At 47.8% G+C, this 127160-nt stretch overlaps 55 protein-coding genes across 58 annotated transcripts in view; 24 read left to right on the forward strand and 31 right to left on the reverse strand.

Annotated features, from left to right (window-relative positions):
- Positions 1-4499: 4499 nt before the first annotated feature.
- Positions 4500-7661, reverse strand: FOIG_10282 (primary-amine oxidase). 2 transcript variants are annotated; one of them, XM_031210608.1, is made up of 4 exons: positions 7436-7661; positions 6919-7364; positions 6428-6859; positions 4500-6378 (listed from the first exon to the last, which is right to left on the reverse strand). In XM_031210608.1, exons 2-4 carry the CDS (start codon positions 6973-6975, stop codon positions 4816-4818), a joined length of 2052 nt encoding a protein of 683 aa, XP_031059319.1. In that variant the 5' UTR covers positions 6976-7364; positions 7436-7661; the 3' UTR covers positions 4500-4815. The 2 variants fall into 2 exon arrangements, with proteins under 2 accessions (XP_031059319.1, XP_031059320.1); XM_031210609.1 differs by having other exon boundaries at positions 6428-7364.
- A 1836-nt stretch (positions 7662-9497) lies between these two features.
- FOIG_10283 (uncharacterized protein) lies at positions 9498-11672 on the forward strand. Its single transcript, XM_031210610.1, has 4 exons — positions 9498-9990; positions 10043-10143; positions 10201-10382; positions 10438-11672. Exons 1-4 carry the CDS (start codon positions 9792-9794, stop codon positions 11468-11470), a joined length of 1515 nt encoding a protein of 504 aa, XP_031059321.1. The 5' UTR covers positions 9498-9791; the 3' UTR covers positions 11471-11672.
- A 1680-nt stretch (positions 11673-13352) lies between these two features.
- On the forward strand, positions 13353-14583 carry FOIG_10284 (uncharacterized protein; the record flags this gene model as incomplete). The annotated part of the gene is made up of 4 exons (XM_031210611.1): positions 13353-13605; positions 13663-14031; positions 14084-14209; positions 14260-14583. The coding sequence occupies 4 exons, from the start codon at positions 13353-13355 to the stop codon at positions 14577-14579; spliced, it is 1068 nt and encodes a 355-aa protein (XP_031059322.1). The 3' UTR covers positions 14580-14583.
- Positions 14584-14809: 226 nt separating this feature from the next.
- Positions 14810-15451, reverse strand: FOIG_10285 (uncharacterized protein; the record flags this gene model as incomplete). The annotated part of the gene is made up of 3 exons (XM_031210612.1): positions 14810-14935; positions 14987-15211; positions 15260-15451. The coding sequence occupies 3 exons, from the start codon at positions 15449-15451 to the stop codon at positions 14810-14812; spliced, it is 543 nt and encodes a 180-aa protein (XP_031059323.1).
- Positions 15452-15969: 518 nt separating this feature from the next.
- FOIG_10286 (uncharacterized protein) lies at positions 15970-16920 on the forward strand (the record flags this gene model as incomplete). The annotated part of the gene is made up of 1 exon (XM_031210613.1): positions 15970-16920. The coding sequence occupies one exon, from the start codon at positions 15970-15972 to the stop codon at positions 16918-16920; it is 951 nt and encodes a 316-aa protein (XP_031059324.1).
- A 313-nt stretch (positions 16921-17233) lies between these two features.
- Positions 17234-19183, reverse strand: FOIG_10287 (uncharacterized protein; the record flags this gene model as incomplete). The annotated part of the gene is made up of 1 exon (XM_031210614.1): positions 17234-19183. One exon carries the CDS (start codon positions 19181-19183, stop codon positions 17234-17236), a length of 1950 nt encoding a protein of 649 aa, XP_031059325.1.
- A 418-nt stretch (positions 19184-19601) lies between these two features.
- Positions 19602-21608, reverse strand: FOIG_10288 (uncharacterized protein; the record flags this gene model as incomplete). The annotated part of the gene is made up of 1 exon (XM_031210615.1): positions 19602-21608. One exon carries the CDS (start codon positions 21606-21608, stop codon positions 19602-19604), a length of 2007 nt encoding a protein of 668 aa, XP_031059326.1.
- An 857-nt stretch (positions 21609-22465) lies between these two features.
- FOIG_10289 (cysteine dioxygenase) lies at positions 22466-23297 on the forward strand (the record flags this gene model as incomplete). Its single annotated transcript, XM_031210616.1, has 3 exons — positions 22466-22777; positions 22826-23081; positions 23137-23297. The coding sequence occupies 3 exons, from the start codon at positions 22466-22468 to the stop codon at positions 23229-23231; spliced, it is 663 nt and encodes a 220-aa protein (XP_031059327.1). The 3' UTR covers positions 23232-23297.
- A 128-nt stretch (positions 23298-23425) lies between these two features.
- FOIG_10290 (uncharacterized protein) lies at positions 23426-24337 on the reverse strand (the record flags this gene model as incomplete). Its single annotated transcript, XM_031210617.1, has 2 exons — positions 23426-23592; positions 23644-24337. 2 exons carry the CDS (start codon positions 24335-24337, stop codon positions 23426-23428), a joined length of 861 nt encoding a protein of 286 aa, XP_031059328.1.
- Positions 24338-24772: 435 nt separating this feature from the next.
- FOIG_10291 (uncharacterized protein) lies at positions 24773-26608 on the forward strand (the record flags this gene model as incomplete). The annotated part of the gene is made up of 4 exons (XM_031210618.1): positions 24773-24799; positions 24846-25049; positions 25101-26278; positions 26326-26608. The coding sequence occupies 4 exons, from the start codon at positions 24773-24775 to the stop codon at positions 26606-26608; spliced, it is 1692 nt and encodes a 563-aa protein (XP_031059329.1).
- A 78-nt stretch (positions 26609-26686) lies between these two features.
- Positions 26687-27531, reverse strand: FOIG_10292 (uncharacterized protein; the record flags this gene model as incomplete). Its single annotated transcript, XM_031210619.1, has 3 exons — positions 26687-26974; positions 27021-27232; positions 27279-27531. 3 exons carry the CDS (start codon positions 27529-27531, stop codon positions 26687-26689), a joined length of 753 nt encoding a protein of 250 aa, XP_031059330.1.
- A 270-nt stretch (positions 27532-27801) lies between these two features.
- On the reverse strand, positions 27802-29822 carry FOIG_10293 (uncharacterized protein; the record flags this gene model as incomplete). Its single annotated transcript, XM_031210620.1, has 3 exons — positions 27802-28878; positions 28934-29389; positions 29439-29822. 3 exons carry the CDS (start codon positions 29820-29822, stop codon positions 27802-27804), a joined length of 1917 nt encoding a protein of 638 aa, XP_031059331.1.
- A 454-nt stretch (positions 29823-30276) lies between these two features.
- Positions 30277-31407, forward strand: FOIG_10294 (uncharacterized protein; the record flags this gene model as incomplete). The annotated part of the gene is made up of 1 exon (XM_031210621.1): positions 30277-31407. The coding sequence occupies one exon, from the start codon at positions 30277-30279 to the stop codon at positions 31405-31407; it is 1131 nt and encodes a 376-aa protein (XP_031059332.1).
- Positions 31408-33208: 1801 nt separating this feature from the next.
- Positions 33209-35520, forward strand: FOIG_10295 (uncharacterized protein). Its single transcript, XM_031210622.1, has 2 exons — positions 33209-33375; positions 33426-35520. Exons 1-2 carry the CDS (start codon positions 33315-33317, stop codon positions 35375-35377), a joined length of 2013 nt encoding a protein of 670 aa, XP_031059333.1. The 5' UTR covers positions 33209-33314; the 3' UTR covers positions 35378-35520.
- On the reverse strand, positions 35517-36224 carry FOIG_10296 (uncharacterized protein; the record flags this gene model as incomplete). The annotated part of the gene is made up of 1 exon (XM_031210623.1): positions 35517-36224. The coding sequence occupies one exon, from the start codon at positions 36222-36224 to the stop codon at positions 35517-35519; it is 708 nt and encodes a 235-aa protein (XP_031059334.1).
- A 2140-nt stretch (positions 36225-38364) lies between these two features.
- On the forward strand, positions 38365-39370 carry FOIG_10297 (uncharacterized protein; the record flags this gene model as incomplete). The annotated part of the gene is made up of 2 exons (XM_031210624.1): positions 38365-38644; positions 38694-39370. 2 exons carry the CDS (start codon positions 38365-38367, stop codon positions 39368-39370), a joined length of 957 nt encoding a protein of 318 aa, XP_031059335.1.
- A 10-nt stretch (positions 39371-39380) lies between these two features.
- Positions 39381-39847, forward strand: FOIG_10298 (uncharacterized protein; the record flags this gene model as incomplete). The annotated part of the gene is made up of 2 exons (XM_031210625.1): positions 39381-39384; positions 39420-39847. The coding sequence occupies 2 exons, from the start codon at positions 39381-39383 to the stop codon at positions 39845-39847; spliced, it is 432 nt and encodes a 143-aa protein (XP_031059336.1).
- Positions 39848-40644: 797 nt separating this feature from the next.
- On the forward strand, positions 40645-42102 carry FOIG_10299 (uncharacterized protein; the record flags this gene model as incomplete). Its single annotated transcript, XM_031210626.1, has 2 exons — positions 40645-41063; positions 41118-42102. The coding sequence occupies 2 exons, from the start codon at positions 40645-40647 to the stop codon at positions 42100-42102; spliced, it is 1404 nt and encodes a 467-aa protein (XP_031059337.1).
- Positions 42103-42661: 559 nt separating this feature from the next.
- Positions 42662-43222, reverse strand: FOIG_10300 (uncharacterized protein; the record flags this gene model as incomplete). Its single annotated transcript, XM_031210627.1, has 1 exon — positions 42662-43222. The coding sequence occupies one exon, from the start codon at positions 43220-43222 to the stop codon at positions 42662-42664; it is 561 nt and encodes a 186-aa protein (XP_031059338.1).
- A 289-nt stretch (positions 43223-43511) lies between these two features.
- On the reverse strand, positions 43512-44364 carry FOIG_10301 (uncharacterized protein; the record flags this gene model as incomplete). Its single annotated transcript, XM_031210628.1, has 3 exons — positions 43512-43854; positions 43902-44021; positions 44084-44364. 3 exons carry the CDS (start codon positions 44362-44364, stop codon positions 43512-43514), a joined length of 744 nt encoding a protein of 247 aa, XP_031059339.1.
- A 1343-nt stretch (positions 44365-45707) lies between these two features.
- FOIG_10302 (uncharacterized protein) lies at positions 45708-48091 on the reverse strand. The gene is made up of 2 exons (XM_031210629.1): positions 47302-48091; positions 45708-47250 (listed from the first exon to the last, which is right to left on the reverse strand). The coding sequence occupies exons 1-2, from the start codon at positions 47856-47858 to the stop codon at positions 45831-45833; spliced, it is 1977 nt and encodes a 658-aa protein (XP_031059340.1). The 5' UTR covers positions 47859-48091; the 3' UTR covers positions 45708-45830.
- A 2464-nt stretch (positions 48092-50555) lies between these two features.
- FOIG_10303 (alcohol dehydrogenase) lies at positions 50556-51874 on the forward strand. Its single transcript, XM_031210630.1, has 2 exons — positions 50556-50850; positions 50909-51874. The coding sequence occupies exons 1-2, from the start codon at positions 50699-50701 to the stop codon at positions 51822-51824; spliced, it is 1068 nt and encodes a 355-aa protein (XP_031059341.1). The 5' UTR covers positions 50556-50698; the 3' UTR covers positions 51825-51874.
- Positions 51875-52233: 359 nt separating this feature from the next.
- FOIG_10304 (uncharacterized protein) lies at positions 52234-54569 on the forward strand. Its single transcript, XM_031210631.1, has 3 exons — positions 52234-53774; positions 53824-53892; positions 53941-54569. The coding sequence occupies exons 1-3, from the start codon at positions 52405-52407 to the stop codon at positions 54107-54109; spliced, it is 1608 nt and encodes a 535-aa protein (XP_031059342.1). The 5' UTR covers positions 52234-52404; the 3' UTR covers positions 54110-54569.
- A 384-nt stretch (positions 54570-54953) lies between these two features.
- On the forward strand, positions 54954-55793 carry FOIG_10305 (uncharacterized protein). The gene has a single exon (XM_031210632.1). The coding sequence runs from the start codon at positions 55014-55016 to the stop codon at positions 55746-55748; it is 735 nt and encodes a 244-aa protein (XP_031059343.1). The 5' UTR covers positions 54954-55013; the 3' UTR covers positions 55749-55793.
- Positions 55794-55977: 184 nt separating this feature from the next.
- FOIG_10306 (uncharacterized protein) lies at positions 55978-57167 on the forward strand. Its single transcript, XM_031210633.1, has one exon. The coding sequence runs from the start codon at positions 56074-56076 to the stop codon at positions 56905-56907; it is 834 nt and encodes a 277-aa protein (XP_031059344.1). The 5' UTR covers positions 55978-56073; the 3' UTR covers positions 56908-57167.
- A 1102-nt stretch (positions 57168-58269) lies between these two features.
- Positions 58270-60415, forward strand: FOIG_10307 (uncharacterized protein). Its single transcript, XM_031210634.1, has one exon. The coding sequence runs from the start codon at positions 58468-58470 to the stop codon at positions 60184-60186; it is 1719 nt and encodes a 572-aa protein (XP_031059345.1). The 5' UTR covers positions 58270-58467; the 3' UTR covers positions 60187-60415.
- An 85-nt stretch (positions 60416-60500) lies between these two features.
- On the reverse strand, positions 60501-62077 carry FOIG_10308 (uncharacterized protein; the record flags this gene model as incomplete). The annotated part of the gene is made up of 6 exons (XM_031210635.1): positions 60501-60682; positions 60729-60942; positions 60995-61110; positions 61160-61418; positions 61474-61689; positions 61739-62077. The coding sequence occupies 6 exons, from the start codon at positions 62075-62077 to the stop codon at positions 60501-60503; spliced, it is 1326 nt and encodes a 441-aa protein (XP_031059346.1).
- A 762-nt stretch (positions 62078-62839) lies between these two features.
- FOIG_10309 (uncharacterized protein) lies at positions 62840-64919 on the reverse strand. Its single transcript, XM_031210636.1, has 3 exons — positions 64761-64919; positions 64084-64710; positions 62840-64028 (listed from the first exon to the last, which is right to left on the reverse strand). Exons 1-3 carry the CDS (start codon positions 64801-64803, stop codon positions 63001-63003), a joined length of 1698 nt encoding a protein of 565 aa, XP_031059347.1. The 5' UTR covers positions 64804-64919; the 3' UTR covers positions 62840-63000.
- Positions 64920-65952: 1033 nt separating this feature from the next.
- FOIG_10310 (uncharacterized protein) lies at positions 65953-67446 on the forward strand (the record flags this gene model as incomplete). Its single annotated transcript, XM_031210637.1, has 2 exons — positions 65953-66154; positions 66212-67446. 2 exons carry the CDS (start codon positions 65953-65955, stop codon positions 67444-67446), a joined length of 1437 nt encoding a protein of 478 aa, XP_031059348.1.
- A 594-nt stretch (positions 67447-68040) lies between these two features.
- Positions 68041-68833, reverse strand: FOIG_10311 (3-oxoacyl-[acyl-carrier protein] reductase; the record flags this gene model as incomplete). Its single annotated transcript, XM_031210638.1, has 2 exons — positions 68041-68418; positions 68471-68833. 2 exons carry the CDS (start codon positions 68831-68833, stop codon positions 68041-68043), a joined length of 741 nt encoding a protein of 246 aa, XP_031059349.1.
- Positions 68834-69421: 588 nt separating this feature from the next.
- Positions 69422-71098, reverse strand: FOIG_10312 (uncharacterized protein; the record flags this gene model as incomplete). The annotated part of the gene is made up of 1 exon (XM_031210639.1): positions 69422-71098. The coding sequence occupies one exon, from the start codon at positions 71096-71098 to the stop codon at positions 69422-69424; it is 1677 nt and encodes a 558-aa protein (XP_031059350.1).
- A 598-nt stretch (positions 71099-71696) lies between these two features.
- Positions 71697-72884, reverse strand: FOIG_10313 (uncharacterized protein; the record flags this gene model as incomplete). The annotated part of the gene is made up of 1 exon (XM_031210640.1): positions 71697-72884. One exon carries the CDS (start codon positions 72882-72884, stop codon positions 71697-71699), a length of 1188 nt encoding a protein of 395 aa, XP_031059351.1.
- Positions 72885-73749: 865 nt separating this feature from the next.
- On the reverse strand, positions 73750-76380 carry FOIG_10314 (uncharacterized protein). The gene is made up of 3 exons (XM_031210641.1): positions 74848-76380; positions 74506-74780; positions 73750-74445 (listed from the first exon to the last, which is right to left on the reverse strand). Exons 1-3 carry the CDS (start codon positions 76041-76043, stop codon positions 73886-73888), a joined length of 2031 nt encoding a protein of 676 aa, XP_031059352.1. The 5' UTR covers positions 76044-76380; the 3' UTR covers positions 73750-73885.
- Positions 76381-76964: 584 nt separating this feature from the next.
- On the reverse strand, positions 76965-78900 carry FOIG_10315 (uncharacterized protein; the record flags this gene model as incomplete). Its single annotated transcript, XM_031210642.1, has 4 exons — positions 76965-77653; positions 77705-78305; positions 78358-78451; positions 78499-78900. 4 exons carry the CDS (start codon positions 78898-78900, stop codon positions 76984-76986), a joined length of 1767 nt encoding a protein of 588 aa, XP_031059353.1. The 3' UTR covers positions 76965-76983.
- Positions 78901-80669: 1769 nt separating this feature from the next.
- On the forward strand, positions 80670-82916 carry FOIG_10316 (uncharacterized protein; the record flags this gene model as incomplete). The annotated part of the gene is made up of 1 exon (XM_031210643.1): positions 80670-82916. One exon carries the CDS (start codon positions 80670-80672, stop codon positions 82914-82916), a length of 2247 nt encoding a protein of 748 aa, XP_031059354.1.
- Positions 82917-82924: 8 nt separating this feature from the next.
- FOIG_10317 (uncharacterized protein) lies at positions 82925-85127 on the reverse strand. The gene is made up of 5 exons (XM_031210644.1): positions 84524-85127; positions 83588-84472; positions 83375-83540; positions 83199-83318; positions 82925-83147 (listed from the first exon to the last, which is right to left on the reverse strand). The coding sequence occupies exons 1-5, from the start codon at positions 85031-85033 to the stop codon at positions 83068-83070; spliced, it is 1761 nt and encodes a 586-aa protein (XP_031059355.1). The 5' UTR covers positions 85034-85127; the 3' UTR covers positions 82925-83067.
- Positions 85128-88183: 3056 nt separating this feature from the next.
- Positions 88184-88836, forward strand: FOIG_10318 (uncharacterized protein; the record flags this gene model as incomplete). Its single annotated transcript, XM_031210645.1, has 2 exons — positions 88184-88403; positions 88577-88836. 2 exons carry the CDS (start codon positions 88184-88186, stop codon positions 88834-88836), a joined length of 480 nt encoding a protein of 159 aa, XP_031059356.1.
- An 853-nt stretch (positions 88837-89689) lies between these two features.
- Positions 89690-90698, reverse strand: FOIG_10319 (uncharacterized protein; the record flags this gene model as incomplete). Its single annotated transcript, XM_031210646.1, has 2 exons — positions 89690-90056; positions 90406-90698. The coding sequence occupies 2 exons, from the start codon at positions 90696-90698 to the stop codon at positions 89690-89692; spliced, it is 660 nt and encodes a 219-aa protein (XP_031059357.1).
- Positions 90699-94988: 4290 nt separating this feature from the next.
- On the forward strand, positions 94989-95686 carry FOIG_10320 (uncharacterized protein; the record flags this gene model as incomplete). The annotated part of the gene is made up of 1 exon (XM_031210647.1): positions 94989-95686. One exon carries the CDS (start codon positions 94989-94991, stop codon positions 95559-95561), a length of 573 nt encoding a protein of 190 aa, XP_031059358.1. The 3' UTR covers positions 95562-95686.
- Positions 95065-97156, reverse strand: FOIG_10321 (uncharacterized protein). Its single transcript, XM_031210648.1, has 3 exons — positions 96650-97156; positions 96294-96602; positions 95065-96239 (listed from the first exon to the last, which is right to left on the reverse strand). Exons 1-3 carry the CDS (start codon positions 97142-97144, stop codon positions 95688-95690), a joined length of 1356 nt encoding a protein of 451 aa, XP_031059359.1. The 5' UTR covers positions 97145-97156; the 3' UTR covers positions 95065-95687.
- A 293-nt stretch (positions 97157-97449) lies between these two features.
- On the forward strand, positions 97450-99768 carry FOIG_10322 (uncharacterized protein). Of its 3 annotated transcripts, none has more exons than XM_031210650.1 (7): positions 97479-97513; positions 97566-97729; positions 97781-97916; positions 97968-98186; positions 98242-98994; positions 99049-99137; positions 99184-99768. In XM_031210650.1, exons 2-7 carry the CDS (start codon positions 97687-97689, stop codon positions 99645-99647), a joined length of 1704 nt encoding a protein of 567 aa, XP_031059361.1. In that variant the 5' UTR covers positions 97479-97513; positions 97566-97686; the 3' UTR covers positions 99648-99768. The 3 variants fall into 3 exon arrangements, with proteins under 3 accessions (XP_031059360.1, XP_031059361.1, XP_031059362.1); XM_031210651.1 differs by having other exon boundaries at positions 97492-97513; positions 97652-97729; positions 99184-99753; XM_031210649.1 differs by having other exon boundaries at positions 97450-97729.
- Positions 99747-101183, reverse strand: FOIG_10323 (uncharacterized protein; the record flags this gene model as incomplete). Its single annotated transcript, XM_031210652.1, has 1 exon — positions 99747-101183. The coding sequence occupies one exon, from the start codon at positions 101181-101183 to the stop codon at positions 99747-99749; it is 1437 nt and encodes a 478-aa protein (XP_031059363.1).
- Positions 101184-101457: 274 nt separating this feature from the next.
- On the forward strand, positions 101458-103253 carry FOIG_10324 (uncharacterized protein). Its single transcript, XM_031210653.1, has 5 exons — positions 101458-101727; positions 101787-101894; positions 101960-102163; positions 102218-102725; positions 102786-103253. The coding sequence occupies exons 1-5, from the start codon at positions 101641-101643 to the stop codon at positions 103163-103165; spliced, it is 1287 nt and encodes a 428-aa protein (XP_031059364.1). The 5' UTR covers positions 101458-101640; the 3' UTR covers positions 103166-103253.
- Positions 103039-105599, reverse strand: FOIG_10325 (uncharacterized protein). Its single transcript, XM_031210654.1, has 6 exons — positions 105471-105599; positions 104967-105418; positions 104686-104918; positions 104284-104623; positions 103687-104227; positions 103039-103629 (listed from the first exon to the last, which is right to left on the reverse strand). The coding sequence occupies exons 1-6, from the start codon at positions 105555-105557 to the stop codon at positions 103216-103218; spliced, it is 2067 nt and encodes a 688-aa protein (XP_031059365.1). The 5' UTR covers positions 105558-105599; the 3' UTR covers positions 103039-103215.
- A 109-nt stretch (positions 105600-105708) lies between these two features.
- On the reverse strand, positions 105709-106661 carry FOIG_10326 (uncharacterized protein). Its single transcript, XM_031210655.1, has one exon. It carries the CDS (start codon positions 106589-106591, stop codon positions 105845-105847), a length of 747 nt encoding a protein of 248 aa, XP_031059366.1. The 5' UTR covers positions 106592-106661; the 3' UTR covers positions 105709-105844.
- A 272-nt stretch (positions 106662-106933) lies between these two features.
- Positions 106934-107526, reverse strand: FOIG_10327 (uncharacterized protein; the record flags this gene model as incomplete). Its single annotated transcript, XM_031210656.1, has 5 exons — positions 106934-106975; positions 107028-107101; positions 107153-107204; positions 107256-107324; positions 107374-107526. The coding sequence occupies 5 exons, from the start codon at positions 107524-107526 to the stop codon at positions 106934-106936; spliced, it is 390 nt and encodes a 129-aa protein (XP_031059367.1).
- A 507-nt stretch (positions 107527-108033) lies between these two features.
- Positions 108034-110470, reverse strand: FOIG_10328 (uncharacterized protein; the record flags this gene model as incomplete). Its single annotated transcript, XM_031210657.1, has 6 exons — positions 110152-110470; positions 110056-110104; positions 109413-110002; positions 109188-109363; positions 108935-109133; positions 108034-108885 (listed from the first exon to the last, which is right to left on the reverse strand). The coding sequence occupies exons 1-6, from the start codon at positions 110257-110259 to the stop codon at positions 108034-108036; spliced, it is 1974 nt and encodes a 657-aa protein (XP_031059368.1). The 5' UTR covers positions 110260-110470.
- A 339-nt stretch (positions 110471-110809) lies between these two features.
- FOIG_10329 (uncharacterized protein) lies at positions 110810-112395 on the forward strand (the record flags this gene model as incomplete). Its single annotated transcript, XM_031210658.1, has 3 exons — positions 110810-110990; positions 111041-111731; positions 111784-112395. 3 exons carry the CDS (start codon positions 110810-110812, stop codon positions 112346-112348), a joined length of 1437 nt encoding a protein of 478 aa, XP_031059369.1. The 3' UTR covers positions 112349-112395.
- A 558-nt stretch (positions 112396-112953) lies between these two features.
- FOIG_10330 (uncharacterized protein) lies at positions 112954-114708 on the reverse strand (the record flags this gene model as incomplete). Its single annotated transcript, XM_031210659.1, has 3 exons — positions 114501-114708; positions 113360-114448; positions 112954-113309 (listed from the first exon to the last, which is right to left on the reverse strand). The coding sequence occupies exons 1-3, from the start codon at positions 114637-114639 to the stop codon at positions 112954-112956; spliced, it is 1584 nt and encodes a 527-aa protein (XP_031059370.1). The 5' UTR covers positions 114640-114708.
- A 681-nt stretch (positions 114709-115389) lies between these two features.
- FOIG_10331 (uncharacterized protein) lies at positions 115390-115901 on the reverse strand (the record flags this gene model as incomplete). The annotated part of the gene is made up of 3 exons (XM_031210660.1): positions 115390-115410; positions 115459-115781; positions 115832-115901. 3 exons carry the CDS (start codon positions 115899-115901, stop codon positions 115390-115392), a joined length of 414 nt encoding a protein of 137 aa, XP_031059371.1.
- A 42-nt stretch (positions 115902-115943) lies between these two features.
- On the reverse strand, positions 115944-117229 carry FOIG_10332 (uncharacterized protein). Its single transcript, XM_031210661.1, has 2 exons — positions 116559-117229; positions 115944-116508 (listed from the first exon to the last, which is right to left on the reverse strand). The coding sequence occupies exons 1-2, from the start codon at positions 117086-117088 to the stop codon at positions 116355-116357; spliced, it is 684 nt and encodes a 227-aa protein (XP_031059372.1). The 5' UTR covers positions 117089-117229; the 3' UTR covers positions 115944-116354.
- A 1411-nt stretch (positions 117230-118640) lies between these two features.
- Positions 118641-120149, forward strand: FOIG_10333 (uncharacterized protein; the record flags this gene model as incomplete). Its single annotated transcript, XM_031210662.1, has 2 exons — positions 118641-119836; positions 119894-120149. 2 exons carry the CDS (start codon positions 118641-118643, stop codon positions 120147-120149), a joined length of 1452 nt encoding a protein of 483 aa, XP_031059373.1.
- A 274-nt stretch (positions 120150-120423) lies between these two features.
- Positions 120424-123036, reverse strand: FOIG_10334 (uncharacterized protein; the record flags this gene model as incomplete). Its single annotated transcript, XM_031210663.1, has 3 exons — positions 120424-120501; positions 120588-122273; positions 122326-123036. The coding sequence occupies 3 exons, from the start codon at positions 123034-123036 to the stop codon at positions 120424-120426; spliced, it is 2475 nt and encodes an 824-aa protein (XP_031059374.1).
- A 350-nt stretch (positions 123037-123386) lies between these two features.
- On the reverse strand, positions 123387-125222 carry FOIG_10335 (uncharacterized protein; the record flags this gene model as incomplete). Its single annotated transcript, XM_031210664.1, has 1 exon — positions 123387-125222. The coding sequence occupies exon 1, from the start codon at positions 125049-125051 to the stop codon at positions 123387-123389; it is 1665 nt and encodes a 554-aa protein (XP_031059375.1). The 5' UTR covers positions 125052-125222.
- A 553-nt stretch (positions 125223-125775) lies between these two features.
- The window catches only part of FOIG_10336 (uncharacterized protein), a gene marked incomplete at its 3' end in the record, with an annotated part of 1666 nt that continues 281 nt past the window's right edge, over positions 125776-127160 (forward strand). Inside the window, exon 1 of the mRNA XM_031210665.1 lies at positions 125776-127160. This exon is cut by the window's right edge and continues 281 nt beyond it. Within this exon, the coding sequence (XP_031059376.1) occupies positions 125822-127160 (1339 nt within the window). The 5' untranslated portion in view covers positions 125776-125821.

A 127160-nucleotide genomic window follows, 5' to 3' on the forward strand; every position in this document is an offset into this window, starting at 1 on the left:
CAACAATAAACCTAGCACGGCTTAGTTTATCCACAGTTGGAAACCAACCGTCACACTCTTAAATAAGTAATAAGACCTACTTAGCATACTTAGATATTATTAGGAGCTCTATATAGCCAAGTCTGCGGTTAGATATCTTATAAGGCATTAATTATAGTTAATCTGCAGTAAGAATAAATAGGAGAGAGTCTCCTTTAATATACTAGGAGTTTCTTAAAGACTATAGGTATACCTTATACTTATGCCCTTATGCTATTAATCCAGGGAAACAAGCCCTTATTAATAAGCTATTTCTATTTATATTAGTATCTTTAGCAATCTAGGATACCGCCGCTAATATTCAAGCCCTATAAGGTTAATAATTACTATATAGCCTTAAAGTCATAGCCGGCATTAAGTATATGGCGAGATTTATATATATTTAAAGAAGTTAAAAAGGCACTACTTTCCTTAGTGCCTAGGAAGCTATAGACCTGCTTTTAATATTATAAGCAAGGTTATAATAGAAACTTAAGGCTATACCCTAAGAAGTATATTAAAATAGCAATAGAGCTTAATAATATAAAGAGAGAATAAGATCTTATTATAAAGGAGGTTATAGTTATAGATATATAGAGCAGGTCTATATCTCCTGCTGCTGCTGCAGCCTTAATACCATAGATAACCCTGACCCTGACCTACTACTACCTTTAAGAGCCTGTATATTAAGTATATATAAAGTATAAGGAATTTCACAAGGCATAGTTTAACCAGCAGCCCCCTGGTACCTCTCTTACTGATTATACCTTTAGAGAAGCTATTAGACTGCCTTTAGAGTATAATATAGTTAGGTATTAGTGGTGCTGGAGGTTAGAGCAGATAGGGCCCTTTATTAAGCTTTATAATAGCTTTAAACTAAGAGATTGGATATTAGAGGAGATATACAGCTGGCTTAATAATAATAACAGATCTAATGATAATGCCGATTAACTAGAAATGCAGCTTTTAGGAGCAGAAGGCCCTAGCTATATATCCCGGCAAGGACCTATAAGTCACATATTATCACAGCTGCAGCAGGGAGGCGATCTAATTCTCCCGGCGAGATAACTAAGCAGTTAGGCAGCCTGATGCTAAATAAGATACAGAGGGATAATAGTTAATTAGGAGCTATATATAAATAGAGCGAATTTCGGCGAATTTAATAATATAATTATTATTACTTAATAGTAGCTCTTTATAATTAAAGTGCCTCTTTTTATTTTATAGTATTTATAATAATTAAGAGTTAATAAAGTCAGAGTATATAAAATTATTAATCCTTATAAATTAATTATCCTAGTTAGAATACCTATACTTATAACCAGCTACTTATGCCTAAGAAGGATAGTATATATATTATTAAATTAAGAGAAAAAAGCTAAATTAATTAATATATATCTTAATACCTTAATCTGCTAGATTCTAATGTTATTGGTAAGTAAGAAGATGGTATAGGGTTAGATATAAAGAATTAAATTATATATATATAAGTAGATAGATTAAGTAAAGGAATTATATATTTCTCTTTAAGCAGATTATAACCTTAATAAAGTAGATAATATTAATATAGCAAGAGATTTAAACTAGTATATATGCTACTAAATATATATAAAAAAGTAACCCTAAATATTCTTAATTCCTCCTATTATCTGCCTATCTAAGTTTATATAATATGCCCCTGTAGATTAACCGAATTAATATATATACTATTCTGCTAGGCTACCTGCAAAGTCGGTATATATATAGTTATTCTAACCGCAGGCATAGGCTATATTATAACAGGGATTAGAGGCCCTGCTTAATATGCTATATCTTACTATTATAGCATTTAAGCTATCTAGAAAGGCATAGTATTAGGAACTAGTTAAGCTAACTATTAGTTAATTATATTATAAAGCTGGCCGGTATACTAGTTTCCCTTAATACTATATCCCTGGTTTTATATTACTATAGTTACTAGAGCCTTAGCAGGAATAAAGCTAGTATTATATGCCATATAAAGCTATGCTGGCATCAGGAGACCTATATTTATATTAGCTCCTAAGGGAGCATTCTAGGCTATCTAACTATTAGTATTAAATATATTATACACCGGCTATTACACTCCTAGATTCTCTTAGCCATAAAGAATAAGTCAGGGGATAGGCTAAAAGAAGCCTACTGCCTTATATATTACTTACCTAGTCCCTAAGTAACCAGGAAGGTTATTTGCAGTAATAGTAGGCTGCAGGATAAACTAGTTATTTTAGTTTAAAGGGACTAGGCAGGGGATAGTTTAAGTATTATCCTTAAAGATCTTAAAGTTATTATTTTTATTATTATTTAAAGCTATTATTAAAGAGATAGAGATATTATAAGCTAGGGGGTTTATTAGATTACTTAATATCTTAAAGGAAGATATTATATTAAGGAGAGAAGATAAGAAATTTATCTCTTAATTTATATATATATCTACTAATTAACTTATAGCTATATTAAATACTTATTATATAGATTAAGAGTAATAGAGGAATTATTTCTATAATATAACTAAAGGCATAATAATAGATATCCTATATATAGTATCTCCCTTTATTAATTTAAGTTGAGAAGAAGAAGGCATATACTATTAAGTTAATTATATTGCAGTTATAATAGAGAGGGCTTCTATATATTAGTATTAGTTATATCTGTGATATAATAAGGCTCTCTTTATATCCTTGATATTATAAGCAGATAACTATTCTTATATAATCCTATTAGTTAGAAGGTTATATTACTTCTATATTATTTGCGGTAAATAGAGGCCAGGCAGCGGATTAATAATATAAAATATAAAATAATAAGTAGTTATAAAGATAAAAAATACCACTGAATAGCTATTTTAATTATAAATGGTGTTGTTGTTAAATAGCAGTTGTGTATTTAATCTAAAGTCAGACATTCAGCCTTATCTGCATAACCGGTTATGCGAAAAACACGTGATACTAAACGCACAGCCGGTTGTGCGGGTATGAGTCCCCAGGTGCTGTGGATACAGTGACTAAGCGGTTTGTTTAGCGAGTGCAGAGTTTTTTTGCTGGGCTCGGCGAGATTGAGATGAGGCTGACTAGTCAACGTGCACGGTGATGAAAACTCTCTCTTCCTTCAGAAAGGTCGCTTCTTATTGGGTAATTTGCTTCTTCTTGTTCCTTTATTCAATGTTGTCATTTTGTACTTCTGGAGGTCTCTGGCTGTTTACTGTTTTCATTCGCCAGTTGCCGTGTCTCAAGATGAGGCTTTCGTTCTTCCGCGCCGCTACCGCACATGATCCAATCATTTCCTCGGCCTTTGCTTCTCCACTTCCGAACATTCTGAGGTCTTAAGTATAGGGTACCTAACAGCAAATAACTTCACGAGGCGCCTGAATATACTCGTTGCACTGTCAAATAGCTGAGTTCAGTCACATAGCGCAGTTATAAGTCTCTCTGAACCCATGCGTGGATACGCCATTTGCCATTAACAGGGCCGGTACGACTCCAATCTCTGTTCCCCTCTGCCTCCTGGCCAAAGTGCCATCGTAGAGCGTCGGTGAACTTTTAGGAATCTGCAATCAAGGAATCATCAATGAAGTGGACATAGTACTGTTTTCCAACGTGCTTGGTGAAATAATCCTCCGTTTAGCGCGGCATTTGATAGTGCTTGAGTAACTTCGATTTCTATAATCCAATAGCGTCGTACCAGTGACAGGGAATCACCTAGGCTACGGGGTCTAGCTGAATCAAGGTCTCAATCACTAGTCTCGTGTTGCGGGTCAGCTTTCAAGAGGTTCAGTCGTGGCGAGTCCGAAGCACTTCGGTGCGTTTACTATTACATGAAAGATCTCTATGGTGCTATTTTAGCTCATCTCGCCGATTCTTGGCTGCCCGACAGACCGCCCGAAACCGTCACCGAGACAGGCAAGTTTATTCCGGATAACAGGTTACGGTTTCCTGATAGTATGTGGTTTTCATCCAACGCATACGATAACGATGCATTTATTGAGGGACTGAACACGGACGAACTTGCTTTCCTTGGATTTGATCTAATGACTCGGCTGCTTAATGCTCCCAGAGACGACAGGGGATGTCCGATGGGGTTGATGGAGTGGCTTGCTAAGATACCCATGCGCCTAAGGCAAAAGGGTTGGACTCTTGGCCTGCAAATGGATCATCTTTTCGGAGACGAAATAGTTAACGATGAGCCAAATCACAGGCGCGGGGAGGAGTGGTCAGAGATCGGTCAAGTGTTACGGGATAATGGAAGCCTTATATTCGACTTTAACCTCCTCACTTTCTGTAGTCATTGCGATCTACAGCGGAGAATCTACCGACAAAGAGGGCATGGACATTGCTGGATAGCGCTGGCTATTATCCCGAGGGTAGTATACTCGACACTTTCCAACCCTGGATCAGCTCATGAAACAAGTTTGGTTGGTAAAAAGTGGACCATGATCCGTACAGGTCACAGACATGGCACAATGACCAGAATGAGTGGTTCTTTTCGAGGCTTGATTGCAAGCTGGATACAAACTAGTCAAAGAGTTAGAGTTTACAAAGTTATCCTAAACTATTATAAGTTATCCTTAGTTAACGTAAGTGGAAAACCGGAAGATCAACAACTCTGATTACGAGGTACTAGGGGACAAGCCGCAAGAAGCAATATCAGCAGTTAAATATACACTACCCGCTAGAATATAAGTCACTCAACCTTACGAAGGGCCTCAGAAAGGCTGGCATCCTCTGTTCGCCAAGTCTCTATTGTGTATTGTCAATTCCATTATCGAACCACGATTTGCCTTTACAGCTTTGAAGCACAGCATCTAGGGTCTTTCTTTTCCTCTCCTGGATAAAGGACACTTTTATTCTTCTCCTGTGTGGAAGGAGCAACATCCAACCCCGGATTTCCAGAGAAGAAGTTCACCGGCTTCAACCCAACCATCATCTTCTCACTCGGCATAACAGGCCAATCCTCAATACGCGGGTTATGAGTGGAGCCGAAAGTATGCCAAATGACAATATCCTCATTCCTCACGGAATGAGTAACTCCGGTGTTTCGGCGCCTCGCAATTACAGACGCCAAGCCGTCGCCTCCGGCTGATTGCATCGTGTATTTACCCGCAGGGAAATAATCGTTGTCTTCATACCTGGTCACCCACACCGCATGCTCCGCAAACTCCGAGCGCTTGGCATGGAAGGATTCAGGGTGCGCGAGAAGCATCTGGCTGTAGAAGGGCATAAGCTTGAAGCCGACTGGCGTACCGGTGATGGGGTTGATCTTATTCTCGTTGACGAATTTAAAGGTACGCGCTTTCGTAAAGTCAAGATCAAAGCCTCCTTCCTCTTCGACCGTTTGACTTTCGGTCACATAGCCAACGCCGAAAGGATTATGAACGGCCGGATCATCGATGGGAAGTGGCTTGGACTCTTCAACCACGAGTGAGTTTGCATGGCCGTCAATTGCAGGGTCAATGCGAAGACTGAAAAGATGCTGATGATATGGTGCGAGAACTCCGGGTGCCACGATATTCCCATAAGGATACGTCCCCTTGTGATCTATAGAGGTTGGCGCAGTGGAGAGAATACCTGTTGCCCGAACCTCATAGAAGATGGAAGCATCTTGACTGAAGTGCCAGGCAAAGATATACTCGTAGTTGGTCACAGTTATTATAGTCTGCAGGACCAAAATTCGAGAACGAGTTACGACCGGAACATTCGTGCGGAAGTTGGTATGCTTCCAAAGAATTCCGTCATCCTGTTCGTGACAGCAGACAACATTGGGTAACTTCAGAGGCTCTCCCGATGACGTATTGTGATAAGCGTCGAAGTACTTGATCGTCCCAAGGCAATCACAACCAAGCTGGAGGTTATTGGCATTGATACCGGCGCCATCATTACCAAGGTCGAATGCAGCCTTTCGTGGATATGGGGCTCGTGGATCGCCGTATGGTACGAACATCTCAGCCAACGAAAGGCGATAGAACAGGCTTCGTCCATCATATCGAACGTCATGGAGAGTGAGACCTTCTCGGTAGTTGAAGCCAACTCGGAGATCCCATTTCTCCCAGGTCAGACGATTGCCTTCGATATGGAATGAAGGACCTTCGGGCTGAGTTACATGTAGTGGCTTGGTAGTAGTCCTGGGGTCTGGTCGCAAGTCGGGATGGTATTCGCTAGTGGCAGCAGAGTGGACTCTTCGGCGATCAAATGGCCTTTTCTCGTTGTTTGCTCTTTCGTCTGGTGTTGTTGGTAGACGGTAAACTTTCATGACCCTAAGAGACTCGGATACCTCGGCGCATACATCCAAAGGATAAGCGTAATAGTTCGCATTGGGGTTCTCCAACAGCCGTACATAGAACCAGCACTGCTCGGATTTAGTATACCAAGCACCCACGAAGCCAAGAAAAGCCTACCATGCTGACTCGATGAGTCATATCGTTCATTCCATCCGTCGCATAAGCCCACGGTTCAACGACAACAGTCGCGCCTGCAGGGAGATCAAGAGTCTTTATCAGAGCCTGGACCTCTGCATTGGCGAGACAAGCAGCTTCAACAGCTTTCATGTAATCAGTGTCGATGTAAGAATGCTTCCCTTCAACATGCTGCTTTTTGACAACTTTGTCAGTGTCAAGATCGACAATAAGCTCAAAAAGGTGATTCCCTTCGGTTTCGGCTTTGATGGAAGCCTCCACCCGTGCATGGCGAGTTGGCGCATGGTCAATGGGTTGATTGAGGTGCTCTTTTTCGAGATAAGTGATCATTCCCTTCTTGGCGGGCTCGAGAAGAGTGATGACACGGAAGTTGGGGTCATGACCGCCAAAGTGGGGGCGCACGATGCGTGAAGCCTAGATATCTCAGCTTATCATTGCTGAGATTGGGGATTATTCATTGATGATTGACTGACCCTCGAAATCTCCTCGGGCGACAGAGGGTCAAACGGATGAGGCGATGCAGCGGTCATTGTTACGGTGTCGATTGTCTATGAGGCTCAAATCTAATGGCGGTGTGACTTGGTATGAACACAAAATATCACCAAAGACTCCCAAGTTTATATATAAACAGAAGTGAGTTGGCGAAGGGCCGTCGTAGGTGGCCGATGACGTTGCGCCTTCTAATGACATCGACGATGCGAGATAAACTTCACGACCGGCCCGGTTGGTGTTTTTTGACTTTTGTTCCTGATAATCTTACCCAAATGCCACCAAGAACCCCAATGTTTTGTGCATGAGAGGGGAAACATCACCAAAGCCTTGCCTTTGGAGGTTATAAAACGCGGTTCCCCTCTTGCCTCCAAAGGTAACGCGTCGCGCTAGCGATCGTCATGTGTAGACCTTTTTGCTGATCGAACCTCTAAAGGAAACGTCAGATCCGGGCCGGGGTAGATAGCTTATCTGTGTAACGGTCCGGTATCTCTAACTTACACTCATTGATCGTTTTGACAGATCGCTCTGACTCATTCGTCGGCACTTGATAGAATATTGAAAAACGCTGGTGCGGTTACAATACCTACTCGATCTCGCGAAGCGCGCTCAAAGAACAGCATGGCAGAGCCCGCTGCTGTGCATAAAGGACTGAGACATAAGCTGAAAGGGCTCAAAACTTGGTTGTCGAAATTTGCGCCCAGAAATTCGTATTGAAATTAGCATGTTGCACAAATTCAGCCTCGCTCGTGAAACCCAACTTCATTTCCAATCCCGACAGCCACGCTGTACAAGATAAGCATTTCGCCAAGCCATTACCCAAGATCCCGTACCCATTTTTGGGGCTCATACGATAGCTAAAGCATCTTGCTTCTTAACGTTATAATCTGGGGCAGATAAGCGGATTTTGTGACAGTGGACCTTGAAGGCCGTGCTCTAAGTGAGCGTCCCGCCAGGCATGAGCTTGGATTGTTGGCATGGCACTCCACGCACTTGCCAACGATGATGCCCGGGGGCTGTGTTGATATTAGGGGTTATTGCCAAGCAATGCATGTAACCTTTGGCTTGTTGAGAAATGCATGTCTCACGTACCAAGATATTCTCTAGACTGAGGTAAGCGCCCGTCAATTGGCTCACCGTAACTCCGAGTCCTGAATCATCACATCCGAACGAAAATCGCATGGATTCAGATGTCCATGTTGATAACTGTATGCATGGCAATCCCAGACCTTGCCCCGGAAACGGTGAACAAGCCGTCCGGCGGTGATGGGGTCTAAAATCGCCGGTAACCGAAGACATGGATGGCAAAGACCGATACTTTGGCCAATCAGCATTGACAAAAAGAAGGTGAGCGCGTCGTCAGGTAGCTGGCGGTTTGAACACCTTCCAGTGAGTTCTATGTTATTCCCATGAGCGTCACGAGTGAATCAGCAAAGCCTCACTCGGCAATTAAGAGGAAACTGTTGACTTTGATGCCAAATTCGGCATTCACATTACAAATATTATCAATAATTTTAGTTTGTTGGTGTATAGTAATGATTTGTATAGGGTGACATCTGTCAAATCTGCAATGTTGCGAATCTCACATTTTGACAACTAAGCATCATCAGCGCCTGGGCACATTACGAAAAAACCCCAACAATTCAATCAGATTTGATTTGCTCCGCTCGTCCGGGATCAAGATCTGTCCAAAACCTCGGTAACAAAGTCTTGGAAGATGAGCGCCTCTCTCTTGGCTTCCAAGACAAACTCCAACTCTGATGCTGTAATGTCTGGGCAAGTGACAGTGCTGTAACATACAAGAAAATTAAGGCTCAATTTAGGGCTCGTTTAGCGTCTCGGGCATTGATTGCCGGATGCGGAGAAGCCAGAAACGTGATCGGAGAATTGCCACCCGAGCCTTGTTTTAGCCCGCCCTATAAGGAGTCAGATCTTGTAACTCTTACATACAACAAAGAAAAACTCATTAGTAAAATGCTACCGAGACAGAATCAGGGATCGGAGAAGTGAAATAATCTAAGCCACGCGAGTTCCACGTGTCATCTAAAGGCTAAAAGCATCAGCGTGCATCGTTGGGACATGTCGAGAGGGTGAGGGGAAGGGAATATCACATCCTTCCAAGCACGTGGAGGCAGAGATTGTCATTCTTGGAACAGATGTCATCACTGACACAGCAGAGACTTTGATGCATATAACCGCCAAGTTTATTGACCATCTTGCCTAAATAAGAGTGCATTCCATTTGACCGAGTCATTGCAGCCAAGAGCAACGAACAGCATCGACGAACCAACCAAGCTTACTCGCCAAGATTGGGATGCGTTATTATGACTTCCTCATACAAGATGCCAAGTACCGCCAAGTCGCTGGGGTAATGCTCACCTGATAACGAGCTCCAATGCTTCACGTTTTGTGTGGGTATCAGATTCATATTCGTTCCCACCCACTAACACCTTGGCTATTGCTTGGCGAAATTGGTATTCCCGTCGTAACAGGATTTACTCCGCGTGCTCCGCAAAAGCTTAGCCCCCCCTATTGCATCCCTCTTTTTCCCCAGCTTTCGACTCTTGTCTCCCCCAAACCAAGAGACCACAACAATGACTGCTTCTTTTACCTCTTGGCGGTCTGGGGTCTCCAGGATCCTTTGGACCGGGTTTCCTTCGTAATCTGGATTAGAATGTCTGGGCATTGATACCCCGCGCGGTCTTTGCTGCAACCATTACGACGTACGCGTTTACTTATAAAAAAGGAGCCCGATGTCCCAGTCGCGTGGTCTCGCTCTGCACCCGCATCTCCTCTTCTTCCAGACCCATTCCTTGCCAATTCTTCTTCTCCAGCTTTTCTGTCTCATCTCTTCACCATGTCGATCGGTTCTAGTGATCGGCACTCTCCTTCCAAGGAGGAGGAGGGCGGCATTGCTACTCAGAGCGATGGTCCCACCAACGAGCGATCGGTCCCTTATGTTAGTGAGCAGACGGAGAAGCGTATTCTGAAGAAGCTTGATCGACGTATCATTCCTTGTGTCTGCTGGATCTACCTCATGAACTTCATGGATCGAGGTGAGTTTGGTCTGAAACATCCAGCCCTACCAATACTGACAATTCGATATAGTTAGTATCGGCAATGCTCGTCTCTATGGTCTCGAGGAGGAACTTGGTCTCACAAGAGATCAATTTCAAATCTGCGTGTCGATTCTCTTTGTTACCTACTGTGTAAGTCCCATCAATGCCATATCCATCTCATGAGACAGCCCGCCGACTTGCTCTTAGCTGTTTGAAACTCCCTCCAACCTTATAATCAAGAAGCTGCAGCCTGCCCGATACATTGCCGGTCTCGTTTTCTTCTGGGGTATTGTGGCCATTTGCACAGGTTTCGTCAACAACTTTGGCTCAATGGTAGCTTGCCGCCTGCTTCTTGGTTTCTTTGAGGCTGGTCTCTTCCCAGGCATCATGTGAGTGTTGGACTTCTCCATTTCGTGATACGTATCTGACCATGGTCATTTCTAGGCTGTACCTGACCACTTTCTATCACAAGAAGCACATCTCACTTCGCAATGCGTACTTCTATTCCATCTCTGCCATCTCTGGAGCCGTTGGTGGTCTCGTTGCCCTCGGTATCGGTGAGCTCGACAACTGGGATGGCCCTCAAGAGGGTGCTGCCGGATGGCGAGCCTGGCGATGGATCCTCACCATCAACGGTATCCCCACCGTCCTGACAGCCGTTTTCATCCCCTGGATCCTGCCAAACACTCCCGCAACCGCCAAGTTTCTCACTGAGGAGGACCGACAGAACCTCTTGGACCTGCGAGCAGCGGAGATTGGTCAAACAACATCTGGTCAGGAGATGCACAAGGAAGACGTCATCGCTGGAGCCAAGGACTGGACCATTTGGGCTCTCTCCATTGCTCAATACTGTAGTCACTCAGTCCTTTACAGCTTCAGTGTCTTCTTGCCAACCATCATCAAGCAAATGGGCCAATGGACCGACAAGCAAGTCCAGGGTCTCACAGTCCCTGTGTACGCCGTGGGCTTCGTCACCTATCTGATCTGTGCCAACATCAGTGACCGAACCCAACAGCGAGGGCTTTTCTGCATTGGAGGAGGTTTGACTATGATAGTCGGCTACATTCTTCTGATTGCCAACCAAAGCACTGCCATGAGCTACGCTGGATGCTTCATTGTTGCTATTGGTCTCTGGACCGGCTCTGGATCTGGTATGGCTTGGATCACTGTCAATCAGCCGCGATATGGCAAGCGTGCCTTCGCTAGCGGTATCTTCATCACCATTGGAAACTCAGCTGGTGTTGCCGCCCCTTTCCTGTTCAGCAACGAATACGAGCCCCATTATCGTCCCGGCTACGGTGCCTCTATTGGCATGCTGGCCCTTGCTGTCTGCATTCACACTGCCGTCTACCTCCACTTCAAGCGTCTTAACAAGAGAAAGCTTTCTGGTCAAGAGGACTGGCGCATGGAGGGCAAGACTGAGGAGGAGATTGCTGAGCTCGGCGAGCACAACCCTCGATACCTGTATACTCTCTAGAGCCTTCAATCTGCTTTCCATCTTGAATTGACTTGACGAGAACTGAGTTGACATTTTTCATATAATGGATAAGATTTGTTGGGTGAAGTCTAGATAGATATTTAATCTAAATTGAAAAGTTTTGTCCAAACTCTAGCTCGAATCTTCTTCCATCCCACCGTCATCTTCGTATGTAATACATAACGTTGTCGTATGATTCTCCTTGGAGCAAATGCTTTTGTATTCAAACAAAGCGGCATGCTTATAGTCCTCTGAAGAAAGTATAGGTGAAAATCTTTGTGCGAGTTGATCTGATCAATCTTGTACATACTCGTCCAAAGACTTGACCGAGACTAAGCACTAGCAAAGGAGCCATTGAGGGTGATATCATTAGGTTTTTAAACTGATTGGCATTCGAATATTGACTCATAACTACCCTTCAGAGACGGACTATCGTTTTGCGAAAGGGTCACCTTCTCCCACCATACCTACGGTGCCTTAGTTTCGCACCTTGATTATATTCGATAACCTAAGTGGTTATACATAATCACTTCCATGTCAGCTTTTGCTATCAGGTCATATGTAACGCCAAGCATTTATCGTCATCTCTTCCAGCATCCAGTAGGTTCTCTGTGGCAACAATTCACGCCATGACGCAATGAAGATTAAGCCATGTCTTGGTGATTTTCTTGGTGGTTGCAAATTACATCAATTGCAAGGCCCGATGTAGTGTCGGTCTTGGAAATTGTCGTGGCTTGAGGTATGATGAAAGCGGCGTAAATAAGCGTGAAAAGGATCAAAAGGCCAAGACCTGAACGGGGTTGCGGGGGAATCGCCTACGATCTGAGATTGGGGAAAACTCTAAGTGCGAAATGGAGAAGACGCTGAATGCGGAGAAATGAGCTGGCCTATATTCAGTATAGTGTTAAACTATTAATACTTTTAAAGATATATCAGCTGATGTAGAAACCTCCTGAGACTGGGATGATGATTGGGGAGTTTGATGCTATACTCAAGAGAGCATAGTTGGAGTGCAGGTTGTCAGACTGAGCTGTCAATTGAGTATCATGCTGCTGAATTGGATGAGCGTGGTCTGGATTTTGAGGCTGACAAAGTTCAATGTCACTCGACAAATGAGCTTTCCTTGCATGACGTTTGATCAGCGGTTAGATAAGAACGAAAGGAAAGTCAAAAAGTATGGACACCGTGCAGCTAGGAACGCTATATCAGTGGCAGATGAACGCTACTGCTCGACCATGTTAACACGCCTTTAGAGCGTTCGGAAATACTTTAAAGTTTTAGCAATATAGACATAGCTAAGGTCAAGGCGATGCTGTTAATATCTTGAGGCCCTCCAGTATCAGCTGGCTGAAACTGTATGTTTTATCGGTTGAGTTTTCAGTGCAAGGGTATTGCTTTTTGTGACGACTCAAGATCCCTGCTGCAAAGCATCAAAGTCCACTGTTCGCCCGCCGCGGGTTCCGCCTGTCCCCTCGCAGAGCAAATGCCGAGGGAACAAAAATACGGAGGAAAGAAGTCGAAGTCGCAAGAATTACTGCTGTGAATAGTTATGATGATCAAGAAGGAAATGATCAGTAATCCTTTAGTTCATGTAGTCATAAAACCGACGCGGATGTTTCAATGTTGCCGAGGTGGATTATAAATGCTGAAACTTAGCGCGCAGCACCAACACGAATCAGGCATTACGCCCGTTGACAGAGCTCAAAACATGCGAAACTCTCTGCGGACTTGTGGACAATCAAGTCACACTAAGGCCATATTGCATCAACAGCCGTGCGGGGGTTATGCGGTGAATCCTTCAAGGAGGTATAAAAGTTCGCCAACTATCCTCACGATAATATGAATTCCAGTTACTCTCATCATCTAGACAAAATCGATCAAAATGGCCCCTCTCGATAACCCCGCTATCCCTAAAGGCTCTCTAGTCCTCGTGACCGGAGTCAATGGCCTTCTTGGTTCCCATGTCGCCAAACAATTCCTCGAGTATGGCTACAAGGTTCGCGGAACTGTTCGTGACGTCGAGAAGAATGCGTGGCTCACGGCTGCATTTGACAAACAATATGGCCAAGGAAACTTTGAGCTTGTTGCGGTGGCAGACTTGACAGATGAGAAGGCTTTGACTGAGGCAGCCAAAGGTAGGAACCAGTTCTTTACGCCGACAGAGTGATATGCGACTAATGCAACAACTACAGGGGCCGCTGTCATTGCGCATACTGCGTCAATTATGTCTATGGACCCTGATCCTAATAATGTTATTCCTGGCGTCATTAGCTTCGCCGTCGCGGCAATCAAGGCCGCTTATGCAGAGTCCAGCGTGAAGCGATTCGTCTTCACCTCATCATCTTCTGCCGCCGTCGTCTCTCAGCGCGATGTCCCCGGTGTCAAGGTGACTGAAGAGAGCTGGTCTGAAGATGCGATCAAGAAGGCGTGGGCTGATCCTCCTTACACCCCCGACCGACGTGGTGCTGTGTATGCGGCAAGCAAAGCCCAGGCAGAACAGGCTATCTGGAAGTATCACAAGGAACACCGAAGCGAGAAGCCTGAATTGGTCGTTAACACCGGTAAGATATCCAACAGAAATGCATATTGCTACCTCTGACTGACTGATAATAGTCCTTCCCAACTTCAACTGGGGAAGTTCTATTGATCCCGTGAACCAGGGATACCCTAGTAGCTCTGGCCTCCCAGTGCTTCTCTTCAAGGGACAAGTAACACCATTCCACAGCTCTATCGTCCCTCGTAAGTCTCAAGCATCTTTTAAAAATGATCATGTACTAATATCGGCATAGAATATTACATTGATGTCGAGGACACAGGCCGGCTTCATGTTGCAGCTGCCATCTTCGATCATGTCAAGGAACAGCGTATTTTTGGCTTCGCCGGTCGCTTCAGCTGGGACGCTATCCTCGATATTCTCAGAAAGAACTTTCCCAACAGGACATTCCCCGAGAACTTCTCAGGTGGAGAGGACCCTAACGAGATCGAGCCAAGAGACAAGGCTGAGCAGCTTCTTAAGGATCTAGGCCGACCTGGTTGGACAAGCTTGGAGGAGTCTATTCTGTCTAATGTTGAAGCTGTTGCAAAGGCGGAGGAGGATCCTAAGCTTTAGGACTTTCCAGAGGTTAACGAAAGACCAGCTTTCCGGCAAGTCAACTACATCATCAACCTCGTTGCCATTTTTAAGGAACAGTGGTGACGCATCGGGGAAAAGAGAACAAATAAATACTTATCAGCGATCAATACATCTCTCTTATGAATCATTCAAACATTGTCATTCTGGTTGAACATCAATACAAAGTGCCTCCGTCAAAACATCGGATCACAAATGGCCGACCAGCTTCAGGCGTTAACAAGCTCCTCGAACTCCTCTGACGTGTCCTCCACAACTTCAGTCACATTTGCCTGGGGCACCGCAGTCGACTGAGGATCGTGGACCTTAAGTGCAATGCCAATTTCATCAACACGCTACAAAAAGTCAATCTATTTGCATTGTATCATCAGCCTCAGTGTACATACCTTCATAATCAACTGCTTAGCTCCTTCGGACAACTCTGATCGTTTAGCATTGATTTGAAGCTTCATTTTTCCATAAGCCTCATCAGATAAGTTGAGAGTGGACAATCTCCCCACCCAGTCGATGGCAGGAACTAAGAACTTATCCGATAGCTCATTGTATAGTTCTGTTGCCCTGGATGCGATGGAAAGTCTCTCCTTCATGAGGGAAACATCTCGAAGATAGTCCTGGTCGAGTAAGTAAAGCAACCAACTTCTTCATAACTCAACGCTTACTTTCTTTAACTGTGGGTCGTCGTTCATGTCGTCAATGTCTTTCGCGGTAAGGTCTTTTATTAAGACACGGTCATCACCGTCTTTGACCGTAGCCACAATGTCCTGTATGCTAATCAAGAAATCCATAAAGTTTGCGATTTCCCTTTGAAGAGTATCAAGATCCTCTAAAGTACTCTTCAAAATGTTGATCATTTTTTCCTAACAAAATTAGTTGCAACCTGGAATGGCTGATACGGAGACGACTTGCCAAAGACTCGTTTTCACACAGGTTCTCGCCCAGTTCTTTGTTGAGAATACCTATCTGTTTCTCCAGTGTTCTGATTCTCGACTCCACCCACCACTGTGAGCCCAGTCGCACAATATGCCCCAGAGGAGATTCAACGACTGCGGACGCTATGATTGACGCGAGGACAACGGGGCTAGCTTGCCCAGAAACTATAACACAGTCAGATGTCAAGCGCATACTTCTGATGCTTTCTAAATATTCACCGTTCGTTTCTGAGGAGCCTTCAAAAGGTCTCTGAAGTGCTTCTTTTGATTCCCTGAAGGTCGCAAGATCTAATTCGAGATCTTCTTGTTCCGCTACGTAGAGCTCAATCTCGCTTGCTGTTTCTTCTTGAAGCATTCGGTTTTGGCCGAGTTTGAGTCAGCCACCTCCTGAGATATCTCCAATATGGGGCAGATACTGGTTGACGAAGCAGCGGTCAATCATGAGTTTTTCAGAAGTCTTTGTATACGGCTTGTTCGACACCTTCCACTTCTCATCAAATTTGTTTGATATCACTGTGCCTCCAGGAGTTCCGGACCACCTGCCGGCCTGGCAGCAGATAAGCGACGAGTGCTTCGGAGCCACTACTCTACTAGAGGAAGGGCAGTATCCAGAGAGTCGACAAACCTTCAACATTCTATGTGAGAGGTTGAAGATTATTTTTGGGATCAGCGATTGTGGAATGATCATTGTCATATGGCCGATTTGTATCAGGCTTCACCAAAACGGGTTGCTTTACAAAAGCTTTGCGCTACTCGAGTACTTCTTGGATCTTCTTCGGTTCCTGGCGCATCAACGCTATCCTAGTGGGCATCCAATTCCAAACCTGCTAAAAGTCTTAAGCCAGACACCGGTCGAAGAACGTTTGGAGATCCTGCGAGTTGGCTATCAGCGAACAATTCGCTCTCTCGAACGCCGCGTTGGATTTGGCAATGCCGTTGTGCTTTCAATGTGGTCTAAATATCTTAAAAGATTCAACAGCCAAGAGTTACCTGCAAGTGCACTCACTTCTCGTTATGAGAGTGTCCTAGAGGAGGCTCAGAACTCTTTCACAGATACAGGGACCAGGGCAATTGAGATCCTTCATGGTTACATTTATGCCGCACACTACAATGCTAATAACCAGATGTTGACTTGGGATCTTGACTCTTTGATGGTTGATCGAGCATGGTCAATTGGGCTTGACCAACCTCAATGGTGCTTAGCTACTCAAGGCTATGCAATGCCTGCAAAGCTTTTGTATGCCATGTCGGAGCAGACTGGTCATGGCAACCAGGGAGAAGCAATATTGTGGTCTGCCATAACCAGGCTTGGTTCTGGCGATAGAAAGTGCCGGACAAGAGCTCTTATGTTGGCAAATATGTTAGGGGGCACAGGAAACCAAGTATTATAGCAAATTGCATTAAGGTCAAACAGTAAATCTCGAAGAAGGAAAAAAAGAAGCAAGGGTATATAGGATGAATCTTGGAAAAAGAGTAAAAAGAGTGACCTGCGTATGGCAGGTGGCTGGATCTCTCCCGCCGGGAATTGAACCCGGGTCTCAAGCGTGACAAGCTTGCATACTGACCACTATACTACGGAAGATAACAGGCTAGAGCCTGCTGTAGTGGGTTGTGGTAGAGAATGGCGTCCTAGCGTATATAACCATAGGGATAGCCTCACGCTAAGCTCTAGTGGATGGATCTTAATTACAGAATAAGCGCAACCTACACCAGATGAAACGTCTCAACTGCCACCTCTCCATCCTCAACTTTCCTTTTGATATACATATCCGTGATTCCATAAGCCAGACATGGACCAACGTATTCATAATCATCTCCACGCTTCCGCAACAGAACAAGATCCTCGTACCCATCTACAATGCAGATGACATCTCCAACTTTGCAGTTCTGTGGCCCCATTCCCAAATATCCAGCATCGGTTTCATACAACCTCGTATGGTAGTTTCGCTTCATCATAAACACTTGCTGAGCATCGACATCAAACATCCTCGCCTTCAGTGCATCAGGCCCGCCGATCAACGGCGAAATACATCCCATCATTTCAGGGTTATTTCCTCCATCCTGAACTATCATGACGGAAAGACCGTCAGCCTCACGTGTCTGGAAATATGTCGTAACACCTCGTGGTCGATCGCTTTCTGGAATTTGGAGGTCTAGTCGCTTCGTGAAGTTAAGCAATAGCAACATGCTCGGTGTATCCAAGGCCAGTTTCTGCATCCTCGCGACCACTAGAAATAGGGCCCAAATTGAAGGGATCTTAGTTGGATAGAACGGTATGCGATTGATGTAATTTTGTATCCAGTCGGCAAGATCACCTCCCTTCTGGAGATTTTGGATCTCTGGGTTCCCTCCGACCTTCTTTAACGTTTGCAATTTCACACCGAATAGGTGCAACTTGGCATCCGCGATGTTTGGCCGTGGAATATTAGGGACGATTCGAGTAAGTTCGAACTCTCCATCAAACATCAAAGTCGGGTTATCGGTCGCTCTTGATGGAAATTGCGGTGCCCAGGATGGCAGCCTCAGAGGATCTTCGAAAACACCCGATCCAGCATCTCGAAGAAATTGCACTTCTCTCCTGCCGCTGTTCCCAATAGTTTCTAGTACCGCCTTGCAGTAATCTACATATACACCTCTGACGCTCTTGGTGTAGTCCGGGCTAAGGGGAAGTGAGCTAAGACCCAGAAGGCCGTAGATGTGGTCTCTAGGATCTGTGGCTTCGAGTGTACCACCAAATGCGGAAAGTTGAACCGCCGTCCGTTGTCGCTCTTCTTGACTCTCTGTGGCTTTGTCCTTGTGCATAATCTTGGCAACATCGAAACGGATAATGTTTCGTAGCTGGATGAAACCGGTACCTCTAGGTGGACAAAACTTCATCCAAATATGGCTTGGGACAAAGTTGGGTTTCGTTACTTGCTTTTCAGTCAGTTTGAGGGAAAGAATGTCAAACATGCGGCACACGTTCATGAGAGACCTGTACTCGATACAGACTCGTGGGGCAATGTAGAATAATGTTGAGGCCAAGACGTTTTCCTGCAAGATCCAGACGCGTCGCCAGTATGGGAGCAACGCGAGATCATCGAGCGATGCCCAGAACTTGTCGCATTCAGGTTCTTTTGTAAGACCACAAGTTCTCAACCACTCCAGGTTCATCAGGTTATCAACCTCCCACTTTGCTGCCCTGAAGGCTTTGCTCAAGACCATGATAGTCGTGATAGCTGTCAAGATTTTATCGTCCTCTTCAGAACCTAACCAACCAAGTACAAGATCAGTTGATGAGTAGATGTCGCGCATGAGCTTGACTTGTTCAGTACGCTCTGCAGCATCGGCTTGGTTGATACAAACAGCGTCGACCCAGATTCTGAATTTGGATTGATCTCTATTGGGAAACTCATATTTCCAATAGCCTCGAACTTCCTTCAACGCGCGGGCGAGACTCTTTGAAACAGGAACCTCAACGCCGTTGATGTTGATGTTGACCCTGTCGGCTGCACTTCCCCATACATAGGATAGCGCAGCAAAGCGTAGTTGTTTGCTGAAAGTGACGGTGTGCAATTTACATGAGACAACACCGTTGTCCTCAACTACCTCTAATAGTCTTATCTCAGGTTTTGAAGTGTCGAGCGGGGTCTGATACAGGTCTTGAATGGACATATTGGCGATGATGAAATGAGGATCGAGAGGCACTGGGTAAAGTGATCAGTATTAAAGTACTAGATAGTGTCTTGATGCCCGTTAAATTGAGTTTTCGGCGATAAGAAAAGAAATTGTAGGCCAGAGGAACCCTGCTGGAGAGTTTGAAGGTCAAAATACAATGGGCTGTGATGAGGCTGTGAATGCGCCTGACAAATGCCTTCTGGCGCTTAGCACTATTAGGTGTGCCCTGCGACCAATGAAACGACCTTGGAAATTTGTGAGCTGCATGGTGGTCAATCGTATGGCATTTTCTGAGACATTCTTTTAGAAACTGTTTATTGAGAAAAGATCGCACATCGGTGCTTCAAAAATGAGTAGAGTCAATTTCGCCTTGCAGGGTATCCTTTTTCCATTTTTCCAAACAGTAAAACGCAGTCTAAGAGCTATGAAAGTCGGGCAAAGCGCTGAACAACGAATAATCATAACAAACAGGATCCAGAAAGAGAGGATCAAATCTTGGCAATCCCGAGTCAGCGTTCCCGCGCGCCGGCGATACCAACGTTAGATCTCCTCCCTGGTCAGATGTTGCAGGCATTGAAGAAGATGAGTTTGGTATTGTCTGCGATAAAGGCAGTGCATTCATCCTATCCATGGCGTCGGCGATGAGTTCTGAAGCGCAGCAGCGAAGGCGGTCGTATTCTGCTTCTGCCATGCGCCACATGCGCCGGGCGCTCTTGAGACATCCGAGAACGAGGGTGACGCGGTTGTAGTGATGTTCGAAGCATTCGTCAGGATGGCCTTGGGAGGTTGCTATTTGGATGAAGCCGCATAGTGCGAGCGCTGGAATGACAAATGGTGTATGCTTTGGTACATTGGGGCATAGCGATATGCAATCTGATATTCTTCTTGAAGCGTCTGTTGCTTTGATGCCTTGGATCAGACTTGTTGATGATGAAAGAGGATGGTTCTGCGCAAAAGGCAGGAAGGGGTCCTTGACATCCGCTAGCAGTGGGTAGAGATTACTCCGCGGAAGATGTAATAGCATGCTGGCCAAGGCGATGATCATATGTGCCTGGAACATCATCTCATCGATGTTACCATACGAATCAACGATCTCCAACTTTCCGGAAGGCAGATGGTTCGACCAGCTAAGAAGGGCGTTCTCGATGGACTGCGTATGGTCATAGCTACTGTTCTTCAACTGATTCAGCAGCAAGACACGTCCTAGAATCGTCGCAGCTTCGATGCGATAGCTGAATGAGGAGAAGGCAACGTCGCCGGTTGAGAGCACCCGCCTCTTGAACTCAAGAACATGGTGTGACGGAGGAATGTCTAACCGGCCATTATAGAATGCTTCTTCACATGGTAAGAGGACCTCGGGCGGCGTACTGCTGCATCGCAGGATCATTGTTTTGGGAGGGATAGCCATGGAGATGTCAGTGACATAAATTTCCCACCAAGTTCTCCTCAGACTTTCGGCCTCAATCGGATTATCGAGCTGTCTCGACGATGCAAAGTCTTCGCGATGCATGCCCAAATCCATGGCCATTTGCGTACATTGGCCGAATGTTCTGTTCGCGGTATCGAGATCGCGACTGAAGAACAAAAGGATAGAGTAGATCAGAAGCGACTGAACCATGTAAGTCGAGGTTTCGATGGCGGACATCATATCAGTCGCAACTTCAGCGCGCAGCTGTGCGTCTGGCCCAGAAGAGGCATAGTGAGATCCTGCAAATTCAACCATGCGACGCAAATATGGGGGATAGTTCCGCGATGTGAACACCGAACTTGGAACGAGGAAGGGATGAGCATTGTGAAAGTTCTCGTAGTACAGTCGAAGCAGGCGATCACCATCGGAACAAGGCTGTACGGGAGTATTGAGACTCCCCAAGCTATTGCTACCGAAGGTTTGTGTAATGATGTTAGGGTCAAGATGCGTTAGATATGACATGACATTATCGCTTTGAGGTTGAGGTTGTTGAGCAGGGGTTTGGTCGTCGCTAATCCGTCGTTGGGTCTGCACATTTTCGCCTCGGGGTGATTGACGGGTATGTCGGGCGACACTTCCAACCAAGTCATTGCTGGTAGCTGTGCTCTGACTTATTCCAGATGATGGTAATTCCTGGGAAGAAGATGTCGGAGTAATCGGTAAACTGATGGGATTTACAGTTACGCAATCCACATATGAAGATTGTTGGTCACCTTGAGAAGTCTGCATCACGGGCTGTCTACTTCTCTGCTGCAGTTCCTCGGCTGGCGAACGATGCTTCTTGCGACGTCCACCACGTCGCGATGGTTCGTAGTAGCATACTTGCTCTGTCTCTTTGCAACGCGAACACGAGGGTTTCCCCGCATCGCACTTGAGGTGCTGCTTTCTGCAGACGACGCAAGCAAGACTTGCTATGCCGGTCGATTTGACTGATCCGGTTGTTGAGACTGTCATGATGATCTGCGGTGAGTCGGTAAGGATGGGATATCAGAAGGAGGTGGATTCGGGTGAGTCGGCGATTGAAATGTATGCAGGGTTTGATCAGGACAGATTGCGCAATCACGGCATGAGCCTCATGTAGGATCGTTAGATTACCCCAAGCATATGATCCTATCTTCAGCGGCCAAAAATGAGATTGGACGGTGAAATGAATGAATGAATGTGCATATGTATCATGCTATCTCAACGGTAAAAGCAAACACGAAGTTGAGGAATGTTGAGTGGAGACAGGATGATCTGACTCGAGTTTGTGAGTGGTCAATGCACTGATAAGCTGATATCAGGCCACGTCTTGGCCAGTCGATAACAACTGATAAGCCGAAGATATCCACATGATCTACAATCTCAAGCCGAGAATCCCATTGTTCTCGTTCCCATTCATCATTCTACATCGACCTCATAGAGAAGTAGAGGCTAAGATAGTTTTGATCCCTTTACTTCGACAATCTAAGACTATTCTCCTTATGATATCGCGAGGAGGCTTGGTTCAAGAGCCGATTTGAACGTTTCTATTTTCATGTAGGGACTTCAATCGCCGATCAAGATCCTGGCGGACATCCCTGTTATCTGAAGTCTCGGTCATGAGCCAATCAATGCAGCGCTTGAATCCCCGTAGACAGTGGTACGAGACTGACCCTTGAATGATGGCTCGGCGATTGAAGATGCGGCTCTATTATAGATAGCACCTCGATAACATTGTGCAAACCGGCCTGTAATTAAACAGTTCAAACTAATTCAGTACTTCTGCACCTCAAGACCCAAGATTATTATCGTATCTATTTATTTCACACGACTATTTGAACTCTACCACAATGGCTGCAGTCTCAACACGATTTGACCCTCTGCCACTTACACCGTGTCAGTCATCTCATCAAGCCTTCACTTCCTACACCGACTTTGAAGAGCCCGAGGCGTACTCTTTGGATGATTTCGTACGGGACGTGAAAGCCCATCTGGGTGAGGAGGGCGGTATTGGCTGCGATGACATCGACGAGGACTATCTTATCTCCCTGGCGAAAAAGTACACATCGAACCCCAACGACTGGGCACGCTATTATCACAACTGTCCAGAAAAGAACTACACACGCAATGCGATTGTCAACATCAATCACAAAGCCAATATTGTGAGTATTCTAGATCATTGACTGTTTGCGATACTAACTCCCCCAAAGCTCTTATTAGTCTGGAACCCAGGAAAAGGTTCACCCATTCACGATCACGCCAATGCCCACTGTATCCTCAAAGTGCTGGCAGGCGAGTTGACAGAAACCATCTATAACATGCCTGAGAAGGGTTGCGAAGACTGCCCTCTGTCAATCAAGAGTGCCAATACCCACCAAGCCGACCAAGTCACATATATCTCAGACGACATTGGTCTTCACCGAGTGCATAACCCTCACCCTACCCAAGTGGCCGTCTCTTTGCACAGTAAGTTCCAAAGTTTCTATGACTTCGCATTGAATTGCTAACTAACATGTATTAGTATACACTCCGCCAAATGCTGCTGATATCGGTTATAATATCTTCGACGAGTCAACGGGTCGTGCAAGCTTCATGGCAAAAGCCGAAGCTCGCTAATTAATATTTGGAAGAGTTTGAGATAGTCCTTACATACATTGATACCCTGCCATAAAAGATACAAAGAATAGACATTGATTCAATTTCGCGACCGTATAATATTTATTGAATCTATGTGAAAGGTAACACAAATCGTCTATAACCTAGTGAAATTTGACATCGGGCAAGGCAGCAGCTCGTGAAAGGTCTGTCCCTCACATGGGTACACCGTTGAGAATCAACTTGAAAAGGAGAGAGTTTTTCATCTCATCAGCGCGAGCCTTCAGCTCATCGACATCCCAGTTCACCCAGACAAATTTACCCTTGAGAAACTCCGCCTCTGGTGACGCAAGCCAAACATAGAATTGAGCTGCAAGCGCAGCTACATATAGCCAGTCAGCTAGTAATCCACAAAATGTTCAAGTTGACTTACGATCATCCTGCCCGACAATATCAAACCTCTCATTCAGCTCAGTGCGAATGACGCCAGGCTGAATCTGGACAACGTGCCACTCGGGATTATCGTCCTGCAGGTACTCGAACATCTTGAAGACGGCGGCTTTGACGGCAGTATACGCCCAGCCTTGAGCGATCGGCCTCAGGTGCACCATTCCGGTTGATGTATTGAAGATGTAGGCATTGCTGGTCAGAAAAGGACCGAAGGACTGGAGGGTGTTGAAGGCGCCAATGACGTTGAGTTCGATGCCCCGACGAAACTCTGCTTCATCGAAACCGACGACTGCTCCCACATCGGGAGAAACGCCGGCGTTGCTGATGAGGATATCAATATTAGCGCCATCCGCTTTCTTGACCAGGTTTGTGACCGCAGCATCTAATTTGCTACGCTGGCTGATGTCGACGGCCTCGAAAATGACATTTGTTTTGCCTCCACTGGCCTCTGCGATCTCGGCTGCAGCTGTCTCAAGTCTATCGAGACGTCTTCCAAGGATAGCGATGGTTGACGCTCCGGCTTGCGCAAAGGCAATAGCGATTGACTTGCCAATACCTGTACCACCACCAGTAATCGCGACAAATTTACTGGCTGCACTGAGCTCCGGGCGAGTTGGGTCAATGGAGGGGTATGGCTTGTTATGCCAGGTTTTAGTGAAAGAGACAAAGTTATCCATGGTTACTCTTGAAGAATGTTGCTTGCAATGAATCTGTTGAAGTAGTTGTGAAGATACCTAATTGATGGTAATCTGGGGACTTTATAGGAATACCTGTTCCAGATGGAGTTGTGCTACTTCGCCGAGAAGCCCTTATTCAAGCGCCATTTGAATCATTCAGCCTACTCCATGGAAGGCATTACACATCAGCTCTATCATGACCAAGGCAGAAGACAATCGGAAGTGAAACTTCCATGGAAGCCGAAAACGGCATAGTCACAGAAACAATGGAGTTGTTGGAAAGCTTATTCTTAGAAATATGCGCTTTGTCAGCCAACTCCGCTTCCGCGGAAGCGGCTGGACCACTATAACCTCCCTCCATGGAAGTATTGTCATCACTTTAAACCGCTTCCCACCTTTTGCAGCTAATGCCCGCTACCATACCAAAAGTCCAATATGCAATCGAACAACCGACCACGAAAAGTAATATTCAACGGTATATACAGATGGCTTGCTAACTGGCGATCAGGCGTGCGACCTCTGTTATACACGAAAGATCAAGTGTGATGGATTGCAGCCTAAATGCTCAAATTGTGTCAATTACAAGACTAATTGCACACACACTGCGCGTAGTCGAAAATGGAAGCCCAAAGTTCTGCAAGATGACGAGCCTCAAAAGGAGGATGAAATCCGGAACCTCCAAGCGCAGATGCAAGAGCTACAACAGCAACTGGTACTGTACTGCAGAATCACGCGGTGAACAGAGGTTAATGTCAAGATGTAGGCTCAGTACAAACAGGCAACAGAGATTGCATTAGTTGCGTCTGCGCCATCGCCCCAAGCAGACTTCAAAGATGACCTCGCTCAAGTCAGAAAGATACGCCACTCTCTTAAACTCCCGCCCCTTCAACAGACGATGCACATGATTGGCATCTATCTCAATACTGTTAACTCGTTATTGCCTCTCTTCCATTCCGACACTCTTCTACGACTTGTTGGAGAAACCTACGCTCTTGAACCGAAACAGCGCGACCCAGTCGTCTGGGCTGCGATCAATGTCGTGCTAGCCATGGCACTGCAACAGATGCCCAAAAGCAATAGCATTGGCACTCCGTATGGCACTACAGAAAGCTATCTGAGCCACGCTCAATCGGTTCTATGGGCTATAACGCTAAGCCAGACTCAGCTCATCAATATTCAGACGCTAATTGGAATGGCCATGCTGCTACAAACTGGACATGACTCTACGCCGGCCTTGGTCATTATATCAACAGCGATGCGTCTTATACACAAGATCGGTCTACATAACCGTGCCTATTCTGCGCATCTTGATCCTGTTGAAAGACAACAACATGCCCGCGTCTTCTGGCTAGCATACATCGTTGATAAGGATCTCAGCCTCCGCGCCCAACAGCCATCTATCCAAATCGACGAGGACATCGATCTTGACTTCCCTATGTCATTCAGTACTGTTAGCAACGGTGACTCTAGCGCTGGTGTAGTTACGAGTATCGACGGTAGCACCACTATGGACTATTTCCTCGCCCGGGTCCAGCTTGCCAGCATCCAGGGTGACATCTACGACCACCTCTATTCAACTCGCGCCTGGAAACGGACACCCGAAGAACGAAGGTTGAAAAGAGAGAATATCGTGCTCGCACTGAACAACTGGAAAGCTTCAGTGCCATCAGACTTCGGCGCTGCTGACGTCATTACAACTACGAGTAATAACCCTTCAGTCGGTGCTTTCTTCTGCATTCTTCATACAAATAGTCTTCTATCCTTGATGTTAATAACAAGGGCACATGCTTGGGATGAGCAATGGGTCGGCGTTTTACGTGATCATGGCAGAGGAGTAGGCACATTACAACTGCCAAGCGATTGGAACTCATTGGTAGGACAAGCGAGAGACTTCATGATCCTATTCGAGTATGTTGTGCCGAAATATTGCTGGTTGAAATGGTAAGTGCTTCCACACGACAACCATTAACCAGCACTGATATATATAGGGTCTCGACTTGTACCTACATTTCTTCAATGGTACTCCTGACTGCCAACAACCTACATGATCTCCAGCACGCGGACTTTGAGCGGGATAGCAATCTCATCGAGAGAGCTCTCGCATGGTTTGGAGAAGTTGCTAAGGAGTTGCCCTCACGGAAGACGGAAGTACTAGAGAACATTTGCGTTGAAGCAGTTCAAGCGATGAAGACTAGACGTGCTCATGAGATTGACGTGAAATTTGGGGGTGATTGGCTCATTGGGTTCCTTAACAGTCTGGAACCTTCTTGATGACGTGGAAAGAGGTAGACTCAAATATTAGTATTCTTCTACTGTTCTAACATGTTTCTGCCAGCATTCCAAGTTAAATTACCAAGGAACTTGCTGAAAGCTACCATTCTCATACTCCCAAAATGTCCCAGGTTCAATGTCCCCCTGGGTCGACTCAAGCAACCTCACCACTGCCTCGGCACCTTCTAAGGGATCTTTCCTGCCCTTGTAGCCGTTAAAAGCCGTCTTGCAGTGTCCTGGGCTTACAGCCCAGAAAGTAATATTGGTTCCGTTCTTACTATGGTTCTCCGCGGCCTGCAAGTGCAGCATAAGCATATTGAGACCAACTTTGGAGACGCAATAGTCAATGTTGGCAACAGGAGGGAGCTAGCAAAGATGAGCGTTTGCACATGATGTCTCTTGGGTCACGAACCTCTTTGTTGTTTGTTCTGGCCATACTGCCGCGAGCACTCGAGATCATGATGACTCTTGGCTCGGAGCACTTTCTTAGCAGTTTACCAAAGGCATGCGTAACGACAGCGTTGCTGGTGATGAGGTTGTTGTAGCAAGAGTTGGATGCTCCTCGGATATCCGCCAGATTATCTGATGATCTTCGCTCAACTTTGCCAGCGTTGTTGATCAGAACTGTCGTGGTCAGCTCTCCGATTCAGTCAATGATCAGAACACATACCGTCCAGTTTCCCATATTCTCGCTCCAGAGATGCCACGGCTGCTTCGATAGAAGCGTCGTTCTCAATATCCAACTCAACATAGCCGAGTCTACCTTTGATTCCACTATCAATTAGTGATTCAATCGCTTCTTGTGCTGCATCCTTTCTGCGAGATCCAAGCACGATGGTGGATGAAGGGAGGCGGGTAGCGATGGCTTGCACAATGGCATAACCAATCCCGCGGTTTGCACCAGTAACTAGGATAGTTGCCATCTTTTCTGAAATGTAGACTCATACACAGGAAGATCTGTCAGAATTCTGGTGCATCCAATATTCATCGCCTTATAAGCTAAGGGTCGGACTTACGGATTTCGGAATTAAGGAAGTGGCTCTGCAACGCCGTGACGGCCACGGTCCAGGATGAGCTTACTGCAGCCACTCACACTGTGATACTGTTTCTGGTGCCGCATGTTCATATAATTACTATTTTATTACCACCTGTATAGATACGGCTCGTAGGTCAGAAAAGAAATATCTGCCAGCTTATTGAAATAACGGTTGATCCGCCTGAAGCCCATGAAGGAGCGAAGTCCACGACGACCATGGAACTCCATCTTCAAAAACCTCGTCGTCGAAATTGAAGCCTTCAAGGAATTTCAAAGGGTCCTCCATATGTTCTAGCTCAGTCGACGTAGCAGGGTCTGTTTTGCGCCCAGTCTTTGCGGTTGGTGCGTCCAGATTCTTCCGCAGTGTTTCAGCCTTAATCCTCAGCGCCTTCAGAACAGCCGGTTTAGCTCCAATACAACCAAGGAAGTCAAAAGCCATCTCCTGCTCGAAAATGCTATCTATAGCCCGCCATGCGCGCTCGACGCGAGGACCTTGCGGTTTGGTGCACAAATACCACAGAACATATAATGTTACATGGTACTGCGGATGAACCTTCTTAGCCCACGAGAACTGCGCTAGAAAAGGATTATTGCCAGCTGCCCTCGCTTCTAGGATGTCCAACGCAGCGACAAGTGTTTCTTCTTTTAGTACGGAGTCATTGACCCCCCTCTTCTGCGATAAGAGCCACTGTTGGTTTGTGACGAAGTCGAGCTTCCGTAGAAGATAGTCTGTGCAGTGGACCGTAAGTCGTTGGTGCGGTGTTACTTGGTTGCACTTCTCCAGTCTGGCCCTGATCTTAGTATACGCTTCTTGAACGACTTTGTCTCTCCATTCTTTGCTGAGTGTTGATGCGGAGGCGTTGCCAGCTTTGAGCTTTTCCATAGCCTTAGCCAAGTCGACATTGATCAACGAGAACGTCATGCAGGTCCATTCGGTCCGTTCGACTGGCAACTCCTCCATTTCAGGGAAGATATCAGCATCATTAATATTTAAGGGTAGCTTGACGTCTGACGTCGATATCAGATCATTGGGATCTTCCAAACCGAAGTCTTCCCCGGACCGGCTATCTCTTGTAATAATATGCCACCAAACTCTTCGACGGAGCTCCGACTCTAAAGGTGGCAAGCCAAGCTTAGTCCCATCCTTATGGAGTCCAAGAGATTGAGCTACTCGGATGACGAGACCATTGAGAATCCAAACAGACTTCCCTCGATTATAAACGCGGATTGCTGACTTGATTCCAGATGATTAGGCATGCCACATGAGGACAGTGGTGGAGTAAACTCACGAGGTATATAGCTAGAGCTCGTAGACCAGTCAATGTTGGCCGATTAAAAAAGTCACCATGAGCAAAGGCCTGTTCGATGCCCAGTTTGAAACGCTGAAGTTCAGTGGTCTTATCCAAGAAGAGCGATGTAGTATCTTCGAGTGACACAGCCGCTGCAAAGTATATACTATAGCAAAATGCAAGATCGTCAAACTTTTCAGTGATGGGTTCATCTATAGTTGAATAAACTCTGACTTCATCGGTGGGAATGTGCGTCAACTTCAGTCCGAGGATGATTTCAACGTTGTTCAGGTAGATATTCCAAAGCTCGATAGCAGTAGCTTTGCCAGGGTGAAATGCAGAAGGTTGCTGGGTATAGCAGGGAGAGGACATAATTCCCATTGCATTAAAGGGGGAGCTTGGAAGCTCTCTTTGCTCGTGCTGCGATGTCGCAAGAGCAGTTGCAATACTTTCGTCCTAATACCTATTAGTACCACGATCATCATATAGTATTAGCAGGGCTCACTTCACCAACGACTCGAGTTACCAGTATTTCATTAAGGTACTGGCCGGTCGAACACTTATGTAATAGCAAGTCTCTGGGCGAGTCTTGCTCATCCGCAATCGTGCTTGGTTCGAAGCTGTTGCAGCACAGATTCCCATGCGTAGTTGCTTCGGCAAGGCTGCGCTCTAAACTCGCAATGCGACCGGCCATCTCAGCCAGAATTGTTTTCTTCGTTCGCCTCACGCGCTGCCCAATCGGTGGGTAAGTGCATGTTCTGCCCGAAGAAGCGCATGACGAACATGGTGTGTTCTTGTCACATCGCGTCTTCTTACTTTTGCAGGTGTTGCACGAGCGAATTTGGTACCGTCCAGGCCCGGCGTTAATCGAGGAAGCTTTAGAGGCCATTGATACTTAAAACCACTAGTCGGGGACTTGAACAAAGAACTGAAGCGGCCTCTGAATGACAGAGCGCACAGAACTTATGCACTATACGGCGTCGGGCTTAAAATTCTGTTAAGTCCGGGTGCCCCGGGGAAGGAACGTGTATGAATGAATGGGGTGGTACACTGGCTTTAAACCCGGGCCCGGCTTCGTCATACCTGGTTAGTAGATTGCGGCCAATTCTTTCTGATCTGACCGTAGTTTCCGGCGCCTGAGGGATGGCCCGAGAGTAGCAACTCAGCTGGTGTTGACTATATGGACAACCATATTCAAGGGACAGTTGCTTTTAGAGGCTATAAGGAGAAAGTTTATATAAGGATATGCCTCGCACGAACAAGTAGCACCAAACCATTCTTCTAAACACAGAACCTAAAGCATCTTGTCTCAAACAACTTGATAACAATCAACTCTGCTCATTATGGCAACGTCAACTACATCGCTTCCCAAGACCCACCAAGCACTGGTCCTTCATTCCACACGAGACCCCTATGACATCTCAGTCGTCACCCAGGATACTCCTCAGCCATGCCCCGGAAGTGCTGTGATCCGCGTTCTGTCAGCTGGAGTCTTGACCTACGCAGACCGAGTTTACAGTGGCCACAAACCTTATCCCTACCCCGAGCCTTTCGTCATAGGTTCTAGCGCTATTGGTCGCGTTGTCGCTGTCGGGCCTGATGCCACTTCTCTTAAGCCTGGACAGCTTGTCTTCTTTGACAGCTTTATCCAGGGACGAGATAGCCCTAACTCGCTTATCCTCCATGGTCTGTCCGGAGGCTTTGACACCGCGAGTAATAAGCTCATGGAGGGTGAGTGGCGAGACGGCACTTATGCGGAGTACGCCAAAGTTCCTCTGGAGAATTGCTTCCCATTGGACGAGAACCGACTCACCGGCAAGCGAGCTGACGGGGGACTTGGATACTCAATCGCAGATTTGGCCTATCTTTGGACCATCTCGGTTCCATTCGGAGGGCTCCAAGATATAGCCATCAGATCTGGTGAGAAAGTTATCATTAGCCCTGCTGCTGGAACTTTCGGAAGCGCCGCTGTTCTCGCTGCTCTGGCCATGGGAGCTCAAGTCATCGCTGTTGGTCGCAACCGTGAAACTCTGGATAAGGTGAAAACTTTGGATTCCGAACGAATCAGAACAGTTCTGAATACCGGAAACGTCGAGAACGATGTCAAAGAGTTGACCAAATATGGTCTGGCGGATGCTTTCTTTGACATCTCTCCCGGAAAAGCTGTCACTAGCACTCATTTCAAGAGTTGTATTATGTCGCTTCGCCGTGGTGGACGGGTGAGCTTGATGGGCGCACATGAGGAACTGAAGCTGCCTACTCAGTTCATCATGCTCAATGACATTACGGTCAAGGGGAAGTGGATGTATACCAAGGATGATATGCGCAACATGATCAAGCTGCTGGAGGCAGGGTATCTGAAGCTTGATGTAGCGCAGACTGCTGGTAACTTTCCCATGGAGGAGTTTGCGGAGGCATTTGATAAGGCAGCCAAGATTAGCGGCCCTCTATCTCAGGTCCTCATTTCACCTTGAAGGCTTGCCTAGTACCGTGTATTGAGCTTGTAACTAAATTAGACATGATCGTATCCCACTCAATATTTATCAAGAAGACCGTTTCGAATAATCTTACTACGTATCACCTGACAGAGGTCTCTAAATGCAATGGTTAGTCAATGATAGTCAGTGCTCAACATAAGTGATGCCGGATCATCAGGCTGTGATAAGGTTGAGAGGATAAAGGAGGCTTCAGCCCGAACACAAAGGTAGAGAACACAAATTAACACATATGAGCAATATCCTCTTTGCCCTTGGATTATCAGGCATTAGTTGATTTCAATGAACATGCAGGGTAGATCTATCGTTTGAGTCGATATCTTTTTTTTTCTGATAAGTGACTGGCGCTTCCAGTTTGCTCCATTTTGCATTGATCCAATGAAAGGAGGATATGAATCTGAAGTGGAGTCAATTCTTTTCTCTTACTGGTTATCGGCCGAGATCAGTCTGACGACGCCATGTCTGACTGCAATAATAATTGGTATTGAGCAAAAAGGATTTATAAATTTCTCAGGTGATGATGCTTTACTATGTATATCCGAGTATCTGGGGCCCTTACCATATACTGCACCCAAAATGAAGACTGATGACACAAAGCGTCCTTGGCCGCTCAGACCGCCGAGACATCTCCCACCAAAAATGACGACGAATCCATGCCAAGCACTGTAAACCATATCTTATTTGACGATTGTCCAGTCAGGCAGTGTAAATTACCATCGAAGGATTCTTTCTACATGAATACCCAGCCGCGGATCATAGGCACTTCACTTCATCGGCGTCATAGAGTTTTGTGGATTCCTTCGGTGCATTCTTCGATGCAGAAACCCTGACGCATCCGGGCGCTGCCGTTTCTACGCTTGTCTTCTAACGCTTCTAACGCTTCTTGAGCTTGCGGAATTTAGCGCATCAGCAGCTTGCATATGATGCTACTCCTGTAGGATGAATGCTACGCGGTACTTGGCTGCCTCTCTGTCGGTTTCACCGCTGTTTCTTTTAATTCTTTATCCAGACTTTTATGTTGCATTGTCGTTGAACGTTATGATTATCTGCCCTGGTGGCTTGGTCTGCCCCCCCGCCTCATCTTGATATGACCATTTGAATCACCAATGAAACAAGAAATAATGCGAGATTAAGCTTAAAAAGTGTTTTAGACTTAATTCCAGCGCAGAAAGTGGCTTTTGTGATGCCCACGCGGCCTTAATTTGTGATGCTGACAATTTCAATGCCAAGATGGCATACGTCAGCTCAGGCGTCATTGAAACTCCATGAGTGGATAAGGTTCTCGCCTTTCGGATTTAGGAGGTGTCGCCTTGTCAGCATCTCCGATGTCATCCTCTCCATGGCGGGGTCCGGAGCCCGGGCTTCCCGCACACAAAATATTTAAGCTTAATATGAGGATGTAACTGAGACTATCAGGGTATCATTAATAGCCATGAATTAAAACATCATGAATGCCAAAGAGTTACAGAATGGTAATCAGTTAGTAGATATGGTTTCAGTATAGCAGAGCAATACATGGCTGAGACAGTAACACCCAGATCAAGATCCCATAAACTTATATCCATGGAGATAGCCGTAAAAAAAACCCTCGCACAATCCGCACTCCGAAATCTGTGTAACAAAGGAAATCACACTACCTTAATTACGAGGCCAGAGTGGCTCAGCTGCCTTGGAAGAAGCCGAACCCGCCTAGACGCACCTAGGTCTTGGCTTCGCTAACTGGCCAAGAGAACGCGTACAGTCCCCGTGTCATAGATGGGGGCCATGCCGCTCTGAAACTGCTAAATCCGACGTCAGATCTTCATATATGGTTCTCCAAAATTCCACTCTGACATGTCTGTTTCAAAGGGTCTGTGACGGTGAACATCTGTGGAACGCTGATAGCTATGAGTCTCTTGACCTTTTTCTTGATCTTTTCTCAGGTCTGCTCTTTGTATTCTGTACAAGGTATGTTATAGCTGGCGTCGTGATGATGGAACACTGACATATGCATCTAGCGTTGTCTCTCGCTAGGGATACCATTGATCGATCGTCAACGATAGAGAAATTGGACTTTTCTCAAAGTCCACACACTCTCGACTCTGCATCTTCATTCCAGGTCGAATTTGACGTTCCTTATGAGCGTCAACGAATCACACTGAACCTACAACCTTCCAGAAATGTTGTATCTCGTCTCACTGCCGTTCAGCACATCAACTCCACAGACAACCATGGTGTCATCACTGATATTCAGAGCCAGCGACCTCTGTTATACAAAGGTGTAGCATTTGTAAATGATATTGAGAAGCAGACGCAAAGAAGAGTAGGATGGGCACGAGTAATGATGCGATATCGTCAAGGTCGACACGTCATTGAAGGCACCTTCACAAATGATGGTACTTATCACCATATTTCACTGGATTCAAATTATCGCCAGGCACGACAGATTCAAGATGGACAACTCAAGAAGAGATCTGAGCGAATGGTAGTATGGAAGCAAGCAAGGGACGAAAGCGTTGGAGGTCTTTCGCAAAGATCATCCTCAGATGAGCCTACCTGTCAGGCCCATAGGTACAATGACCGACGCCGCCAGGCTTCCGATGACCAGGATGCCCACCATCCTCTACTGACCCGACAGGACGTCAACGATTGGTTTGACCCAAGAGACGTGATTGGATCAACAGAAGGATGTCCAAACTCACGAAGAGTCGCCTTGATAGGCATTGCCGCCGACTGCTCATACACGGCAGAATTCGACAACATGCAAGATGCTCGAGATAACATCATTTCGCAAGTGAATATCGCATCCCAAGTCTACGAAGACACATTCAACATCGCACTGGCCATTCAGAACTTGACCATGAGTGATCCTTCTTGTCCTAATGACGCACCGCGATCGATGCCTTGGAATCTTCCCTGCACGGCAAACGTCGATATCAACGACCGATTGAACTTGTTCACACAATGGAGGGGCAGACTACGCGATGATAACGCTGTCTGGTCTCTTTTCAGCGCCTGTCGAAGCGGTTCAACTGTTGGGATCGCCTGGATCGGAAGTTTGTGTAATCGATCACGAGGATCATCATGGGGTCGCGGCGGTACAGCCTCTGCGAACGTCGTTGTCCGCACGACTTCGGAATGGCAAGTCTTCGCGCATGAGCTGGCGCATAACCTTGGAGCTTCTCATGACTGTACATCGGGCGATTGCGGGACTTCAGGATACTCGCCTTCTGACGACTGCTGTCCCAGAAGTGAGACAACCTGCGATGCTCGAAACCAGTACATCATGAACCCCCAAAGCTCTCCCGGTCTGGAGGAGTTTTCGCCATGCACTATCGGCACTATCTGCACTGGCATCGGCGAGGAGCACGTTGACACGAGTTGCTTGGTCAGTGAGGACGAGGTGCCCGATGTCAACGACAGTCAATGTGGCAATGGTATCGTCGAGCCTGGCGAATCATGCGACTGTGGTGGTGAAGAACGATGCCCCGAAGATTCCTGCTGCAACCCTTCGACCTGCCAACTCCGTAGCGGTGCAGAGTGCGATCCACTCACAGATGGATGCTGCACTGACGAATGCCAAGTCGCTTCAAGCGGTTTAGTCTGCCGCGAAAGTACAGCCTCCTGCGATCCCGAAGAGACATGTGATGGAAGCTCGAGTCAATGTCCCGTTGACGTACAGAACTGCGATGATGATGAAGATTCAGGTAGCAGAGGAGGAGGATCAGGAAGGAGTTGGTTTGATAGGAACAGGACGGCTGTCATCGCGACTGCATCTTCTGTTGGTGGAGTTATTCTGATCTTGGTCCTTTGCGTGATATTTTCTTGTATCAGGAAGAGGAGAAGACAGAGAGGAACGCAATTGCAGAGTGGAAACATTAGCGATGGATCGAATGCACCGGTTCTTGAGCATACGAGAGGTGTTACGCAGATGCCAAGCGCACCGAGGTTGGTACATAGATATGCATAGTTGGGCTTGGAGTTTAGGAGATATGTTTTATGATAGATATGGCGGGCGTCAATACTGTTAGGGACTTTACTGGCACAAGAATATGTATCCTGAATTGAAGCGATAGTCTTGGTCTCGAGTGTAAAACCCATGATGCTATTTAGCCCATCGACTTTTCCTTTCCAAGGCCCACGATATCCTTGACTGCGACAACGTCAACAAATTTAGGTAGAATACGCTTCATGATGAACTCATGGACCTCAGGGTCATCGTCAATAATCCCATCCTCAACACAGATAACATGAAAGTCCAACTCCGCACCAGCCCTTGCGCTGCTCAGTATGCTCCCCATAGTCGTCAACCCAACCAACACAACATGCCTAACCCCGCGAGCCCGTAGATAAGCCAACAAATCCGAGGACCCAAAACAATTTGGCTGTAGTTTACCAAGCAAAATTTCATCTTTTCCGCCCCAACCCCTGGGAGGCACTAGCTCAGCCGGAACACCATAGTGAGGACGATGGGGATCAGAAGGCGCGTTGACAAATGCACCACTTGCTTCGAGCTTTGCTACCCAGCCTGCGAGCTTGTTGTATGGCGACACGAATGCATTTGAGTTAATGTTGAAGGGAAGTGTATGGTGGATGATCATAGGTACATCGTCGTAGAGAGACTGAGAATCCTTTGGCTTGGTTGAGGCACGGCGAAATTCAATCTCCGAGCGGAAGAAGTTGAGAAGTTTCTGGATTTTGCTGAGATAAACGGCCTGCTCTTGTTGAGAGAAACGTCGGAGGATTTGAGATTGAACGTCCGAGAGAAGAAGGGCTGTATGATCGAGTGAGACGGGAACATAGAATGGAGATGTCATGATGGGATCCTGATTAGTCGGAAAGAAGAGGTTACTGAATAGCAAGACATGAGCTAGGATGACAACGATAAAAGGCTCTCTTATATGCCAATGGGCTCGATCGCATGCAATGAGAATCGCCCCAAAGCTCGTTCGGTTTGTTGTATCTCAATTGTCCGAACTAACCTCATAAATCATTTAAAACAGTCATTTATGTGTTGCCGCTGCTGCTGTGTCAGCTTTTAGTCAGAGCCGAGGGCGGCATTTTGGACTGTAGCTGTATTTTTGGAAAAGAGCGAGGCGCTATTTTCGGCCTTTTGTTAGCCTGGAGCGACTACTCTGTGAAACATCCTCTGCTAGTAATAACATATATTGCGATAAGTTTCCAGAAGATGGAGTGCATCACAATCGCAAAATTCGAGATCTATACTAGAATCTATGAAAATGAAAGTTTTGGCGCTTTTGACTAATCTATCCTCACTTGACTCGTCAACCCTTTGGTGTATACAAAGGCTGTGAGCGGTAGGTTGACGGAAAAGTATTTTTAAGTGAGTTCTCTACGGCGGAGTTTCAATTCTTGTTTTCGATAGGTAGTAGTAGGCTTGACTTGAGAGCCTGAGATTGTGTTTTTATGACAATAGAAATACAGATGTTGCATCGATATCAAAAGAATGTACAACCCCAAGCGATGAACGAAAATGCTAGGACTTCCAACTTGGGGGTAATAGGAGACCCACTGGGATTTATCGTCGGTAGCACAATTTTCCCTCATACCTTTCGAGGCTCCTACGCCGACCAGGTAATGTAAGTTGCGGATATGGGGTTTCCCTCGTCGTGGGCTTTACCCATCCCCAGATATCACAGCTTCCGGAGCAAGTCCGCTCTCAAGAAATAGCATCATGAACTCGTATTTGTCACCAAACTGTGATCTACAGAGCTGCTTCAGCCTACGCTATAGCTTACTTGAATCACTCTTTCGTATCAAAGTAAGTGCAATTGCAGACACTTCACTTATGCACGTTTGCCCTACGGGGGATGCTAAATCTAGGGCCGAGCGCGTTATACTCCCATAAGCACACCAATAGCAGCTGGCGTATTAGAGCTTAAGCTGGATCGACGATCAGCACGGGGTACTAGTGCTGGCTTTCCTTCTTGGCGTCGATCCGGAGATAAGGTCCGTTATCTAGAAAGGGGGATCTGCAAAGCTGGGGAGAACCGAACCCAAGGCCTCCGAGAGTTCGTTACCTTGAACATACTGGATGTGATGCCTCTCTAGCCTCCTTTCACAAGGGTGCCTTGGGTTTGTGTCTAAAATAACATTCTCATAATTGCGCCTCTAGCAAAGCTCCATGTCTTCGGCTCAAAAGCACATAAGCAGGATAGCCAGTCTACCAAGTCAATAGATTGACAGGGCTAATCAGCCTTCAGCTACTAGCTGAGATTCCCAATTAGGTCTTTGAAGACGAGACTATTTCTTATGAGGTTTAGTAAACCACCTAACCTAGATTGTAGCTCAAGATGGACCTGGGCAGGTACGAGAAACGATACTGTTGTGCTAAGACTGATGTCATAAAACGGATATTCTGTTGTCATTTTCGTAGCTTTCCTTACTACTTAACACCAAAAGCCCAATATTGCACGGACATGCGGCTCAGACTCACAAATCAACGAGGGTCTAATGGCAAGCATAAGTTTAGCATTCAATAAACTCAATTAGACTGCCTTTAGCTCAACGGAAATCCGGCAATACCCATATTTTGGTTCCAATGAAGATCATGACTCCACAAACTGCTTACAACTAATCTGGTAGATCATCATTGGAGTTGTTCCAAGACAATGAAGTAGCGCTGATCGCAAATGGCCAAGATGTTAGCCATGAAGATCGGCAGTTGGTGAGACAAACTGGGAATTGTCTCAACGGGCTGATATCTGTGTTGCTGGGTCGTTCAACTGAGACATGACAGCAATGCAGAACGTCATCGATTCAGATTGACTGCAAGGAGAGAATTTGGCGTGTGAAACATCGAAAAGAAGAAAAGAAAGTAAAGGTGAGGTGCATAAGCAAGGAACTAGATAGTAATCGGAGCTGTTTCTCACCAGTATCGATCTGCAGCAACCGCGCTTCTCCCTTCCTGTCTTCCTTCACCTCTCACCTTTCATCATGAAGATCTTTCTGTCTTCGTGGCTCGCAGCAGCCTGCCTGTTCCCAACAGCTCTTGCATTCCCTCAAATGAGCGCCGAGCAGCTCAAGACTTATCAAGAGCACGTGAAGCGAAGCCCTGCAGCATGCCCTTACTCCCAAGAAGAGAAGAGGGATGCAGGCGAATGCCCCTTCGCGAAAGAGAAGCGAGCTGCAAAGTTCGATTCCAAGAGACAGCGCATCAGTGTTTCTGGCGAGCACGAGTTCCTGCCTCCCAACCTCAAAGCTGGCGATCAAAGAGGTAGGTCATCTTCTGCTCAACATGAGACCAATACTAATGGGGTGTCAAGGGCCTTGCCCTGGACTCAATGCCTTGGCTAACCACGGCTATCTTCCAAGAAACGGTGTCGCAGACATGCAAACCATCATCAAGGCTACCAACGAGGTATACGGCATGAGCCTTGACCTCGGTGGTTTCCTCGCCGTCTATGGCACCGTGTTCAACGGCAACCCAGTCTCCCTTAACCCCGGCTACTCCATCGGCGGTCCAAGCCGCTTCAGTCAGAACATTCTCAACGGTGGCGGTATTCTCGGCACTCCATCTGGCCTCAGCGGTACTCACAACAAGTATGAGTCCGATGTCAGCGCCACCAGAGGAGATCTATACGTGACTGGCAACAACTTCCATGTCATCCTCGAGCGCTTCGTGGAGTACTGGAGTGCTATCCGCGAAAATACTCCTGCGCCTGAGCAATACTCTGCTCTTGCACCCTTCCACTACAAGCGCTTCCAGGATTCGGAAAAGACCAATAGTCACTTCTTCTATTCGCCCTTTGCTGGAGTCCTAGTCTCACCCGCTGCATATTCCTTCCCCCCTCGCATGATGGCCAATCACTCCGATAAGTATCCTGAAGGATATCTTTCGCGTGAGGTCTTTACCAGTTTCTTTGGTGTCAAAGGCAGCAAGCCTGGCAACTTCAAGGTCAACCAAGGCTGGGAGCGCATCCCGGAGAACTGGTACCGCTGACCTGTTGAAGATGAGTTCACCATTCCTGACTTCCTCGTTGATGTTCTAGAGCATGCTGCGAAGTATCCTCGTCTTTTAAACATCGGCGGCAACACTGGCAAGGTGAACTCCTTCTCAGGTGTCGATATCGGTGATCTCACTGGTGGCGTCTTCAATACTGCGATGTTATTGAAGGGCGATAACCTTGAGTGTTTCGTGATGCAAATTATTATGGCTGCTGCGCCTGATGTTCTCGGCAGTCAGTTCACTGACGTTACAAAGGCTTTGAGGCCATTGGCGGACAAGCTTCGACAGCTTCTTGCTGGAAAGACTTGTTCCAAGCTGCAGAAGGTCAACATGAAGTTGTTTGAGAAATTCCCTGGTTACACTGAGTCGTATGGAAGCTATGCTGGTGTTTCTAAGGGGTCTCTCCGCGGTGTGATTGAGGGTGTTGGTGGCATCCTGGGAGGGCTTGTAACCACTGGAAATAAGGCGTAGTCATCAGCTGGCTCATATCGAGTCCTGTCGTGACTCTACCTATGACTGGCGGAAAGTTGAGGTTGTGATCTACTTCTAAGTCTTACGAAGTTTGTTATACTAGTATACACTGCATCAATAATAATAGCCTTATTGCCAATTTTGTGCGACAACTTCTGCGACATGTGATTTTGCGCAACATGCGAGGCATGCCCAAATCGATCTGGCATACACATATAGTGGTGAAGTATTACCACGTAGTAAAGAATTTCTCAGCTCATCATTCATGGAGTCAATGCAGCTTGGAAGCTTGACTCCCTTTAGCTCACAGTTGAAGTCCACTGTAAATTCATCTCAACTGCCGCTGCGGAGAAGCTTCCGTGCCGAGGCACCCAACTCATTAGTGTTCAATAGTTCCAAGGACCACGCGCGTTAGCACTAACGCCAGCCAACAGGGGCAAGCCGAAGCCACTGTCGATCCCCACTCCTCCACTGTCAGAAGATGACGATCATCTCGTAAATAACATGGAGTTGAGAGGGTGTGCTGAGGATAGTCACATGAGTCGCGGTTCTCGCGTCATAGATCAAAGTGTGTACGACCGAGCACAGCGCTCGAAGCGGTACAGCCGGAAGAAGGTAACCTCAATTGCGGGTTAAGTTTAATTTCATGTGTAATCTGTTGTATCTTCTCGTAATGGGTGGAGGTCTCCCCGCAAAAGGGATTCCCTAATCATTTACTGCAAGTCTCACCATCTTTCAGCAGTCCATTGACCATTGTTTTCTTATCTATGAGTTAATCACCTTCTGATTAATTGGCAATGCGGTTCTCAGCACTGCTTGTAGCTTTGGGATTGACCGGCTCTGGGCTCGCAGCACCATACAATTCAAATGGAGCGTTGCTTATTGAGAGACGGCAAGCTTTGACTGGTCTCTTCAACGGCGTTAATAACGCCCTGGCTGTGACGGCCAGCGGACTGCTCGATGAACTCGGCGACGCCTTGAACAAAGGAGACAGGGCAAAGACACTCGATACGCTGCAGAAGCTGAAGTCCACAAAAAAGCCGAAGAACGTTGGCGAAGCATCATCTATCACTGAAAAGATCGCTAAGTCAGAGCCTGATAACATCGTTGAGTACAGCGCGCGATTGATAGCGAATGGCATCGTCTCCGGATCAACAGATGATCTACTGGGCTACGCCCAAGGCCTCGGCTCCGTAGAGAATGGAAACAACAACCAGTATGCCAAACTAAGCTTTCTTCATTCCCAACCTACTCGTCTAATCTTTTGTAGAAACCCTGACCCGCCAAAGAGCGTCTTTCCAAGGGCGGCAAGCTGTGATGCGCCATACACAGTCAGCGAGAACAAGCTCAGGTCTGCTATCTACATCCCGGACACTTTTACCTACGGCAAAAAGCTACCTGTGATTTTGTTCCCTGGTACCGGATCTACCGGCTACATCGCATTTCGGGGCAGCTTCATCCCATTGCTCACCGGTGTGGACTGGGCTGATCCTGTCTGGGTTAACGTACCTGAACTTCTTCTTGGTGATGCGCAAGTCAATGCCGAGTACGCTGCGTACGCGCTCAACTACATCGCCTCCCTCTCAAAGCGAAGCGTTGCTATCATCGGTTGGTCGCAGGGCAACATCGATACTCAATGGGCATTCAAGTACTGGCCATCAACTCGCAAAGTCACTACCGACCACGTCGCCATCAGTGCGAATTACAAGGGCACTGTTCTAGCCAACTTTGTCGACCTCTCAGGAATTACCAACACGCCATCTGTTGTCCAGCAAGAAGCTGGTAGCAATTTCATCAAAACTCTTCGCTCTGACGGCGGTGATTCAGGATATGTACCGACAACAAGTCTGTACTCTAGCTTCCTGGACGAGATTGTCCAGCCGCAAGAGGGCACCGGGGCTTCGGCTTACTTGCTCGACCAAAGAAATGTCGGCGTCACAAATGCTGAAGTACAAAAAGTTTGCGCTGGAAAACCAGGTGGTTCATTTTATACACATGAAAGCATGCTGGCAAACCCCCTCAGTTTTGCACTTGCGAAAGATGCACTTACTCATGAAGGACCTGGCAAGGTCTCCAGGCTGGACTTGGGAACAGTCTGTGCCTCATCTTTGGCACCTGGACTTGGATTGGAAGATCTTTTGATCACTGAGAACGCGATTGTCATTGCGGGCATTTCTCTTGTTACGTATTTGCCCAAGGTAAAGCAAGAGCCGGCGATTAAGGAATACGCTTTGAATACAGCGGGGACGTGTTAATTATTGTGGGACAGCACTGTCAGCAATTGATTCAATCGAATGGTCTTATCATCATTGGCCATACTTGTCGTGCTCCTTGTATTCCGAGCTTCTTCGGTTCCAGATCTCATCTACGACAGAGTGCTATCCAAAAGATAATTACAATTGAGCGACCAAAATGTTAATAAAATGAAGCTCCCAGGTATCATGTTAAAATTAATCAGTTGTCAATCTGACAAAAAGTAATTCGCGTGCCTCCACACCGGATTGAACGATGGACCTTTGCATTACAAGTGCAACGCTCTACCACTGAGCTATAGAGGCGGCTACCTTTTAGTTATCAACACCATATTCAACTTAATCCTATGTCGATCAAGCTCTGCTTAGCAGGATCTACATTAATAACCAGTGTGTTGAGTTACATTTTTCATCATTTCACATCGAGGGCGCTTTGCAACAACTCACAAACGAATCTTTCCGTCTCTCTCAATTGACTATTCAGTTAGCAGCTGCGCTTACTCCACCAGAATGATCCATGACTGAATGGTCTCTAGTGGCATCTCCCAGTAAAGCCACCAGATCAATTTTCAGATTCTACACAGAAGTGAAAAGGTTCAAGAGGAACTTCTCTGCCCATACACTCCACGTCATACTCATGTCCTCGAATATCCTCCAACAGCCACCCGATGGACGTCGCATACGAGATGTGATGAATGCCTGTGTTGCCGCCCTGGTCACCGCCCTGAGCACCATACGTCAGCATCGCCGCGACACGGCCATCATTTCCCATGATACTGGCCCCCGGGTCTCCCTGGCAAGAGAAGTACTTCCTGCGTCCATATTTTATGCGGCCCAGGAAACACCATTCTTCGGAATTCATCGGGATGCCTCCAACAAATCTCCGGATGACGGATCTGGCTGTATTGGTGATACCGTAGCTTTCTCCACTTCCGCTACCATACATGCATACTCTCATGTAATCCTCGTCGATTGTAGTTCTTCCTGGCAACGCGGACTCATAGTCGAGGCATCTCATTTCGGCTTCTGACATGACGCCAGTCCGCGTGAATGTAGGAATCCCGGGAACGGAACAGCGTCTTCGCTTCAACTCCTTACGTAAATCCCACCACAACATGTCCATCATGTTTATGCGACCAGTATTGACAGATGAGATGGTTCGCCAGGGTTCAGTTTTTTCCAACATCCCTAACGGTGTTTGGTGCTTGTTCTGATGCAGCTCGATTATAGCCCAGTCCCTGAAAAGTGCCGGCGAAGAACTGCTTAGCCCAAACTTTGGTGAAAGGAGTACGTAGCCCATAAGTTCGTGACTCCATTGACTCGAAAGGTTTATATCGCTGTAGCCTTCTCTCTTGATTGGCCTTCAAAATGCATTGGTGTTCGAGCTGTTTCTCGGTGGGTGACTTATAGCATCAGAGCGAAGGGTTTATCCAGCTGATGGCTTCGTGTAGATTTTCCTTCGTGTCTTGATACGTCCTGTGCCCAGGTTGAAGAACACTTCGGGTGTTATTAGTGTCGCGACAGGAGTCGACGTTCTCTTCCTCATGTCCGAAGATGACATGTCGACAGGTCAAAGCAACAACGGTTTCGGTATTTCGGACCCGCAAGTATAGACCTTTGGTGCCTTCAGGAGTTGGAAATTGAGAGGAGGCAATCTTGGTCTCTTGGAACTCAGAGAGTTGGATATTGTGCCTTCCGAAGCTCTCCTCCTTATGAGTCGGAATACGCGGCTTAAGTTTGGCTGTTGAACGATCGCTTGTCTTGTATTAGCATAAGGTTTACTTGGGGGTCATGGTTCTTACCTTTCTGTTTGGTCTTGATCACTCGAGCAACATTGCGTGATTCTAGACTCTTTGATTTCGACTTTGACATCGTGAATGCCGTGCTCCCGCAGAACGTGGCGGCATTTGAGGGCTACCGCTCTTCCGTTCATCCATGTTATCGATCTACGCTCTACTGATACGAAAGGTATGACGGGTCGAACAGGTGACAATGACCCAAAGATGTGGAACCGCATCGGAGGATGTCGATGGCGTTCCAGTCGACACCCTTCACAGCTTCAAGAATCTTGCGACGCAGTGGGCCTGCAGAGTCATTCCACAGCGGAACAACAGCATGCTTTTCAACAGGATCAAGTAACTTTTCGTAGACTTCATTGTCGTATACCGTGGTAGATCGCCCAACAAGAGTTGGACAGTCTGGAAGGCCGGTGTAGTAGCCGCAGGATTCCTTTCTACCCGGGGGAACGGTGGGTGGTTCGGCCATATTTCGTGAGGTTGGTGATTAAAGTTGTGTGAGGATGAATGATGACAGGAAAAGAAAGGATGGAAGAAGGATGGTTATTCAGAAAACCTGTGGGGGCTTGTGTAACTGAAAAGGGTCGTGTTAATTCCACTACATGTTTGTTCTGTTGACTGTGAATCACTGGTCTCGCCTTGGTCACAAGATGCTCAAACGAGTTGCACTGCCACAACGTGAGAAACACCCATGTTTATGGCCCACGCTTCTACAAGCAGTCCCAATGGATCAACAGGAGCGACAGAATACGCATAATACAAATGAGTACAACTGAGTTTGACTGCCGCTGAAGCAATAGTGTCTATTCAAGTACTTGTTCGCCAGCAGCTTAAATTTGCGGCAGCTAAACCAGGTCACGGTAAGCATGCTATCCTAAGTACAGCCCCTGCGTTGACGCTTCCGGGTCAAATTTGCCAGTACCTGTAGGTAGTTGCGAGCAAATAATTATGACTGGATACTGACATCTGAGAACTCAACACGTCTTGTTTGCTTGTATTGCCACATCCTTAGAACATGGTCGCTAGTTTCGAGACCGAACAGTCAGCGATTACAAGGATCGATAGCTCAGTGGTACGAGCGAGGGATTGCAGATCCCTAGGTCGCGTGTTCGATCCACGCTCGGTCCTATCATTCATTTTTTTGCGAACTTGAACAAGTAGACTTAGTTTTGAGCCCATTTCCGATTTTTGCCATGAGTTCTCATATCGGTGGCCATTCTGTACATAGCTGTTTCTGTGTTGACCAATATGGGAGCTTACCCGATCTCTAACAAGGCTGAATGCTAAACAAAGGGTCTAGCTTGTACACATTTCATCAACGCTGCTCAACCAATTTGGCAGAGTCCAGCCAACTTCCTCATACTTGATTTAAAGCTGGCCATTTCTTGTAATTCCTGATCCCGATCTTCTTAATCTTGGATGCAAATGGTGACTGAAATCATGAAGCAAATGGGAGGCTATGAGCCTCTGTTCGGGATGCATGATCATAATTAAAAACACGCTCGACAACAAACAACGGGGGGCTGGCGCAACGGTAGCGCGTTAGATTCCAGCGATGCAACTTCAAGTTCCTCTTGAGATAATCGTGACTCCTAAAGGTTATCAGTTCAAATCTGGTGTCCCTCATTTTTGTCTATCCGCACTTTTTTTTCATATCAGGGTAAGGCTCCACCTGATTGTTGACTCCACTTACATTTTGCGGATGAGGGCTTGGTCCGTTGAGAAGATGGCAGTGTATTGTTCTGTGTCGATCAAGGCTCAAGGCACAGAAAGAGTCTGATCAGTCACGAAGGAGACGAGTGAGTCTTGGACCAGTGATGAAGGGTAGAAATTGCTTCAGTTCATGTTCAGGATTTCTAAGTGAAAGTGTCTATGTACGTCTAAAAAGAATAGGGCAAGTCTAACAAAGAATTAAACAAATAGTTAAAGAACGTTTCAAGAAACCTCCACATCAATATCAACCTTGTATGCGGAACCCTCACTCTTCTCTTCCGTAATGATATCATGAGCAATCTTCTCGGCCAACGCATATACGGTACCGACAGGGTGACCAGGAATGAGAAGAGGGAAAGCAGAGGCATCGACAACCCGCAGTCCCTTGACACCGTATACACGAGCCTTAGAGTCAAGAACAGCCATCTCATCATCCTTTTTGCCCATCTTGCAAGTACAAGCAGCGTGCCAAACAGTCATGAGTGTATCACGAAGAACAGCAAGAATCTGTTCATCTGTTTCGTGCTGCTCACCAGGATACACCTCCTTCAGCACGGTGTCCTTCAGAGGGGTGGACTTGGCGATTTCTCGAAGGCGACGGAACAGAGCGATGGCAACTTCTTGGTCGGCCTTCTTGGTGAGGAAGTTGGGGTTGATGAGAGGAGCGTCGGTGGTCGAGTTTGTTCGAAGAGTGATGTTGCCGCGGGATAGAGGTGCGACCAAGGCGCCGTTAAGACTGGTGTACTTCTTTCCATCGGTGGGCTGCTGCAGGATAGGGAATGACCAGTCCTCAGAGTAGACGTTAAGAGGAATGATCTCCATCTCAGGCCAGTCATCAGGGAAAGTCGCAAGGTCCTTGATAGTCTCAGCGGAGAACTTCGATCGGTACTTCTCAGGAGCCTTCTCCCAACCCAAGAGCTCGACCTGGTTGGATGTCAGAGGACCAGCTTGTTGCTGAGCATAAGCATCAAGCGCGCCTTGGAAAACAGTGTCGTTGTTGATCGCAGCGCTGAGGGTGTCCTCGAGACCTTGCACTTCAAATGAAGGTCCGAAGAGGACATGATCCCAGAGGTTCTGGCCAACTCCAGGAAGATCGGCAACTACAGGAATGTCAAGCTCTTCCAGATGCTGCTTGGGTCCAACACCAGAAACCATCAGAACCTGGGGTGACTGGAAAGCTCCACCACTGACGATGACCTCCTTCTTAGCCTTGAGAGTGTAATCAATACCAACAGAGCTGACCTCAACACCGGTAGCCTTCTTGTCATCGTCGAAGGTCACCTTCTTGGCAAGGCTCTCAGTGTACACCTTGAGTGTCTTGAGCTTCTCACTTCTCGCGGTCTTCACAAAATCATCGGAAGCACTTCGGGTAGCGGTCTTGGGTTGAACTGTTGTTGTCGTGTATGAGTAGCCGAGAAGACTACCGCTGCTGAAACCATCTATACCCTTGAAACCAAGGGACTTGAGTCCCTTCTCCACGAGAACAGCCCAGGAGGGGACGTAGTTGGCGTAACTGATTTGGAGAGGGCCCTTCTCTTTGGAGAATGCGGAAGCGTCGTAGTCAGTTGTCACGTTGCGCTTCTCATTGTCCGGTGGTGTGAAGGAGGGGCTCTTCTGGAAGTGAGGCAACATTTGCTCCCATCTGGTTTTATTGTTAGTGATATTCTGACTACGTTTTCGGGTTGTCACTCACGTATAGCTATCATCTCCGACATCCTCAGCCCACTTGGCCATAGTACCGTTCGTTGGTCGGTGGTAAACCAGAAAGTTGAGCTGAGATGAGCCACCAAGAACCTTTCCACGAGCATAGTGAATCTCGCGATCATCAGCACCTGTCTGCGCCGTAGTCGTGAATCTCCAATCGCGAAGAGGGTTAGAGTCCAGAAGACTTGCGCCACTGCCGGCCGTCACTCCACCAGGCGATGTCGCGAGAATAGGCTTGGAGATCTCGAGGAAAGGGCCAGCTTCAACAATAGCAACACTGTAGCCAGCCTTTGCAAGTCTGTAACCGATGGTGTTTCCCGCTGTGCCTCCTCCTACGACAACATAGTCGTACTCGGCATCGACACCAGGAATGCCACCCAGTTCGCCAAGATGTCCGACCTTGAGTCCATCACCAGCATAAGCGGACTTGACGATATGCTGCAAAGGGTCGAGAAGTGTACTGATGAAAGGAATCTCTGGACGGGCAGTGACACTGGTTGAAAGGCTGAGCGCCAAGAGCGAAGGTGACAAGACGTTGCAGCGCATGGTGACAGACGATCTGGGCAAGAAAGTTTGTGTGCAGATCTCAGAAACAAGGAGGGATTGATGCTGCTCTTATATCTACTTGGACTAGGGTTTACTAGTTGCCTGTCAAAAACATCAAGCATTTACCTAGCAGCCCAATGTCATATCACCGCGGACGTTACACCGTCCCGCAATCATTTTTGGTACTAAAACCCGTGCTGACCCGCGGCGTTGACGCTACTTCTCAACTAAAGTGAAGGATCTGAATAAAGTCGGAGGGTTTCTGAGTCAGCGGTGATAAGAAGACGAGATAAATGTCTCAGCTCAGGGTCCTAGAATATGCGGTGATGGACCAGGGTATTTGTCATGTCAATGCGTAAAAGGAGGGTCGGGAAGCTGCCACAACAGGTAACGGACTGCAATAAATTCACAATAGTTAAAGATAGTCAGAATTAAAGAGCACTAATGGAGAATGGAACACGTTTTGGTCAAACTAAGCTTGATATCCGGTCCTTTAGAGTTTCAACAAAGTGGGCGAGGAGTCCACTAGAAGCTATGCAAGCAACGTTTTTGAGCAATAACAAGGGTGCATGTTCCAGCTCGACCTTGGCACGTCGAATTAAATTGTCTAGTCATGAGCCTTATGCAGCGGCAGAGCCCGTCTCGTTCAGCTTGCATATATTACTCGGGCTAAGGGTCTGGGATCGTTCCTCGTCGTTCCACTGATCACCAGTGATTGCAAAGCACAGACTGCAGATCCCTTCTCTGAAGAATCACCATGCATTGTGATAAACCCATCAGTTCACGTGCGGTAAATCATATGTGCGTGCGTAACCGTTCATCCGGTTTTTTCAAGATTGTTGATTTCATATTCGGAGACTTACATGTCATATGATGGATTGATAGGATCAGTCAGTATGTTGTAAAACCCCGGTTTATGCGCTGAGGATCCGGAACCGCACTGCCAAATGCCGTAACGCCGATCCTCCTTGGCAGAACGACCACTAAGCCTGAAGGGTTCGTCTTGCGAGGAGGAAATCCAGTTTTTGAGGGCCTTCCGGGCTCTTCCCCGTTGCCGAACCCGTCTGCCGTGTGGGTTCCTCGGGAGTCAAATGTCGGGGAACAAAAAGGTGTGCCGTCTGAGCGAGTCATGTATGCAGTCTCGACTATTATCACTTCTCATCACAATTACCACGTTGGCGCTTTAGGGCGCATTTGACAGTTCGTAAGATGTAATGACCGCGATTTGATAGATAACGCCAGAAGGGGACCAACGGCTTGGTTCTGCAATGAACGCCACTCAGCGGATCTAGCTATTTCAAGGCATAAGCTATATGTCCCGTGATTTCGGGTAACCTACAGAAAGACCATCACCTACGGAGCTCCAAGAGATGGCATCTTGAAATGAATTTAGTCAATAAGCGGTGATCGATTCATCTCTTCGGCGAATAACAAACCAGCATCATATCCAAAGTAATCGGGTCTCAATACCCAAATGGCAATTTCTTACTCATATAATGAGAACAACACGATTCTTATGCCTTCTCTGGTACTGGTTACCTGCGTCAAGTCTTTCGACTTCACAGCATTCTGCTATTTGGCATGAAGTTGGCAGCTCGACAAACTTTGACAGTTTGGAGTCAATGCCGATACTCCACGACCTGAATCCACTGGAGATGAATATGTTCCTGAAGACAATTTTCGGAGCCAGAATAAAATATGCATGAAGCTAATATCGGGTCCATGTTAAAAGGGGTTCCGGGGTAGCACGTTTTAAGTATATTAATAGCTCAATATCGCATGTTTTATAACCTTATGGTTTCAATATTATAATTCAGCAGAGTATACCCTATAGAAGAATAGCATAGCAGCCTGACAAAGTATAGCTAACTGAACTCTATTTAATTCGTCTTGCTAATATTTGCACACTTGTTCAACATTGACCTCCCAAAGGATGTTATTGACAAATGTCATCCTGGGCATGCTCTCAATCAATTTCATGCTGGGGCATCATTCCGATCACTCAGTAGAATCTGGCGGGGAATGAACAGATGCTTCAATAGCATCAAATCTGCACGAAATGTCCTACCACTTCTTCCTGATTCCAACACAATTCCCTCAAGCTGATGATAAATAAGAACCCGTTTCTGAGGTTACATTCGACTTTTTCTTTTTTCTTTTCAGAGCGAGAGAGCAATTGCTGGACTGCAACTACATATCTTATGCGAATAACAACAACGAATGAGAATACAATCCCGTCGGAGACAAGGATCTTGCTCAGGGATCATCCGTCGAGTTTTCGGTCTTCATGCCTATTCGCCGTCCAAGTCACGTTCTCGATATCTCCGCTCGTCAACAACTGACCCTTTTCCGAAGCACGAGTCGTGGGCTCGGGTATCGGCACAATAATTTGTTCAACCATTTACTCAGTCAAATAAGGACGCGTATGGCCTGCCTCTATCGTGATACATCACATTATAAGCCATTAGCTATATCATCTGTGAGATAAGTTCGCGCCTACAAGAACAGCTGTGAGATTATGTCGGATAATGCCAAGAAATGTATTTGCTCGGTGTACAGAAGTGAAGACCGTTCGTGGAGTTCCCCCTCATGCCAACGGATTTATCGCGGGCTTACGACAACGCCGGTCACATTTCCGTGTCGAGATCATCGAGCCCATTGGTTGATTGAGATCTACGGCAATCAAGGCATAATGGACATAAAATGATTTCGAAGTAAACAGAGAAGATCCGCGATAGAAAGTAGTTACCTAATTCGGGATAATTTTGAGCATTGAACAACCGACCAGGTCACTGGAGACAGACTATCGTTACTAGGAAACAGCTGTTCAACGTCTCGTTATGGCGCCGAAGAAACCCATCGTTCTCCGCATAGGAGAGGACATCAAGTATAATCATGACTTTTATAACAATGTCTTTACTAAGAGGTTTGACGTGGTCGCGAACGAAGAACCTGATAGAGAGTCCTTTATCAGAGCACTAAAAGAGAACAAGTGAGTCTTTCAGAGTGCCCATGGTTCGCGGTCTGAGCAAATGCTAATACGCTGTCAGATATGGCCAGTTCTCGGCGTTATATCGTCCACATTTCCAAACTGGTGGTGAGATGGGCCAATGGGATGAAGAACTCATATCACTTCTGCCACCCTCAGTCCGGATCTTTGCGTCAGCTGGTGCAGGCTTCAACTGGGCTGATGTCGATGCCCTCGGTCGTCGCCGCATCTGGTACGCCAATGGTGCGGGCGCCAGTGATGAAGCCGTATCCGATACTGCTCTGTTCATGATCCTATCGGTATTCCGAAACTTCTGGCTTTCACAGCGTGGTGCACGTACTTGTGACCCATCAGAGTTCCAGAGGATGCACAAACTCATCGCAACCATCTCTTATAATCCTCGAGGTCATGTCCTCGGAATCGTCGGTCTTGGTAACATCAGCAAACTAGTGGCTCGCAAAGCAGGTTTGGCTCTAGGCATGAAGATCCACTATTACGATGTGGTTCGCTCGTCTCCAGAAGTCGAGGAAGAGCTGCAAGCGACATATCATTCATCTCTCCACGAGCTACTGGGTATTGCGGATTGCATCACTCTACATACCCCGCTCAACGCTCATACTCAAGACCTCATCAACAAAGAAGCATTTGCGGCAATGAAGGATGGTGCAAGACTCGTTAACACAGCAAGAGGGCAGATCGTTAATGAAGATGCGTTGATTGGAGCCCTGAAAAGTGGCAAGATCTCGGCTGCTGGTCTAGATGTTCATTACCACGAACCTCAGGTATCGAAAGAACTTGCAGCTATGGATAACGTCACGCTAACTTGTCACAATGGAGGAGCGGCTATTACGACGAGAATTAATTTTGAGCTAATGGCCATGGAAAATATTCTGAGAGTAGTGGATGAGAATGGGGAGTTTTGTGGCAAGCCGACTACGGCAGTGAACCGCAAGGCCTTTGAACAGGCTTCTTCGTAAGCTTGTTTAGATAATACAAGCATCCCAATCATACGTTTCTCGATCGCTGCTGTTTATATATCATTGAGATGCCTACTCTTCCTTATGTAGCTGTCTGTATACGCAAATCCGAATCAGCTGACCAAGGCCATCAAAGTTCCCCTGTCTAGAACGACGAACATCGCAAGGCATTCCGATACAGCTCTCCCATAGCCTTGGATTGGCCTCGAACCACTATTATCAAGACTACTGTGGACGCAAGGGAGTGGTAGTGGGCATATTCTCGGAAGCATACAGCCCTTCCTGCCCGGACATCAATCCGTCTAGCAACCTGGACTTCTGTTCGATGAATCGGTCATCCGTCCGACTGGCGGATCAACTACTATAACCGAGCTTGTAACCATGTCGAGAAAGGATCAGCTCATGGGCATGGTTATCCGCTACCCCAGGTTTACCCCAGGTCTACCCCGCAGAGACAAGAGCTTCGACCCAAGGCGACGGGTTCTGTTGCGAGGATATATAAGTGACTGAGGGCTGATCATCAAATCGCGCTTCGTCTGGTCATAGCTCCTTCATCACCTTGATCGGTGAGCTTTTAAAGATGTTCAAGACAGTGACCGAGTTCTTCAGGCCAAAGGCCACCAGAACCTTGCATTATGCTCATCTCAAAAACAACACACATCCAACGTGGTACAAGGACTCCGGCCTGCGTAAGAATGTGTGGCACTGCGTCGGCTTCTACTTCGCGGTGTTCTACCTTGGCTTCGACGCCTCCCTCATGAACGGTCTCCAAGCGATCCCCCAATGGGAAGAATACTTCAACTATCCATCTGGAAACACGCTGGGTCTGATCTCGGCCAGTCTGTTTCTCCCAGCGATCGTCACTCCCTTCGCAGCGTCGTGGATCAACGGACTTTGGGGAAGGAAGTGGTGTTTGGCTGTCGGCTCAGTCTTGCTGATCCTCGGTGCATTCCTTAACGCTTTCGCGAAGAATATTGGAACATTTATTGGTGGTAGAGTCATTATCGGTGCGGCTGGACCTTTCGGAAAGATCACCGGTATTGCACTGCTTCAGGAACTGGCGCATCCTCGTCTGAGACCATATGTTGCGACCGCGTATTACAGCAACTATTATGTCGGCCAAATTGTCGCTGCGTGGTTTTGCTATGGCACACTGTCTTGGCCAGATACCGAGTGGAGATGGCGAGCACCCTGCCTGTTCCAAGCCTTTGCTCCAGCCGTTGTCCTTGTTCACCTTCTTTTTGTACCCGAAAGCCCTCGATGGCTCATCGACCACGACCGATCCGAAGAAGCCCTCAAAGTTCTTGCCGACGAACATGCCAACGGCGATCTCAACGACGAGTTGGTTCGATACGAATTTGATGAAATTTGTCAAGCTCTCCAGTTGGAGAAGGAGAACAATAACTCAAAGTACAGCGATTTCCTCAAGACTCCCGGTAATCGGCGTCGACTCCTTGTTCTTGTGACTATGGGCACGGGTTCCAACTGGGTTGGCAATGGTATCATCGCTTATTACCTGTCACCAGCCCTCAAGCTCGTTGGCATCACTTCATCCAGCGCGATCGCGGGCATCAACGGTGGCATGGCGATCTGGTCTCTTATTTGGGCTTATGCAGGAGCCATGAGTGCTGAGCGTCTTGGTAGACGCACGCTTTGGATCACAGGCACGGCTGGTATGTGTGTCGCTTATACAATCATCACTGGCCTTAGCGGTTCCTTTGCTGAGAACCCATCACATGGCGTCGGTATCGCTGTGGTGCCGATGATGTACCTCTTCAAAACTTTCTACTGCATCAGTTGGTCGCCACTACCGTTTGCTTATGGCGCTGAGATTCTGCCTTATAATCTGAGGCTGAAGGGTTTGAGTATTGAACTAAGTGTTCAGAGTGTTGCGCTGGCTTTCAACCAATGGGTAAACCCTGTTGCACTTGAGGCAATTGCATGGAAATAGTAAGTCGTTTGAGAAGACCTCTATAGAAGTATTACTAACCTGAGATAGCTACATCGTCTACATTGCGGTCATTGCCATGTATCTTGTTCTTATCCTATTCTTCTTCCCTGAGACAAGGTATGTTTCTATTTACCGGTGCGCTTGGCCTTCCGCTGACAGCTGCAGAAACATGACTATCGAAGAGGTTTCTGTCCTCTTTGACACAGGCCGAAAGGGCGATGCGGCGGCAGCTACTAGCAAGTTTCACAATAACCAGTCGAAGATGGACGATATGCTTGATGATGGAGATGATGCCGACAAAGAGCCTACTGTTTCGCGGATAGAGAGAGCTTAAGCGGGTTGGCGAAAGCCGTCATAAATAACGAGAAGAATGAATATTGATAGCACATGGCAGAGTCACCTTGCTTCCACCCCGATAAGCATCATTCACTTTGATCATTAATAGTATATGATATGATATCACAACGTCTCCGGGGTTGGTGGCTGTCCAGTCAATCCATCTGCTAGAAATTCTTCAGGATTAAATCATTGGTCGTTTATAACATGGGCAGGGTAGCAATAGGTAGCCTTAAGTAAGTGACGATCATGTTAGCTTCAGGCGGCACAGTTGCAGTTGGTGATCAAATATGGGGAGGTTGGGGATAACTATGGGAATAACTCAATAGCGACGATCAGAAACAAAACTCGTCACAAAACAGTAATACTTGATCAATCCGATCAAGGTCATGACCTACCCCTCAACTTATATCAGTGTCATAGTATTGCACTTAGCATCAAACGCTATTGTCCACGCGATCAATCGTTTCGTCATCAAGCATACAAAATAAGCTTCCCCAACCATAACCCCTGTCAAATAAGCTGCAAGGCCCTCAATCCGCCATTCCCGTGTGAATCTCTAAGCGAGCCAAGATAACGACTCTCGTATAATGCTGCAAGCGTGGTCCAGTTGGTGGCACACTTTGCGGTGGTCACCGGCATTGATGTTTTGCCGGAATGGAAAGACACCAATGAGCTTACACCACGAGATCTTACTTGCATCAAATGGCTTACCGACCTGGATTACGTTCTTATGAGGGTTGTTAAGATGATGTCAGGGGAAGGCGATGGCGATTGTTGGCGAGGCTATTTATTTGGCTGATGTTCTCATTCGACGCCACTTTCTGGGTTCCCGAGGCTCTATCGTGTAGTCAAGATCTCGACACCATCTTACAGCCCAGCTGACTCCAGCCTTATTCGAAATGCTATCTCCGATTTGGAATGCGCTCACCTTGTTGACGGTGCTTATGGCAACGTTCATTTCACCAGCCGCTGCCCTTCCCAACATCCGCGTTCTGCCATTAGGCGATTCCATTACAAAAGGCACCGGCTCAACGGGTTTAGTTGGATACCGCCTTCCATTGCGACAAAAGATCCTAAAGCAAGGCGTCAAAGTCAATATGGTTGGGACTTTAAAGAACGGTAATATGGTTGATGGACATCACGAAGGTCATAGTGGGAAAATGCTGGCCGACATCAACGGCTACTGGCAAAAGCCAATCCAAGCCCGGCCTAACGTCGTTCTCATCCACGCCGGCACCAACAACATGGACCAAGGAAAGGATCTGGACATTGCGGCATCCATTCTAGCAGATATCGTCGACGGGATCTTCAAAGTCGCACCAGATGTCACAATCTGTCTCGCGCCAGTGATTTGGGCCAACGATAAGAAGATGCAAGCAAATACAGACAAATTCAATCCTCAAGTTCGATCACTTATTTCAGCAAGGCAAAAGAAGAGAAAGCATATTCTTGAGGTACCTATTGATATCAAAAAGGAGGATCTTGGTGATTCGAAGCACCCGAACGATGATGGTTATGACAAGATGGCAAATGCTTGGTTGAAGGCGATTTTAGAGGCTGATAAGAAGGGTTGGTTGAAGATGCCCATCAAGATGAGCCCTGAAGATGCGCCAGGAACTGGGCTTGGAGCGTGAAATATGATGACAATTAATGTAGCGCAATACCATAGTGATGACTGCATAATAAACATGCTTATTTCAAGCCATGGCTTGATCTGTACGGTATACGAAAATGGACACTGTTCTCCCATGAAAGTGGGCTATTATTGGTTCTGCGGAGTGGCTTGTGCTTGGCTGCGGAGCGGAGGGTCAGATAAATCCGGAGTTTAGCGTAGAAGCATAAACTCCGAAATTGTTATCACCAGACATGGCGTCAGCATCAGTTACATAAAGACACGACCCACCGACAAATTCATCACTCAGTCAATCACCTCAATCACCTCAAATCTAACTAAACACCATGGCAGCAAAGTCTCTCGTCGTCGGCGGAACAGGCGGTATCGGCTACGGCATCGCCTGTCGCATCGCCGCCAGCTCCCCCTCATCAACCGTCATCATCAGCGGTCGCAATGAGCCAAAGAACATTCCCCATTCCAACATTCAGTTCAAGCAATTAGACGCGTCTTCAATGCGCGCTATCAAAACTTACACCGATGAACTGAAGGCATCGCAAGATCGGTTCAGCACCCTTGTTCTCTCGCAGGGCATTCTCTCAACCGCTGGAAGAACAGAGACGCCTGAAGGCATTGACCGCAAGATGGCGCTCCATTACTACGGACGACAGCTACTCATCCGTGAACTTCTTCCGTCTCTTACAGACGACGCCAAGGTTTTGATTGTGCTGGATAGCACTGGTGGAAGTCCCGATAAACTCAATTGGGATGATCTAGATCTCAAGAACAACTTCAGCCTCGGAAACGCAGCAGCCCACTGTCTCTCCATGACAGACGCTATGATCCAGCACTATGCAGCCGAGCAGAAAGCTGAGGGAAAGAACCGACATTTCATTCACGCGCTACCCGGTATTGTCAACACAAACATCATGAATTCGCTCCCTTGGTATATGCGTCTCCCTTCAACTGGTCTAGCCTCTGTCTTGGGTGTATCGCCTGACACTTGTGCTGAGTATATGCTGAATGGTGTTGATGAAGCTGTGAAGATTAAGGACAAGAATTACGCGTTTGTGAGTCGGAAGGGAAAGGTTTTTGAGAAGCCGGCTTGGAGCGAAGAACAGATCCGGAAAGTGAGGGATCATACTTGGGAACTTGTCGATGGCGCATTGGCGAAGGCTTGATTATGACAACAGCGGTTTTGTGAGTTGTCTCCGTGTATTTTCATTTGTATTATAGGTTCATACCAACTTGAACGACATGTGTTTATGATCCAGCGCAAAGGTAGCTGCTCCAGACTCGATAAATGAGAAGCAAACGGTTAATGATGGGAAAATGGTAAGCTACGCTTCCTGGAGAAAGATACGGATGGATACGTGTTGGTCACTCCAAGGACAAAAAAAGAAATGGGATGTGATAACATCAGATCAAATAACTTGCCCCGTACTGGAATCGAACCAGTGATCTTATCATTTCGTGGTAATTTACTAGTGATACGCTTTACCACTGAGCCAACGGGGCTTTATGTTATTGGTTGAGATCCACCTCCCCAGGGACAGCTCATGGGTGCGACACCACTGCATGCAACGTAATTCTCCATCCAGGTTCATTGCTACTGTCCTAATTTGCTCCAATTAGATTGATAAAATCATCAATAAGACGTCGTTATACCCGATATCATCTAATCTTGGTATTCAAGATGTAAGCTGTGATTAGATCCCGTTCTCATCAAGTCCATTGACGACATAGGGCTGTGTTTATGCATCCAATTCTTTTTCTCAAGGCTAGACACTGGCAAGTAAAACGTTTAAACTGTTCAAGAGATGCGCAGACTAGCTTATGCGGATCTATAGACCATCTCTTTATCCATTTGATATTGACACATGTACTCATGAGGGCGCTGTAGCCTAATTGCAAGTATTGTCTTTGTAGCCATAGGGTAGCTAGGACTGGAACAGCCTTCCATTACGCGTTGGCTAACTACGAGACAACGCGACTTGGTAATCTCGACCCAACGCATTAACAGAAGAGTCCTGGGTTCCAAATAGTCACCATCGTATAAGTTATAGTCTGTTGTTTTCCATCATCTGGACTATTTTCTGAGATGACTCTCGAATGAGCCCCACGTCGCCGTGCATCATCCAGATCGAGAGCTTGAGACATTAAAATCACAAGCAACACCTTCGGCAGACAGTGGAGCCAACTGCGGAATAATGGCTTGATCTCTGCAGATTGATACGCATCTTCCGCGAGATCCTTGCCTCGTCATCTTATCAATCAGTGCATCACCGACCTCGGATCACTTGCCAAGCCGGTTATCACGGCTCAGTCCATCATCCATTGGTTGTGAGAGACGAGCTTCCCTTTTAGATCATGGGCCCGCATCCAAGGGTCGTTTAGTCTGCAGATCCTGCTGTTAGAGCATTAACACAGAGACACGTAATCAAGGTGCTGGGATGTTTATCAATTATTATCGGGTGATCATCAACTTATCGCCAAAAATGCATCTGCACAAACATGAAAATTCTTGCAGGTCCATTGCCATCCATTGGACTAACCCTTGTACCAACCGTCACAACTCTTTGTCATAGCGTGGGGAGCACTCACCATCATCACCGGCTCAAGCACCAATTTTGCGCATCCGGGAAAACTTGCCCACGGAGCTTTTTCAGTAAGAACGGCGAGTAGAGAGCGACCTTTTATGCTTAATACCTCAGAGCCTCGTCTCCTCTTCCCTTTCCGCGATGTCTCCTCCCTCATCTCACGCATCGCCAGGGGAGCTACAACCACTGCTGCATAACATGGATATCGACAAGAAGAACCCCGATATAGAAGCTGGCAGGGAGTCGCCCACCATCGAACCAACACTCCCGACCAACAACGTTGATGCTAAGGCTGAGGATTACGAGAACCGAAATGTCGGTACTTTGAACCGCAGGCTCAAGTCTAGGCATGTTCAGTTCCTTGCTTTGTCTGGTGCCATTGGCACGGGCCTTTTTGTTGGTAGTGGTCAGGTCCTGTCACTTGCTGGGCCCCTCTCTGCGTTTTTGGCGTACACTATCACGGGCTTCAACATCTACTGTGTGTTGAATAGTGTTGGTGAGATGGCATCATGGCTACCAATTCCCGGCCCCGTCCCCATCTTTGCTGCCCGTTTCGTCGATCCTGCCCTTGGTTTCGCTCTTGCTTGGAACTATTGGTATCAGTTCGCTATTGGTGTTCCGATTGAGGTCACTGTCTCGGCTGTCATCGTCAATTACTGGCACCATAACATTCCCCAAGTCGCATTGATCACACTCTTCTACTTTACCATGGTCATTCTCAACTGCCTACCTGTTCGGATATACGGAGAAGCCGAGTTTGTCTTCGGAGCTATCAAGCTATTGACCATCGTCGGTCTCATCATCCTCATGTTCATCATCACTGTCGGCGGCGCTCCAAATGGCGAGGCAATCGGCTTCCGATATTGGAACCACCCCGGCCCCATGAATGAGTACCTCAAAGATGGTGCTCTCGGCCGATTCCTCGCCTTTGTCAAGGTGTTCATCACTGCAACGTTCTCCTACGGTGGTAGCGAAATGGTCGTCATGGCATCCGGCGAGACTGAGAACCCTCGTCGCAACATTCCCAAGGCCATCCGCCGTGTCTTTTGGAGAATCGCCATCTTCTATGTCCTATCCATCTTCCTCGTCGGTCTTTGCGTCTCATCCAAAGACCCCAACCTTCTCAACGCCATCAACAAGTCTGCCCCCGGCGCCGCTCAAAGCCCTTTCGTCATCGCCATCCGCAACGGCGGCATCAAGATTCTTCCCTCCATCATCAACGCTGTCATCCTCACGTCGGCCTGGTCGTCCGGCAACTCTCTCTTCTACGCCGCAACCCGAGTTCTCTACGCCGCTGCCCTTGATGGCAAAGCACCCCGCATTCTGACCTGGGAGAGATTCGGTGTTCCCTATCTCTGTGTTGGCGTCACCACTATCTTCGGGCTTTTGGTGTACCTCAACGTGAGCAACAGCGGCTCAGAGGTTTTTTTCTGGTTCAGCAACCTTAGCGGTGTCGGAGCTCTCATCATCTGGGCCAGTGTTTCCTTCACCTACCTCCGCTTCTACTACTGCCTCAGCCACCATGGCATCGACCGAAATACTCTACCATTCAAATCACCTTTTCAACCCTTCCTGGCTTACTTCTCTTTCTGCTTCTGTACCATCGTTGCAGTATTCAATGGTTTTGATGCCTTCTTCCCAGGACGTTTTAGTGCAAAGACTTTCCTGCCCCCATACATCAACATCCCCATCTTCCTTGTTTTGATCTTCGGATATAAATGGATCAAGAAGTCTAAGTATGTTAAGTACTCTGAGATGGATATATGGTCTGGCAAGGCGGAGATTGATCGCTTGGAACATACTTGGCCGATCGTCCAACCAAGAAACTGGCTTGAGCGCATCTGGTTCTGGATTGCTTGAGAGCCTCGTTATCAGTTATGAAAAATGGCGGTCGTTTGTTTGGTAGTAGTGCTCTGGATGCAAGAAAAGTTTAGACAAATGTTTATGTTTTATACCATGTCAACTTGAGCTATTACTTCGGCACGGAACAGGCTCGAGCACCAATCTTAGTACAGGATATTTTTAAAGCACCCAGTGTCTTCTCTATAGTGACGGCAACCCACAAATAGCCGGCCGAGCTTAAACTCCCTTGGAGATCTCCATACAACGACTGAAGCTGCCTCTTCTTCCCACCTCCTCGACATTCCCCGCCCATGGTAGTGTTCAGAGGCGCATCAATTTCTGAGCAGAGTGTGTGCGTTCCATGCAACCTTGGGTCCACCCGAGACGCGTGCGTAGTGATGCTCCTGAATAAGTGCCTTGACGTTCATAGCAACTGAACCAGGGACTTGAAGTCGAGGTCTCAAGGAGTCAAGCGATAGGAAGTAGGCTGCTAATCCAGCAACGGCGGGTGTAGCTATGGAGGTCAGTCGAGTTCTAGCTGGTAGGGGATCATCACTTACAGAAGGATGTTCCAGTTGACTCTTTACCAGCCTGGTAAGCTGATGCGCCACTCATAGCAGCGCACTTGACGTCGACTCCAGGTGCAGTGGTCGTGACGAGAGGACCGCCCTGGGAGAACGGAGCAAGGCGTCCGTTGTTATCAACAGCTCCAGTAACAATGATTGGAGTCCGGTTTGCGAAAAGCGATGGGTATGTGCTGACCTCAAACTGAGTCTGACTGATGTTAGTGTATGACTAAGAGCTAGTATTCTACTCATGAACTTACGCCAAAGTTTCCTGACGAGCTGACGACGACGACATCAAGAGCCTCAAGGTTCTTGAGGAGAGTCTCGAGTGCGTCTCGGAACCACCTTTCGTCACGATCGACACTCCAAGCGATAGCTGTTCCATTAACAGTGACCTTCGCCTGGGGCATGTGCTGGAAACTTACAAGCCTTTGAGTTGCTCACAACAGCCTTTCCTTGAAGTCTGTTCTGTTTCACATCCAAGACGACTGCTTGCCAAGCCTTGAGCAATGACCAAGAAGTCAATTGAAGTTTGACAGCAACGAGATCCGCTTTCGGCGCAACTCCAACCGTGCTGCCAAGTGCCTTGGATGCACAACAGGAACCATGACCGTCAGGGTCATTCTCACCAGAGGCGCCCTTGGAGAAGATCCACCTCTTCCTGCCAGGCGACGAGGTGAATTCCTGTGTTGAAGCTGGTCAGTCCTGTCCTTACATAGTCAATTTGAAGGCAGCTTACCTTGTGTCTGAGATTGAAACCTTCGTCAAGGACATAGATAGTGACGCCTTGGCCGGCTTTATCATCATAAACGTAGCCTGAAGGTTTCTTTCCCGGAGCAGTTGAGAACATTTGAAGCTCAGGCTGAGCCTTTTTGTCGGTCTTGAGAGCGCGTTTGGCAACACCGGATGATTTCGCCTTGGTCTTCAGTGGCGCATCAGGAGCAATTGACCCAACCTTGTTCAATATGTTAGCGGAGACTTTCCATGATAGACCCAGTACTTACAACACTGCTCTTATTGATAACTGAAACCTGGTTCGCGCTCAGCGTGGCATACCAAGCCAGAAGCTTGCCATTCACATCGGTGAGAGTGTCTACCTTGGTCTTGCCGGCCTGCGACTGAAGGCTTTTGGAGAGTGCTTCGACATCCTTCATGGCAGAATTGGCCTTGGGGTAAATAAGATAGTTTGCGGAGGCACTGACAGCCCGGCCCTTGATGATTGAGGAGTCAGAATTTGGCTCGAGGATCGCATCTCGCACTGCCACCTCTTTGTTTTTCACAGGAGATGCAGTAGCTGAAAAGACCAAGGCCAGGCCTATGAACTGTAAAAGAGTGAGTTTCATGTTATTGAGTAAAGAGCGTATTGTAAGGAGTCAATGTGAAATGAATGTGCTGTAGTTATTGATTGGGAAGACATCCTGATGGTATTATATAGATCTTCTGATCAGTAACTGCCGACATCAGATCTTGAATTCAATATCAACGCATAAACTGGTCGAGTTCCAGACTCATGAGATCCAGGAATAGAGTTGCCAACCACCATGGCGATTAGAGTTTTTGAGGCTATCCCAGCTGAAGTCGTCAGGCTTTCACTTGGGATCGACGTTTGGAAGCGCATTTACAGTTTATGATGGGATCCCTGCCTCTGATCTGGTTGGGTTGTGAAGATCCTCTGGCAAGATTTAAGGTTTCTCCTTAATATCGATCGAAACGTCTCAATCCACTGTTCCTATATCAAGGTTATAGCTAGTAAATAAGTTGCTTCTTAAAGCAGTTAGATCCTTGAATAATATTCATCCTACTACTTCGATCTGAGACTAGTTGTGGTTCAATATGTGATCAATGCATCTCTGGAAGCCTCGGGACTGGAGACACTGCTTCTAGAAGGTGGCATTCGTATGCCAACCACGAATGCCACCTGTTCTTGAAACGAAGCCTGAAATTGTCGGTCCGACACCAAAAAGAAGCTCTTCAAACCCCCCAGACTCCAGCAGTTACACTTTATTAGGGAGGATAACGGCAATTTCCGTATTTTGGTATGTTTTGAGATAGAATGGGAAACTGGTAAGACCCTGGACAAAAATTTGACTTGTCGCTCGTCAACAAAACCTCTTGCATTTGTCCGGATGTGAAGCAGTTTCTCCACCAATAACAAGTCCTGGCCTATGCTCAATAACTCTTTGCTATCGCTATCAGATCGAATGTGAGCGCTAAATGAAATCGTGCACTATGGTACAATGTTCCAATCCTGCAACTAAACATGCTTTCAGTCAGAGTAGTAACCACTGTTTCTGCTACTCTCAACATCCTTCTCGCCCTTCTCACTTTTCGCCTTCTTGACCAGCTTATCTCTCCAAGCCCGAACATCCTTCTGCACAACCCAACCCAACAAGACAATGGTAAGTGGCATAGCAACACACCAATAAACATAAAAAAGAGGTTCACCAGCTGCAAAGTCACCGTTCATAGACAAGATAGACGCCGCAACGGTGCAAGGCACAGCAACTGTCGCGATTTTTGCGAGCTGGCCAGAGCTTCGAGCTGTACGGTTAGCAGCGGCTGCTTGCTCGTTGGCAGCTTTTGTCTGCGTGTAGGAATCGTATGCTTGAATCCTGGTTGCGAATGCTTCGTCCATTGCTGCTCGTTGGGCGTACATGGTCATGTTGCCAGAGATAAGCTCGTCCAGAACCTTCATGTGATCTTGAAGATGGCTCCAGCGTCGTGACTCTTGTGATATTTGGATCCTCAGCCTCTCAATGGTCTGCGAGGCTAAGTAATGAGTATCATCACAACGAAATGCCTCATGAATCCGCCGGACTAGTACTGCCGCTTGTTGCAAAAGTTGACGCGAGTGTCGGAGTTTCTGGTAATCGGCAGCAATTGTTCGACTTCGCTCAATCAAAAGATTGGGGCTCTTGATGTCCAGTGCCTTTTGTGTTTCTACCAGTGAAGATGTCCATAACGTCTGGTTGAGATCCCAATTGGCGGTGATTTGGTCTTCCCATTTCCAGAAGACGAAGTTGCGAATGATGATAGTCGCTGAGAAAGGATCATCAGTGGTGATAATCTTCTCATTTTCGTATGCCTGGACGGCCACGTCCCATAGTGAGAGTTGATGTGGGTAAATATGTCGGTTAATTGAACTCTTTGACTCCGATATCACGTAACAGTTCGATTCTGATATCGCGATTTGACTCTCGTCGACCTTTTCTAGACCGTATGGACTTGGTATTACGGGATTTGGTTCATCTTCCGGAAGCAGGCAACCGTTGGGCACGTCCATTAAAACGAGCGCTAAGATCCAGGTCTCAGTCAGTCTACGTAGTCGGTGCCAGGACCAGAAACGTACCTATCCACCCATCTGGGGTGTATTTCCCCCAAAATGAAATACAAAGCGTCGTGTCAACGAGCGTAGTCTCCGAGTTCAGCACAAACTCACTGCCTCGAGGACAGCTTCCACTGTAAGGGCTAAAGCACCAGTTTCCAAATTCATCGGGCATCTCATTCCATATAACCGAAAGTTGCGACGGGGCCTTGATCTTCCAGTACGTAGAGTCCGCGGAGTCAAAGCCTGACGGGTTAATGAGCCTGAGCTGTGTTTCTGTGAGATAGTGGGCTGTCCAAAACTCATGAGGGATGCCAAGTTTGACACTCAGAGCCTCAGCTATCCTGGCGTCCATGCCTTCCATAAGTATCAAACTTCGCGGAGGGTTTTCAGAGGGCTTTTTCTCGAGTGCCTGTTCAATATCCAACCAAAGCTGCTGGGGGTCGTTACGACGGTCCAGACGAGGAGATTCGGATCTGACGTTTCCGTCGTCGAAATGAAAGACTCGTAGTTGTGATTCCCAGCCATGGTCACGATCTTGCCATGGGTGCAGTGCGTATGAGTACGATCCCAACCTGTCTTCCATATTATCTCGGTATTCCCGCATCTTGTTAACAGTTTCTTTAAGTTCAGGGATCTCTGGGATCCCATCTGCGACTTGAGTTAGATCATCTGTCAGTTAATATTTGCAAGTTTAATACCTTCAGCTGCTGCTGGAGCCATCAGCTTTTCAAGGTTGAACATGCTTTATGACAACGATCGGACGGAGGAAGTGAAAAGACTCATAAATGACCTATGATGAGGCCTTGCGACGTTTCTACTCGATTGGAACGGAAATATGCGAAGTTGTAGGAGAATAGAATATTGTCAGCTTTTAGGGAGAGTAAGCAGAGATAAATAAGCGCGGAGAGTCTGAAAAATAACAGGGGTGAGACCCCTGCTTTTGGACCTCGAGCTGAAAAGAAAGGATGGCGTTATCGGATTTGATTGGTCCGGATGCGACATTTATTTGTCGAGTTCCACTGTTTCAGGAGATAAGATCGTGATGAGAAACAAGGCTGCAGAAAGTACCAGAGGCCATGTTTAGAGCATTAATGAGCTTAGGATCATTCTAAGGACGAGACTCAAGTAAGTATAGGAGTATAAACCTTAATATGTCTTAGTATCAATTGACAAAATAAAGTATTGAAATACTCGACTTTCAATCTTCTTGTAGAAGTTGATGCGCCGAATTTCATCTAGTTTTGCCATGACGAAGAAATACAATTTCCCATGCGCTCTTTAGACAATTGTGAGTTTGTGTTTTGATCCTTCTTCATCTCTCGGTGACTATGCTTACTCTGAAGTATATATCATCCGTCATTGGCTGGCTTGATGTATCTCGTCGACATATCCCACCTCTGCTTGTTCTATTGATCACTTAATTATCTGCTATCACAATTTTTATCTTCTCTTTTCTTTAAAAAAAACTCCAGGCTGGCCAAAGAGTATCACATGAAGTCGTTTGACGATGGTGAGAGGTGGAATGTAAGACGGTGGACATTACAATAACCTTAATGTTGCATTCTCCGCGACCTGATGGGTTGCAAGTGAGGGGAAATACCACTCGAACAGTTACTAGAATTGATACAAAACATACTATTTGCTTTCCAGGATCGAAGGTTTACTGCAAAACCTTATGAGACCGAGTTGCATTGATCTATCTTGTTGAGCTATTGATAAGCTTTATAAAAAATTAAGTTAAAAAATTAAGTAACTTCTTGAATCACCTTGCCCTGAGCCCTAGCAGCGAAGAAGTGACCTCGATTCACAAGTATAAGAAAAGGTGTTTCCCCTCCTGGATTGGATCTTTAAAGTCGCCTTTTCCATGCAGTCTCTCCTCCAACCTCAGCCATGCATGTTCTCTCCTTGTTCATGGCCGCATTGGCGCCAGCGACTCTCATCAATGGCAGTCCCATTCTAGGGCATCATGAACAAAAGAACGCCTCCATTGATCACGGCAATATCGTATCGCATGTTCGCGTCAAGCGTGATGTTCCACTGACCGCTCGAGACATTGAAGAAGCTGATCAACACGGCGTAGATCTTAACAAGAGTCAGTCAACCCGAGACAAGCCGCACGTGAACTTTAACTGACCCTGAGCGTTTTTAGTGTACAAACACTCCATCCTGAAGCACTCTGATGGTAGTGATTACTCTATCTGGGTCCACAGCTCATTCAACCCTAATTTCCTTGCTGATGAAGAGAGTGGAAATGACGTCCCCGATCTGGGGAAGCGCTGGGACGGGTTTACCGGCGCGTACAACAGAATGCCCAAACAGTTTAAACTAGATGAAGATTCGAATACATGCTCATGGTCAGATTGGGTAAAGCGAACGGACAAACACTCGGCATTCGCGGGCGGAGCTGATGCCATTATCCAATGGACTCGGAAGAACCGGGGCGGCTGGAAGCTTGGCCCTGACGACGCTTACTACAGCAGCGATATTCTGGTAGGAGGCTCCAACACGGGCGCCAACATGAGATTCTCCGTTCGAAAGAGCCAGGGCCGTACTGTCATCCTGGGGACTAAAGATGTCGGCGACGTCACACGTGATGCTTTTCACAAATTCCGAAGGAAGATTAATGGTGTGTGGCGTATGGCTGGCAAGGGGAAGATGCGTTGCTGGACTGGGGATGATGGTGCTAGCTTGCTTTGGTGGGAGATTGACCGAAGTGATAGGGACGTCGAGGCCGAAAATCCTCGTCCACCAAAAAGTGATTCATACCAGCCAAAACCAAAGGAACAAGCCGCACCCTCACACTACCCGCAGACGGAACAGTACCAGGAGCCTAACCCCCAGCAGCAGCAAGAGTATCATAGCCCGCCACAACATTACTACCAGCCAGAACGCTATCCACAGACAGAGCACCACTATAATCCTCAGACAGTGTACTATTCCAATCCAGTAACACAGCCCAAGCCACCAAAATACCAACAACCATATTACCCCCCTGAGGTAGCGCCCCAGCCAAAGACAGTACATCACATACACCACATGGAGGCGACGCACCGACCAAGGCCAGTATCGCCACCAGTAAATCACGTATACGACCACAAGGTGACATACCGACCAAAACCAGCACCAACGCCACCACCACCACCAGTACATCACATACACCACTACCCGAAGATATACCAATCATCACCGCCGCCAGCGCCACCAGCACTATCACCAGCACTACCACCAGCACTGCCGCCATCGATCCCGCCGGGAGGATATCGACCGGGAGAGGGCCCTCCAGGATATTATCAATCACCCCCAGCAGTTCAGTATCATCACCACGATCAAGCGGGCTACAAACATCGACCAGGCTGCGTGGGTTGTAATTCGCGGCCAAAGTGACGTGCGATGACTGAAATACGGGATAGCTAGGCTGGTTATAGTACACGCGGTAGTCAAGGAATATTGAATTCAGGTCAGCCTAGCATAACGCCGATAATGACGAATGTATCGCCCAAGGCACCGTTAGCCACCCAATAACCCTGCGAACTTGGAGTCTCGGTTATGAGTTCTAATCAGCTTTCATCACTGATCAATTGCTAGCTAAGATGATGTTTTAGAAGATTTAGATGTGAGCTAGTCGTGTAATACTTACATGGGAACTGAGGCTTGAAGCTTATCTCTATTCCCTACCTTAGCTTTCTAAAAAACGCCATTCTTCTTAGAGCGATGATGAACTTTTCTCATCTTCATGACCAGGGTGAAAGCAAAACCGCTAAGAACAGAGTGTTCCTGATATGCTAGAATATTCTCATTACCCAGCAAAGGTTCAGTTTTCAACAGCGAGTACAAGTTGAGATAAAATCCGTTTTGTTCCAAAATAATTTAGGCATTTACGCAAGAGAAGAATGGGTTTTGGTAATCAGAGTTCAGCTTAGCCTTATAATGAATATTACAGGACCAGTTTCCCCTGTTAATTAGGAAGATCTATCCCATTTAAACAAAAGAACCTCCATTAGCCCCGATGACCTGCCCAGACACCCAGGAACTAGTTGGACCAGCAAGAAAAGCAGCTAAACCAGCAATTTCCTCTGGTTTCCCTAGGCGTCCAAGAGGACTGAAACCGGCGATAGTATCGATGAGTTCCTGCGATTTGCCCTGGAAGAACATTTCTGTGGCTGTCGGACCGGGGGCGATAGCATTGACAGTGATACCCTTGGGTCCCAAGTCTTTAGCAAGAATACGTGTCATCTGCTCAATGGAGCCTTTGGAGGACGCGTAGAGAAGGTAGCGAGGTGCTACTTGTGATTGGTGAAGAACACCGCTTGATACGAGGATGACTCGGCCGTCTCGCGGCATATGCTTAACTGCTTTCTGATGGTTGTCAGAGGGCCTGTGCCCGAACTCATTAGACACGAAGACTCACTTGAACAAGAAAGTAAGGTCCCTTCACGTTAAGATTAAAAGCCTTATCGAAGCCTTCCTCTGTTGTACTCTCGAGATCATTCATGGGAGCGCATGCAGCATTTGCCATTACGCAATCGATCTTGCCGAACTTCTCAACTGTCGCTTGCACCAGCTTCTCGATCTCAGCGATCTTCGAGACATCAGCTTTGAAAGCAAGGGCCCTGTCGGAGCCTATCTTAATGACAAGATCTTCCGCAGGCTTGCTGTCGCTGGAGTAGTTGATTACAACACTCGCACCGTCGGCGACAACACGCTCGGCGACTGCTTTTCCAATTCCTTTGGAACCGCCTGTGACGAGGACGACCTTTCCGTTAAGTGACATGATGTCGAGAAGTAAGATTTAAGTGCAGTTGATGAAAAGGAGTGATGAAACGATAAGCCGTATAAAACTTGGAGACGTAGGACGAGCGTTCAGATATATAGCAAGATGCATACACCAAGCCCCTCATCCTTGCGGACCTGCCTTTCCATAACGATCCCGTGGCGTATCTAAGACCGGTTGTCCATCAGAAAACATTAAATATCGGTGCAGAGATGCCGGAGATACGAGATCTCAACCATTTGCTGGTAGCCCTCGTCGCAAATGTTAACTAAAACCCGACCGTCGCTCTTCTGTCAATGGATTGACGACCTGGAGGTAACGGCTCGACCCGCCTTGAGTAAGCACTAGCGCATGCAGGAACATTTAGTGTATATACTCAATGAGGAATAGCGCTCATAAATGAGGAAGCCTTATGGATGGTGATGACGCTTACATCTCTGGAAGAAAACACAGGCTTCGTGGAGTGACTCCGAAACTGCCAGGGTTGAACTAAGACCATGCTTGGGTTTGCTTTCGTCTTTGGCCGAACCCCTTGAGTGAGAATCCCCAAATGCTCTTGGTGGAGAAGCTGCTAATAGTCTTCTTGATTTATCCACATATAGTCCCCAGCATTGTTGACCATGCTGTCCTGCCCCAATTCCATGATGTCTCATCCGCGACTTCTTGGACATCGCGCCACGCCGTGTCTGCTGCAATATCGCAGGCGACAGAAGACCACAGCATGAGCTCAAGTGATTCTTTCTTTACCAGATCCCAATCCCTCGCGTCTCCAGTGACTCCGCGCTTCCGCTCCACCATACTGAGGAATCCAACAAACCACTCTCTGCGCCTGGACCCAACCTGTTCGGTACAGAGGAGTCCCAACATGCCAAGCCATGTCAGCAGGTCAGATAATCCTAGATGAGTCGCTCGCTCCTTATACAGGATGAGCTGTGCCTGTAACCTCTGTGCAGCATGATGGTAAGGAGGCGCGTAGGAGATAGGGCACGTAACGCCCAATGAGAATATCAGCAGAGCTGTCTGAATGATTTCGTTGATCCACTGGTCTGCGGTGGTTTCTGTTGACCCGGACGCGTCCATTTGCATGGGCTTCTTGCCATCATACCCGTCCGGGAGAGTTGCGAGAAGGCGCTGTTGGATCAGATCTCTATGAGCAGCTAGAAGCGAAAGATCAGGGTTTGTCAACGCGCTGTGATGGTATGCCTCTATGACCTTGACCCATACTCGCATGTCACAGATTACTTCTCGCACATCTTCTGCTAAGCCGAGCACACTAAGACTGTCAATTATAACTGACGATTCCTCAAATGGAGAATGCTCGACAAAGTCAGAAGCGTAACCGAAGAACTTGGCCCTATCATGGGTCTCCTTGACACGACCGTAAAGCTGAGACACCGGAAGGTGAGGTTTGACAAGCTTTTGGGTGGCGCGTACAAGATCCATGTAGTTAAAGGAAGCTTGGAAGCCAGCGTACTTGACATTGTGAATGCCCCCTTTCAGATCCACCAGATTCATCAAGGCCTTGGCGTGCGAATCAATGAGAAGTCTGCTGCCAAAGACGTGGATCCAAGATAGCTCCGCTAACGGCGGATCAAAAGCCTTTTTGATGATGCCGTTTCCATCATCTGGCGACATCTCGGGACCACAGAGACTAAGGATGGCATAAAGAGTCTGCTCAGGTATTTCTGAGACAGGTTTCGTGATGTCTTTCGAGATATGCGCAATGGCTTGATTGTAGTGTAGTAAACTTTGCTTATCGGTAACCCGCGAGTTTCTCTTGAATGCAAGGTTCACTGCAGCTTGCCACAGACAAGCATGTACCAATGCTGGACCTTGAGCAACAAGCGTATTGTAGTCGAGCGCGAACGGTGGAATATGAAATGCGGCTGACCCGATCTCGAATCCTGGCCAAAAAGATTGCGTGCAGTAGTGAAGCAGCATCTTGGTGTGCGGGTCCCCCATCCTGTCGGGGATAACGCAAATACTGAGTTGTCCAGAGGTAAGCAGAAGCTGTCTGTCATTTCTTATGGTGCTCCTCTCCGCCATCGTCATACCCTTATTGGTCCTGCGTAATTCGGTGGATTCTTGCTCTGATGGTAGTTCCTTGCTGGCTCTTTTACGACGATGCATGGATTTGGCGAGATGTGACCTGGCACTTGATTGTCGGAGCTCAACCTCACGGCGGCTGTTGGGCTCTGCTGTTATCGCAGGTAAGAAATGAAAGGCGATTTCTTTCCTAGCGTTCGAGTCGGCGATTCCATTCATCTTGTTCCATCTGAATCGAATAATAGTCCTAGTTTCATGGGCGTCTCTTGGTTCATTTGCATTGCTTACATTAAGACGGGACTGTGATGAGGGGATCGTCATCGATGGAACCTGGATGAGGTTTCGGCTGACTAAGAAGGCACTTAAGTACAAGGTACGACTCCTTTCTGACACTGGAACCCGTGAAGAGAAGTACAGGTTACTTTCATCAGCTCGGACTCAACGGATTCCGTTTCCACAATGCTCGATTCTCGCGCACTATTGGGAGACCAAGTCACCTCAGACTCCAAAACAGTTCCGTATATCTAGCCGCTCTAACACTGCCGTCTATGGCTTATGCTGTATTTATAGTCAAAGAAAGAACATCACGTTTGGGAGATGCGGGCATTGGAGAATACTATGTGAGTTGAGAGTTCGCGGTAAAGTCTGCTACAATACAAAACGTCTTTCCTATCCTAGACGATCAAAACTCCGAAAGCAAAACAAGTACATATAGCTGGCACTCTGCCGCTTACACGTCCAAAATTCGCCCGTCCATGCCCACCCAATTGTCCTCAGTCAAGGGCCGAAAGTTCAACAATCAGCCACTTTCTGAATCCTAATACGCAGGATGATAGAAACAAAAGCTGGAGTCGCATTCACTCACATCAACGACTCGCTCTTTCACCATTTTGGCCTCACTGCGGTCCGACGGGAGACCAGTCAATGGATTGAGGTTGTCAAGAAAGAAGGGTCCAATGACACTCAGCGGGAAAAGCCAAAATCCAATTGCAGGGGGCGGTCCCTGGTTGTACTCTCGGTACTCCCGCTGTGAATTGTTGTAGGCGAGCCTATACTCATGCGGATCGCCGTTGGTGGGAATAAACTCCGGCTCATAGTTGTAGGTGAGCATGAAAAGCTCATTAGTCAAATTGGACTTGTAAACATCTTCCGGGATCTTCAGCTCCTCCATGAGAAGGCAGAACGAGTAATACCCTCGACGTGGGTCCTCCTTGCCGATGTGGGCAGCCTTCAGTTCGTTTTCGTATAAACCGGATTCATAGTTAAAAACACCTCGATCATAGCTCTCGGTGTCGATACGTTTGTCGACAAAGCGAGACGAGGAGTTGACGACCCGCAGGTCACTTCCGTACATTAAAAGCTCAGGCTTGGCCACGCGCCCAACAAATGTAAGAACCTCGATTCTTCGGATGGCATCCGTGAAAAGAGTGTGCTCGTTCTCATCCAGGGAAAATAGTTCATCGATGTGGCGGAATTCGCAGTCGAGGGCCAAGTTGACCAGGCCGATATCATGCTTGTCTGCGGTAAAAATAGCGTCCGAGAACTTCTCGAAGTGCTGGAGGGAGCAGCAGTGAGTCTCCACCTGAATGGTGTCTAATTCGGGGCAAAGAAATAGGGTTCCATCGACGCTGCCGTCGGGGCCCATTCGACGGCAAGGCATTTGAACACGGTAAAACGTCTTGGCGACGTTGCGCGACTCCGATGTTGTGTTTAGAAGCGCGTGGTACGTCGCACTCTTCTTGACGAAGATCTCGTATTGCTTTTCGTCATCGTCATCGACAAGGAAGACCTTGCGGTGTCGGCAGTTCCAGATTGAGAACTCCCAGTTGTTGTCATCGGCAAGGAGGACCTTGATGTGTCGATAGTTCAAAAGTGAGGACTCCCAGATTTTATGACGGAGGTCATAAGGCAGTTTGTTGAACACGTGGAACTCGGAAGTGGAAGGCTCGTGAGGCATGAGGATGCAGTCATCCAGCTGCTGCTTAGTGTAGGGAACCAGAGCCATCTTTGTTGGTGCTGGTGCTCGAAGGGAACCAAGAATTTTGCGCAAATAGTGACCATTGAGATGTTTTGTATTGTATGTAAGGTCGGGAAGAGTAGTGAGAAAGTTATGTGAGGATAGAGAAAGGGTTGGGTAAGGAAAAAGGTTTGTGTTTGAAGGAAGAGAAGTTTGAAAGGGAGTAAAGTTGGTGGAGATGGGGATTTAACATAAGCACGGGATAACAGACACTCGCGCGTTATGTTTTGGCAATGGCACGGTCTCAGGCTAGTGTAAACAGAAGAGTTCCGCGCGTCAGAACTTCAGTCTCCTGCTGCGAGTTACAGTGTTGGCGCAACTCTGCCAGTGTGAGAGCATCACGAAAAGCGGGACCACGTGTGAAAGGCAGAGGCCGTTTGCCTCCAAGTGACAGTGGGAACCTATTGTTTAGTTCTTGGGTCACGTAGAGCTAAGATCTACTGGAACACGAATCACGATGTCATACGTATTGTTCGCGTTCAGTTGCCTCTCACACTGTCAGAAGTCAAGTTGGACGCCGAACAACGTACTCAAAGCGAGTGCGCTCCCCTGATATCAAGACACGAACATTGGATGAAATTTTGATACGTTGATGGGATGAAACTCGTCCGTTTGGTGCCACTCTACAAATATCCTCTATGGTCTCGTGTATGAGATTTGGACTTTTCCTGAATGCGTCACAAGCTCACCTTCAGTCACAAACAAAGCCTGAGGATGACTCACCTAGAGAACGGTTTAGGATAACGAAGCATAAATTCGACACTGCCAATGTAGAAACTTCTGCCAGTACCAATCAGGCCAAGCTTCAGCCTTCTCGTGAACCCAATCACGTACAAGAGCTTGTCATAAGATACGTGCTGATAATTGGTTGATCTACCCCCAGCAACGACCTGGTTCTGCGGAAAGCCAATGTAGCTGGCTGATCAGATAAGAATCATTCATGGAGTGACTACTTTTTATAATAATAAACAACGAGTGACAGAACCCGATCAAGCCTGGCCGATAGTTGGTTGTCTCCGTCCCACTACTTGCAAGTCGTCCTGAGTCAATTTCTCCAACTGAGGTACGACAAACTGACCATGAAGTGGATAGTTGAATAGACCTTCTGGCAAGAGATCCCAATCAATTCCAAAGTCAAATGAGGGAGTCTCCGAGATTTGGTTAGGAAGCCACGAGGTCGAGGGGCTATTATCTGCGAGCGGATTTGGAACCAGGGGTGACAACACCTCTCGACCCTGAGCACCCTGAGCACCCTGAGCATCCTTGTCTGCTAGAGGCGTCGAGATCTCAGCTGTCAGAGCAGTTCTTCCACCAACCTCCCCTGCCGATTGTTCATAGAGGGCTATAAGCCGAGGTTGGAGATTGAGAACGATATCTTGAACCCTTGGACGTATTCTCTCTTCTACATCTTGGAACTCAGATTGAAACAGAACTTCGAGCTCTCGTCGAACGAATCGAGGAAACTCTCGGCGAGCAAAGGTAGCAAATGCGGCAGGCGTGTGGGAGTCAGATGGGCCTGTATTCACCATGGCGCTCATTTCTTCATGGTCTCGCAGTGTTTGTAAGTAAAAGGCACCAAAACTCCATGAGTGAGACACCTTCAACTTACAAGGATCAGGTATTGTCGCAGGATCATCATCTGGAAAGAGGATCTGGTACATCTCCCTCCACTTCCCAGCATCCGTCATTTTCATTTCCGACTTCTTTCTGCTTTTAAGCTGCTTCTCTTGCGTTTTAGTGAAGCCATCCAAATTGGTCTCGTTCGTTTTCTTGTGACATGGTGGATCAGTCTGGAGATGTACATCCCGCAGTTGCTCCGTCTTAAAGTCTTGCCAACAGCGAGGACATTGCGGTGGTAGCGCATGTCGTCTGTACAGGTGGCCTCTTGTAGTTTCACCCAAATTAGCCTGCAGCTCTGAGACTCAATTGGGGATTAAGCAATGGGACTTACTTGACTCTATGAATCTCAATCCATCCAGGCCCAACGCAAGTCGCTTCCCGACAATACTTGCCTGGGTCCCTCTTGAAATACGGACACGCAAATCTCAGTGGTTCATTCGCGTTTCGTCTTTGTGCAAGCTTCGCTTTTCGGACTCCCTCTTCACCATCTTCATCGTCACCGTCACTCGGGTCTGTTCGTCTTCTCTTCGGGGGATGCGAATGATTATCTCCTTTTCCACGGCTTGGCTGAGTATGGTCACATGAGTCTGCATTTCTGCTTGAAGAACCCGAAGTCTCTGCTTGGTTCGATGTCATACCTCGAACATAGACCAACCTGGAGTCTAGCCACTTGCAAAGACTTCTCATCACTGCGTTGATAACTGATTGCTTTTTGTCCTCGATCCACGTATCGTACACATCCTCCTCGTCCCAATCCGAGATAGTGGTTTCTTCTGTCATACCCGCAGAGCTGCTAGACTCTTCGCAGTCCAGGATATCCCCGGATTCTTGTCCCTCCAAAGGCTTCAGCTGAGGCGTAACAGGCTGGTAGCTATCGGGACTTTCTTGCTTGACGACTACTTCTTCCTCGGTCTTTATTTGGAGCCCAAGTTTCAGCGCACTCGGTGGAATGGTGATATCTTGGCCACGCGCTTGCTTTTTCTCTTTCAATTCCTTTGGAAATTTCTCTTGAGTATCTTGTGGAGACGTTCCTGATTGTGTCTGGCTTTTCCTGAACATTCCGCTGGATGCTGCAGCGGCGGCGGAATTCTGGGAAACTTGTTCAGAAGCTATATCCGAACCAGCGGCAGGGAGCCCAGCCATACTGCCTACCGAGGGCCGTGCGAGATTTTGGTAATGACCTGGAGATCTCCCGCGTACAACTAGTCCTACAGAGCGTCTCTCGGCGACCTTCACAAAACGGTCGGCATCATGTTCTCCTACATCCGCCAAAAGGGAAACGACCAGTTGGTGATATTGCTGTTGGGCCCGACGCTTGCCGTTGTTCATCGTTGCCTGTTTGAACTGAACTCGCTCAAAAGTGTGCTCAGCGGCAATCAATTGTTGTCTCTTGCTTTGTGTTGATGTCTTTGCTGAGAGTTTGACAGCAACTGGCTTCATAATTGGGCCTTTGTCTCGCTTTGGTGTGTGCTGAACAAGCTCAATATTATGACCAATATCGCCAGCAACAACTGCGGTAATGGTCATTGCGAATCCGTGGACTCGGAGCGGCTTCGGGGAGCCCGGAAGGGCCAATTGAATATGTGATTCAGGCTCTGGTGGGAAGAGGCTATAGGAGCATATTACACTGAAGTAATTGCGCCTATAACATGTCCATTGCCCATCCGACTGGAAGAATCCCTTATCAATTATGGCATTGATACTAGGATCAATGCGGTGGCGTTGTCCATTGTTGTTGAGTCCCTCCAAGGTGCCTATTCTCTTGAGCCGTTCCAGTGGAGGCGTGGTTGCGTTCGGTGTCTCGATCGAGACCCAATGCGGGCTTATATTTGGCGACACAGAGCGGCCGTGGTGGCTTTTCCGTCTCGAGACGGGCGATGGTGACAGTTCAAAGCCCGGTAGACGGAGGGGACTTGGCCTGGGGGGTATATGGTCCCGGCGAGGGAGTCTTTGATTGACATGATTGCTATCATGTCTCCCACGACTGAGAATCTCGCAAGACATTTGAATGGCTTGGCTCTATACCATTAATAGTTGAGCGATGGAGCTGGTTACACGGGGATGTTGAATATAAAGTGGAAGGCTTTGTGCGACCTAGGCAACCATTTTAATACCTCGAAGCCCTGTATATCCTGGGTGGTTACATTGCAGCTGAGTTTTGCCCAACTGCGCAAAACTTGGGTATGCATGTCAGCCGCAGACAACGATTGAGCCAATCATTCCGCCAAATGAGGCATCAGGAGAATTGAAGGTGTGAGACATCGGGGCAATTCATGATTGGATAATTCGTCGGCGTGGCGTCTTGGGGAGCCGAAAGGCCGTGATAATGCGATATCCAGATCACGACAACATTAGCCATCTGTTGACAATTATTAAGGAAACTACACAACTTTCAAGTCGGCTTTTAGGAATATTGATTAGTGTATGGAAACCATTACAGATATCAAAACACAGTTCTATCCAAAAACTAATAATTAAATCTCTCCCCTTTGGACGGGTTCCTGACTAATCCAGCCCCCGCAAACCCGAGTCTGACAACACCATCGCTCATCTCCCATGCACCATATCTCACAGGCCCAATATCATTAACCGCGTTCACTATTCCTCCTACGTTCTGATTCGGATCCACGTTTTTCATAATATGCGATTCCTGACCAACCGTTCCAAACGCATTCGCGATCTCAAGCGGATTAAGGCTAACGTCTCGACCGAGCTCCCACCAGCCCCAGAAAGTAGGGAGCACAGCGAAAATACCAACCAGCGAGACTGCAATTGCTATCCACATCTTCTCGTAATTCGTCACGTATACAAGCGTCGTCGTGCCACTGTCGTATTCGACTTTCTGCTTGTCTGTCGTGTTGTACTTAGCGTATTGGAGACTTGCTCGAAAGCCAATGTCGCGGGTGAGTTCGATGATGTCTTCCATTGGGTTGTCCCACCGGTCTCCGCATCCCGGGGTTGTCCCGTTCATGGTAAGGTACTGGGTTGCTGGTAAACCTGTCGAACTGACATCATAGCCAGTAGCACCGGTAAAGCGCATAGAAGCTTCCGACTCGTAGAGCGATTTTGCAATCATGCTGAAGCCTCCAAGAATATTTCCTGATCCGGACATAACCATATCAGCAGGCAACATGTATCTTCGCTCTGGTTAGCAAACAGCTCAAGTAGATGCTTGGAGTAGTACATACTTTCGTTCGATGAACTTGTCGTCCTTCCATGTTCCTTGAAGCTCAACTGTCTTACTATCCATTCGCACTGGAAACTTCGCAATCCCAGCATGAAGGTCGCAAGTCTGGATCTTAACCTTTCCGCTGCACTTGTCCGTGTCCTTGTAGAGTGTCGTGTATCGAAGGAATGACCCATTGGCTAGGTCGTTGACGCCCCAGTCACTGTACTCCGTAACATTAACCTGGAAGAAATATGCTCCGTCCATGGCTCTCAGCATGCTTGCCCTATCCGTGCCAATTGTGAGATTGAAGTCCCTTGTCGTCTCAGTGCAATTGACCTCGAAGCCAAAACCTTCCACTGCAGTTGTGCAGTTAGTGCAGGAAGTATCGAAAACAGCCATGTCAGATCGGCGACTATAGTTTTGGGCGACATCACTAAAGTTCTTGGTGAGTAGCGAAGTGGAATGAGTGCGGCCAGTCATTATGCACGCATAGTTTTCGGGAAGTTCTCTCGCGATGTGAAAGTTCATGATGCCTTGTTGAGCCTGGTAGTGGTTTGTTGTTGATGAGGCGCGCTGCATGAGGGGACCGCGCAGGACAGATAATGTCATGAGAATGGATGCTATCATAATCAATACCCCAACCACCATTACATAATTATATGTCAATCATACCCAGGCCTAGTGTCTTCGACTTCCAAGTGAACAAGTTCAAGACTGCTTGTATGATGCCAGTTGAGGAGCCATAGACAGCTTGTAATTGTTGCAACTGACCTATATCAGTCATGAACTCCTCGGTAGTATAGGTCTACTTACAGTTACCGGCTTGCCAGCGGCTCTCCAATACGAAATGGCCGCTCCCTCTGTAAAAGCACAAGCAAGAAAAGCTCCCGACAACGCAGATGTCAAAGCTAGCCATACCGTGGGTTGTATCCGCTCATCCCAATGATCAACAGGCACTCCATCACTATAAACGAGGATCATAACAGCTGCAATAGTCCCCAGCAACGCCAAGAGCCACATGCCAAGGCCGCGATAGGGGAACCGAATCCAGAAGCCGGGAAGCCAAGGTTGACTGAGTCTGGCGTATTGTTCCGCAAATGGTGTCGGGAGATTCTCGAGACGATGCCATGGCGCTTTATCCCGGTCGCGGTCGCTATTGCTTATGAACTCATCCTTCAATGGCCAAGGTGAGGCCATGTTCTGGGTATCCAGCATTATGGGGGAATTAGTATTAGGCTTGGCGGTAAAACTACCGCATTGATGACCAAGAAAAGAACGGGTCGAAGGAGCGTGAGATGACAATTAGTGTTTAAAAAGTGCGACAGTAAAAGACAAACCAATGCCTCAAGAAGTAAACACCTTCAGAGTCAGAGGCTGAAAGGTAGTCAAATGAAAGAAAAGAAATCTTCCGTTTCATGATCCAAAAGGAGTAAAAGCAAACAACCCTGGAACTAAACGTTGCATGAAACAACCAGGGTATGGATCTTCAATTGCCAAATCAGAAGTGTCATTTTCATCTGTTTTGGCCATGAAAACTGGAGATCTCAATCTTCAATACGAGAATTAGCCTTCTCCATGACTTCATTTGCCCCGCTGCTGTGGAATTTCGACTCGTGTTTCCGGCAGTTGTTCCCACTATGATTGTGATCGCCACATTTTATGAACGAGCTAGCATAACCTGCATAATTACGTCGTAGCACTATTTCACCGCCAATTCTTCCGCGCTCTGAAGTCGTTTAATTGGGAATGTTCACACGTGATGAGGAACATTGGATGTTAACTATGCTTGTCTATTGGTAATTGTTGTTGTATGTCTTTGTGAGCTTACTCATCTTGCCATTCTTGATCGACATGACCCAGAAGCAAGAAGCTCGACTATCTTGGGCTTGTGAAAGGGGCGTTGTCCAGATGTCACTGACAGTCTTGATGATGAGTGCACCAGTCTGGCTCAGAGTTGAGATCCAGTCTCTTCTTTATGCTCCATCCTGTGTCTCATAAAGTAAATGGAGAATAAGAATGCCTGATGTGCTCTTGGAATAATTCAGACCACACGTATTTAAAGTTTACTCCAGTTTGAGATTCTAAAGCTGTATTGTTGTGCCATGAGAAATGCAAGCCAAGCAGAGCTAACAACTTATTTCTGCTTATAAGCCATCATTGTATGCATTAATAATTTTTCAATATAGCCAGACCTGGCAGCAGGCTTCTTCATTGAACCATTTCGTAAAGTTTGCTTGCGACGGCGACCTACCCGAGACCAAATGTATGGTGCCATTACTGAGCTTTCATTGGCAGGATCATGGGACGCCCCACAATTTACCGCTAAGTGAAGTCGATGGTGCCGTCCAGGTTAGAGCAGGGATAGTTCAGAGAGCCCTGAAAAGGTCATCGCTACTGGGTTTGATTTCGAAAATTTGCCAAAGATTGTACAACAGAGCATCATCTCTGAGCAGGGCCGTTGTCACAGTTGGTTCCTTCCTGACCCTCAATGTTCAAGAAGTCTGATGTAATTACCTCTCCCTCTCCGATAAGCGAAACCCTTTCTCACCCAATCACAGCCCCACGATAAGCCAAACTAAAGCCAAGATCGCCAAGTCGCCCAGAAGCTTAACCAAGAAACTGGGCGCAATCAGCAAAACTCCAATTGGTCAAGGTTGTTGCGTGCAATTAAGCCTCGTTTCTGGGCACCGTCATCCACAGAGCGAAAATCAGGGCAGGTGAGGACTTGGCTGCACAGTGATGCGAAACTGCATGTGAAACGGGAGCTGCCCGTGAAATTAAAGTTGCGTTTAGGGTTGAGTTGTTCAACGCTTGGGACTTGGCGTGGCTCGACGCTGACGTACTCTGTTCTTGGGCGTTATCTTGGTGTTTTCTGTTCAACCCTCTAAATTTCTTGAAACCCCCTTCTGAAGATGATGTGAAGCTCTCCTTGTTCCACTGTTCAGATCTCATCCTGCTCAACCCATCTCTACTCAACCCCTGCAATGGCAGAGCCCAACCCTCACCGAAAATCCATCGTAGCCGACCATCCAATTCGCACTTCCAACAACATCCAGTACCTAACCGACGACGAGATCTCCGAATTCCTCGACGATCTCGACCACAACAAAGATGGCTTCATAAACTATAACGAAGTCGAGCGAAAGCTCGACCAAGAGCACGCTGAGCTAGTCCCCAAACCGAGCGCCCACCACGTCATACAGCGGGACAATACCGAAGATGACCGTGCGCGCCATCAATTCCTGCGCAGTATGATGGGCTCCGACGCGGAGAAGATCCCGAGGGATGAGTTTGCGAAGATGGTCAAGGAGTGGAAGATCCCGTCGCTGAAGCAGGCGAAGAAGGAGGAGGATGAGGACAAGAGCTATATTAAGCGCTTGCCGGGTTGGAGACGGATTCGTTCGTATTGGGCTGTTCATGGGCCAGAGATTGTGTTTCTGGGGGTTGTTGTCGGTATGCAGTGCGCTTTTGGCATCTGGCAATTGGTCAAGTATCAGACCACGCCTGGATATCGTGAAGCCTTCGGTTGGGGTGTCGTCATGGCCAAGACTTGCGCTGGTGCGCTATATCCGACTTTCTTCTTTCTGATTCTCAGCATGTCGCGATACTTTTCGACATGGTTACGCAGGTCGTATCACATCTCACGATTCTTCAACTGGGACTTGTCGCAGGAGTTTCACATTCGAATTTCTTGTGTTGCTATTCTTTTGGCGACGCTGCATGCCCTTGGTCACTTGACGGGATCCTTTGTGCATGGCAGCGATCCTAAGAATGAAGACGCTGTCGCAGATGCTCTTGGTCCAGACATGGTCCCTCGCCCGTACATCGACTACATTCGATCGCTGCCAGGTTTCACAGGCGTCACTGCGCTCGGTCTCTTCTACATCCTCTCACTACTCAGCATTCCTCAAGTGCGAAAATGGAACTATGAGATCTTCCAGCTCGGCCATCTACTCATGTTCCCCATCATTGGTCTGATGATGGCCCATGGCACAGCCGCATTGCTCCAGTGGCCCATGTTCGGATACTTTCTCGCTTTTCCAACCCTCCTCGTTCTCGTTGAGCGCGCAGTCCGTGTTTGCCTCGGCTTTCATCGCATAAAAGCCACCATGAAGGTTCTGGACAAAGAAACAGTTGAGATTACCGCCGTCATCCCCAGCGAGCGACTCTGGAAGTACAAAGCTGGCCAGTATATCTTCCTCCAAGTTCCCAAGATCAGCTTCTTCCAATGGCATCCATTCACGGTCTCTTTTTGTCGGGGTAACAAGATGATGCTGCATATCAAGACCGACGGCAACTGGACAGCCAAGCTTCGCGAACTTGGAGGCGAATCTGGAGAGTCTGAGATTGAGGTTGGCATCAATGGTCCGTTTGGTGCACCCGCTCAACGATTCTACGACTTTAACCATTCAATCATCATTGGCGCTGGTATTGGCGTTACGCCATTCTCCGGTATCTTGGCGGATCTGCAGTACAACGATGACCTCGATCACGGTGGTCCGAACCACGAAGTTGACCATCCTCGCCATGACTCTGATGTCACTGCTATTTCTCCAGAACGCAACGGTTCAGCATCAATCACTAGTACCGATGCCGAGAACAGCGACAACGTCCCAGAATCCCCTACCAGGCAAGGAAGTGTCGGGCGCGATCTCATCAACAAGGAGAAGCAGCCCCAAACCGACCGTGCAGCCACTTTTGCAGACGACTATCGACGCGTTGATTTTCACTGGATGGTGCGCGAGCGAAATTACCTCCTCTGGCTCTCTGACCTTCTCAATGACGTATCGATGAGCCAAGACTGGCATCGCGAGCACGAAGTCCATCCTCATCTCGACATTCGTATCAACACCCACGTCACCGCCAAACGCAAAAAGCTCACCACCCACGTATACCGTTGGCTACTGGAGATGCATCGTACAGATGAGCACCCTGCATCACCTTTGACAGGCCTTCTGAACCCCACGCATTTCGGAAGACCTGACTTTGACCAGATTCTGGATGAGCATTATGAAGAGATGCTCAAGTTCAGGGCTAGTAAGAGAAAGAATGGACGGGATAAGGAGGATGAGAACTATGAAGAAGACGAGGAACTCAAGGTTGGCGTGTTCTATTGCGGTGCACCGGTCGTTGGTGAGATTTTGGCGGATAAGTGTCGGGAGCTTACGTTGAGGGGATGGCAGGATGGTAGTAAGTTAGAGTATCACTTCATGATTGAGGTGTTTGGTTAGATAGAACCTTGTAATATGCATGAGTACACGAATAAGGCGGACTTTTCTTGATGAATACAATGGTGCTTCAAATTCGGAATGCGATGGAAAGCTGCAGGATAAGAAAGGATAATACATTATTTTGATGTATGAGATTTTTCACCCTCACTATCTATCCAATGCTACTCAAACAACCTTTGAAGAATGTGAACAGGTCGGCGACTTGAGACAGGCTAAGAACGCGTGCAGTATCTGGAGCGGTATTAGTATGAGCTGAAAGGGATTGGAAGATCGAACACTCACATAAGTCAGGTCTAACAACGACAATGGCGCCTTGTTCCGCATCGATACCATATTTCGAAAAGGCTTGTCCGCAGCCCAGCATGTATGGGTTTGTATCGTCGACAAAAACCCGGTGAACATCTGTCGGAGGTCTTGTCAGTATATCATCACTTGGCAACGTGGGATGGCTCTCTTACTTCTCAGATTATATGGACCTGTGTGAGGGAAGAAGACTTCCGGTAGTTGATCGATCTCAATGGTCTTTCGCTCCGCCTTGATGAGAAGGGTATGGCTGAACACTTTATCCACAGGATCTCCAGCAGGGGTGAACATCTTGATGAGATTACCAAGTTCTCTGGCGACCTGAAGAATCGTTAGTTGCCGAAGGTACTGTATGATGGGAGACTTACCTCATGCAGTCCTTTTCTAGCGAAATCTCCGGAACAAAAGGTCAAAACATGCCACCTCCCATCTGCAGCAAGGTTCTTGTTCAGCTGCATAGGCTTTGTGTCAGACAGTCTAACAACAGGTGCGCTTGGGAACCTCATCCCGACTGTCAATCCCGATGCAATGCTATTATCGCTTTCTTCCAGGGATGTCACAATGGAAGGCTTGTACCTGGTAGCCATGCCAGCTGTATATCGTCCTGCCTCCACAAACTTGTCGCGAAAATGTTTTGCCGTGATCCCGTTCGCTTTACGATATTCAGACGAGAACAATTTGCTGAACGACCGATCAAACTCAATGAGTTGCTGAGCGGTTTGTTGTCTCTCAAAAACATAGGTCTCCAGCACTGAAGGCGGTGCTCGGCCGGTGAGAACATGGGCCATCTTCCATCCGATGTTGAAGCCATCCTGGAGACTGACATTCATACCCTGCCCAGCCTTGGGCGAGTGAGTATGACAAGCATCACCGGTTAAAAAAATACGATGGTCCTTCGTAAAGTGATCCGCGAGACGTTGGCCAATGACATAAGCAGACCACCAAACCGTTCGTGCGATATCGATGTCGTAAGGGTGAAAGATTCGCTTGACCTTGTTGATGAGGTCCTGCTCAGTGACGTCACGGGCCGAGGTTCCGGAGAGCTCGATGTAGAATCGCACAAGTTCGTCGCCTTCTCTCGGGATGATCATGAGATTTCCGTCACTTTTGCTCTGAAGCATGGCCTTTTTGCGGATGTCGGGGAAATTGGTGACGGGGTAGACGTCCATGACACCCCAGACGGAGTCGCTTGAGTCGCCGACCATTTTGAAGCCAAGAGATTTGCGGACAGTGCTGTGAGCGCCGTCGCAGCCCTAATTGTTGCCCGTTAGAAGAAAAACGAGAAATATGAGGATAGAACCCACAATGGCGTATTTTGCGCGGTACCGGTAAGGTTCTCCATTCCGCATGGTGACAACCTCAACAGGGTACTCCTCATCATCAACAATCCTCACACTTTCAACCTGAGAATTATACAAAACCCCACTTGTCCCATTCCCCCTCAACCTAATAATCTCCTGTAACATCAAATCATTCATCCTTGCCTGGTTAAGAATGACATGCGGTTGGTGACTCAACCCCTCTTCCGTATCATAAGCAAGATCTTTTCGCACAAGTCCTTCATTATCATCAGGCGACCAAAAGGCTACCTCCATGACATGATACGCTTCTTCCAAAAGACGTTCAGAAATACCCAAATTCTCAAAGATTTCAACAGTGCGACATTGCACACCGTCTGCTTGGCCGATCTCGAGAGGGCCTGGGCGACGTTCGAGGATCTTGAAGTCGATGTTGAAGCGGGCGAGCCAGATTGCTGCTGTGAGGCCGGCGGAACCGCCGCCGCAGATGATGACTTGGACTTTTTCGGACTCCATTGTTGATTAACGATTTTTGATATTATTCCATGGTCTCAGTCTTCATTATATCCTCATGGCGTATACTGGCATGTTGGTGAACGGTAGTTGGTGCAGGTTCAAGAGAGTGGGGCTTCCGTTGAATTTCCACGGCAGATCTTATCGGCAACCGCGTTCCACGGAACCAACGGAGGAGGGAAATAAGCTCGGATCTTAGCTACGGGAGCTGCCCACATTCTTGCTAGGTGGGTATGGGGTAACCAAACTGTGTAAAAATTTGGTAGTGATCCTCCATCTAATCAACTGCAATTTTGACACCCATAGTGAGACCACCAACCGATATTTGGAACCCCAACGACTCGGGCATTTCTTTTTTGGTGACTATTGCCTGAGCTTCAATTTAGGTAACAAGTGGCCATCGTGTTGCAAACAAAGAAGTTGCATTCGATGATTTCCGGCCAGATGGTCCATACTGCTTGATGTTGCGAAGCTCAGGTCGTCCTTGCAGAGATTATTCCCCGTGAAGTGAAACTTGTCAAGCCTAGCAGCATCATGCCCGACGCCCATGCCGTCAAAGACAGTGTAGGGAGTTGTCTAACGTCTTTTTGTACCAAGACTACGCCCTCTAAGTTAGATAAGTCTCCTCCCTCCTCCCCCGGACATGAGAAAAGATAATGGCCCAGTGAGCGTTGTAGTCTGCACAGCCGTAGAGTTGGAGAATCGCGACGCCTTGAAGAGGCTGAAGGTGCTTATATGTCTCTCCTTCGCAATCTAATCATTCCGCCCAGTGACCAAGTCGGAAGTTCTTGATAGAAGTTAGTGGTTGAGCCATGGAAGAGAACTTGACAAAAGAGAGGACGTACAACAGTCAGATTCGGAGCCGGCCCAGAATAGAAGGGTATTGGCAGAGATAGGAGACGGCATGTTCATAACTGTGCTGCAAGCTGAGGCTTGGTTGACCATTCTGAGGTTGCGCAGGGAACAGTGGGACATTGACATCAACTAGTTGCCTTTTCCGGGGTAACACGAATCGGCGTGTTCTGTATTGTTCAATAGCGTGTCTGGGACCACGAAGGAACAAGTAATTAGCAGGACAAATCAGGTTCATGCCTCGACTGAACTTCACATGCTGTCCACTGCCAGGTCAGGTAGTTGAAGACAGCCAGTGGTCATGGAGAAATGGAGAAAGTCTTCTCTAGTATGTAGTTCCTGGTTAGCATAGGCTCTCTCAGGAGCTACGTGGGTACGTATCTCCTGTTTCCCCTTCGCTGCGAAGTCACACCCAATCTAAGTTCCAAGTAACTCTACCCGAAAGCTACGCCCATGAGTACGGATACCCCCAAGCTTCCTGTTTCAGTGGCGCTGTGGTGCTTCTTTGCAACGCCGAGCTGCTCCATTGGAAGTTTATTTCCCCGAGGACCGCCCCATAGACCACTGGGCCTTGCCCGTCGCTTTGGTAACCACTGCTATAAGCGTATTATGACATTGCCATCGCCACTTGTGAACTTCATCTCATGTGGAGTCTTCTTGCGGTATTGACTGCTGCCACTATACACCAGGAGTGTTCCTTGCGCAACTGCGATTGCGATTACCACTGGGCCCAGATCACTGCCATTGACGAGCTCAAATATCGACTGCAAATTCCTGTGACCTGTAGGATGGATCGAAATTAGTGGGTCATTGGCTCTCGGTGTGATTCTCGCGTTCAGGGCATACGTTGCAAGTTATAGGCATAATGAGGACGAGTGGGGCGACCATCCATTGGACCTTACACTGCGCCCAGGCAGCTATTGAACACATCTCTAAGGTGACTGATGGGTAACTCGACGCTGACAGTGCCATGTAAGGAAACTTCAAGTTTCAAGCAGAATCTAAGCAAAGGCGGGATGTCAGTGACCTTGGTACGAGTATTCTCGGTGAGCTGAGTATTTGGAAGATGGTGAGATGCAGTGAATTTGGAGAACGAAGGCTTCCTGGAGTGAGTTACAGTCAGAAGCAGCAGCTGAGATTAGTTTGGGCACTCTGGGGCTAACTATTCAGTACCTTCTTCTTATTGATCAGCTTGACCAATACTGATTGTTATGACTGTTCGACGGCTAAAACTCTCCTTTGTGGCATGAACAACTGGATTAGGGCATCAACGCGAGGGACAGTGCAACTGAATGTCATACTGAGCACCAATAGAGCAATGGGCATGTTCTGGCGCGGGAGCAATGTGCAGTATCTTGAACCCCCCCCCGGAAGCTCAGCCCTGTGCATTAAGGCTGATGGTATTTCTTCGAACCACGAATCTTTCAGACACAATTGTTGACAGTCGACACATGTCATTTGTTTGAACTTGCTTCTTCAACTTATTGCAATGCTTAATTTGATCGTTATCGTGGAAGCCTCTGGTGGAAGCTTGTATCAAGGGAGGAAAAAAGCTATCGTGTACTCTTATTACTCGTGTTGGCTGCCTCAAACTTGATCTCGATGCTTATAACGGCTGAATGGCCTTCTACATGGCTGAATTATGTTCTGCATCGGCCGTGCCACTGGCAACAACGTTGCATGTAGTACATATGGTGACATGCTATCTGGCGCTGGTAGGTTACGTGAAGCAACCTTGTGTACTACGAGCTTCAACCACTGTCAGACAGATGGTGGAGCCACAGCAGCAGCGCACGCACAGTCCCGCTGTCCCTATAAATTTCGTGTTTCTCCATCCATACTCTTCCTCCATCCACACACTTCATCCATCAACACTCTTCCTTCATCAGAATCTCCGTCCATCGTGCAAACCTTCCCTCCTTGAGTTGCCGGCACGACGCGTCAATCTTACCAAACACGCCAAGCAACTCTGGACCGCTGCTGCTGTCTCGATGAGAAAGCATTTACTCAGCGCCATTCCTTGCACTTGAGCCCCGAGGTAGGTTATATCAGATTTCTTATTGTCCTCTCTCACCTCCAAGGCTTTCCATCTCAACTGCTCTGCGATGCTCGCGTGTCATTTCCTTTCCTGCCTTACCCATCTTCTCACTTCCTATATTATTCAGCTTGAGTCAGCGCCCCATACTGAAGCATCTTCTCTTATCACTTCATGACCCACGACTGCAATACCGTGCAATATCAGCCCCCCATCCTGCTAACCGAGTCATTGGTAGCCTTCCAGAACCAAGAGAAAACGGAAACATGAGCAATAAGACCAGTAACGAGACCACTATGGTCGCTGAGAAGCCTCCTAAGGCGCCGGAGGAGAAGCCCAGTGAGAAGTCTGTCGAAGCGGACAACATGTCGGTTAAAGCCACCACGGGTCATGGAGTCAAAGGCCATGAGAAGGCTGCGCCCGAAGCGAAAGAGGTGCGCTATGCTTCCTACTACGGGGATGGCAGTGGCCTCCCACTTCGACCTGGTATGGGACCCCCAATGACTGAGGAGGAGTTTCAGGAGTCGTGGAAGAAGTCGAAGGCTAGAGCTGAAAGACTCTGAAGAATGACCGATGAAGAGTTTTATGCTCAGTTTCCAGAATACAGTGCGTTTGCCTCTCTTAATTATTTGAAGCAGTTTTATACTGACTGATCTTAGACGCTGTAAAGGATTGCTACTTCACCGAAGAAGAAGCCGAAGGGTTGCTGGAAGGGGAGGATAAAGATAAGCCCCGCTATGCTCATCTCTACGGTGATGGCAGCGGCCTTCCGCTTCGGCCCGGTATGGGGCCCCCTAGGACCGAGGAAGAGTTCGAGGAAGAGTATAAGAAGATCGAGGCCGAAGAGGACAAGACTTTTAACATGTCTGAGGAGGGGTTCAATGTCGAGTTTCCGGAATACAGCAAGTTCACTAGTTGACTTTCTTCAAACTAACATTATACTAACTGTTGATAGAGGATATGCCAGAGTACTTCTGCACCGAGCATGAAGCGTGGAAGATCATGGAGGGGTATGATGAAGATGAAGACCGCAATCATTCTGAGGAAAAGAAGTGATTCGTATGCGAAAAATCCATCAAAGCACAGCCTGAAAGCCAACGGTAGCTTGTAATAGTTCCAGGAGAGACAAACTGCGGGCTGATAAGGCAGAACCTGATTTCAATGACATGCACGCTGTACTGTCACTATGCAAGGGTTGCTGAACGGTCTGGAGAGAAAGACGTGGCGGAAAGAGTTGAGGTGGTCAGTCTATCTAGTATAAGATAGTCAAGTAAAGCTTTCTTCCCCATTCAATGCGTTTCCAAAACGTTGTTGCTACCTGAAAAAAGTAGAACCATATTGGACTTGCAAACTCTTACTTAGTATGGGTTTACTAACATCACTATTCATTCACTAAACAATTGTGTGTTTACTCAAGTTTGACGAAGAACTGCTTCAAAGTAACATCATACCAACTGCTGCCAGAGGATTGCTTCTTTATTGAGGGAAAGGAGGAGAGGATGTTAGAGGGAGGTAATGAGGGTGAGACCTGAACCAAAACCATAACAAGAAGTAATTAGGAGACGCTACTTAGCATAAATTGTGAATTAATTTAGCGAGACAAGAGGTAGCCTCTGGCAGACGGATACTGGACTTTCACTGAATAAGAGGAAGCATAAACTTGTTTTAATGAAATAAAGTCTAATCTCTGTCTTTTATTTATTATCCATTACCCAGGTACAAGGATACCTCATCCTTGATGAGCTAATTCAGCATCAGACTCTGTGGGGACCCTAACCCCTTTCCAGAACCGGATAGCCATACTGTTCCACCAGAGCGTCCCAGATCCGATGGTGAACACGGCCGCATTTATCATGTCTCCATTGTCTACGGGACCCAAATTTCCCAACAAATATACGCATCTGTTGGCGACAGTGGTTGTTGGTGGCCGCGGTTCCAACCTTGTCCTGATAATCAGGAAGGCACTCTCGCCATACAATTCGCCAGATCTTCTCCTTATCGTTATCTTCCCTGGTCTTCAAGTCCGCTGCCATGAAGAGATACCGTGAGAAAAGCCCACTATCCGCACCTTTATCGTCCCCTTCAAGGAACCATTTCATAAACCCTTTGCTGAACCGGTGGCCGGATTTATTCGTGAACCTAAGTGTGTTAGCAAGAAAACTGGCTTAAGGAAGAAAAAATGAATGTTGCCTAAGAAGAGTGACTAGTTTGGTAGTCTCGGCGACTTCTCTCAAGGTAGAAGCCAAGCCCTGTTCGAAAGTGATCGAATTCATCAGAGTGGTCTGAAAAGATATTAGAATATACCATATGACTCATTGTTGTACCAAGCTCATAAGCCTTTCGGGCTCATCACAAGAGACAGTAAACTTATACTAAACTTGTCTAAATTCGCAGTCTCTTATGATGAGTGCAGGCCTAAAGGCAAGTTAGAAGATCATCGGCAGTGCTTACCTGTGTTCCATTTGTCACTACTACCGAACCATCATACTGCCATACAAACTTTCTGCTTTTATAGGTCCACTCATCCCCCGGTGCCTTGATCACGGCACCATCACGACTGCTCGAGCCAATGATAATGTAAGTGCTCAGGCACCTACAGACTTTGTGGCCTCCCACATCATACATTAGAAAGTTGTAAACGCCGCGGTTTGCATAGTCCAAAGCAGTGGCTGTCCGAATGGCCAATACCGTGCAAGTACCGGTTGTTGACAGTTTGCCAACTTGATAATGTTCGACAATGTCCGTAAATTTAGAAGGGTCGGTCATTCCCAGTGTTTCCATGGGAGATACAACAAATTCCTAATCGCGCTTTCCAAGGTATGCCAGCATAAGATCGAACATCTTCGTTGTTGTAAAAGCGGTGTCACCGTGCGCATCGGTATACGCGCGGGTGGCAACTGGATCAATTACCAATTGATCTGACATTTCCGGCTAGTGTCTTTGAACCAAAGGGAAATAGTCGTAGTAAGAACAAGGTTTCGGGAGACCAAGACAACCTCAGAACAATATAGAAGAAAAGGAAATAATATCCACTTTGTAGTGAAGGATGACGGAGGAGGTGATGGGAGACGTTGGTGTCTGTAGACGCTTGACGTCTGCAGAAGGCTTAGTCAAAAACCACGGTGGAAAATGGAAAGGAAATCACCAAAGGAGATGCCTGACATCTGTAAAAGGCGGGGTTCTGAGGGTGACGAGAACGATCGATAACGATAAGGAAAGTGCTCGAGGTTTGGTGAAGAAGGGGTTGTCGAGGGAGATGCTTGGGGTCCGTACACAGTGGGGACCTCGGGGTTGATACTACAGATGATGAAAGGGAAGTGCTCGAGCGAGAGGGCAGAGATCACAAAGGAGGAGTCGAGCGAGATACCAGAGATGATAAAAGGGTGGTGTCGACTGAGATAATCCAAGGTAGTTGCGATGTGATGGAAAGGTTTAAGGAGACCTTGGGACCTCAATGAATTTATACCCACTCACTACGGCGTCTGCATCCTGCATGTAGGGCTCCATACAGTTGCGTCAACGGTCGCGTTTGCTCGGCACCCATGCTACAGTCACAGACCGGGAGCATATGATAGGCTCTACAAGTCTGTTGCGCTCATTCACCTCAGTCACGTCGTCACAGCGACCGCCCGGGCTGCAGTCACGTCCACCCGTGCCCGGGGCCCGCGGGTGAAACTCATTCCTGCAGTGGGACAGGAGGGCGAGGTGACTAAAGATGAGGAACTTCGGCGTATCGCACGCCCAAAACCTGTCTTTGCGGTCAGGAGGATGACCCGACCAAGCACCAGCAGATCTTGGCCCTAAGCCAGAAGAATGAGCTCGAGACTATGAATTAGGGAGGATGCAAAATGTTTAGTCAAGGAGTCTTCCAAGAATCACCCTAAACTATCCTAAGTTATAATAAACTTGTCTAAAGCCTTCGGTGCTTTAGGACCATTAAAACTGCTTACTCTTACTTGGCGGCCAAGACCATGCCCAGATCTTCCTCCACGTGATTGCTGAAATTCCCTAGCGTCCGACAAACCCACCGAACTAAAGCGGCATGGATGTGTTGTGTTGACGAGTAGCATTACATGGCAAGAGACATCTGTACCCTGGATAGGTTAGGGCAGATCGACATGTCTTGTCAAGCGAGACCCGTATCTATCTTGATGGTGGCCGATGTAACTTGACCACCCGAGATCAAGTCACTGTGTATCCTTGCGCAACATCATCGCTGCATCATGTTTCTTTATTTATCGGGTACGGTTAGACTTGGGCTCGTGTTCGAAAGGACTTGTCTCATGGTTACGGTGATAACCCCCTTGTGTCTGGCAACTCGGTGTAGGTTTGCGGGCTGGCGATAGCCTCGTCTTCGCGGGCTTCGATCGGAGGGAGGGAAATGCTCACTTCGTTGGTCGGTGCACGCGTCTCTTCTTGATTGTAATTTCGGTCGCCGTCGGAGTCGCGTTCAATATTTCGCTTCACGTTGATTATCCGCCTGCAAGACTGTTGACTGTAGTCCGACGACTGAGGCGTCGTCCACGAGCATATTTCGACTTCAAATGCAGAATTCGGTGGCAAGAGTGCTGCTCTTTGGTCTCCAATCTGGGATGTTCGTTATCGGCATGCACGTCATCGATATCTGCCCCGTAGCTGTTCCTGTGTCTCTTGGCCAATTGACTGTCATTTCTCACCTTTCATCCATCCGGTCTTCATCGCAGTGGCGGCGAGAAGGATCGCGTGTCTTTCAGTGCCATACTGCTCTTTATGTTGTGATGGAAATGTGAAAATAAAAAGATCTGGGTACATCAAAGATCAGGCTGTGACGACAAAGCGTGGGGAATCAACTGGACCTGATCCCTACCGCTACGTACCTCGTCTTACCCCGAGCTGAGCACTGTGACTGTGCTTTGAGATTAGCAATCAATATTCCTGAAATCTATTGGACAACGAGGGCCACTTGGTGGTACTGACCCAAGGGAAAACATTCCCTACGGTGATATATCAGCGTAACATTCTCCAAACATCAAACATTATCGCCATTCACCTGTAAGCCCATCTCCTCCCAACAACACCGACAGACCGCGACATCCCGATGATACCAACACGAGTCGATTACCTCTGCGCTTGAAAGCCTTTCCTTCACAGGATTCCCGACAAAGCAACACGACAACCATGCACCCCGTTGCCCCATCCTCGTCCCTCTCAGCCGAAGCTCGAAAGTGGTCTTGAACATTCAGCCTCGTTCACTGCCCCGTCACCCTCCACTTTGACTGCTGCATTCGATTTCGATTGACTATGTCTTCTTGGTACTCCTTTCTTCAGAATACTCGTCGTGGGCTCCGTGGCGAGACTTCTCCGTTGAATACTACAGTAGGAAGCATCGCCGACACTCTGCGTCAACGACGAGGCCCTGATCACAAAATCCCTCAGCACTTAGAAAAGGCTCTACATTGCGAAAGCTGCTGCTGTTTCCAAGAGCCCCTATTCTGTTGAGCTTCTGCTTTGTTTCTGAACTACTTCATTCTGATCAGGTCACTTGTCAACCCCTTTTCATCCCCCTTGTCTGCTGTTCAGTTCGCTTCGATGACTGCACCACTCCCCTTGTTTGCATTACGTGGCCCTGTCCTTTCTTGCCTGACTGCACCATCGTAGCGGCTACCTGCTGACCCAAGTGCCATACCATGGGCGCTTCTCAAGGCTATTTGTACTCGGACCCCTCCTTCGATCGAACGATTTCTCGCCTTTGATACTGTTTTCGTCCCCGTCCCGTTACCAAGAGTCGCAAAAGGCTTCAACTCGTACCGCCAGAAAGCCCAACCCTCATTGTTCCCAACTCAGCGCTCTTCGATATCATTACAAGGCTTTCTCGCATTTCAACCTCGCTTGTCATGATCGACCCTGATCGAGCTGACCTTCCCTTCGAAGCGGCGTCTTCCTTTGATGACCACTTCGTTCTTAATGGCGATTCCGCCGGTCGCGCTCAAGTCACTATGACGTTGTACCCGTCGACAGATACCCCAGAGCCGAAAGGGTACCTTGCAACATCTTGGCCAGAGCGATGGCATCCCCAACCGCGAGGGGCCTCTCTACATATACTCCAAGACTCACACAGTCTTTGCTCGTGTGTTGGGCTTCCGTTCCGTACTTGCTCCGAAGCCCAACGACGTCCAGGGCCAATGAAGTTTCTGGGACTCATTCTTTGAATTTGTTCCGATAACGATGAATGAGACAATTCGCGAGCGCCAAGCTTTCTTAACGTCTTCGAAGTTCGTGCAGTTCACTGAGTATTGCCCACTTCCGATGAACAATTCGCTAAAACCTTCACAGCCCGCGTTTGTGAAAACTCTGTGCCCTTGAGGGTCCGTTGAGTTTCGGCACGCCGCCATCGTGCCCTTTCCTTGTCAACGTAGCGCTGATTCAACGAATGCACCCAGAAGAACAGCTCCGCCTCTGTGGCTGCACTCGAAGGTGTTTACAGACCTTGAGCTCCCTGATACAACGGCCGTTGCCGACTCGTTACATTGTGGTGTCCAACGAGCTATGCCGGGAGGTCACAGCAAACGTTACAAGATGTTACTTAACGCATATCCGTGTGTAGCAGAGCGAGTAAACCCGTTTCAGCACTCCTGGACCACTGCCACTCGACTTACAACCGAAGATGACGAAGTCTTGACCGACCATGACGAAAGCTGAGTTACTCGACTCACAGTTCCTCTTTGTTGATGAGGTCTGTCCTTCTGCGATTACCAGAAATTGTGAATTTGCCGATACGGGAAAGCGGCAGAAAGTACAACGACCAAAGTCCCGCACCGAAAGGCCTACACGGGTCTTGGTCATACAGAGGGCATCGTCACTATGGTCATGCGGCAAGAATGTGGACACTCGGGCCGATCTTTTTGTGGCTCCCAGTCAAGTCAATGACATCGGGCCGTGTTTCGGACAACACTAAGAACGATCCCGAGCTGGAGAGTATTCTCCACATCCCGAACTCTACACAAGATATAAAGTATGGAATTCGATATTGTTTCATTTCACATGCTCTAGGAAATATCCTAGTCCCAAAGAAGAGCCACCCAACCAAACGCCATGTCTTCAAACTCCAGCCCTCCGAAACCGCTTCCCTCCATCCACCGCTTCATCACAACTCATGATTCGAGCGGCAAATCATGTTACTCCAAAGACCTCGACGAGCCATTGAACTTCTGGAAAGTTAGTGCAGGCGAAGGAAACTCTGCCGACTTTGAGCTTGGCTACGTCACCGAAGGACTACCCATACCACTCGCAAACGACAAAGATCTTTTAACATTCAAGGAGGCCTATGCAAACAAACAGAAGTCGGGGTTGGTGAAGCATGGCGGTACCATCTTGCGGTATTGTGATATTCCTCCAGGCTCAAAGTCGCAGATGCATCGCACCGTCAGTCTCGACTACGGCATTCTTATCAATGGCGAGCTGGAATGTTTGCTGGATTCAGGGGAGATCCGAACTATTCATCCGGGAGATGTTGTGATCCAGAGAGGTACCAATCACCAGTGGTTCAACAGGACTGAGGAGTGGGCTAGGATTGTTTTCATCTTGTTTCATGCAACGCCAGTCGAGATCAATGGCCGTGCGTTGGGAGAAGATCAAGGAGGGATGGAGTTGCCAGATTCGCATTAGATACCTGTCGACAACGTGCGAAGGATTCAAAGTTTGTATCTTCAAGTACCACCCATGCCCCGACTCATAGAAATGTATAGACAGCCATCTTAAGCGAGCATTGAGCCTATCTACTGTCAGGCTACATCAGTAAAAGACCTGTCCGCATCCCCGCGCATTACAGCAACCCCACTGACACGGCGGATGACCCTTGAAGTGCCTAACCCCATGAGTACACCGTGCTTCTGGCTTCATGATGTCGACCGCCAGTCCAGGCATAGGCGTAAGATGTAGCGCCGCTGTCTCACGAAGCGATAACCGACTTGGCCTATACGCTGCGACTCGTGGCGGTCGATATGGTTGTGGAACTGGCTGTTGAAAAGGCACTGGCCAAACTGGCGGTCCTGGTTGTTGCGGGAAATACCGAGGAGTATGCCAAGCCTGAGGCGGTGGTGTGTTTGGGACTCCTTGGTATATGTGGAACACATTTCCAGTGTAATGAGTATGGTGGCTTGGAGGACCTGGAGCTGCAAGTTGAGGTTCCGAAGCAACGGTTCGGACAGACTTCGTTGATGGCTGAGGTGAAGGCATAGATGGCGTTGGTGGAGGGAGAGGGGGCTTCTCGTCTGGCGGTATTACTGGTCTTGTGTCCTTTGGTATTGGGGTATACTCTGGTGGTGGAGTCCCGGGAGTACTGATCTGCAATGCGACTTAGCTAACATTGTCGAAGATAGGATCATGAAGAACACTCACTATCGAAGGGTTTATCACCCACTTCTCCCTTTCTGGGACAGCAGGTCTTGTGGGTAGACGAAGTGATGCTGTCGAAGAGGAAGCTGATGACGTGCTCGTAGTAATAGATCGGACCGAAGTAGACGTGCGGTTCGGTTGGGTTCTCAATCTTGTTCCCGTAGGAGTGACCAGCATCGGTTCCCGTCGTTGGCCTTGCCGTTGCCGTTCTGCGCGCTCTCGTCTCTCGGCTCGGCCCTCAATGGTAAAGTTTTCCGAGCCTGCGTTACTCATGAAAGATTCTCGGCGACTAATTGTTGGGGGTTCAAAGGACTGACGGACATTAGAGTCTATGCTTCAATTCTTGTATGAATGCATACCGGCTGTTGCCTGTTGAACGCCAAAAAGGCCTGCGCTTCCAAAGGTTTGAGCTTCAATATCAATCCAGCTTTGCTCAGACTGGCATAAACGAATGTCCATGACATGGTAAGTCGCGAATCTTGCTCTGTACTCCAGCTTGGTGTCCCCATTCGCTTGCATATACTCATACAATCGTTCAAGTGCGTATTGCAATCATTGATGGCGCAAATGAGCTCGTAAGATACGTCGCCGTTCAGAAGACGCACCTGCTCCTTGAACTTCACGCCGATTTTGTTATGCTCCACATACTGAGCAGCATGCTCGATATTAAAATGAATCTCCTCATGATCATGGCTCTTCAACTCTTGCGCCAGCTCTTGTAACTTGTTAAACACCTGGTCGCAAGACCGCTCAAAGTCTTCTGTTGATGTCGTCGACATTGCGGCTAAAGTTGATTTGGAATGTCGTGTAAAAAGTGGCACAGTCACCATTTTCTTCAATTCAAGGTCCTTCATATCCGTCCCCGGATGGAACGGCACGAAAAATAGGACATGTGATAGGACGCCTTGCGGTTCGCCCAGATTTCAATATTTGGCGGCGGCGCATTTTCCGGGTTGAAACGCTGTGGCGCTTTAGCTGCAGGGCTGGACTGGTCTTATCACAATGGCGACGAATGGGAAGCCTTTCAGCTGTCTCAGCCCGATTTGGAGGCCTCAAAATCACGCATCTATTGAAGCTTATACGCCATGTGACTAAGTGGCTTAGGCAGGGCTGAATTGAGAGAAATGATGCAGTAATTGTACGCGGCTGGAACGTTGAAGGACAAATCCTAGACATTTCTATAAGCGCCGCTGATGACGGAGGTTATGGCTGTGCGATACTGTGTAAGGTCCCCTACTTCTTAAGATCTTGACTGTTTCAATAATTATCGGCAAGCATTGGCCTTTATAAATCGAGTCAATAACCCACTACGGAAGTTTAAAGGCTTGCATTGGATCATTGATCACCAACATCCTTACTAGCAGACCGTTTCTTCCTGGCCCCCATACACGCAACCATGTCAGATGAAAGTCCGAAGAAACTCAAGTTCCTCTCACTTGGTAATATCAAGAGCGCAATTCAATTGGTCTTCAAACTAACCGAATTTGCAGATGGAGGTGGTGTAAGAGGCTTGTCATCTCTAATAATTCTCAAAAGGGTCATGGACATTCTTGGGGCCAAAATGAAACGACAGGACTTGCAGCCATATCAGTACTTTGACCTGATCGGAGGCACAAGCACTGGCGGGTAGAAAACCCCATGACTTGCTGATTGAACATATGTTAACCTACTTTATAGTATTATCGCGCTGATGCTCGGTCGTATGCGAATGAGCATAGACGACTGCATCAACGAGTACCAGCGACTTGGAAGCATTGTCTTCGGAAAGCCACGCAACGGCGAGTACATGTTTGATGAGAAGGTCCTCGTCCGTGAGACAAAGGCTGTCGTTGCGAAGTACTTAGGTAAGGAGGATGCACCGCTTCTCGACCCTCTCGGAGACGATGCATGCAACACGTGAGTATCTCTCAGTTCACAGTTAAATGGCCTCTACTAAACTCATGACTTTTAGTGTAGTTTATACTATCCCATACCAAAATGCAGTTCAGCAAACAGCTACTGCTTTGCGCTCGTACATCAACGAAGACAAGGATCCGAGACCTAAGGCGTGGACTATCTGGGAAGCTGTGAGAGCGACATCAGCTGCACTTACCGTTTTCGAGCCCTTCGTTCATGGTCCACCTGGGAAAGAAGTTCGATACATGGATGCTGGCTTTGGGTACAACAACCCAAGCGATCTAATTCTTCAAGAGGCTAGAAGTCTTTGGGAAGGCGATCATTACCTAACCCTCAACTCCGACGTCGGAATATTTCTCAGTCTGGGCACTGGCATGGGTCATATCGTCCGAATGGACAACGACTCCGTCATACAAACTGTCACCGCCAAGTTCCGAGCACCCATCAAGGCAGTCGACGCCATGAAGCAGATCGTCACTGGGACTAACAGAATACACCGAATCGTTGCGGATCAATTTGGCTCGAACAGCATTAGGTACTACCGATTCAATGTGGACCAAGGTCTTGAAGGCGTGAAGCTGTTCGATCACAAGAGGAGAGAGGATATGGAGGTTGATACTGATGCATATCTGGAGAAATTCGAAGTGGGGAGACAGGTGAAGAAATGCGTGGATGTCATGAAGGTTTTGCCAGTGCGAGAACCTGGCCTCTTGGATAATCGGCACGATGAAGAGGATATATATAGTCTTGGAGATGACGGAACTCCAGAACAACGAAAGTTATTGGAGAGGTTGAAGGCTTTGAGAATGTAGGTAAGCAGTATCAATGAATCACGTATTGGCATTTGCTCAAACTGTTCTAGAAACCGTGAGTACTTTGAAAGGCACCAAAAGGACTGGGAGAGTCAGGTCAATAAGCCAGAGGCGAAGTACCATAAGCGTCTTTACAGAGGTAAGTTTGACGTAACGGTCATGACCTACAGCTAATAGCCCCTTAGAAGTCGAAACAGTAGGGTATTTATGGAACGCCGTTGTCCAAGCCGATTTGCTCGACGAGCGAGGTCGAGAGATCTTGGTGTCATGCACACCAAACCCAGACCGCCCTCAGCTTAAGGTTATGGATGAATGCAAAGCCATTGCATATTACAGTCCCGCAGACGAAACCCCAGAGAGAGTTGCGGCAAGAATAGAACTCGCCAATCAGGATCTCTCCAATGCTTTTCACATTCTCCGCCAACTACTCTGCACGGCTGCAGCATATTGGGAGGAGCATAGTTTTGTATACTGCTGGGTTGCGAAGAGAATGGGAGGTATTCTGGAACTTTGGGGATGTCGCCGAGAGGCGAGGAACCTGTACTTGGTAGCGAGAGACGGGAAGGTCAAGATGTTTGGGGCAGATCATTGGTCTGTTAGGAATTTGCAGGATAAGTTGGAGAGGTTGACATATACACTTCGAGAATAGAGATTTGAGTTGAATCATCTCCTATCGATCTCAAGGGTCGGAATTACGAAATATCAAGATAGCTCTTCTTGTTAGATGTAGGTTAAAGCTACATACTACTTATGCAGCATCTTTGACGTAGAAAATCTCCATCCAACGTTTCCTAGCCTCTGTTAGATCAATCGTGACTGCGTCGGCTTTGATACGGTCTGCACGACGAATGACCTCCTCCCTCAGCCTCTCCCAATCCACGGTCAGTTTTCCCTTGTGCTTCTTTATCTTACCATCGATGATAACTGTATCAATATCCTTCACTGAAGAATGAAACACGACTGACCCAACTGGATCGCCCACCGGCGTATTCTCAATATCATCACAGCGGACTAGGATAAGATCTGCCTTCTTCCCAACTGTAATAGAACCGATGAGGTCTTCCATTCTCATGACCTCTGCGCCTCCCAGTGTCCCCATCCGAAGCACATCTGCCGTCTTGCGATTAATGGAAAGTGGAAACCCTTGTTCGTTTTCCTGAGCGCGACAAGCTTGTAGTGCGAGCCGCATCTGCGCGATAAAGTCATTTCCCTGATTGGATGTAATATCTATGCCTAGGCATGTGCGACATCCTCGATCAGAAGCTTGGAAGACGATAGGGAACCCCATACCCATCTGTAACTCTGTATCTGGCGTGCCGACGATAGAAGCACCCGACTCCTTGATCGCTTGAAGCTCACTCTGGGTGAAGGATGAGCCATGGCTAAAGACGAGGTCTGGTCCCAGAATGCCTTCATCTGCGAGATTCTGTACAACCTGACGTCGTGCTAAGTCATAGGGTCCCATCGCGACATGCATAGTGATGATACGTGCACCAAGTTCCCTTGATTGCTTGATCTGGGCGATGGTCTCTTCAATGGGCAGAGATTCTGGCTCATCTGGGGCAATACCGAATGTGAGAAGTTGCTCGGCTGGATCGTTCTGACCAAAGAACTTGTCCCTTATCCGGGCAGCATCGTTCAGCCGTGGCGCATGGGAGAAGCCTCTTGGATCAAGCTGATCGGGCAAAGGTGGGTTGGCATAGAACCCATAACAGAATGTTCCCCGGATCCCAGCATCTTGAAGTGCCCGTACAGCAGCATCGGCATGATCAGGCGAATTGATGATATGACAGTGCTCGAGAACAGAAGTCACACCATTGTTGATCAGACTCAGTGCTGCAACATAAGTAGACAGGTAGACATCTTCAGGTGTGTATAAGCTTCCATATATGGTACGCATATTGACAGTGTAGTCAAAAAGTGACCAGTCCGTTGCAACGCCTCGCAAAAGTTGCTGCCACATATGATGGTGGCCATCAACAAACCCAGGTGTAACGATGCATCCTTGGCCATCGATCTTAGTGACATTGTCTCCGGAAGGGTTTGGCAGGGCTTGCCCAATCGCAACGATTCGGTCATCTTGGATGAGAATGTCGGAGTTTGCTAGGGTACCATTCAGTGGGTCCACTGTCAAGACCGTCGCATTTTTGATAAGGATCAAGTTTGGAGATGAAGTCTCAGACATCTTGAAGCTATTCTCTCGAGGCTATTCAAGGGGCAAACTGAAATTCGCGAGCCAGCTCATTGGTTTCAATTCTGACTATTGGGCCTGCCTATATATCTGAACTGATCTCCCATAAGCTGACATTTAACGACGTGGTGATGTAGAGTTGCCCTGTCTCCAACCCCGAATCCGAGGTCCGAAGCTCCACTCCATCGGACTCCGGCCCGAACGGACATCATCACGCACGATTTGAAGAAGGGCTCCGCCGGCTTACCTCAGATTACGTAGATTCCATGTACATACTATATGAGTTGTCAAAATGATTTCAGGCTCAATCCTTCGATAGTCCTTTATAACCTCGGTCATCGCATGATCTTCTCAATAAACTTGGGCTGATTCTTCTCGTTATTAACAGCACTAACACGAGTGCCGAGTTGTCTGTTCCCAGAATCGCATACAGTCGCAAGAATCAACCAAAATGGTTCAATATCCATTTCCGATACCGGATGGGTCGCCATTCCCTATATTGAACATTCCCTTCGGCATCTTTCACACTGTGGATAATGTAAGCGAATGAAACATTTAGTAATGCAGAGTTTTTGCTGATATAACCCTTCTTGACAGTCTGATCCGCGGCCAGGTACTGCGGTTGGTGATCATGTTTTAGACCTTAGAATCCTCATCCAGAACGGACTGCCTGTAGATGAGTCTGTGAATGAAGCACTGGCATCGGTTAGTAACGGCAAAACTGAGAAGAGCCACGGGAGCCCTAACTAACAATGAGACCTCCTGGACAGTCCACACTGAATGACTTTGCTACGCTGGCGGTTGATGTACGCAACTCCCTCCGGAAGTCTATTCAAGAAGCCCTGCGAGATGAGTCCTCTATCGTGTACCGAGAGGATGCCGGCATCATCGCAGCCGACCAAGTCACCATGCATGTCCCAATGAAAATTGGCGGCTTTACGGACTTTATGTGCTCACTGGAACACGTCCAAACTGTGAGCCATGCAACTTTACCACCATGTTACTAATCTCTGACCAGTACACGATAGATGGGCCGTATGGCAGGATACAATGAAGTCCCTCAAAACTTCTTCGATCTACCAGCAGCATACAACGGCAGAGCATCATCCGTCATTGCCAGTGGCCAGAACGTCACCAGACCTCACGGTAGCATTCCCGGACCCAATGGTGCAACGTATGCTCCCAGCCAGAAGTTCGATTTCGAGCTCGAAATGGGCGTTTTTATCTCTAACCCTATCAAATATGGTGAACCGACTCCCGCGTCTAGAGCTCGTGACCATGTTTTTGGGTTCGTTCTTCTGAATGACTGGAGTGCGAGAGATATCCAATTCTATGAGATGGCTCCATTGGGACCATTTAATGGAAAAGCTACAGCGACGAGTATTTCGCCTTGGATCGTGACAGTTGAGGCGTTGGAGGAGGCTGGTGCACTACTAACTACCGAAAATCTGGGTCTGAGAGGAGGAAAGAACACGACCATTCCGTTTCTTCGATGTCAAGACGATGTCGCAGTAAGGGTTTCTACATCATTGTCCCGTAAGTTCTCAACATCATCAATGTCATCTTACAGTAGAGAATTTTTAACCTATGTAACAGGGAACGGAGTGACCGAAGACCTGCTCGGAAAGTCTGATCTGAAGCACCTCCACTGGTCTCCATTTCAGATGGTAGCTCACCACAGTAGCTCTGGATGCGGTCTAGACACGGGTGACTTACTCGGCACTGGTACCCTCTCTTCTAGCACCGACCAGATCAAAGACTTTGGAAGTGATCATGACGTGATTCGTAGGTCAGGTTGTTTGGCGGAGCTCGTTCTAGGTGGCACTAGGCCTTTCACTCTATCTAATGGGTCTGAATTGGTTTGGTTGGAAGACGGTGATACTGTTAGTATGGAAGGATGGGCTGGCTCGGGAGATCGTGTAATCGGATTCGGAAAGGTATCTGCCAAAATATTGCCTGCCAATGAATTCCCTTGATGCGCTTTATGAGGCACTAGGCTATGTGTAGATATATATACATGATGACTTCATGCCATTTGTGAAGAGAAACCTGTCAACAGATCCAAGTCCATGTTCCAATCAACCAAAGCGCCAATGTCCAAGAAATCATTACCAATATCCAGGAGTCCTTCTGTCTGACACCATTCAAACAAATTATTATGATGCCAATCAGGAGTCTCATCCAAGTCCTGAGTCATATATCCCCCGGCACTATCTGTAACGCCAAAATGGGCATTCGTGTAGGAGCTCGCTGAATGCTGGGCATTCGGATACTCTGGAGACTCGATATACGTGGTTGTGATGACATCTTCCTCCCGTGCTGGACTATTGACTCCTGTCATTGGGACTTCGATAGCCCTGGATTCAGTTCCTATAACGCTATGCCCGACGCGGTCGAACGATCCTAGTATCTGGTCAGCAGCCCGCTGCAGGCTCCTAGTCTATTTCACGCAAGTCAGAATATTCTCTTGGACAAGTCAGGTGTTAAGTTTACTAACCATTGGTTCTAGGTGCTCCCAGAAAGTCTGGAGAATGCTGAGTATATCAATATTATCCTGAATCAGTGTCACAAGTGCGTGTGAGACATGGTCCCTTGTGTTTCCATCATGATGATGCCGGCGAGCCCTGGACCTCAAGAGGGTGAGGATGATTGAGGTCGACACGAAGCTAGCAAAGCCTACATGAGAACTGAGTTTAGATATATCCTGCTTTCTAGCAATATAATCCCGAATCAGATGCCCGTGGTGAATAGCATGCTTGGTGATTGTTTGTGCGTGGTTCTGAGGCCCTTCTCCTGTGATGCCCCGTCGACCAGAGAAAAGAGACACCAGGGGACAGAGAAGAACAATTTGACAAAGATGGTATAATGAGTGCAGTCCCAGCAGCCGTGCAATATCACGACCGGTACCCTCGTTACCTGTAACGTAAGGAGGAAACTGGCTCGATTCATAAATATCTTTCGCCAAGCTGGACAAATGTAGTATGTGGGTGACGTCTGGACTTTCCTGCTTGTCTCTGTTTATAAGCTGGATTTTAACCCTAGACAACGAACGGAGCATTAGTGGTGTCACCGAAGGTTTTGATTGGGAACTTACCAAACCCCCATGAGCTTCATATGTTCTGCCATTATTGATGAAGGGGGATTCGGCTCTTCATTGAGCGCTTCAGGCTTCCATTCCGCAGTCATGTGGTACTGACGCGCGACGTTCCCATCACTAACAAAGCCATCTGATGCAACAGGAAGTGGCACATTACAAGCTTCCTCCCAGGCGTTCTTCGCATAGGCTTCAGGAAAAGAAGAGATACACATCGTTGACCAGCATGCCCAAAAACAGCCATGCTTTCTTTCTACAAGCTGCAGCTCGTCTTTCGTCCTTTTCCCGTTGTCTGATATGTTAAGGGAACGAAATGTAGTGGCCGATGCATAGGCCATAACTAGTTTGGGGCATGTTAAGCTCAGGAGATTCAACGTTCTAATCATAGATTGTTGCACTTACCAGCGTTGATCCGAGCTCGGTCTAGATCTCTTGTCGCAAACCAGTACAAGTTGAGACATGAAAGAGCTTGAACTACCTGAACTGTCGGCCGATCTGTGAGAAGCCAAGCCTCGCGTCTTGCTGCCTCAACCCAGGCATCCCCATAGCTAGCATACGTAGCAAATGCTGCAAGCTCTGGAGACACCGCATGAGTACCTAGTCTAGGTGGCTGATGCCGTGGTTTACGAAGGAACCTGTGGCGATGTCAGAATAAGAGGCCTGCATGTGAGGTAGATGCGTACAATGATGACAGTGCAAATATGCTCCTCAATAGATATGGAGGTAGACTGCCATCTAAGTAAGACTCAAACAGCTGAGTGCGATTAAAAAGCAAGGTAGCATTGTATAACCGTTCAAAGTAAATATCCAACATCGCGAGCCCTATGGCCCGTGGCGGTAAATCGTCCAGGTTGGTGCCAGCAGAGCCTGGGGCTACATGTTCTGTTCGTGATGGGCCAACATCAACAAAGCCGATACTGCTGATTCTTGGAGCCTCTGATGGACTTCTGACTGTGCCAACATTGAGCTCTGTCGACTCCGGAGTCACTGGGGCGGCTTCAGGACGGGACTGTTCGGCCCGCACGGATTCACGACGGGCTGCGAGACGTCTGCGATCAGCTAATTCAGGATAGCTGCAGGTGACTGAGAAGCGGCTGCATCGCGTGCAGGTTGGACGTTGACGACTGCAGCGAAGCTGTCGGCCCGAGTGTCAGCAGTTGACATTATGTTGGGGGAATATGGCGAACCTTCTGTCTGCGACATCTCTCACAGGCTGTACGTGAGAGGGTGCTATCAGACCCTAGACGCGGGGAGTTAGTGTCCACTGCGCTCATTTTTATTTGCAGATAAGATTCATCGCGTTTCTTGATGACCGGATGAAGCCTGGGTGATGAATCGGGATTTCGGTTGTCCAAAAACACTTCGGGCCGAAAGACGAGCCGAGACTGGAGCCCCCGCAAAATGTCAATCTTATTTCCGAAGGCATCTCCGTTGCCTCCAGTCATTCTCTCACTTCAGTATGGGAAAAGCTCAGGGGACTGGTGGTCTTTTCTGCGCAGTAAGAAACTTATCATATTCCTTTTGCAGTGGTACTGCGATGCCAAATTTCAACATCGATAGACTATGATGATTGATCTTCCTCTCCTTCACAAATCCATATTCCTAGCTCCTGCGCATGAATAGCAGCTGGCTCAAACAGCGGTATGTCCCCAACATCCTCTTGCCTTAGCACAAAGCCCAAGTCCGTGCTACCCAGTATAATACCTTGAGCTCCTCTTTCAATCAGCTTTTTCGCTCGTTGAATGAACATCTTTCTTGTTGAGTCTGTCACAGAAGCAACGCCCTTCGCCACTTCTTGAAGCATGCCTCTGTTAACCTCCTCAATATCCGCTGGTGTTTCCGGGATCAGGATCTCAAAGCCAGCCTTTCGTAACTTGGCCACAAAGAAATCTGGATCATCGGAATCGAGCATCGAGATCTTTGGGCCAAGGAGACCAAGCTTCTTAGTTGATGGATGATTGTTGGTAATGTGGAGTGCGAGACAGTCCGCGATGTGAAACAGTGGGACATGAGCCGATGAGGAGTCATCAAATAGTTTTTTGGCGACCTTGTGTGCAAGAATAGCACAGATCGCGATGCCATCCACCCTATCACTCAGCGACCTGATGGGTTTCTTATACACTTTTGCGAACTCGTCCCAGTCTCCCTTCATGGCGTGTTGAATCATCTCTTCGAGGTTGGCGCTGTACAGATATAATGGGGCTGATGCTCGATCGCCGAGTTTGAGTCTGACAACTTTGTTGATGATGTTGTAGTAGAGGGCGGTGACATCTGGTGTCATGCCCCCAAGCAATAAAAGAGTCCTCATTTTGACTTGTTTCAACCCTTGATCGTGGGATTTTCGAGGAGAGAGATTCGCGATAGGAAAATGTGAGGAGTTGCAGCAATTATGACTCAAGAAGGAACATGACAGTTAAAGGGCGCAAATGTGGGTACACGATGCTGACGTCAATCTCACAACCTCGCTTCGTTGATAAGAACCCTAGTATAAACGTTCTCATCTTTAATATTATGCACAAAGAGGATCCATCTGACATTTCCCCTCTTTTTTTCTATCCCTTCTCAAAATGTCTATAGAGAGGCTTTGCTATACGAGAAGCATTGTGTCATTAGAAGCAAGATTCTCCCCAAAGCTCAACATCTTGATGGCTTACAAAGCTTTCTCAACAATGGCTATGCAATCAATCTCGACCTGACAATTTTGAGTCAGCATGTTTCCCGTTATTGATAGGCGGGCAACCTACCTTGGCGCCTTTGCCCAGTTCTGAAACTGTCACACAGACCCGAGCAGGCTTGGGATTGGGAATCGTGGCAATGTCTATAGCAGCGTCAGCATTTTCTCATAACGATCATTGAACGTGAGACGTACAAACGGCGTTCATAGCTGCAAAGTCGTTGATGTTTGTCAGGTAAATGTTGCACTACAATTGCATCAATATCGACACTCATCTCGCATTATGAATTTGTGATACCTTGAGAATTTTATCAAGCCCACTTCCTGCTTCGTGGAGAACAGACTCTAGTAGTCCAAGTACGGCTTTCTTTAGATGGTCAGAGCCCGTCTTGAGAGTCGGGTACTTGATGACTTACCGTTTGTTCAGCAACATCATCCGATACGAGAACATTAGTCTTGGCATCAACGCCTATCTTGCCACTTGTATACACAAGGCCGTTATGGGTAAGAGCTTCTGAGAGGATCGGGGACGAGAAGCCCGGTCGGTTGATAGCTAGTCTGTTGGCCATTTTTCAGTGTGATAACCTGATATCAGTGTCAAGAGAAGGGTATATGATAGATGCGGATGGCTTTTACAGAACTGGCAGTCGAAATATATATACTCATTTCATAGGTTTCTGTACTTTATTTGAGAGTTATGACTTCTGTAACGGTGTGGAAACACTGCCGATGTTTGCTCTCATTTGCTAATCCCCACTCTATCGGGTCGCGAGTCGTTGGTGCCATTGACAGTCCCATCAACGGCCAATGATCGAGGGTGCTCGTGTTCTTCCGGAGCTAGACACACCTAGGCCGTGTTAGTGCGGCTGCTATTATTGAACCGCAAGAAGAGCTTCTTGCAATCCCGGTACCAAGAAGTCAATGGAGCTCGGAAAAGACGAGAGCCTACGCCAGTTGCCGAAGTTCAACAACAGCTCTATGCCGAGGAAGAACAGACACTCGTCAACCATTTAAATCTGGGTTTTGATCATAGAGAATCCTCCATGTTATTCTCCTTTTAGTTTATTTACAAGTACTTATTCAGGAGCTGGGAACTCGTCTATGAGCTCGCTCAGCAACCAGTCCACCCCAGTCGTTATACCCGTATCAGACATTCCAGCCATCCACTGCGACAAGCCTTCCGGGTATGTCTCCTGTTCCGGGCCTATTGCAATAGGCATTACTTCCTTTCCTTGATGCGAATCAGTCATCATTGTCATTGTTCGGCTTGCAAGCACTTCAAAGATATTGCGAAAAGGCGCAGCTTCAGGCCACCGCTCAGCAAGGATCACCAGAACCATGGTACAATCTGTACAGGTGTTGCTGACTTCGTCATGTCGAGATACTTGTCGTGCTGCGGGTGACATCCACAGACAGTAGAGGTATGTCAGTCCGGCGAGGAAGAGTTCATGCAAGGCACTCCATGTGTAGGCCATAGGTTTCCCAAAGTATTGACGTCGGAAGATGTGGCACGTCTGCCTCGAAGTGTTTAGACACTTCAGAAAGATCCCATCCGATGCTGAAGTCTTTGTGTCCGTGATTTGTGGCCGGAAGAGTTGTAGTACGGCATAGTTGTAGTTTGCTTCATACCAATCTGCACTGACGAAGAATGAGAGTGCACCACCATCCGGGGGTGTCATTGGGGGAGGGCGTGCGGCATACCATTCCTCTAATTCGTCCGAGAGATGTTCAATAAGGGCTTGGCGGATTGTGGCATCTCTCAGAGTGCTGTCAGAATACAAAGTGGTTTGAATGCGTCCTATCAACGCACGTATACGGAATCCATGAATGGCATGGGTCATCATCGTCGACGGCTCGGAGGTTAATGACCTTGGGGCGCCATAGATACCGGTTGAGGATATTTGTGACTCCTTGATGTCCAATGGAAACTTTTAATAGTCAGTCATACAGCGTTTCATTACGGTCCGAAGGATTTACCTCAGCATCTATCTCCTGGTAATGAAGACTCAGCGGCCTTCCCAACATAACTGCAGCCGAGCACTCCATCACGTATGCGCTCCAAAAGGCTCGCTTCTGGAGCTCTCTTTGCAATGGGTTGAGGGTAGACCGTAGTCGCTTCTGATTGCGATGGTAGCCAAGGTTGACACATTGTCGGAGAGCTTGGCCTCCAAGCTTCCTGTCTAATGTCAGTTTGTGCACTCCGAATGGTGAGGCACTCGGCAAGCCTTACCAATGCGACGTGCCTTTTGCCGAGCGTAAAGAATAGGCTGCTGAACAAAGGATCGCTTGTATGCACTCCAGGTTGTCATTACAAATGATCTCATCTATGTAGAGCATGGCAGAGACATAAAGTTGCTCTGCTGAGTAGCCCAAGCCGGGTTTTAGGAGAGCTCCTATGGCGTAAACCTAGTGTAGTCGTTAGACAAGTATTCAGACAAGGTCCATGTAGAGCTACCATATTGAGGAAGTAGAGAGGTACGGGGTCATAACCAAGGCTACTCATCGCTTCGAAGGGGTCTTCCAAGACCGTCTCCCACAGTCTAAATGTCGGTTCATGCAAGAATGGATACTGGGGATGGATGTTCTGAAAATAAGCGTTGCTCAACTTGACAGCTGTCTGATAGTCTGGCAGCGGGCAAGGTTCTGGAGGATACAATGCATGGCCATGAGATTGGGATCTCGAGATTGAAGAGATTTCCGGAGGTAGTGATGCAACTGCTTGGCGAATAGAGGGCTTCATGAAGCGTGCGAAAGCGAACGCAGACGATGCCCCAAGATAACTTGGCTCGGCCCCAGCCGCGTTCAGGCTCAGAGTCCCAATCATGGACGAGAGATCATCGAGTTCAAACCTCTCGTCAATGGCAGTCGTACTAGCTTGATCTGAAGTAGACGCAGCCTGACTACTTGCTGAAGGACTTGGGCCATTGGTAACACTGAACTGGGCCTTTTTCAGCTGTGCTTCCAACAGAATTACTCTTTGTTCTAACGTCTCCAGGTAGTTCCGTGGCTGATGTCTCTTCGTTATCGGGTCTTCCACAAAGCAACCTACACATTGTTACTGCTTGAGAATAATCTGCTGCGACGGATCTAATGCTTACCAAGACCACTTCGCCGACAATTGCTGCATGACGGGATTTGCTCATCGCACTAACAAATGTGAGCCTTGGCACTAGAATAAGCCTAGCGGTATGCACCTTCAACTTTCTGTCTTTGCAACTTATGCATGCAACAAGAGTTCTGCTACCGGTTCGCACGCGTTGCGCCGCCCCTCTGGCTGGTCGACTCTTGATGACCTCAGGCATGGTTGGCTAATTCGCTGATCTCAGGACTGTAGGGTAAAGCGCATCTGTGGGTCTTAGACAACCCGATTGAACAAGGGTATGCGAGATGAGACCACGCACGGAAGAATCCGTGTTCAATAACGGCTCATGAAGTTCTACAATGATCAATCGAATGTTACAAGTCTCAGATCCTTTTTGCGAGACAGAATGATTGTCAAAGGTTGAAGAGAATCATCGTTCCGATGCGGAGGGCGGACCCTGCGTTTAGCACTATCCAAATGCAGCAAAGACCAACTTTCAGCTCCACCAGCGAATCTTCCCCTCCTCGGAAGAATACGAAGGGCCAATAGACAAGAACCATTCGCCGAGGGAGCGGGGAATTGCTGCGACACTGCCCGCGTTATCGCTGGCAAATCGGCTGCTGGTATCTGCTTGGAGCAGGGGAGCTGTAAAGGCTTATTTGCGATAGTGGTATAAACGCTTCAAATCACCTTTTGGAGAGCACAGTCAGTGGTTCGAACAGAGAATACTTGAAGTAATCAATTTACTTGCAAACCAGACTGCCAGCAAGATGTCATCAAATCTCTCAAGCAAATCCTCACCAATCGTCGTCGTTGGTGCTGGTGTCTTTGGTCTAAGCACGGCCCTTCACTTGGCGGAGCGCGGTTACACCAATGTCAAGGTTCTTGATAAACAGCCATATCACGAATCTCAATATTCGTATGACAAAGGATGTGATGCTGCCTCAGCAGGTAAGATGATACGAATTTCTTCAGTATGCGGACTAACATTCTTCAACTAGACATCAACAAAATTATTCGTGCAGCATATGGCAAAGAGATTTGGTACCAGAATCTCGCACTTGATGCCATCACGAAGTGGAAGAAGTGGAATGACGAGCTCAAGGCCGGAAAACTCAGACCTCCTGGGCTTTCCTCGTCTGACAAACTGTTTGTCAACAACGGAGTTCTCACCATTACTTCAGAGTCATCATTGTCGCAATTTGACATAGACACCATTGAGAACATGACCAAGGTAGGATTAGAGCATACACAGATCGATCTCAGCGAGCCGAAGGACGTTGAGAGGGCAAAGTCTCAGGGATTCGACTTTGCTCTTAATGCCTTCGACCTCAAGAACAACTCCGCCCTTCTAGATACTCAGTCAGGCTTTGCCTACGCTGACAAAGCCTGTCGTTTTGCACTCAACAAAGCACAGACTCTGGGTGTGCAATTTCTTTTTGGAGAATCCAAGGGAAAGTTCTCAAGCTTTGTTGAGAGCACTGATTCACAGATCACTGGTGTCAAAACGGCGGATGGAACAGTGCATGCCGCGGAGCTAACGATCATGGCTTGCGGTGGCTGGACTCCTTCGCTTATCACGCAGCTTGACAATCTCTGCGAGACTACTGCTGGAAGCGTGGCTCTGTTTCAATTACCACCCGACAAGGCTTTATGGGATCGCTTTGCACCCGAAAACTTCCCGACTTGGTCGTGAGTAAAGACCTACCTCAGACTTGAATAAATACTAACTGGCAACCTCCAGATATAACATGCGCCATGGTAAATATGGTGGCCTCTATGGCTTTGCACGAGATGACAACGGTGTTGTCAAGATGGGCTATCGTGGTACAAAATTCACCAACCCCCAGACTCAAGCAGATGGCACTGTCAGAAGTGTACCCAAGACTCGATGGACAGAAGAGTCTATCCACCAAATTCCGCTCATCGGGGCGAGAGTTGTCAAGGGTTTCGTGAAAGACCTCCTCCCCGAGCTGGCGCAGTGTGAAATGAGCACTCGTCTTTGCTGGTACACCGACTCATACGATAACCATTTCGTCATTGATCTCGTGCCCGACAAAATGGGTCTGATGGTTGCGACAGGCGGTAGTGGACATGGTTTCAAATTTCTTCCTAATCTGGGTGAGCACGTCGTGGATAGGATTGAAGGGAGGGAAAATGAGTATCTGGACTTGTGGAAGTGGAGAGGCTTGGAAGCTGGTGCAAAGGCTTTTAATAGTCTGATGGAAGGTGTTGGTAGTGACCGTTCACTCCAACATCAGGCGTTTACGACAGTTGATGGTTCGTCGAAGCAGCTTAGCCGACTCTAGTTCAGGCAGGTCGCACAGATATTGCCAAGTTAGCAGAAGTGACTTATTATGGTCATGCACTTCATAATGTGAACCTTGGCCATATAGTCCTGATTCATTCCATCTTGGTGCCAAGTAAGTCGTTGAATGTTGGGACGCGATCGAAATTCAGCTTCATTGAACTTCTGACTAGTTCTAGTCAATAATCGGTGTATACTCGTCTTTTGACACAGTGAAGGGGAACCGTGACCAATATTCACGACTCCCTGCGGAAGATACCGCGCCGATGCGCCTTTGTAGAACTGGGTTGAACCAAAAACATTATGTCCACGATGCTTAGTACATAGCAGACCGAACGAATGAACAACAGCTACCGAATATGATGACCCGAATCGACAACAGTTGATCATATAGAACTACTTTAATACTACCAAGGCAGTACAGACGCTAACCAATTTCACCCGCACCCGTATCCCCAGACTTCCATGAAAGGCGAAACTTCATAATTCCCTAACTTGACCTTACGCTACCCTCGAGACGTTCTTCTCGTTGGTGTCATAATCTTTCATCTTATCGTCACTGGTAAGTCTGTTAGATCTGATGCGAAAAAGCAATACTGCAAAGACTCACACATTATCACCGAAGTCCTCCTTACCATTCACAGTCACTCCCTCAACGATCATCCGTTTGGTGCGCCTGTGAGCGTTGAACCATGGACCACGGAAGAGATCCTCAATCTCTTCAACACTCAGACCAGAAATCTCAGGAATCATGAGATAGGTGTAAACGATCGCAACAGCGCACCAAGCACCGAAAAAGATAAAGGCACCCCACTGATGGAAGCTTGAGAGGATAGATGGCATGCTGTACTGCATCGCGTAGATGAACAGCCAGTGGAAGGCTTGACTAAGAGCACTGCCGAAGGATCGAATCCGGTTTGGCCACAGCTCACTGCCAAACACATAAGGGAGAATGAATAGCCCTGTTGACTGTTAGTAAGTTCACTTAGTAGATCATGGGGTTAAGACTCACCGACTCTATAACCAAAGGCATGGATGAAAAGTGCTGCAATTGCTGCGTTTGAAGCGGCTTCGGAGACAGGACCTTTCTGCGAAGTCCTGACATAGACAGCAAGATAGATATGAGTCACCATCTGCAGCCCGGCACCGACGAAAAGAGACTTTCGCCGACCGAGAGCATCGATGAAGAAGAATGTGGCGATAAGGATGAAGAAGAACTTGGAGACGCCATACATGCCGCTGAGGAACATGCTATGGGCTGTGTCACCACCAACGCCGACGATGGCGAGGATGGGGACGAAATAAGAGGTAATGAGATTAGCCCCGGATAGTTGGGCAAGCGCGTAGCAGACAAGGCTCTGTTGAACGCGGCGCAGATTGGATGCGATGGTGAAAGTTTCCTTTGCTATTGTCCACAAGCTTGAGTTTCCGACCGCCTCAGCTGTTCTGTTGATGTCGTCTTCAATGTCTCGGATCTCATGCTCCACACGAGCGTCATCAGATCGCAGACCGCGGATCTTGACAAGTGTATCAATAGCCTCTTGTCGACGCTGAGCCATGAAGAGCCAACGTGGAGACTCTTGGATGAAGAAAGTGGCGATCATGCAGAGACCCATCAGGATCATTGGGGTAAGCCAAACGATTTGGAACTGAAAATTACCAACGGGCACATGGCGGTAGACTCCGAGAGTGCAAAACACTGCTGTGAACAAGCCGAGACCCATCAACAGAGTGAACCATGCTGCGAGAAGACCTCGAATTTCCGCTGGAGCGATCTCGACGATGGACATAGGGCAGGTGACTGTCAAGGGACCGAGGCCCAACCCTTGGATGACACGGGCAGCGTAGAGGACATTGAGATTTGGGGAGAAGATGGCCATGAGAGTACCGATGCAGTAGATAATAGTATAAAGGCGATAGGACCAAAGCCTTCCGATTCGGTCATTGATGAAGAAGGTGAGAGCTGAGCCGACTCCAAAACCAACGTAAACGATAGATACGAAGACTCGAATCTCATCGGCGTTTGATCCGGAGACGATTTTGAAGTGGTTCTGGAAGCCAGGAAGGGAGGGGATGACCGAAGATGCACCCTGATCCCAAACTATGATAAATCATAAGTAATGGGAATACAACTGAAGTGGGTAATTACTTACTGACGGGAAACCCACCAAAGGCATAGACCAATGATGATAACAGGAGATGTGGATTAAAGATGACCTCGCGGGGTGCTTCGCGTATGGCCTTTCCATAGCCTGCCAGGGGTGAGTTGCGGAGCATGTTCTTGAAAGTCATGTTGAGTTGTTAGGCAGAAAGTTGAATGACCAGTGAGAAGTTAATACCCCATCAATACTTGCGAGACAAACGATGGATATATAGCTACTCCTTCGGTTCGTTGTTCCAGATAACAAGTGACGGCCTTTATCACGCGCGCATAAGCGATCTTACCCCAGAGATACCAAATTATCGATAATCTACATCATGTTTAGTTAAGCTTGCAGCCAACCGTAGTGAAAACGTTATCCGCGGGATTGGGTTTATCTCTGAGAGCAAAGAGTGGAGTCGGCAATTGATAGTGTAGTCGACTCCTATAGGCCCTTCGTATTCTTCCGAGCTTTGGCATTCTATTAGTGACATTCTATCAACCAACCCCCGCTTCAAAGTTTGCCTCATTTTGCGGGGTATGCCACAACTTGACAAGTCTCCCGCGTGACTTCGTATGCTGTTTGAAGTGCATTTTTAATGAGTTGTGGAAGTGGCTGGATCTGGCTGAGGGATGAGGCTTGTTGTGCGCCTCCCCTCGTGAGGCCAACGGAGGCTTCAAGATATTTGCTGAAACTCTTGGGGCACGAGAGAGTGATATTGTGACAAATATTCTCAGGGATGTTCTCATTATTTCCAGTTTATTGATCTATGGGCTGACTGCAGCTGGAGTCTAGTGATCGTGATGTTTGTATCTCTTCAGTTGCTACTACAAAGAGTTTTGAATCTGTTCAACAAGACTTGCCTATTCTGAACCTAGCGACACTATCCACTGAAATATGTCTAATCAGACCACTTTGAAGACTGAGTCAGCTGTGATCTCTCTTTCATGAGCAAAGAAAATGTACTTACACATTTGTAAGACATGATGTCGGCCCCATTATCCACGCAAGTTGGAGTGCCAGGCAACGTGACTCCTGCCTCAGACCCTCCACAGTTGGCCTCGGTATAGAAGACGCAGTTGCCCTCAGCCCGGATGGACTTTGGGTTCAGTGGGCCACTGTTGCAAGGTCCTGTTGTAGAGGTGGCAGGGTAGGCTTCGGTGCAGGATGTGCCGGGCATGTCTTGTCCAAAAGTGAAGCAATCCGGAACGCTCTCTGACGAGCTGAGCTCGCGAGAGAGAGAGTTGATGTCCTCTGCGTTCAGAGTACAAGCACCGTTGCTGAAGGCAGTAACTAGGGGAGAGGTCAGCTGAATCGTCATCAATACGGTACTACCGACTTACTTTTCCAGCTCGCATTGGCGATATGGAAGGTTGCCAGAGCGGCGACAATAGTAGTAATGGAGAGCTGCATGGTGTATTTGGCGCAGAGGTTAAAGTGGGATGGAACTGAGAATGTATGAGATTCTGTCGATATTGAGTTGCGATAGTGTCTTATATGGTGTTGCGTAAGGTTTGCTTAGGCCATGTTTTCGCTGTTTCACTATTTACTTCGCCTCAGTGGTCAACAATAGAAATTTGATCCCATAAAATTAATATTCCTCCAGGATTGAATCCTTCGATACAGTGAATTAGTTAGGCTGATTCACTGGAGCTTGGACACGGATCTTCATGGGTCCATTGGCTAATTCCTAATGGATTTGTTTCACCGTCTGCCGTTTGACCAAAGCCTGTGAAATCTTTAATTTTACAGCGAAATGACTCGCCAAATGGACCACCGCAAAGCTGGAACGGAATTCCGCCTCTCCCTTATTCTCTTAGGCACCTCTTTCCGAGTCCACAGCGACCTGACTTGTTTTGATCATTTTTAGTTCGGCTTGATCTTCGTCACATTAAGACCGTGTACCTTGCCGTGTACCCATTGGAGGGAAGACGATGTCAAGGTCAGTAATCCTGATGACCCAACAAAAACTGCAACCCGCTGAATGGCACTGAACTGATCCATCATGGGATACGGATACCTGTAAGTGTTAGCTAGTGAACCAGATTATATGTCGACAGCTATACTTACCAGCCATTTTGGTAATAGCACAACTCAATCCAGCACCAATAAACGACAGCCAAAATGGTACTGGTGAACATCATACTCCTCGTAGTAATAGTCGCTCGGGGACTGTACAACAGTAAGTCCGGTACCAATAGCACCGCAGGTACCAGGTGGTATCCAAGATCAGCCCAGGGATTGATGACAAGGTCGGCTGGCATGAGTAATGATGGATCGTGGAATTTGATAGACCAGTATAGGACAGCAATCATGACTTCGAGAGGCGTCGCAAGAAGTGAGATAGTGTCTTTGGTCCTTGAGAAGCCATCATGTCTCATAAGATCTGCGATGAGGCCAAAGGTAGATGTGATAAGAGATAAGGTGAGGCCCACGACAGTGAGAAGCTGAAAGTACCATCCGAAAGAATCAGAGTATGCTGAGTCCCAGGTTGTCAAGAGGTAAAAGCTATAGGAAAAGGAGAGTATTCCAAGACCATGTAAAAAGATCTTGGTTGGGTTAGCCTGTATAGGCGAATTGCTTGTAATAGTGTATGCCATGTTCAAGCTTGTTTGACTTTCATGAAGTGAAGCTATAAAGATGGCGCTTCGCAGGATATCGCAATTATATCAGACGTTGGATGCTATGAATAAGACCCTACATCGATATCTATTAATAACCCCCAGCTGCAGCAAATTTTCCGCCGGACCCCAAAGTCTACGATAAAGGCTCAGCCTCAGAGGTACTGATAAGATCGCAGCAAGGTTGGGTGCCATTTGCATGGGTGTAATCGCGTACCAGATTTAGTGCTTATTTTTCCGGTGGAGCGAAAATAGCTCGTGTCTCCTGCAGATTCGTCCCCATTCTCTTACATGAGCGGGCTCAAGTAGAAGACAATAAAAGGCCTAAGAATAGTGAGAACAATGCACTCGCGAAAAACGTAAGCGCTGTTGGCAGGTTTCTGAAAAGTCTACTAATGTGCTGTCGTGGCTTGAAGACAAGCTTTCAGCTGGCGTTACCAGGCTTGCAGCAGATGGTGCATTGGGTTGAAATGATACCCGAGACCTGATAAGAATACTGGTTGTGTTATTATCTACCAACTATACATGTAACAATTGCCAGTGCAAAGGGTGTCTGAGAATAAGAAAGCTGCGGCTGAGATCGCAGCCTACATGAGTGGTTTCACATGCCATCTTGTTCAACCATACCTAAACCTTCGGAAGAGATTTTACTCTGCAGCATCTCGACTTTTTCAGTACCACGTGGCGGAGCATCATTACCTCAAATAGCCGAACGAAGCCAATGATGAGTGTGTCAATGCGAGGCCAATGCAGCAGGGGTCATAAGGCTGTTGAGTAAGCGCCCGTAAAGTGGCTCTAGACATCTCCATCACCCAGGATATGACTGATAAAAAGCCCTCAAAATTCGACAGTTTCGGATATCTCGGGCCACTTTGGGACTGCGGTTGTATTGAGGTATTCGTAAGTCTTACAAGGCGCAGTGCATATGCGGTTCTACGGCATTAACCAATATTTACAAGGTATCTTGCAGAAAGAAAGTGGATCTGCGGATAACAGGCCAGAAGGAGTAGGAGTATCATCGTTTTCCTCCGTGTACTACCATTTCTAGAAGGCTGGTAGAAATTCCCTCATTTTAAGTGACTATTCTTGTCCTACAAAGTGGCTTATAGGTCTCAGATGCCCTTCGATTCACTAATACCAAGCTTTCTGAGATCCTGACATGTGAAGAAGACCCTGTAGACGCGGCCTGGCCCGTCCGCAAGGCACTAAAATAGTATACATGATACCATGCCAACTGGCATTTTAGACCCCAATCGTGCATGAGATAAGTGACATCGCGGGGATCATGGCAGAGTTAGTTCATTCAGCGGCGCTTATGGGACTTCACCCTTGACTAACAGGGCTGAGCTAGTCGGCCCCCGAAGATTAGAAGCTGTTCCAGACCTGAGGATATCATGGTGAAATTTGTGAGTATGGATGTTGGGCTAGATTACAGATTATGGTGTCGTACATAAAGTAGCCTGGATCCACAGATGGACATAACTTCATACGATTTAGTTGACGACAACCACTCCCACTTGTCGCTGAAGCAATGTTTCTCTCCTTTATACCCATCCTCTCTATTGTGATCCTAGCCTTTGTGCTCAGAGCTTTGTTCAACTATCACCGTGGCCCGCTTTCACGCCTCCCTGGACCATGGTACACCCACTTCACTGGTCTTCCACTGCTATATACCAGGGCAGTCGGAACCAGCCGTCAGCATCTTCGCCATCTTCACAAGGTTCACGGTCCAGTAGTCAGAGTTGGACCCAAGGAAGTTTCCATTAACAGTGTCGATGGCTACTACAAAGTGCACGGCGTGGGTAGCCATTGCCTGAAAGCACCCGTCTTTGACCACATCCGCTTCAGCCACTCATCTATGCTCTTCACCATGCGAGATCCTCGTATTCACTCTGAACGCAAACGGATCATTGGTAGGGGTTTTGCATCAATAAAGGAAGAACAGGAAGTGAAGATTCAGCGACTGGCTAGTCAAGCAGTAGCCAATATCAAGAACGAGGCCGAGAAAGGCCAGGCCGATGTCTACAAATGGTGGCGCTGCCTGGCTGTCGATGTCGTCAGTGAGATGTCTTTCGGCAAATCCTTCAACTTGTTACATTCCGGTGGGAAAGGTCTACCCCTCTATACGGCTTTGAGTCATGCTGGTCCTTCTGTTGTCTTCCAAGCAGTACTCCCCCGCAGGCTCATATCTCTGTTCAAGTGGTCTCCTATTGCCTGGCTTAGAGACGTTGGTCAAGTCACTGAAACCATCTTCAACCGTGTAACATCAGCACTCGGCGAACTACGAGTTTCATCAAATTGCGGCCCAAGTATCGCCCTTCACTTGTTGAGTCAAGAGGTGAAAGGCAAGAAGCCCAGCCTGAACGACGATGAGTTGAGCTCTGAGGTGAGTATGCTTCTTGTTGCCGGCTCGGACAGTACGGCTACTACTTTGACTTATGCGACATGGGAGATTGTCAGAGACCCAGACCTCCGGGCGCAGATTGAGGAGGAGGTCAGTAGTCTGCCTATGAACTTCACGACCAAGGATGTTGAGGTACTACCCCTCTTGAACAGCGTCTTGGAAGAGGTCCTGAGGATGTATAATCCTGCAGCAGCACTTGTAGAGAGACTCGTACCTCCGACTGGGATCTCTGTTCATGACTGGGATATCCCTGGAGGTACAATGGTCTACACGACGGGATGGCTCATTTCCCGGCTTGATGATGTTTTCTCCGATCCCGATAGGTACGTGATTTGTCTGCAGGGATATTCGGAGGCAGGTGCAATCACTAACTGTAGAAGATTTGATGCTACCAGGTTCCTGAATCCAACCCCAGAAATGAAACGAGCACATGTTCCTTTTAACATCGGTGCGAGGAGATGCGTCGGTATGCATGTGGCTCGGATGGAGATCCTTGTCACCTTGGCTATGCTTTTCCGCGAGTGTAGAGGCTTACAGCTACATCGGGATATGACGGATGAACTTATGACACAGGCCGGAGAGTTCTTTATTGTTCCCAAAGCAGGACGGTGTAATATTGGCGTTTTGGGACAGTAGTCATACATCGATAGACGTTGTAAACGAAAACAGTTTTAGTTTCAGCGGAAGTTGTTATGTCCAAGATCGGTTCCAGAATTTATTGATCTCGAAGTCGCGCCAATCAAATCAACAACTATCCTACAGAGACTATGCTTCAGTATTTATCACGTCTCTCAATAAGGCATCCAAGTCCAACATGCCCGAACTCTCAAGACTGAAAGCTAGATCATTCCTTGTGGAGGTTTCCCCGAGTGCCGGTTCTTCCAAGAAGGTAGGAGCCCATGGTCCCCTTTCAATGTGATCTTGGACAGCCTCTCTGGAAAGCCATGGAGTCACCGTTGGTAGTTGGGGCCATGTACTGCTGCTCGACCTATTCAGTCTGTGGAGCACAGAATTATCCGTGTCATCCGCTATTGTCCGGTTCAGATCGATAAGGATAGGATCGCCCTGACGTACTTGGTTTTCTAGAGTAGACTGTTGTTGAAGTGAGTTCCCAGGGGCCGATCCACTACCATGGATTAGATTTGGCTCTTCAGCCTGTTCGAAATTGGGTTCGCGTCTGTTCCAGTAGTTTCTGAATATCGACACCATAGCTCTCTGTACTGTCGATTGTAGCTGTTGGCTGGATGCATCAGGTCGGATTACAAGTCCACTAGAGTCCAGCTCCTCCAACATAATAGCAACTCCTTCTCGTTGGGCAAACTCTTGCATACGGCAAAAGTCTTCCGATTGTGTCGAATGAATGAAAATGGTAGAAGGGGGGTCTATATCGGGAAAGAGGATTGACCATACGGTATACCATTGTTGTTCAACTGAGCCTTTACTCTTCAGTGATAGCTGGTTCTTTTGTTGCTGAGATATGCCTTCCAGCTTTGCTGATGGGCCCCTTATACATGACCTTCTCAATACATGCGAATCAAATGGATCGAAGTCCTTGAACGTTTCGTAGCAGATCTGACAATAATACTTGGGTGTATGTCGGCGCGTCAAGTGTTGTTTCAAGTGTGCAATAGTATCGTTCTTCTTCATGAAGCAATCCCAATACCTTTCCGGATCTAACTTCCAGTATGGGCATGCTAGAAACTGCGACCGCCCTTCGCACTGCGATTGACTTGTCTTGCCCCTCTTCTGAGGTGGCTCATTCCTTTTGTCTCTGCCTTCATCTCCATGGTCGTCGTCTTGCCGTTGGTTCTTCCGTCCACGTGTTGAGCTTGTTCCATCCCTCGTACCAGAGGAGCTTGAAGACCCGCCTTGTGCAACTTGCTTTCCTTTTGAGCTACTGCCGCTCGATTCACCCCTCGCCATGACATCCTGCTGACCGAGAACGGCAAGACGGCGAAACACTCGGCCGAAGATGCGGAACCCTTGTGTGTTCCTATCTAGCTGACACGTTCCTTCTGAATCTTCAGAGACTGAAACCACGTCCACGTCGGATGATACAGTCGGGGAGGATGAAGGAGCACGAGCTCTTAATCTTAACCCTGATGCATCAGGTAGCTCAGTACTAGATTCTTGTAGAACTTTAGTTTCTTCCTCCAGCTTAGACCGGACGTCGTCTCCAGACTTCTGCCCTATCAAATTAATTTGCCGCTCAAGGTCTTGTCTGATTGCCAGTGACTTTGCCAGAGCTCCAGGGGCGAAACTTTCAAGGACTTTGAGATCCTGAATCAGCGAATGTTGGTAGGGGTCAGAAGCATCGTTTTGTGACTCTAAAGCTTGCTGAAGTCTATGAAAGCTGAACGATGGCCCATATGTCTCAGATTGATCGTCCCTATGTCCCAGTTCAGTCTGCAGAGTTTGTGCGGGTGTTTTAAGATCTATCCGAGGATTGAAAGGTTGCTGGCGAGTCGTGTTCAAACCTGCATATGCCTCTTGAGTCTTGAGAGGCTGACCAGATTGCTGTGATTGTTGAGTATAGGTACCAGGACTGCCGACTTGTCGGCTTGGGGACGGAACCGGAATACACGGCGATTGGCTAATGGGATCGTAAACACTGCCGCCCTCTGATGTAGGCCCAGGCATAGCATTAACAGGGATAAAGGCTGCGGAATGTGATGTCTCGGCGGATATGCAGTCTTCTTTCTTTCTTTCGCAATTATTACATTTACCACCAATGGCATCTGGCCGACCACTACACCTGATCTGTGATTTATTAGCAGCTTGAACCTGGCCAGTCTCGTCAGGTAAAACGAACCCTTCGCCTCCGGCAATATCTGCAGGCTCTGCAGGCGATCGAGACTCTCTGTCGGGGGCCAGGTTTATAGACTCTCAGTCGCGGGGCAGGATTATTCCTTAGGTGGGACTCGTAAACTGGGTAGGGAGGGGCCGGAGGAGGTCCATAGGCTGCAGAAGGCGCGGGAGGCGCAGGTAGGGAAGGTGGATAGTCCAGAAGTTGCGCTTTTGGCGGATGTGAGGTTTGGTAGTTCGTTATACTACACGGGATATATGCAGAACTGTTATCGGGTGTAACCTGGTAGTAATCCGAAACATAAGACGGGGTATACGTAATTTCCTGAGTTGATGGCCTGCGGCTTTTTCTAAGCACATCATCGACATGGTCAATAATTTTGTAGTTATCAAGTTGGCGTTGAGGTAGAGATCGGAGAGTGATAAAGGTATTCTGGGCTGCAGAAGGCGCGGGAGGCGCAGGTAGGGGAGGTGGATAGCCCAGAAGTTGCGCTTTTGGCGGAGATGAGGTTTGGTAGTTCGTTATACTATACGGGACATATGCAGAACTGTTATCGGGTGTAACCTGGTAGTTATTTGTAACATAAGACTGGATATACGCAGGTCTTTCATCAGGAAGGTTGAGCCAGGTTGAGAAGTTGTTGGAAGAATACTGAGGCTGTTCCGATGTGCCTGACTCTGCCTTCGAAAGCCGCTCCACGGATGGAGATCTGTGCATATTGAAGGTGATTCGTGGCTGTAAGTTCTAGACAGTAGACGTCTTTATAGTGCGCAATATAACATTTCGTCGTTTAATCAGATCAGTTGCGGCGATTTACGCTAATATTTCGCTGTGCGGATGGTGAGGTTCTCTTCAATTGATGGCTGAACTCTGGCGATATCATCCAAGTAGATACACAGGTGTGAGATGACACCAATTGCACCTGTTATCATTCTGAGATGAAAACTTGGATGAAATAAAATCATTTGTGGAGAGCGAGATAATGCGAGGTGCGTGCTGACCGCACATATGTGTTTATGAATCTGGTTGGCTACTTATCTACCAATCACCATTTCCAAATAACCAAATCACCGCTGATTGATGACCTTGTCAATCTCTTTCACCGCCGCAAAAAGATCATTATCATAATATTTCCTCGCAACCACCTGCAAGTTGATAGGCGCTCCCTCAAAATCACCCTCCGCCCAGAATTGTCTGACCTGTTCCTCTTCCTTACTCAAAGGAACACTGTCCGGCGGATAGCTCTCAGTTCCTTTCGCGCCAGCCTTGACGGGCGTCGGGATCACAATGCCGGGGTAGTCAACGTAGTTCCAGAGCGCCGTGTAATTCCAGTAGAGCGCCGTTTCGTGAGAACATGCCGGGCCAACAAATACAGGGCAAATTACAAAGTCCACATCTTGTGACTCCCAGTGCTCTGCGAAACGACATCTGAAATCATCGCGTTCTACGCGAAGCTTGAGAACGCCGTTGGCATCGAGCCCAGGACCCTCAGCGTCTTGAATGATCCATTTAGTCAAGGCATTCATAGGTTCATTCGTGGCTGAGAGGTATGCTTTGACTGTCTTGCCGCCGTCTGGCCAGTATGCACGGCGAATACCCTTCATGGCTTCTTCCATCCCGTAGGGTCGGAAGGGCTTGACATCGAACCCTTTAGATCGTAGCTCTCGGGCTGCCCACTCAAGAGCCCTTGTTACTGGAGGCTGGGGAGTGATGAGCCCGTCATTGATCATGAGTCCAATCTTCAACGGCTTGTTTTCCGTCAACCTTCCCGTCCAATGAAGAGGGACAAGTCGAGGGTCTTTCAGCCAAGGACGAGAACCGGAGACGACCGACATGAGGAGATCAACATCCCGAAGCGAGGTACACATCGGCCCTGCTGAACACAAGACGTTCAATTCAGCGGCGAAACCACCCGGTAAGAAGTCTTTCTGGGGGAACACGTAGGACGTCGTCTTGAGACCATAGATACCGCAGAACCCCGCTGGTCCACGAACACTTCCTCCGATGTCTGTACCAATGCCCAAGACTGAACCACGAAGAGCGATAAGAGCGGCTTCGCCACCAGTAGACCCTCCAGCCGATAGATTGATATTATGAGGATTCAGGGTTCTCCCCCAAGGCGATGTTGTCTCAAGATGCATAATGGACTGCGGTTGATTTGTCTTGCAGAATAGGACAGCACCCGCATCCCTAAGAATCTTGACCATCTGACAATCTTCTCTGTCAAGTTTTCGAGTCGCCAAGTATCCCACATTTGACCAGTGGTTGCTGGCCGGCATGTGTTCCTTGATGCTGACTGGCACGCCATGCAAAGGACCACAGGTCATTCCAGTGTTGTCTTGATATTGATCAAGAAGCTGGGCAGTAAGTACAGCCTTTTCGAACCACCATTGTGTCAAGCAGCATGTAAGCTGATGAGCGATGATAGCTCTTTTCGCAAAGGCAGTGACGACAGCGACGGATGTAAATTTTCGTGATGCGATTGCAGCTGCGAGTGCTGTAGCGTCGTAGTTCTCTGTGATGTCGATTTCTTGATCGGTCAAGATACCACAGGTTTTGGGGATGCCGGTTACGTTCTTTGGGGGATTGCCGATGAGGCTTTTTGGAAGGCGGAGCTCGTCTGGGACGGTGCTGCCGAACTCCTCGAGGATGGATGTCCGAAGAGCTTCATACTCTGGCGGACCTGTTTGGAGAGGGACTGGCTGAATGACGGGGACGATTTTGGATGACATGATAGCGAAGACCTTCGGATCAGATGATAGATAAGGATTAGAGTGCAAGATGAGGTGTCATGAGAAGCTGGATTTATATACGTAATCGCGGACTTTTCATCATGCCGACTTGAGGGGTAGAAGCTGGCAATACCAACACAAGCAATCAAGTCCCCCATTTAATTCTGCCGCTCTGACGTCTTCACTGCTTCACGAACCATGATAAGGATCCCTGCCAATCGAATTCACCTTGGAATGGTGCCTAGCCGCACGGCAGCCAATTAGGTGTATTACCGCGTACCACCATAAAGTTCCCCGCATGGTTGTTCATGATCGCGGTCTCATAGACTTTCCCATTTCGTCAAGTCCTACCGCTAGCGATATGAGCTAAAGTTCCTCCTATCAGCTAAGTAGCGGTAGTTGATAGTGCGAGATAATCTCTCTGTGCCCGCGTCAGCGAGTTTATCATGCTTACCCCGCGTTTCGCTTGTAGATGCCAAGGGACTACGACTAGAGATACCTAAATGGTCGAGATCTAGTCCAGAAGTGACAAGGCGTCTGTAGATGGCTTGTTATCGGGCATGGAACTGCCGCGTGAGGGATCGTCGCTGGAAGCGCTCCTTACGTCCGAAGAGTGATATCTCATGGTGGAGTGGATCATGATAGATAGATTAAGCGACATGCCTATCATATCGCATGCATATATACCCACGCTCTGGTACCAATTCCCAATGGAGAACAACATCTCTCTTCACTCTTTGTAACTTCTCCACAACAACATCACTTACACCATGGCTCAGGCCTATTCTGAAGTTGTCCCCGGCACAGTCCATCTGGTCGATGCTGGTCGCAGTGATGGCAATGATATTGAACTTGTCCCTCGTCCCAGCGACGATCCAGAGGATCCCCTCAATTGGAGCAGACGACGCAAGCTCATCTCAGCAGCCATGGTGTTCGTCTACACCCTAGGCGTTGGTCTTCCCTCTACTCTCCAGTACTCTGTTCTTGTTGAGATCTCCCAAGACACCGGTATCTCCATTGCCGACTTGGTTCAAGGCACCGGTGTCATGTTCCTCTTTCTCGGCTGGAGCTGTCTGTTCTGGCAGCCTATTGCCCTGACATATGGAAGACGCGGTGTTTATCTCATCTCCACTGTCGCTGCTGTGCCCTTGATGGTCTGGACTGCGTATTCGCGTTCTGCTGGGGAGTGGTACGCTCACCGTATCCTTCTCGGCTTCTTCGTTTCGCCTATCGAGTCGCTGCCCGAAGTCAGTATTCCCGATATTTTCTTTGCGCACGAGAGAGGAACTTGGATGAGTTTGTATGTCTTCGCCTTGTTCGGCTCCAATTTCTTAGCACCAGTGGTTGCTGGCTTCTTCGCCGATGCGTACGGTTGGCGATGGACCATGCATTTCGGTGCCATTTTCGCTGCATTCAGCTTTGTCATCCTGTTCTTTTTCATGGAAGAGACCATCTATTTCCGTCCAACTTTTGAAGGTCTCGAAGATCAGGATGAGCCAGTGAAGGGTCAAGCGGATAATGATGTTGCTTCCGCACAGAATGTCCCCGAAAGGCCGATGAAGGAGGGTGCTGGCGCTATCATCAATAGTGATCAGCTGCAGGGCACCGTGCACACAAAGAAGAGTCTCGCCACTCATCTCAAGCTCTTTGCCCGAAAGGATGGTCGTCCAACCAAAGCAAACATGTTCAAGTCCATGTTGTCTCCACTTCCGCTCATGGTCCTCTTCCCCAATGTCGCCTGGGCAGGGTTCATCTACGGCATTAATCTCTGCTGGTACAATGTCTTGAACGCCACCACTAGCCCTATCCTCAGTGCATCACCCTACAACTGGTCTACCAGCATGGTCGGTCTGATCTATGTCGGCCCTATCATCGGCGCTATTCTTGGATGTCTCTGGTCTGGTGTCATTGCCGATCGCACTACGCTGTCACTTGCTCGCAGAAACAATGGTGTCCGAGAGCCTGAACAGCGACTTTGGCCTCTGGCTTTATCTGCCTTCTTATCGTGTGTTGGCCTTATCGTTTGGGGCGTCGGCGCTGATAACGACATCCACTGGGCTGGATTGGCTGTTGGACTGATGGTTCTCACTTTCAGCTGTGTCACCGGTG

The sequence above is a fragment of the Fusarium odoratissimum genome (assembly GCF_000260195.1).
Source record: "Fusarium odoratissimum NRRL 54006 unplaced genomic scaffold supercont1.18, whole genome shotgun sequence".
Classification (NCBI taxonomy): Eukaryota; Fungi; Ascomycota; class Sordariomycetes; order Hypocreales; family Nectriaceae; genus Fusarium; species Fusarium odoratissimum.

Bases quoted from the DNA above. Each gene is read 5' to 3' on its own strand.
- FOIG_10282 (XM_031210608.1), bottom strand. From the start codon at position 6,975: ATGACCGCTGCATCGCCTCATCCGTTTGACCCTCTGTCGCCCGAGGAG. The intron at 6,860-6,918 runs GTCAGTCAATCA...TGAGATATCTAG, and splicing joins CGCCCGAGGAGATTTCGAGG to GCTTCACGCATCGTGCGCCC. The intron at 6,379-6,427 runs GTAGGCTTTTCT...AAATCCGAGCAG, and splicing joins TGACTCATCGAGTCAGCATG to TGCTGGTTCTATGTACGGCT.
- FOIG_10283 (XM_031210610.1), top strand. From the start codon at position 9,792: ATGTCGATCGGTTCTAGTGATCGGCACTCTCCTTCCAAGGAGGAGGAG. The intron at 9,991-10,042 runs GTGAGTTTGGTC...AATTCGATATAG, and splicing joins CATGAACTTCATGGATCGAG to TTAGTATCGGCAATGCTCGT. The intron at 10,144-10,200 runs GTAAGTCCCATC...ACTTGCTCTTAG, and splicing joins TTCTCTTTGTTACCTACTGT to CTGTTTGAAACTCCCTCCAA.
- FOIG_10295 (XM_031210622.1), top strand. From the start codon at position 33,315: ATGAGTCTCTTGACCTTTTTCTTGATCTTTTCTCAGGTCTGCTCTTTG. The intron at 33,376-33,425 runs GTATGTTATAGC...ATATGCATCTAG, and splicing joins CTCTTTGTATTCTGTACAAG to CGTTGTCTCTCGCTAGGGAT.
- FOIG_10302 (XM_031210629.1), bottom strand. From the start codon at position 47,858: ATGCGCTGCAACGTCTTGTCACCTTCGCTCTTGGCGCTCAGCCTTTCA. The intron at 47,251-47,301 runs GTGAGTGACAAC...CAATAAAACCAG, and splicing joins GTCGGAGATGATAGCTATAC to ATGGGAGCAAATGTTGCCTC.
- FOIG_10303 (XM_031210630.1), top strand. From the start codon at position 50,699: ATGGCGCCGAAGAAACCCATCGTTCTCCGCATAGGAGAGGACATCAAG. The intron at 50,851-50,908 runs GTGAGTCTTTCA...ATACGCTGTCAG, and splicing joins AGAGCACTAAAAGAGAACAA to ATATGGCCAGTTCTCGGCGT.
- FOIG_10304 (XM_031210631.1), top strand. From the start codon at position 52,405: ATGTTCAAGACAGTGACCGAGTTCTTCAGGCCAAAGGCCACCAGAACC. The intron at 53,775-53,823 runs GTAAGTCGTTTG...AACCTGAGATAG, and splicing joins GAGGCAATTGCATGGAAATA to CTACATCGTCTACATTGCGG. The intron at 53,893-53,940 runs GTATGTTTCTAT...TGACAGCTGCAG, and splicing joins TTCTTCTTCCCTGAGACAAG to AAACATGACTATCGAAGAGG.
- FOIG_10305 (XM_031210632.1), top strand. From the start codon at position 55,014: ATGCTATCTCCGATTTGGAATGCGCTCACCTTGTTGACGGTGCTTATG.
- FOIG_10306 (XM_031210633.1), top strand. From the start codon at position 56,074: ATGGCAGCAAAGTCTCTCGTCGTCGGCGGAACAGGCGGTATCGGCTAC.
- FOIG_10307 (XM_031210634.1), top strand. From the start codon at position 58,468: ATGTCTCCTCCCTCATCTCACGCATCGCCAGGGGAGCTACAACCACTG.
- FOIG_10309 (XM_031210636.1), bottom strand. From the start codon at position 64,803: ATGTTCAACCTTGAAAAGCTGATGGCTCCAGCAGCAGCTGAAG. The intron at 64,711-64,760 runs GTATTAAACTTG...CTCAAGTCGCAG, and splicing joins GGCTCCAGCAGCAGCTGAAG to ATGGGATCCCAGAGATCCCT. The intron at 64,029-64,083 runs GTACGTTTCTGG...CCTGGATCTTAG, and splicing joins CACCCCAGATGGGTGGATAG to CGCTCGTTTTAATGGACGTG.
- FOIG_10314 (XM_031210641.1), bottom strand. From the start codon at position 76,043: ATGACCATTACCGCAGTTGTTGCTGGCGATATTGGTCATAATATTGAG. The intron at 74,781-74,847 runs GTAAGTCCCATT...TGAAACTACAAG, and splicing joins ATTGAGATTCATAGAGTCAA to AGGCCACCTGTACAGACGAC. The intron at 74,446-74,505 runs GTAAGTTGAAGG...AAACACTGCGAG, and splicing joins TGCGACAATACCTGATCCTT to ACCATGAAGAAATGAGCGCC.
- FOIG_10317 (XM_031210644.1), bottom strand. From the start codon at position 85,033: ATGGAGTCCGAAAAAGTCCAAGTCATCATCTGCGGCGGCGGTTCCGCC. The intron at 84,473-84,523 runs GTGGGTTCTATC...GGCAACAATTAG, and splicing joins ACCGCGCAAAATACGCCATT to GGCTGCGACGGCGCTCACAG. The intron at 83,319-83,374 runs GTAAGAGAGCCA...GACCTCCGACAG, and splicing joins AGGTCCATATAATCTGAGAA to ATGTTCACCGGGTTTTTGTC.
- FOIG_10321 (XM_031210648.1), bottom strand. From the start codon at position 97,144: ATGAAGGACCTTGAATTGAAGAAAATGGTGACTGTGCCACTTTTTACA. The intron at 96,603-96,649 runs GTATGCATTCAT...AATGTCCGTCAG, and splicing joins CGTTCAACAGGCAACAGCCG to TCCTTTGAACCCCCAACAAT. The intron at 96,240-96,293 runs GTGAGTGTTCTT...GTCGCATTGCAG, and splicing joins GGGTGATAAACCCTTCGATA to ATCAGTACTCCCGGGACTCC.
- FOIG_10322 (XM_031210649.1), top strand. From the start codon at position 97,687: ATGTCAGATGAAAGTCCGAAGAAACTCAAGTTCCTCTCACTTG. The intron at 98,995-99,048 runs GTAGGTAAGCAG...AAACTGTTCTAG, and splicing joins AGGTTGAAGGCTTTGAGAAT to AAACCGTGAGTACTTTGAAA. The intron at 99,138-99,183 runs GTAAGTTTGACG...ATAGCCCCTTAG, and splicing joins CCATAAGCGTCTTTACAGAG to AAGTCGAAACAGTAGGGTAT.
- FOIG_10324 (XM_031210653.1), top strand. From the start codon at position 101,641: ATGGTTCAATATCCATTTCCGATACCGGATGGGTCGCCATTCCCTATA. The intron at 102,164-102,217 runs GTGAGCCATGCA...AGTACACGATAG, and splicing joins CACTGGAACACGTCCAAACT to ATGGGCCGTATGGCAGGATA. The intron at 102,726-102,785 runs GTAAGTTCTCAA...CCTATGTAACAG, and splicing joins GGTTTCTACATCATTGTCCC to GGAACGGAGTGACCGAAGAC.
- FOIG_10325 (XM_031210654.1), bottom strand. From the start codon at position 105,557: ATGAGCGCAGTGGACACTAACTCCCCGCGTCTAGGGTCTGATAGCACC. The intron at 104,919-104,966 runs GTACGCATCTAC...ACATCGCCACAG, and splicing joins ATATTTGCACTGTCATCATT to GTTCCTTCGTAAACCACGGC. The intron at 103,630-103,686 runs GTTAGTAAACTT...TGCGTGAAATAG, and splicing joins GGGAGCACCTAGAACCAATG to ACTAGGAGCCTGCAGCGGGC.
- FOIG_10326 (XM_031210655.1), bottom strand. From the start codon at position 106,591: ATGAGGACTCTTTTATTGCTTGGGGGCATGACACCAGATGTCACCGCC.
- FOIG_10332 (XM_031210661.1), bottom strand. From the start codon at position 117,088: ATGGCATACACTATTACAAGCAATTCGCCTATACAGGCTAACCCAACC. The intron at 116,509-116,558 runs GTAAGTATAGCT...TAACACTTACAG, and splicing joins TGCTATTACCAAAATGGCTG to GTATCCGTATCCCATGATGG.